The 144,179-nt window shown below is 32.6% G+C and overlaps 1 protein-coding gene, 1 long non-coding RNA gene and 2 other non-coding genes across 5 annotated transcripts; 2 read left to right on the top strand and 2 right to left on the bottom strand.

Annotated features, from left to right (window-relative positions):
• Positions 1–40,262: 40,262 nt before the first annotated feature.
• On the bottom strand, positions 40,263–40,345 carry TRNAV-CAC (transfer RNA valine (anticodon CAC)). The gene is given in 2 exon segments: positions 40,263–40,298; positions 40,309–40,345. It is a non-coding gene; the product is annotated as a tRNA-Val (tRNA).
• A 16,606-nt stretch (positions 40,346–56,951) lies between these two features.
• Positions 56,952–57,024, top strand: TRNAV-CAC (transfer RNA valine (anticodon CAC)). The gene has a single exon. It is a non-coding gene; the product is annotated as a tRNA-Val (tRNA).
• Positions 57,025–73,665: 16,641 nt separating this feature from the next.
• Positions 73,666–77,256, top strand: LOC149483835 (uncharacterized). The gene is made up of 3 exons (XM_089702007.1): positions 73,666–75,597; positions 75,866–75,963; positions 77,060–77,256. Exons 1-3 carry the CDS (start codon positions 73,666–73,668, stop codon positions 77,145–77,147), a joined length of 2,118 nt encoding a protein of 705 aa, XP_089558133.1. The 3' UTR covers positions 77,148–77,256.
• An 11,829-nt stretch (positions 77,257–89,085) lies between these two features.
• On the bottom strand, positions 89,086–140,409 carry LOC149483834 (uncharacterized). 2 transcript variants are annotated; one of them, XR_016316354.1, is made up of 4 exons: positions 138,070–140,409; positions 130,138–130,171; positions 98,674–98,729; positions 89,086–90,310 (listed from the first exon to the last, which is right to left on the bottom strand). It is a non-coding gene; the product is annotated as an uncharacterized LOC149483834 (long non-coding RNA). The 2 variants fall into 2 exon arrangements; XR_016316353.1 differs by lacking the exon at positions 89,086–90,310 and having other exon boundaries at positions 97,095–98,729.
• Positions 140,410–144,179: the final 3,770 nt, after the last annotated feature.

Here is a 144,179-nt window from a genome sequence, read left to right as displayed (position 1 = left end):
ACATCATCAGAATTTTTGAGTAAGTCTTTAAATTAGGTATATCTTTACTGACTGCGTCTAAAACCACCCCGCGTAAAAACTTGCGCAGACCCCGTACACAAATAAAATAAAGCCAATTGTGGGATTGACATGCCCCATGGCTGTAGGGGTAACAAGAAACCGGCCATAGTGTTCGGTTTCACTATCCATTATTACAGAGCAGTGAATTTCGCTTTAAACCCTCGTTTCGACGATGATTCACTCGGAAATCGAAATTTTTTGCTTTTATTTTAACACTGTTTCTGCGTAATCAAACGGTCGAGCTGATTTTTGGATCCATATTATTATAAAATTGGAATTATACGTTAATTTGATTTAAATCATCTTCTATTTGGATAGATACAACTATCATATTAAACAATATATCAATAACATCTATAAAATGATCTAATTGCCCTCTGCTTTCTTTATATTATCTAGCGATACAGAGTAATTAATTGCATTTATTGCTTGAAATACTATTCTTATTTTTAAGTCATTAATAACATGAAAAACGGTCTCAGAATTAGCAATAACTTTTTTAACACATAAAGATAATGTTCCTATAAGAAGGTAAATAATTGTAATCCAACGGGTTACGTTAAAAATACGCAGCTTCCCAGAAGGATATGCTGACATCTCTTCCCAGTAAACAATTATCGAATGGTTGATATCGAAAGTAGGTTTACTATTTATATGACAACTTCATGGAACGGTTCTTGCAGTCGACCTGTTCCCATGGTATTGACATATATCTGTGACATATATACTGATTTCGACTTGATTGTTCACATTTTTTAACGAACGCCTGTCGGAAACTGGTTTTATCTTGTATATTTGCTTGAAGAATTTGTACTGAATACGTGGTTTGATTGGTGATTGTTTTAAGGAGATATAGGTTGGTCGTTATGATTGAGAAAATGTACTATGGTCAATTCTGTTACTGAAGTAGCGTATGCAGTAAAATGTAGATGAAAGTAATGTATTCACAACGTTATAAGCTATTGGTGATTCTAAATATATGTATAATCAATGTATAATTTTTTAATAGATAAATTACCGTCTCAGTCAGTCTCAGGAACCAGAAAACGTCAGTAATATAATTACCGCCTTCTGTCGATGAAGGTTACTATAATATTATATTTTTCAATTGTAACCAACTCTAAATTCACAAATAGTAAGTATTTAAAGCATGAACAGATGATTGATCAAAAAAATATTTGTTAAGAACTCTAATATGTTATATGAACGACAATTTAAATAAAGTACATATATTGATTAAGAAACAATAAAGTCGAGTCAATTGATTATTGAAATAGGTACCAGAATTTATTCATTTTTTCACAAATTACATGGTAACTAATTACATTCACTAGACCTGACCTAATTCGTGTCACGGCTTGAATACCAATAAAAAAATAAAAATAACACAGAAGTAAAGTGCTTTCCAACTATCAAACAATTATTTGGTAAAACTTCACGTTTAATTACTCTAATGAATGTTTCCTTCATTTTGGTAATACATTTTTGATGACTTGTTCAATGTTCAACTCGAGGACTATAATAGTTACTTGCTTCCTAAATTATTATTAACTTGAATAGATTTAGGGAGTATTTTCTAATAGTTCTGAAAAAAAAAGTATTCCAATGAACTTTTATAAATAAACTTTCTTTCTTTCAATATTTATTGCCTTAATAATAATTGCAGGCCCTATTAAGCCAATTGGCTAATTAGAAGCTAATGCCATAACTTTTATAATGAATGCAAGTTCTTATAAAAATCAACGGGAACCATCCGTGGAATTAAAAAACCATACATTAGTTGCTATACTAACTTCTTATCGTTACTTCTTGTGCGGAATTAATAAAATATCGTCTGACAATCATCGAGGAGACATACTGTCAAAGTGTGGGAGAAAAACTTGAATAATTTGGCTGCTCCTACATTTCTCATGAACAACTTAAGAACTGTTCCTTTCTAGGAATCTTTATGCTAACCGCCCGTCAGTAATTTAGCTGTCAGTGTATTGATAGATAGACTTTATGCTGGGTGTACACTGAGTGACCACTCGCTATAGAATTTGTAGTTTATGGTTTTATGAGTTTTTGAAGTGAAACTTCTTTAGGCGCGTTGTGTGTAATGCCGAAGTATCATGGAGTAAGGCGACGATTTTCATGTTATCTTTGAATCTTGCCAAAGAAGTTTCACTTCTGACACGTGTGCTTGGCACACACTCGAGTCTCGACGCACGCTGATTTTTTAATACTTCACACAATATCTTATATTTTCGTGTTGTCCTATTTAGTGAAGGCTAAAAACTTAATATCAACATCATCATCACCATTATCATTTACACGTATTTGTTTCTTCTACAGGGACACGGGCTCCTGCGAGAGTTCAGGCTATTTCTCCACGCTGGATAATGGCTGCTCTTAGTCATGCCGCTATCGGCTAGATGTCTTCTTTCGTTGATTTGGATATGTGGAGGCTGCAGAGCTGATGTGGATAATTCGCAGACAAATTGAAAATTCCAAAGTTCTGACCATTGATCTTAACTACAAGTTTTTTCTCTGGCTCAAGAGAGGTGAGAATCATCAAGTCGTACCTACTTTAAATAATGAATAAATATTAAATACCTTTATATGTACATATTATTATACATTTTAGCTTCATACAAAAGTTCAGTAAATAAAAGCTCTGTAGACCAGTGTGAATGCACCCTTACACCATTGTACTGCTATTCACGAATTATCCAGTTTTTACTATAAATTATTGCTTCAATCTATTGAAAAGATTGATAGGTCTCGTCTATTTATAATTCGAGTTTGATTTAATGGTAGCACCATGTGCCATATTTTAGGTCGAGAAATATCGCAGTGTACAATTATCTTATCACTTTATTGATGAAGGACTTAATCAACGTTATGACATTTTATTTTTTATTTTTTGTTTGGCACGTGGTCGGTTATTTACTAGCAAGCCGCCCTGACTCTCCATGTAAGTATGTCATAAATACTCATATAACAGGATTAAAGAGGTAAGTACCATGTGCTATTTTTCCCATAAAGCGTGTCAATCGATTAATACATATTTCAAAAAGTCGTATATTTTATTAAAAAGCCTTCAAGGATCTATATATATATCAAATATTAATGTTTGTGAAAAGGTCAATACGGTTAATTTAATAAAATAAGACGAAATATAAGTTGTTCACTTTAAAAGGGCCAAATTTTTCGCTGCATCTTTGCAGTCGGTAATTGTTTGAGAAGTCCTTGGTTTGATACTTTATGAAAATTAATAACTCAGGCCCCGGAACCAAAGACACAATAGAAAATCTATTGTGTCGTGGACCGATCGGGCCGTTCGGGGCTCAATGGGTTAAGAAGTAAGCTCAGTTTGACTGGGTAAAGATGACTTGTCCTTAAAGAAAATTGATTGGTAAAACACGTCATGTTAATTGCATCCATCCCATACACCAAAACGATATATAAGTGACTTTTTACGACAATGAAAGACCACGCTCCAAGGTAGTTAAATATCAAGTATATAATATAATAATGAATAAATCTCATGAGCAATAAACTTCAATATGAAAGCGCTTTTTATTGCATTTGCAATCATCTATGATACCATTATGAGTCATTGTTACGGATATTAATGTGTGTTTAAATACAAAAAATCATAACTACCGGTTTCACCATTTTAACTTATTCAATCAAAAAACGACATAGCACATAGCAGATCATAACTCAACTGATAATTGCCTCCGTTATATCTTGATATGATTTATTTAATTGTTCCCTCGATTTTGTTCACACAATAAATTATTGGTAAAAACAACGGAATTCTCTCGTATACTTATATGGTGATATTGGACATAGTTGGGTATGAAGTTGCTATTTATTGCGTTGTAAAGAGACCGACAATTGAAAAAAATATATGAGCGCAAATAAGTTTATATTTTAAGTATGTATTGTTTAATCAGATTCAGCCTCCCATCCATGATGTAGCCAGGCTTTCAGGATTGAGGAATCTGCAAAAATTATAAATAAACGTTAGATACATTTTATACATTAATCATTTTAACAAAAACATGACAATCCGATTTGTTAGTACCACATGGTAATATTAAGCAAATTACAGTATTAAGTCCATAACCGTCTATAAAATGATGATCGCCAACATCACATATGAATACAAAATACAAAATACCTTACTGTCAACTTCTTAAAAAAGCATGTAAATGAAAACTAGTGCCACACAATGTATGAATTGCAAATGTGAACTATAAATTAAAAATTGTACTTAGTCCATGTTAACAGAATTTTTAAATATCATACCTAATGACCGCCCTTTATCAACACCTGTAATTATATATTTCATTTTTAACATTATTCTCTTGAACCTACATTTACAACACGCTGTATATCGTATACGCAATGTGATTACGCCTAGACAGCATATTCATTGCATTTTGTTCTTTAAACTTAAGTGTTAAGGTATATTTCAGTATGCATTTGAGATAGTAAAATAGGAGCATCGTCAACAAAGTTGCAAAGCTAACATTTAACTCATAATTACACGTCAGTATATCGAAATTGTTTTAGCGTTTAATACCACTCTAATTGTGAAGTCACGATTTTTCATGCTTATTGAATTAAATGTCTTATCAAACTTTTACTAAGGGACATTCAGATATTACAGAATTTGAACCAACTTGGTGTACACGCGATTTTGAGCGATTATATCTCAGTAACTTAAACGTTTGTACAGGGTAAGCTTTATTAACATTGTTTCTTATTTAAATCAGAAATTTTGATGTTATTTTGCAGATAGTTTAAGCAGGTGATTAAAAAGCACGATTGGATTGTTTTTACTGTTTGAATGGTTACTAGCCCGTTATCAAAGGTGATCGAGCTTTAAGCTCTGCTGTTGGTCAACACCGGCTTGGAGATATTGTGGATAGCGTTCTTTATTTTTAATGAATGAAACGAGAAAAAAACATTTTGATGAGTAAAGGTTGAAGCTTTTTTATCTTAAAGATTCTAGTGGGTATGCAATATTGATAGAGAATGTTGAAAAAGTGTACCAATGAAGATGATTTGGTAAGTAAGCTTAAAAAAACGTAAGTACATTCTTATGTTAGAAAGAAACAAGTAACAATTAAAATTGAGTAGAAAGGTAAAAATTATTTTTTTTGTATACCTATTGTTTTAATTGTACCTAAACCAAAACCGTACGTACCTACGTATTAATATTATTGAAATAACCATAAACATAAAATAGGACATAATAAGAATGGCATTAAGCTCACATTAAGTAAACAAGTCAAAGGTCGCAAAAGTTATAAAATAATATTATAATGATTGTCACGGATTCAATAATACCTCGTGTTTATGTAAAGAAGGGATATAAAATCATAGTTGTAATCTATTTGCATTTCCTAAACATAAAGATAGAAGGTGAAGTTTTGAATAAAATTTACATACTACTATATTTCTATAACTTCAACTTTGCAGTTAGTTGGCAACTATTTTCTTACAGGGAAATAATTCGAAGTACGGTTAAAAGTTTCACATTGAACATACCGCAGAACTTATTCCGTTACTCTGTTAATAAATAATTACCAATTACGGGCCGTAATACAGGTTGGTTAATTTAAAAATTTCGTTTTGCGACGAAAAAATTCCTGTCACCCTTTAAGCGACGTTTCCTTAGTTGAGGGAAGTTGGAATGATTAAATCTTAATGAGACGCATAATTTTGAACGCATTTTTAGTGAGCAACGAATATGGTAATTATGAGGCAACGTTTTTTGGGAATTGTCGTGAGGTTGCTCATTGGTTTGGATGGGAAATTAACCTCAAAGGCCATGCGCATGACCAAAATTCTAGAGGGACAGTGCGCTGGCTGTGCGATTCGTCCATCCATATCGTGTAAATTCTTTAATATTTTTATGAAACGAATATGTATTTGCATTATTTATCGAGAAATTCCCTTAAGCACATCTTTGAGATGCTTGTTAAATTCAAGGTATCATAAAAAAAACACGAAAAAGCAGACATTTCCACTTTTGTTTGCTGGTTAATTCTCAATGGAAAAACCAACTTAAATTGTACGCCTTTTCATACTATAATACACAAACCGTTAGCTGGCCACAGTTTTAAATTTGAGAAATAAGGGCATAAACACAAATCAAGGCTACAAAGGCAAGGACAATAAATTTAACAATGCTACTCACATTTGCATTCGTTCTTACCCTTGAACGAAAGACTCAGAATAAATGCATAAACAACTATTAGCCCCAACAACCTACAAATTGGTCAGATACGGTCAATTTCCGTGACTACGAGACATTACAGCCATATTTGAGTAAAGAGCGGCTGATCTGCATCTCACTTCCCGATAAGGGAATGTCGATCAGAGAATCGATTCTGAATCGATCTATTATGGAACCGGCTTCCATTTTATGTCTTAGTCGATTCGATATCGACTCGATCTAGCCTCATTTATATCGAATGATTTAAGATATCTGATATTATTTTAATTTTGTTTGCTTATATTTGCATGAAAGTATTGCATGCGGTAACTGGAAACCTTATGTGGACTAATGTCACGGCATGGGGCTTGTTACAAAGAAGTATTCGTATAAATTTAGGTCGTGGTATAGAAAAATATTGACATTAAATAAATGAAATACATTGATGCAGTGTGTACCTAATTTTTCATTACAATTTAACTAGCTTAAGGGTTACCTTTGTAAACGAATATTTTGTACCTACATATGATGTGCCTGGTAATCTTATAATGATCTAAGCTGGTAATGTATGAAACTTAAGTAAAGATTCTTTAGATACGTTCTTCAATGGTCTATTTATTCATGTTTTAAATAAAATTAACACTAAAGGCAGAAGACCTGACAATCTTTAAGTAATTTCTCCAGATTCACTACTATCGTAAGCATCACATAATCATCGAATCAAAATAATTTAAAGACAAAAAACAACGAACGAAAACTTTTAAAGATAAAGAGAATCATTAGATATTAGGCATAACTATTGGTATAATACTTGATGTAACTATATATACAAAATTCAAGGTAGGTACCCTTTGTATCGAGGGCAATTAATCATACCACACCCACACGACGACAGTTTCGTGTTTACCTCCTTATCAATTTACTCCTTTATGCGAGTACACAATGTTGCTATGCATGCAATTTTTCTTTGATTAATTGACGTCTAAATCTGAGGTGGCTATTTTTTGTTGTCTATGCTCTTTGTCTTTATGCCCATGTTTCCGTGTGTGCGTGTGTGTGTATGCATAATTTTTATGTATGTATCTGTAGACATCGAAATTGATATAACTATGTATATCTTCATCAATGGACTTATTTGCGAAATGTGGCAAGGATGTCAATTATTTTAAAAAATGTTATTTTAATACTGTTCTTTATTAGGTTTTCAAAATGTGTAAAGCTATTAAATGAATAAATATTAAATGCTTGTAATAGCTCATACGAATGACGCTGCAATATAGTGTTTGTTTGGTTCTAATTATTCATGTAATGCACGTCATGCTGCTTGACTGTGTGAGATTATGGATATTTGATGTGGTAATGAAGTTCAATTATTTGCCTTTTCTTGACCAGATTGGCAGGATATTAAAGTTCCTTAAAGCTTTTCAATTTAGAAATACAATCAACTATTTATGTGTGAATATTAAAATAAGCACCTAATATTTACCTACCTAACCTAAAATATGTATAACCTAGTATTTTCTTGAAAGACAAGTCAAATTTAATGTAAAAAAGATCTTGTTAAAATTGTGATTATTAAAATATATTTTTCGTAATTAGGGTATTATCTATGTTATTTTTATTATCTATCATTTAACTAAACACAGATTTGCAGATAATATCTATTGAGAAAGGTTACCAAAGTTCAAACTAGAATAATAGTAATTACCCGCCATAATTAAATATGCTAAATAAAAAAAAATATGCAGAATTTACGTAACGTGGGAGTCATGTAAAAGTTCATGCAATAAAATGCAATAACAATTAGTTCCGTGTTGTAAATAAACCGCACGATTTATTTTACCGCCAACAATATTTTATCTGTGACATGTCAACGGCACATGGCGGGAACGAGTTTTTAATTATAACCTCCTTGCTTAGATCATTAAGTAATGGATAACACACGCAGGCGTTTCCCCTTTTGCCGAGGTATAAGATTATTCGAATCGAAAAATCTTATGCTTTCATAAAAACTACTTGCGTAATCGATTACGAACACTCTGCGTATTCGTAAAACATCGAAAGGACGTCTGCGAGTGCTCCGCTAAAAATGCCGTTTTGCACTGTCAAGTCTTGCAGAAGCAATTCAAACATGTCGAATATTAAAAAAGATGGAATAACCTTTCATTTGTGTATATTTTTTTATTTTTTAACGTACATTTCTAATTAAATGCAATTTCTAATAATCGTCGATGTATCGTTTAGCGATATGATCAAGACAAATAATCGAGTCATGTGTGTACTCGATCATTGATGCGGCCTCACGAGACTATCATGGAAAGAAAATATACAAATTTAATCTTTATGAACTAAGCGATAAAGTTGAATTTAGAACGCGATATTGAACCGCACTCCCCACGAGACTATAAAGTGATGTAGCGAGACTATCTTGAAGAGAAAATATACAAATTTAATCTTTATGAACTAAGCGATAAAGTTGAATTTAGAACGCGATATTGAACCGCACTCCCCACGAGACTATAAAGTGATGTAGCGAGACTATCTTGAAGAGAAATTCAAATTTAATCTTTATGAACTTAGAGATAGAGTTGAATTTAAAAACTCGTCGCTTAAAAGGTCGTAAATTTTTACGACTTTCTTAGTGACGGACTGCTTTTAACTTGAACGTCGATAAAAAAATATTTTTCTAAGTATAATTTGAAATGAGATGAGAATTAATCTTTATTATATTAAAATTTTACACAACTGCATAAAAAGGAGTATAATGTTTATTTTGTAAGTCTTGTATATATTTATTAAAATTTACGCTTGGTTACTTTTAACTGGCAGAACATTTTAATGGTACGGAACCCTTCGTGCGCGAGTCCGACTCGCATTTAGCCGTTTTTTTTGTAATGTTAATCTTGTAACCTTTCTATTATGTAATCTATACTAATATTATAAAGCTGAAGAGTTTGTTTATTTGTTTGTTTGTTTGAACGCGCTAGTCTCGGGAACTACTGGTCCGATTTGAAAAATTCTTTCGGTGTTAGATCGAGGAAGGTATATATCATCACGCTACGACCAACAGGAGTGGAGCCACGGGGGTGAAACCGCGCGGAGCAGCTACTTTGTTTATATGTATGTACGAATATTGCGTATATTTCAGATTTACAAAAAATCCTACTTTAAGGCTAAGGTGGATTGAATGCTGTGGGAGAAAATCAGAATGGACACCTCGGTACAGAAATAATAAAAATTTCTGGACCGATATTTATTTTATTGAATATAATATGTGATGTGTAGAATAAATACATATTCAAATACAAATAAAATGGCGTTTTATTGTTTTTTCGTATGCATATAATAATGATGAAAACGTTACAAATGACCTGTGTAGTATTTTTTGAATATAATATTAATGTTATTTCTAATTTCAACAAAATTATTATTTTTGTAATATCGATATGGTTACATCCCTTTAGAGCGATTGTATTATTACGTATATGTATAGAGATTTTTCTGTGTAATCGATGTATGTGTGCAAAAACATGCTAGTCTGTCCATTTTGTAATAGTTTGAGTTTGTAAAGACACAAATTATTTTTGTGAATGTGTGATTGTGTTTCAAAGTGTGAGTTACCCTCCCCGCACCAAAACCGGCAGAAAGTTTAGTTAGAACATTTGCCAGCGTGCTCCATCCATTACTTAATGATCTAAGCCTCCTTGTATTAATAATTATATAAAGGACTTAGTGGTTGTTGCATTAAAATAATCATTCTTGATATATTTTTTTATTTGTATAGATGACGAAAATATTTCTGAAGGTGTCTCCCGAAAGGAGGTCGTGAAAAGACATTTTAACAGAAGTCATTACAGACCCGGTCATAATTAAATTAGATTCAATTTTTGTATTTATGTGACTTTATTAAACTGTTTCCTGAGAGAAAGCGCTTGTGAATGAAAATATTATTTTTATAAATTGTACTACACAGCACGTAGGCTGAATGAATGAATTATTATATGACATCAATAATATAAAAATAACATAAACATAAAATAGGAAATTGTGCAAAATGGATATAGAACAACAAATAACTGTTCAATAAAAAGTATAAAGAATGACCGAATAAAAACATAAAATTCTGACGATTAAGCCGTTACGATTGCGCCTTGAATCTTGGTTTGTACCTAGAATTATTAAAGACTTACTCATATTCCTCCACTACAATCGATAGATCGTAACCTATCCATAAATTGCATATTAATTAAAATATATTAGTCATTTACTTAGATGAATCACTATCCACTTGGCATTTGGATTAAAACATTATCCATAAACTGCATGTAAAGAGCTTAATATTTGCGCTTACAATATAACATTAAACGAAAACACTCGTTCACTAGAAACTAAACAAAATTAATTAGCTTTTAAACACTATGCACTAAACACGTGAATATGAACAATTAGGTAGAACCATTAGAATTTAGCTAGAGCTGGCAAGATACATAACTAGACAGTGATTTAGCTGTGAAAATAGCTATTTGGCTGGGAACATCACTTTTGAACTACTCTTTATTCATTTAGGGCTTATGCTTGAGTAGTTTTATGTAGGGTGTTTAATTTTCCAATAATTTTATTCTTAATAAAATTTTATGATGTTTTGACAAATCTATTTTTTTTGTCTTATTCACGTTTTATTTGCAGTTCTAAATTACGAAATTATCTCTAAGAAATCCATAAATTAAATTCGTATATTAATAATCTCTCTGGTCTTACATTGAATTTTTCTAGATTTGTTCTGATCAAAATACATTTTTATAAATCATTCTTTACAATATAATTGAGCTTTCAAAATCACCACTCAGGAACAGTGTAATCACTAGGCAATTGAATCACAGTGATGTTATGATAATATATAACTGTGACTTTACACCTAATATTTGTCACAGGTGACAAACACGACTACTTTGAATTCATTTCGCATTCAAGTACTATTCGAGACCCGACCGCACGATCTCTCGCATTTCTCTAAACTAATTAATTTGACACACTCTAATGTTTTTTTAATAACCGCGCCATGGGACTAGCCCATTGCAATTATTCTAATGCGTATGAGCCTAGCCTTTTAGCTCTTTGCGTGTAGCTAGGATAAATTAAACTCTAAATGTATGTACATAAGGTTGAAGTGACTTGTATTTGAATATTGGTTTCTCCGTACGTTTCCAGTAAATTTATATCGTTTTCTAATTTGTGGAGTAACTTCGTGTTTTCTGAGTGTTTTTGTTATGCATTCGTTAAGACATGGTTAGTGACATTGTTATTTGATATGATGTATCTTAAAATTCGGTAACGATTTAGCAATTGAGAAGATTGAGATCATGCATGTCATAATAGGACTTATAGGTTTTTCAGTATTAACGAAAAAAGGAGACAATAGGGATAATAGTAGATAGGATCATAGTTTTTAAAAAAAAAAGCTACAACAATTTGTAGTTCGTTCACATCTATATAGATTGCTATGATATAGGTACATAATATTAGGAATAATAAATAATTGCCATAATGTTAAAACATGGAAAGATCCGTTGAACAATGGGCCACTTTGTCACAGTACAAAAAAATAAATTGTCAAAAACAAATTGAATAATTAATGAAAATTTCCTTGTTTATTTCCGTCCATAATATTTTCTCAAATGTCCACGTTTATATAATTCCAATGTGTATAAACCACCTTAATTGAAGTCTGATCATGCCGCTATAAACTCAATCAATGCAAATGAATGCATTGCCTAGATACTAATATCAAGGTGAACTTTCAATGCAATTTATCTCACTGTTTTTATGCACTTAGTGCCTTCGAAAGAAATACGAAATACTATTCATTTAAACGTTATCACGAGTCGTGTCTTCTACTGTAATTAGCGATTTAAGTGCCAACTCTGTTTAAATATTAATTGGGTGTGCAAGGGTTGCCTCTTAAGATAGGGTTGCCAACTTTATCTGAAAGAAGAAAATTTGTTAAACAATTTTTTTGAAGCTGTCTTTGTAGTTATTGGTTTTGAATACTGAATAACAAGAGACAAGAGTGTAGCACTTGAGTATATTTTCATGTAGTAGGGAGATTAGATAATCATAAGGATTTTCAACTTGGATCATAATATCCCTTTATAAACCAATTCTGAGATTCAAAGATACATTAATAAATGTTTATTGCAAAAAATTCAAAAATGACTTTATTGAAAGATAAAAATTATAAAAAAATGTCTTGCTAAAATAATAAATTATTGTCTAATTGTCTCCAGATTCTAGGGCGAGTTGCTCACCAATCACCATGAACCACAGCATTCAAAATAATAAATGTAAATACATTTTTTAAATGTAAAGGTTTAAAGGTTGCCTCTTGTTTTATCATTATCCCCTACCTCACTAAGGGCTGATTTTTCAATCCTTGGTTAAAACTTATTCGTCGAATAATGTATAAAACTACCATTTTAAAAGCGTATTCTAATTGCCCGTATTTGACAGTTTACGTGACATTTTAATTTTATCGTGTAATACTTTATTGGACGGATAAGTTTTAACCAAGCATTGAAAAATCGGCCCTTAGATATTTGTAATTAAAATATTCTATTCTCTTTGCAGTCATGTTTAACAACATATTTGAAATTCAAGGAAATAAACGATACTCTCACATTCCCATATTCAGGTGTAAAATAAAATTTCCCATCAGTAAGAAAACCGCAAACGACTTCGTGGTCGCTCACTTTTGCGCAATTTATATCATAATGACCAACTTAATGTGACCCCTGAATTACAGTGAAACGTTCTTGCAGAGGGGTTTTGCGTAAGTGGTTACTTTGTTTCAGGTATGAGTGACATACGGATGTATTTGTTATAGAATCATTATTTGGGGTATCGTTTCTTGCTACGTAGAACGGTATGGTAGGTAATTTTTCCTCATTGTCTGTTTTTATATCTTATAATATAAAAATGAATCCCGAAATGTGTTGGTAAGCGCATAACTTGAGAACGGCTGAACCGATTTCGTTAATTATTTTTTTATTATATTCCTTGAAATACGAGGATGGTTCTTACGTAGAGAAAACGTAAATATGTACCACGGGCGAAGCCGGGGCGGACTGCTAGTCTCTAATACGAATTTGTTTATGTGATTTATGTTTGAGAAGATATAGGATATTTTATCTTTCTTCTTAACCATGTGAAGTAAGTACTCTATAATCTTTTTGGTCCTTGATTTTCTTATGATGTTTTATTTTGACTTTATCTTGGATCTAATGTGCTAAGTTTTGTTTACCAAACATATTATGTGATAAGGAAGTCCATTTTGCTTATTAACGATGTCTACTTCATTCTCAATGTGACAATTTTAGATAAATCATTTAAGGAGTAAAGACCTTAACATCTATAAGCAGTTAAGAAAGTCATGAAAAATTTTAAAGATTAATTCATTGAACTTAAAATTAATGCAAGTAAAATACCAATAATAAGATTCCTAGATAAACAAATGAGCAAGAACAGGCATATTCTAACAGTAATCGGCTTGTTATTCCTCATTTGGACCTGGATCATTAGATACTAGTTCCATGAACGTCCCAACAGTGTATCTCGAAACTAACATTTACGTAAATGTTGGCAGTAAAATATGCACTAAATAGTTAATAGCTCTGCTCTTCCTAGTCGAGAATGCACTTGCGGTTGAACCCTCTATTGTTGCATAACGCCTTTCTTTCTTAACTGGAAAACGAAGCGGGAAATTATCGAAGTAATAAGTTTCCTTGTAAATGCAATGAAATTATGTGTGCTCAGTGCTATAATAATTTAAAGACAAAACAGATACAACTAATCTTTAATAAAAAAATAAATCTTAATGCAACTTTTAAATGGAACAAAAGTTGCTGTGTTCATATTATATACAAACAGATATTAACATTTTTAGTGTGAATTATGTAACGATTTTAAATTTAGACATTTTATATTCCTAAATGATTACTATGTATAGCGAATCTCCTAAAACGATTACCCTTTTAGAGTGATATCACGAATGATGGATAGACGGACAGTTCCTCAATTGCCATACGGAGGGCTACCATAAAAATTCTGGCTTAGGGTTGATGCAATTTTGTTTTTACCAGATTTTATTTTATTACGATAAATTTAATAAAATATCTAATAATTTTTAACAAGTAGCCCATTTTAAGGCTGGCAAATCTGAATAAAATGTATGCTTCTTTGAAGTCAAAGTATTGCACTAATTTTGATTTTTACTAGCTAGTAGCTCCCATTTCAGCACCTAATTTACGTATAATTGATACCACTTTTCCCCTTTATATCTACATTTTATGCTGGTGTATGCTTTTACAACAATCTTTTAATTACCACGAAGCTTTAAACAAATATTTTATAATTAGAAATTAATAAATTTAAAACAGATTTTAAGTTAGTTTTCACACATTTCTAACTCCATCCAGTCAAATAACACTGGCCGCATCAAAAACTGTAGAGCTCCAAACATTTGGAAAAATAACATAAGCACATTAAAAAGTATTCATGTACTATTTCCCCAAACTATAACACAACCCTAACCATAGAATCGAATGCGTATCACAGATGCATTTGCATACAATGGCAGCGACGCGACGCCTACCGATAGGAACTGTCAATCTTGCTACCACTCTTGAATATAATGTCTTTATTACTTGATCACTTTTAGATGACTCCACGTGTGAGATCCTATCAGTTCTATTTTAATCTGTTAGACACAGACTGCTGTGAGCCAGAAGGCTGAGACAATAATTTTCGGGAAACCAGGAAAGAGGTTGTCTATGTTCACCTGAATCTGGGCATGATTCTTATGGAGTAACTACGAGTAAGTATATTCTGTAAAAGAACAGAGGATTTTTGCAAATCAAACGAACAAAGACGCTGGAAGAAGGAAAAAGAGTTTCCAGAAGACGAAAGAAAAGTTTCAAGTGATCTTAACTTAAAAATTATGATGCATCTACTATTAAAGCAAACACAATATTTCTTACTGGATACTTCTATACCTTCTTAACTCAATGCCCCATATACTTTAGAGAGTAATTAAGAAATACAAGGAAAAGTTGAAACACACGGTAGTCATAATCAGGGCTAATCAACGCATAGAGCTAAGGGCTGTTCAGTGTTCAACCAGTCTAACCGGTAATACTTAAACACACGTCTATTCCGTTGTATTTATTGTAATCGCTTATAAGTGGAATAACTGTTTAGCGGTTATGGAGATCGACTTTGAATTTAAATTAAATGTTATTTTTGTTTTATACTAATCGCTTTTACGGTTAGAATCAATGGCTTGACCCATGCGTGCTTGGATTTTGAACTGAGCTATTTTTACGAGATGTTTCAAATATTGCTAACATGGTGTTGGTATTCAATTTTCTGTCTCAAAAATAATGCTTTTCATCCAGTAAACTTTACCACTTAAGAATTTCTATAAGTGTGTACACATGTGTATACATAGTATCAAATAGTATCCAAGAATCTTTTAACACATATTTAACGCTTCTTCCGTTTCATGACTTTTTTAAAATTCACGTTTCTGCTTTAATTGAAAGCAAAATTAATTAATTTAGGCATTAATTATAATGTTTGACTCGCGTTTAGCCCAAAAGATTTGATTTAAAATACTACTAATACTACCTATCTGAATTAGTATTCTATAAAAAGTTATCCCAGTAGGTTTTGATATGTAATCGAATTTACCTATGAAATCTATGAACATTTCTGTTAGGTATGGTGACAGACTGACAGCATCCTAATTTTAAATGTATTTTATCACCTTAAGGGTGCACTCACACACATCAGTCACCGTCACGGCACGTCACCGGACAGGATTAAAAAAAAATATGTATCAATAGTTCTAGTATGACTCTGTTCCCACACGACAGTCGCCGGCACGAAATCTATCAGTGACGTCACCGGTCAGGCACGTCAAATAATCTTTCCATACATGTATCATACTTTTATCCCCACTCACCCGGTGCCGTCACGTCTCAGTTCAGTCAGCGTCGTGCTACCGTCAATTGCTACATGTTCTCTAGCGTGACACACGTCTAATCACTGACTAACCTGATGTATGTGTTCAATGATTCAGTCAAACCGGCGACGTGACTGACGGACAACATGACGGTGACTGGTGTTTGTGGATACGTACACGAACCGTCACCGATCAGTCATCGGTGACTTGACGGTGACTGATGTGTGTGAGTGCACCCTTAAAGTAGATACAATAATTTATGTAAAGAAATAATTTAAACAAATGCTAGTTTAAAATATGATATTAAAATTAACGAATGGATCAACCCGTGATTCAACCCTAGACACCACAAGTCAACAATATGCAGACGAATTACATTGGATAAACCACAACCTCAGTACAGAGAACAAATGAAGATTAGCTGAACATTATCATAATGTGTCCATCACTATTCTGTGTTTGCAACTAGACACATATTAACATGCTGATTGCAACGCCATCCTATATTAGGAATACTATTCGTTATAAACACACAGACATGTCGTTCCGCTAAAACATTTAACATGTATCTTAATAAATTTGCTCGACTGTCGATTTTAAAACTACGTGTTTTCAATTATTATTCGCTTCTACGTCGACTTAGAATTTTTGAGCAAAACAAAAAAGGTTGTGTCGTGTCCGATATATTTTTTTTTTGTAGATAGAATCATGTATGCACCTACTAGTATGGTAATTTTTAGTATATAATTAGGATGATTGTTTATACCTATGTTATTGGTTTGCCCGTAAATCGAACAATAACCACACCTTTTAAAAATAACCTATAGGTACATATTTTCACATCACACGAGCAAGCAAATCGTAGGTACAAAACGTTTTCTGCCTTGTCGTCATTGGTTTCATAAGTAATATTATAATCAATTTTGTATCATTTCATATTCAGTTAATCTTGGGCAATTAAAACGAATGTTCTAGAATTCTAGATAAAAGTTGTATTGACAAATATTATCCTGTTTCATGTAATTAAGCGTTCCTATGTTATCTATAGTCATTTGTATACGCCATTATATAGCATAATTAATATTCTAATCTAATATCATTTATTTTTATGGGTTGGTCTAATTAAAATCGATTTATATAATCGATTATTTCCAATATTGTAGTTACAAATGTTTAATAGTATAAGATACTGTTAACCATATAAGCTTTCTGATGTTTGCATGTTAGTGAAACTGTATTTTAAAGAACGTCAATTAATTCGGATGTGATTAGAATAATTATCTAGAAGGTTAAATAACATAGATTTACAAAATGTATACCAATTAAAAGATAATTTTGTCGTTTAAATAATTGTTAAAGAATCAATCTTTCTTTCAGTTAATATCGGATGTGTAGTCAAATGTCAATGGGTATAGAAATGCGTGTGGTGTGGGTCATTCTTCTTTTCTCATTAGCTGTTAAAAAATGTATATCAGATTCGATTATTACAAATGACGAATGAATTATCATTACATACCATAAAAAATAAATAAAGTAGGTAACATGAGTAGAAATAACGTCTAAAACTGAAAATTTTCAGCTAACTTTAATAACAGTTTTTCGACATTATTTCAACTAAATTTAAAATTAAATATTGATGAAAAATAACGAATATTAAAATAAGAAATTTGAAATACATTCCATATTCGTTTAAAAACCATTTGGTAACAGCTCGACTTCATACATCTTAAGCCAAGGGCCCTTCAAGTCTTTGAGAATTGAACGTTTGAAATTTTTAACGTAGAAAATGAAATGTTGGGAAATGTTAAGTGTATCAATATTCGTATACTACTTACTCGCCCGGATCTGTCCGTGGTGATTTTTTTTATTTAATCTAACTATAGCTATTTGTAATGAACAAACTGATGGAAAACGATTACAGAAATCGTATTTTATCGAAATACTTTTTTTTATTTTTAAAAACTATAAAAAAGCGTGCGTGTCGAGCATACGTGTCAGAAGTGAAACTTCTTTGGCAAGATTCAAAGAAACCAAAATCGTCGCCTTACTCCATGACGTGACGGAATTGCCATGATGCGAAACCTTGAAATTTTACTCTCAACTCGCCTAAAGAAGTTTCTTTCACAAAAGAAAGTCTTAAGATATTAAAAAAGTAGGCTATATTCAGAACATATTTTCCATTTGGAGTTCCGTTAGATTCATAACCTTCTCATAATTGCTTATACGAAGATAAAAAGAAAACAATAATACTCATCACAAATTACAAAGAAATGACTCAAACAATGGGATATGAAATCGAACCCGAAAATTCCTTTGTACTATTAACCGTTGAAAATCTAATCGAACAAACAGAATCGAAATCGATGTCTCGATGGATTAATTTATCGATTCCTACAATCAGAAATCGATTAATTCTGACTCATTCTTCTCGTTCCGGATGAATGAGGAATCGGTATTATGTTCCACGTGATTAATAAATATTTGATGATTATCGGAAATATTTGGGCAATTATAAAAATCGATGTTAGGGTTCTCTAAGGGTCCGTTTCATGGACAAACTTGATTTCTAAAATTTTTAATATGGTTTCAATTTATAATCGGAATGCTTGAGACACAGTTCCTTCTACTATTTATGCCCGGTATACGAGGCTAGATTTTCAATCTAGGATAGCAAGTTAGTGTCAGTAATTAATATTTGACTTTGAATTAAGTACGAAATTTATTAACGAAAAAGGTGAGAATGGAAAACTACATGGTTTTGTTAGAAATATTTCAGTTGGATTACATTGAATATTGTTGGATTAACTCTTTTTTCATATACCTTTTGATGTGTTAAATCTACGTACCTACATACAGCCTGCTATGTAGTATACTTAACTTCTGCCTTAAAACTTTTAATAAAACTAGTAGGTACTCCTTGCTATATTCACACAAGCCTTCAGAATTTTAATTGAATAAATTAAAAATATACACATAAATCATTAAATTTCGATTGTATTTTAATTTCTGAGTTACACGCGACTACAAGATCAATTTCCATTAATCAATATAGGCACATTAATTAAATTGAGTTGTCATAAAAGAGCATAACATATTTTTACACTTAAATAAATATTACATTCGCATATAATATACACTCCGTTGTGTCATAAACGTGCTTACAGAACATTAATTTTTAATACAGACATAAATTATAAAAGAAATTACATTAATTAAATGTAAACCTACCTCCGTCCATTACTTTAGACCGCGTTTTGACATATTCATGTTGTAAAATATATTAAAATTATAAACTACGGTCGCGCGGTCAGATGTCTTTCTCTTTTACTCGTATGAAAATGGGGATAGTAGACAAAGATGACAGTATAGTAATCTAAGTGGAATTCTGATGATTTGTAGTGGGATACAAAAGTGTATGAATGTGATTTACAAGTTAACTTTGTAATTATCTTTGACGGTAAGAGGTGAATTTATTTATATATTATGGAAATGAAATTTTCCTTTGCTGTTATCATTATTTGAAGTTATTGTTCCTTGCAATCGTTATTTGCAATTACAATAATTATTATAATAAAGGCGTAGGGATGTGACGACCCCATCGCCCCCGGATGGCATATCTACTATAGATATAGGGTTGCCAACACTTTATCATCAAAATATAGTATTTTCCAAAATAAGGTGTAAAAAATATAGTAGTATTTTATGGGAAAAACAAAAAAAATAGACAAATATATATTTATTTTTATAAAAACTATATTTTTTTGCACTTCTTGCACTGTGTAACAGCTTTTTGTTTAAAATAAAAGTGTCAAGCTTTGTCACATTCAATTTTTTAAAATAATATAAATCAAAAGCTCATTTTTTATTAATGATTAGCGACCCGCCCCGGCTTCGCACGGATGCAATGGCGGCCGGCCGGTAACGCCGCAAACGCTACGTCCCGCAATTTTTAAATCTGTAATATCTTCGAAAATATTCACTTAAATCATACGGTGTAAAGGGCCATATAGATCTATATTAAATGAACAATGTATTCAAGGTATTTAATTGGTTAAGGATTAATGCTGTATTGGTTAAAATCGCTTCGAAAATTAGCCATTATTTGTCGAAAAAAGTAAATGTAAAAAAAAGTTACTGTGGGTTATCCATAAGAGATAGACATATACCATCACGGACTTTTCTGTAGACCTTTTCAATGTGTACAATACTTAGTACATTATTTTGATAAAACTCGTAGGGTTCAGCCTGCGTTTGCAATGTTAGCGGAAAAAATGTAATTATTTACGACATCACATTTAGACCGGACTCTCAGTGGAATTTCGTTTGCAAAAATAGCGGACCTAAATCTGACTTCTGATATATATATATATTGTATAGATCCCAGACATCCTATAGACAGATGTTGCCAACCAGTTTTGTGGTCCCCCTCTCCCCACCCCGGTAATTAAATATGGCATACAAAGATAAAAATAAAAATTTCCAAAACATGCCGTGTGGGGTATCAAATGAAAGAACTTATTGAGTAGATCACGAATATATATCATACTATAACATTTCTTAGTCGATCTCTAAGATTTTTTAGAAAATTCACGAAAATGCTCCATTTTTGAGTTAACTTTAAACCACTATAGATTGAAAACTCATGAATATATTTTTTAAATTATTATTTTAAATAATTAACAATAGTCCATTGTTTACGATTCAATAGTTCGTACAGTGAAATAGTTGCATGGGGGAGTGGGGGGAGCATTCAAATATGGCGAGTATATTTTCAAGTTTATGCCAGAAATAAAGGCCTAATACAAACATATCGGTGTCAGGGCTTAGAATAATTATCCCTGCACTGTCGTTGTGTTTGACGGAATGAAAAATATGGCAGAACATTCTTGAATCAGCTTGAACTCAGTGAAAGTTGCGCCTTGCAATTTAAAACATTTTGTGGGGTCATCAAATCCACCACATACATATAGCTCACTTATATTATATTACGAATCGTAAACAATGGACTATTGTTAATTATTTAAAATAATAATTTAAAAAATATATTCATGAGTTTTCAATCTATAGTGGTTTAAAGTTAACTCAAAAATGGAGCATTTTCCTAAATTTTCTAAAAAATCTTAGAGAAAGTGTAAGAAATGTTATAGTATGCTATATATTCGTGATCTACTCAATAAGCTCTTTCATTTGATACCCCACACGGCATGTTTTGGAAATTTTTATTTTTATCTTTGTATGCCATATTTAATAACCGGGGTGGGGAGAGGGGGACCACAAAACTGGTTGGCAACATCTGTCTATAGGATGTCTGGGATCTATACAATATATATCAGAAGTCAGATTTAGGTCCGCTATTTTTGCAAACGAACATCTCCTTGGAGCCTGCTCTAATTAGAAACCTCAAAAATAACAGTACTTCTCCACTATTTAATGGATGTTATTATACATATAAACCTTCCTCTTGAATTACTCTATCTATTAAAAAAAACTGCATTAAATTCCGTTGCGTAGTTTCAAAGATTTAAGCGTACAAAAGGACATAGGGACAGATAAAGCGACTTTGTTTTATACTATGTAGTGATGATACACTATGTACTTCTGTTTCTTTCTTCTCGCCACTGGTATATGCGCAATAGGTTATATGACTTAGCCATCTTAACAATTAAAAGGCGCGTTCTTATTTTTTTTAATGAAGGATTTGTTTGTAACATTGTCGGTGTTGAAAATATAGTATTTTTGCGTACTATATATGTTTTCAACAGTATATAGTACGCAGACCCGAAATATAGTACAATACTATATATTATAGTACGGTTGGCAACCCTATATAGATATCCCAACCGTGCAGTCAGTCACCCCGCAGGGCACCTTGTGGCGAGGTGTCGGGGAGTAGCGACCCCGCGGGAACCGAGCGCTCCCGGGGGAGGTCCCTGTCCTCACCTCCGGACTGTCCCAGTGGCAGTTCGGAGTGAACAATGACGAGGTTCAGGATCCCCCACCTCTGGCTTGCCTTTGTTGGCCGTCCAGAGTGGAGCCGCCAGAGCTCTATATGCTCGGGGGTGGAAGTGTCTAATGGCGTAATAGCGGGGAAACCCGCTCCGGGCCCGCGGGCCCGCGATGGTGAAACCGGTGCCGCACCTCTCTACACCCCTAGCCGTTCAGCTGATGTTGCCCCCTTGTTGCCATTCTCGGTAACCTTTTTGGGAGCCCATCGACCGAACTGGCACCTGGCTGGCTAGTCACCGTCTGCCATTATTTTCAATTTTTAATATTGAAAAGGCAGACGTCCATAGTCCCCATAGAACCAATATACCAGTCCATCTAACACCCCCTTCCATAACCCAGTTTTGTTCATTTCCATTTTTCTGCAATAGTCCTACATTGGCCGCGGACTGCCCAGGGCTGTATCTCTATAGTGCAGTCATGGGCAGGCTGCGGCTGGTGTCCCACAACACATTAAATTCTCTAAAGGGCCTCTGCGTGTTGGACCTGTGTCCCCACGTAAGCCTTTCAAAGGACCGGGTATCTTCCTTCTGGTGGTACCCGTGTATTATGGAGAGAGACATTATAATAATATAACGATAATTAATTGTATAATTACTGTCCCACATACCTGTAGAGCAAAAGCTGTGTGTGAATATTTTACATTTATTTACTTAGATCTTTTTATGTTCAACAAGATAATATAGGTACCTACTTACCTACCTCTATGTTTTATAAAAAGGTAAAACATGGTTTAAATCAGGAGAGATGCCTGCACTAGTGCACATCACAATGCACAGTCAAATGCCTGAATAGATGAATAAAAAAGAAATAGTAATTCATCATAATCAGTCCATTATGTTCCCACTGCTGGGACAAGGGCCTCCCGCAAGGGATTGGGCAATAATGCACCACGCTGGCTAAGTGCGTTTTGGCAAATTGGCAGATGTCACGTCATGTCGTCAAACTTTTGATTCTTCGACATGCAGGTTTCCTCACGGTGTTTCCCTTCACCATTCAAGCAGTATGGTGATATAAACATTAAACTGCTAGGTATCTAATGAAAATAATTTAGTTATTTCACAAAATTATTTAAATCATATTGAAACATCTGTAGACAAAATAATAAAAGTAGAAATGTTAAGAAATATTGTGACACGAGACAAAACGACACATTCAAAAGAACCATTTATATATTTTAAATCGATTTTCCTCGACACCTCTTATCTTGAATTACAAACACTTTAAATGCATCCATATAAATTATATTATTTTATTACCACTTTTTAAATATTTTTGGAGTTTTTAAAGAAACCCCTCGTTTTGTATTTTATTGCATTACGTGACTGACAAATAAAAAGTCGTGAAAGGGCGATAATGTATACTTTGTGCGTATTTATTTGTATTTATATTATACATCCGTATTAAGTTATATTTTCATTTATGTAGAATATGCGTACCTAATTTGAGACTTTTATGATATTTATAACTATGAGTAGATAAATATTCATTTAGCGCTTCATTCATATTATTATACCTATGAAAAATCAATCAATCTTTATACTATATCAAACCGCTTCATAATATAAGAAAAAAATTCTGAATTTACGAAAATTAGGTCTACTAGGTACTTACTTAAGTATTCAGGCATCATATCTATATATATACCAACATGCAAATTAAACAAATCTCAAAAGTTACAAAGCCCGACCAATGTTATTAGCTATTCGATTTATTCCCCATATAGGGACATTAGCTCTTAGTAATTGCTACCTCACCACGGTCACAATAACAATGACGGATTCAACGTAATTACAGCAATTGAAAATCTATGTAAGCTATCAGCATGCAAATGGCCGTTATCAGCATAAATTGTAATATATGCATAAACACTGGCCAATTAAAAACAGTTAAAATGCATAGAATCGTTGGCGTATTGTTAATGGTCGCTTCGTATGTAATTATTTAATGTAGCAATCCATTTTGCGGAGAGGCGTTGGCTACGTCTTGTGTGGTAATCTTACACTGTTTGGATTACATTGCTGGTTATGTAGAGTGTACAGATAAATATAGTGGTTGTGAGGGAGAAATGGATGATAAAGTGGTGATGGACTACGTAATATGAATGATGTGGTAATTGAATAAGAATTAAAAATATATTATAATGTGCAAAATTATTATGAAACAGGATGAACAACGTATGTGCGTAAAGCTTATAATAAATGAAGATAATTTGGAAAATCCAAAAGTGCACGCCTCATAATTTTTTTTTAATAATTATTTATTAATTATTATTTTTGTTTATTTAATAACAATTAAACCACATCGAATCAGACCCTGAAAAATGAAAGGGTTCTATTCCTGAGCATACTCAAGCGTAAGAGAAAAAAAAAGACTCGATTAGTAAAGTATTTCGGTCGCTATCGTGTTAACAAGAAAATCCTCCGCACATACAGACACACGGACGTCCAAGACAGAACTTTTTTAAACTGTTTTTTAACTAGTTTAAATAACAAAAATGACATCAAAAATATCATGAATGTTAAAAATAGTGTTTTTTCTTAATATGTGTGTGTATGTATTATCTTACAAGTGCAATGTATGATACATAAAGACATTTTAAGTTTGAAAAATCAGATGTTTTGCGCGAAGCGACAGTAGTACCCAGCTCAACGCTTCGCTTATGAGGCGTGCAAAACGCTATTTTTTATTATTATTAAGTATAATGGAGAACGTAATTACATTTAAAATTCAAATATAAACTTTTGTTCAGGTATTTAATTGCTATTTAATTGCTAAATAGATTTTATGAAGTTTCTATAGCGTTCATTTCAGTAGCCCAATTTCATTGTACTTACACGTAAAATACTATAAATTAGCCGTAGTCTAATTTCCAGTTCTTATATTATAAGACCTTAATGATACTTTGAACCCTATTTCACTGGGATTAGTCAGTACTCAGTATTATACCTACCATTTATTCGTGTATTAATTATTAGGTATTATACATTTTACGTATTATGAATTATCTCAAATTCTATAGCAACGATTCTATAATTTTCTTGAGTTTTCCAAACGAGATCATATTAATTACATTACTATTAACATATACAGAATTACATTACTTTTTACAATATACGATACTTCATATACAGTTTGGACCACCATCATTGGTAACAGCTAAAGATTTGGAACCAGGGCTAGCCCAAGAAATTAATTTCCAATTCAAACTTTTCTACATATTTCACGTAGAAGAGTCATTAGCAATAAGCAAACATGTATGAAAATGTCGACTTAGTTAATATTTGTTGTGGATATTTGCGAACGGAGCCGGAAGACGGGGCGTCGACCTTGTGAGGCGGGCATCAACGGACGTACGAACATAATATTTGTGTGGTGTATGGGAACGGATGTAGCGGGTATACCTGTATGCATCTAGAAGAATGACATTAGAAAGCTGTAGAAAGTTCTGGAATGAGACGCATCAAACAATTTTCGAAACACGCACATTCTTCTCATCAAACATAGACGAAGCTATCAAACGACAAAATCAATAGATAGTCTGTCTGTGTTGATGTCTTTAGTCTATGTCTATTGTCTTTAGTCTATTATCTATACAAATAGTGTCGTCACTGCCTAATAAATATTTTTAATTAAAAGCTAAAGAAGTTTCTGCTTAAACAATTAGCTTCTTCTAAAACCAGGCACTATGAGTATCAAATATCAATTACGATATGACTGAAGTTAGGGACACTATTTTCATCACTACTATATTTATCCAATCACCCCGATTGCGGACTGTACTATGTTGTACCTATATACTGTAAAGTCTGTGGTATGATGTAGTGTACTGAAGGCAGTAAATAATTATTAATGAAACAGTTGACAATAGACTTGGAGTATGTGTTCCTTGTCCATTACATAGTCGATTGAAGCCATACTTGCTATACCTATAGTCAATACTGTGTAGTCGTCTCGAAACCTAGTTGCAACTATATGGCCGCGTTTCTCTCATAACTTGTATATCGAGAAAGCATTTAGTGGACAGTGCCAACAGGTTGTGTACACGCGGTGTTCTCACGTACCGGTTCCATACCCTACAGATTAACTGAATTTAGGGTTGTCGACTTACCTAACTGACATTTGAAGCTAGAAGTTTGGAGAGAAAGTCTGGACTGTGACATCTTAATGGCGCGCCAGAATTGTGTAAGGGGATTGTGTTATTTTGTTATTTAGATGTTTTGTAACATCAAGATATGATATTTCCCTTAGTAAGTACCTACTCAAGACAGATTTTGAAAAATTTGCAAAAAAATATATATTTTTAAATTAATTTTTATCTTCATACAGAAATTTTGAATTGGCAACCCTTAAAACGATGAAACTATTAGATATCTTGGGATACGGTATGTGCTGTTGTCTTCTCCGTATTTCTAAAAATACATACGAATCTGATTAGGTAATTTCTACATTATCCGCGCAAAAATCTGAAGCGGGACAAAGCTGAACATCATTTAAATATAACGGGTTTTATTTATATACAAAAATGTTTTTTTAGTTAACGTGTAATAAGTGATTTATGATATCTACTAGAATCTATATAAAATCACCAAAATCTTCGACTGATATTATGTAAGTACCTAGTCTAAAGTTACAAAAAAAATATTGTCTATATGTTTTCGTTTATATTATTTCCAAACTTGTCCATAATAGAATCAAAAACTAAATTCATAGAGATAGCTTATGAGTTATGATTATGTAAAAGATTTCACCAATATTGACTGTAATATTAAGCAAATATTTTAAATGTACTTATGTAAAATAAATACACGAAAGCCAGACTCTACTTAAGTAATCATTAATATAATTAAAACTTTTACAAAAAAAATCGCATAGTAACACGCTCAAAATACCTAAAAATATAGTTGATTTTTATATAAAAACAACCAAAAAAGCTCTACGAATTCAGAGTTTCGCTCGAGCGTCCGTTTACGAAAGATTTTTTCTAAGAAAATCGCTTATTACAGTAGGTATTGTATATCCTACAAGTGCATGCCGTGCACCATGTCATATTCTGGTAGGAAAACGACCAAAAGCCGAATATATCATATTTCCAGCGGGTGTTGGGCCAAGATAAAGGCAACAATGTTGCAATATCCCTTACTCCGGTTACCAAAGCGCTCATGCTATTGATATTTTTAATACGTATAGTGTAAACAACCAATAAATCCTTACACATTTTAATCAGGATTAACTGGAAACAGGAAGCTGTGGTAACTGAATATTGTGTGAAGTATTTTGTAAAAATACCTACAGTCATTAACTAATTAGATGTCAGTGAATAGTGCTTACTCGAGAGTTTGTTGAAACTATTTTCCTACCAAGTGGAATTTAATTGTTATACAATATAAAATTAAACAGTTCATTGAATAGCGATTCATGCTGGTATAAGTAGAGTTTAGTTTTACTTGCAGAATTTTTCTGACTTCATTGTATCTGTCTTTATAATTTTACAGCATTGCTTTAAAACAAGACATGATCATTGCTGCATTAAAGTTGCTTCGTGTACAGTTTGTAACCTAATCGCCCAGATGTATAGATAATTAAATGAAGCAATGAAACCACTATACCACTTAAGTACGGCTCAATCAATGCTGGGCCAATTACGCTCACAATAACTCTATAAAACAGCCTCTCACCACTTCTTATCGATCGTCAATGATTGCATTGTGCTTTGATAGCGCTATCATTAATGTCGCCGTTGTCGCTGGACCGCCACTGGTGTTAGGGTGCCTTCAGACAAACAGAAAAACGCAGAAGAAGTTCTACCTTATAATTTTATTGTTACAGATGAGAAAAATGCAGTCAGGGCTACATAACACCTTTGTTTTCAAAACAAGTAATTTTTTCGCTTCCTTTTATTAGAAACTACCTTACTACCCACCTACTTTTGTTAGAACCAGATTTCTTGAATCGTAAATCTCTTATAAACATGTTTTCTTCAAATAACTTGCCATATCCATTCCTTTCAAAATCACTTCATATCACTTCACTTCATAAATAACCAAAAACATGAAAACCACACCGCTCGTAAATCGCAGGCTCGTCTAAACGGGCCAAAACTTGTCAAATTACCTCACGGTCTCGATATCAACTGATAAGGATCTTAAGCGTTAGACAAGAATGTTATCTATCGGTCCAGCGAGACAATACCCACAGGCATTCGAAGGCGTGTCACAGCCCGTCACAAATCTGGCCTATCAAGATTACTGGTTTTGGACATGTCACAATTATTAAAAACGTTTGGCGATGCTGTTGAACGTTTAATTGATTTTCTTGCTTTTGTTATTTCGTGCAGCATTTAAGATATATTATTATGTTTTGCGGCAAGAACATCAATAACCGAAATCACGATTTTAAATCTAAAAATGTTGTATCTAGATTGTTTATTTAACGCTTGCTAGAACTATGCTTAAAGCTTAACATAAGTCAAACTTTAGTCGAATAAAATATAGTGCACAACTCACAAGTATCTACTAAAATGCTTCTCTATTATAATTTATAGTCCCTGGTCAGATAACTGGAGAAAGATTAAGTGAAATTAGGTAAAGGAATACACTATAAACTAGATCACATTCAGTCTTAGCTCATATTGGAAACTAATGACTATAGAACACTGAACAGATTGTTTACAGATTATCTTTGGCATTGAAACTGCTATAGAAAAGATTGTTTGCAAATTATTTTTGGAATTTGGAAAACTAGATCCTGTTCACGAACCCAACATTATATATTATGGCAATGTGTGTAATATTATTGTGTCTTAATTCCGCATATATTCCACCAAGATGTGCTTTTACATAAATTTATTCTGAAAGGTATTTTGCTTTGGAATGTATGAATGAACGTAGTGGTTCAGTCTTCAGATTTAACAATTAATGATCTTCCAACCAAAAAACTGAATATTTCACCATATCACAATAGGATAATTTAAAGTTTAACGTCATTACATAAATATCTGAAGATACGAAGTGTTTATCGTGTAAAAAGCAATAAGCGCCTACGTTAAAATTTTATGAGACTATTGTCGTGTCCAAATAAATCCTATTATCTGTAATCTTGGTTGTGGGAGGCACCAATATGATTCCCATTCATTACAGGCTTGGTTTAGAAAGAAAGAGTTACTTTGGCGTTCCGTTTTAAGAGGTAAAAACGCAGTCATATCAGCACAACAATTTTCAGTTGAACCATATTTTTTGACATAATTTCTTAGTTTAGCTGGTCCGTGATATGCCCAGATGTTGTTAATAATAACGTTTAAGACGATTATTTTAGACGAGCTTATCCACTTTAAAATTATATGACTACAGTCATCATTCCAAAAGCTTACCGACTGAGTAATAACAATGCGATCTTGGCTAGCGTAAAAGATTTTTATAAACCACTAAAGGTCTTTGTATAGGTACTTTTACGTAAATAGCAACAAACATAAGCTTATTGTGATAATGAAAAACGCTACGTTTTTGTCAAAATTGCATAGGATTTTATTACTAAATTCTGACAGGAACCATTCACAGTCTGGCCAACTCGTACTTATCTCTTACATAATATTGTGGTCGTAAAATTTTACGATACCGAATTTCTCGTGATACTCGGGGCGACCTTTAGTTTTTTATGGGATGTATCTATATAAATAAAGTAATGAGGAACAAATTAGGATAGAGAACAATCGGGAACGGGTTTAGGTGTTAAAGATATAAAATTTTATCAAGTTTTATGTTCATGTAGTGTGATTTAGCTTCAGAAGTGGGATAATGGTGTGATTAGAAGATATACGTAAAAGTGTATATGTTTTATTTTTTTAAGTTTTTTATATCTTATTCGTAGCTGAATGTATGTAGATAGAACCAAAATAATGTTAGTATAATTTAAAGTTTATGTTAGAAAGATACACGCACCCAGTTCAATCGTTTTCTTTTTACTTATTAAAAATACTATCACACACTTAAAAAATTTTTAGTTACTCAAAAAAGATTTGTTTTCATTCGATTCATTCAAACAATATTTTCAAAACAATAAGCTTGTAATAACAAGACAATTTGATAAATCAGATTATAGTTTAGTTTACATGAAATTACTTCATACTTCGTAAAATGGAAAAATAACTGATCCATCGACATTTAACTTAAAACATCAAATCTACTATCCAGATTACAATATTTAAGAAGTAAACACAACTAGCTGTCGAAATGCCACGAATGCTTTTAACTTAAACATTATTCTTATCTTAACGGCTGTAACTGAGTAACAGTGACGTTATTGTCATCGTCTAAATCTCAAATGCCACTGCGCAATAAATTGTTCAGTATCTAAATGGTTGCATACGAAGCAAGCTTTCGGGCGTGGTGGTGGACAGGGGAGGAGCGGGTGGATAAGCGATAGTTAATCGTACGAATCTTACAAATTTATAAACAGTTATAAATGATATCGAAGGTTGTGAGGTTGAGTGTTTGTTACTATTTCGTGCAAAACCACAGAAAATATTTTGATGATACTTCACAGGGCTGTAGCTATTATACCAAAATAACGAGATAGTTTGTAAGAATACATATTTTATGGAAATTGGATGGATGTATGTTACTCCTTCATTTTGATGATACTTGGTAGGGCTGTAGCTTATGTACCAAAATAACCCATAATTTCTTGAAGTACCTACTGTATGTATTTGACTTCATTGGTGATTTTAAAACGATTACCTACCAATAAACTTAACAATTTATTATTTATACACCAGAATATCTACAATAATCATAACTGTACAAGTAGTTGTACTAACCCCGAATATTGAAAATTACCCTGTTCTTTTAACTGCTATAGCGAATCCGCTCTAGCTTCCGCTTATCTTCCCGGACAGCCTTATATGAATACCCGCCCACGTGCTTACGAAACACGCAACAACCAAACTTTGGCGTTATTTATTAGTGAAATTTTAGGCTCAAACCTGCTTTCCAATTTTTATAGATCCCACAGAGTTGAGAAATTCTGTGTCGAGCGTGTTTACAAAACGATGCATGTTCTTTTGAATGGGTCATGATTGAGATATGTGAGAATTTTGGACGTGAAATAAAAATTTTATGAGTAGTATAAGTATTTTGTTTCTTTTTGTTGATTTAACTTGGCCATGTTTATTCTGTGCTAAATTTTTTTGGAAGGATACTTCTTATTGATGATGTTTTTTAAGCAATTCATTATACTAGAGTAACTTACTACTTTATTTAGTTTTCAAAATCAATAAAATTCATTAATTCAAAGGAGAATAAGGAAATATTGACCGTAATAACTTAATTTATAGTCTGACTCTGAATTATCACAGGAGTATCACACAACTTAAAGCGCGGGTTGAAAATTTTATAACATAGAACTTTATTATTGCTAACAAACTTAGGACTTAAATTTAACAATAATTACATTCATAAAACCCAACGTAAAATTGTAGGGTTATTAACACAGTAATTCTATTCAATGTTTTATTATCTTGCGATAGGCACATACAATTCTTCATTAGATGTTAACAATCGTTTAACATATTTATAAGCCTATTATTAATCTTTTGGATTTGATTAATTTTCTTGATAATTTGACCTTTGATCAATTGTAAATGATAGGTGTAGTTTTATAGGTGAAAGGTAACGGACATATGTAATTATTATTGATGTGTCAGTGTACTTAAGAATTTTAATGGTTTTCGAAAGTCGCCTCGAAGCTTCTAGAAATATTTTCTAGGAAATGCGTGTTTGAGTCTGTTAGACCGGGAGATACTGACACAAAATTTCGAGTCATTTGTAACAAGGATGGCGGTTCTACAGGGGTCTTAGTACGCAATGACAAAAAGAAAAATGATGGTGTGAACGCTGGTACCGGTGGCTTAGTCGCGTGGGCGTTTGTCGAACTCGTCGGAAAAATAGCGAAAGTCAAACGATTTGTAACACAAAAATTTTAGAATTTACCGATAGCCCATAAAAAAGTAGTAGGCGGTAGTGTCATGCCATACTTTTCCGGTGTGACTTACAGCCCGCCATACCGATGCGAATGTGTTGATTTAAATAAAACAATCATTCAACCATTTGTACCAGGCTAACTTTTGCACAGGTAACTATCGTCGTGCAGCCATTTACGAAAATCGCCATGCCATACTTTTCGGACGATTCCAAATGGTCGCCATACCGCCGAAAATCTGCAAAAAATTTTTATTTCGCCAAACTTTTTGTACCAGTATTGCATTTGGATTTTTGGAGAGTATTTGATAAAATGTGACCATTATTATATTTGCCATACTTCTAGTAGGGGGAAAAAGTGCTGTCATACTTGAAAACTTAATTTATTATTAATTTATATAAGTGAAGATTTCCAACACATAGATCTTTGAAATTTTGTATTTATATTTGTTGATCCTCAAACTTACAGGAAAAATAAGTGCCATACTGTTACAAATCGTTTGACTTTCGCTATTTTCCGACGAGTTCGACTAACGCCCACGCGACTAAGCCGCCGGTACCAGCGTTCACGCCATCGTTTTTCTTTTTGTCATTGCGTACTAAGACCCCTGTAGAACCGCCATCCTGTTACAAATGACTCGAAATTTTGTGTCAGTATCTCCCGGTCTATGTATGATTTATAGTGATCATAAAAGAAGATTTAAAAGCTGTATTATTTAATATAGATAATAAAGGCTTAATTTAAGCAGTTAATTCTCTGTTCAACTATCGCAATTTTGGGCTTAACTATGTACTTAATTTTTAAAGATTTTTTTCGTTCTATATGAAAACTTGGTTCGCAGTGTCTTTCCGATAGATCCCTTTTTTGTTTATATATTTCACTGAACAATTATTGTTAAATATACCTAAGTACGTACCTATAATATCAACATTCAACGTGGGCTGATAATAATTAATATCATAGATTAATTAAATTTTAAGGTTAGAAGCGATGACTATATTACATTCTGAAATAAATCTACACAACCCTTCTCTTTAACAAGGCTAACATGGTAATTAACTTAATGTACTTAATACTTAGGTACTATCTGGAATATTTATTGATGCTTTAATACTTAAGTAATAATCTAATCTTAGGAAGTTATTATTAAGTAAATAATCGGTCACACCTAGGTCATAGATACAACCACTCCCTAATAAAGCTCCAATTGAAAATTAACATACACTACAATTTGTAAGCTTTCGCAAGCATTACAGCTTTTGTAGTGAAAAAAAAAGATAATATAAAACAATATTGGCCTTGAGAAGCTATGACAGAAGGTTTATGCTTGATGCAGCATTCGCGCCATTAACGTATCTTTGTCGCAAAAAAACATTCTTCTTTTATAGAAATTCAAGAACTCCTCCATCTTTTTGTTACTTATTTGGCAAAAAAGTGACAAAAAATACATAACACATTAGAGGAAACTTATACACTAGACCGTTCATCGCCATTCAATGAATTTCGTCCGCAATGTTCGACTAAAAAGTGGCCATTTCATATAAGGATAAGGCACCCGCTGTATACCATAAACACGTGGCAAAAAACATTCGCGACAAACATTGGGTCGCGGTAAAAACATGGTAAGGCACAAGAGCCATCCGATTTCTCGGTAACGTCTTTTTACAATTTAATTACATACTCGTTTTGCTTCGCGATTTGATCTTCATAGACGCGCTTAAATGGGCATTACATTGTGGAGTGCTAAAACGTAACTGTGCTCTTTGTCGGCTTTGTAAGTGCATTTCGTTCTACAAACGACAAAGAGACACCGATTATACTTGTTTATGATAGTCTGTTTAGTAGAAAGAACTTACGTATAATTTTGTTCGGAACAAAGTGATGACAAGATTAAATTGTGATTGAAAAAATCTATGTAAAAAGAATCATATCAGCGAGTATTTCGTCATTGTTGTCCTTACAAAATACTTTTCGCTAGAGCAGCTTTTATGTATTTTTTTAAATAATAGCTGTAAAAAACGCCTGCACATTTGAGTTAACTTATTTTTATCAAAGATGGAAGTGGACAAATCCACCTGAAGAACATTAATTGAATAGCACCCATAGCCCAAAGCGGCTTATAATTTAAACATTATTACACGCAGCATCTAACTGAAAATTACTCATACTGACCACGACTCTGACTTTACTGCGGAGTGCAAGAGGTCCTCGTATTTACGATTACACTATTTATGCGTATTATATATGGCCCTAGTGTATAAGGGACGACTGAACAGTAATTATGTATCGGACCGTTAAATTTATTGAGCTTTCCCTTCCGTGTGCGACTCTTAGTTTCTCTTTGAAACAATTTGACCGCGCTCGCCACATTGTAGTTGAACATTATTGAGGATGCCTTGTTGATTTTGTATTTAGGAGCTTCAGTATACATCGGTGGGTTAGTAGGTTCTAGTTTGGTGTCGATTGAGAGATATTATTGTGAGAAAAAAAGACATAACATATTATGCTCCTTGAAAACAAGGAACTGATACTTTATAGAGCAGAGCAAACAGCAAAGTCAATGCTCTTTTGATTTTCCGTTCATTGTAAGATTTAAAATTTATCGTTCATCATGTCACAATATAGAAGTTTACATATTAGTTTTATGAAAATAAAAACAACAAATCTAAATGAATTATACCTACGCTAGATATAGTTAGTAATTGCTAAGCTTTTCGAAAAATGTTGGCGTCTAACCATCTGAGTCATCGTTTTGCACAAGTTTTGCACTATTAAGGATAATTACAGGCGCAGCACAACCTCATAAAATAAAACCGCACTCATCTAGAGGAAATAGATAAGATCGTCACTGATGTATCGCTTATATTTAAATATATAAATTCTTGAATAAATCACGACTTGTTTACCGGAGAACGTTTTCGTGCGTATCATATAACTTGGAAGATAAATCTTGTTGCGAATTAATGGTGTGATATGACAAGAAGTTTGTCTAATGTGCACCGGCTGGTTTGATTTTGTAGGTATGAAAAAGTAATGGTGACAGCCAGTTTAGTAAGGACTGTGTTTCTTTGTTAAGGGGAAGTAAGGAAGGATCAGTGCTGGTTGGTTCTTAACACGTTATGTTTAATGGGAAGCAGTGATCATTTGCCATGATTAGGTGTGATTAGTTATGTCTTTTTATTTAAATATTAACAGAAAAATACAATATTATTTTAAAATACAATACTTATACATTGTTTTTAGAAATAAATGAAAAACATTTAGATATCCCTTTCGAAAAAATGGGTAGAGACTAGAGCTTAAAGCTAATCGACGTTAATATTTATACATATTTATTCCGTATATTCCATCAAGTTGATAAGCCAGGACCTTCCTAGTTTTTGATCTACTCTCTGACTAGGTTTGAGTGCAGTCAACCGTTTTTTTTATTCATTTAACATAACTTTTCGTCTATCCTAGACTTCCGCCCGCGGCTTCGCCCGCTTTGTCTAAAACATAATAAATTATATACTAAAACCTTCCTCTTGAATCACTCTATCTATTAAAAAAACCGCATCAAAATCCGTTGCGTTGTTTTAAAAATTTAAGCATACACAGGGACATAGTTACAGACTTAGGTTACAGAGAAAGCGACTTTGTTTTATACTATATGTAGTGATTATAACTTTTAGTTGATACTAAACAATCACAGATCCAACAGTCAATAAATTTCATTATCGTACATTTGATACATCAAATGCAATAGAGAATTACATCCCAACGCATTGAATATTCGATTTTACACATAACAAATCATTTAGTCTGTTCGCAGGTTGTCCCATCTGTATTTATGGTGCCCAGGGTTAGAGGTGAGAGATTACACATGCCAGAAGGCTTTATGTTCGAAGCCTGATGCGATACTTGATTTCTAAACATTTCCTTACATGTTTATGCTTAAGTTACTGTAATTTACATATCCTCCATATGACAGTAAGCCTGGTAGACATATTATATTCAGAAGTTGAATAGGGATGAATTGGTAGATACTATAAAAATATGATATAAGTCATTAGGTGCTGAATTGTTCATAATTTTATAACAATGTTTGTCAGATCATCAGTCAGTTCAGAAATTAAACATTTGATGATGTGATGATCGTCAGCAGTGATGCGCACGAGCCCACGAAGGTTTCTTCAATCTTCGACAGTCGAGGGGAGAACCCGGAGTGCATAGCTAGTCAATCAAAATAACATACATTTTTCTATTTCCAACATACAAAATAATGTACATACATAAAAGTATACATAAATAAATATGTAGTTTCACATCTGAGTCAAATCGAATATCCGATAAAAATAGGCATCTTAATTAAGAAGAAAAATAAAATGGATGAGAATATTATACAAACATGGTAGAAAATAATGTTAATCATTAAAAGGCGTTAAAAATTAATTATGCAAGCGAAAGTTATTAATATTTTGACAAGTCTTGTGTTTTTTATTTATTTACTAGATTTCCGCCCGCGGTTTCGCCCGCGTTTTCAAAGAAAAACTCGCATAGTTCCCGTTCCCGTGGGATTTCCGGGATAAAACCTATCCTATGTGTTATTCCAAGTTACCCTCTATATGTGTGCTAAATTTCATTGTAATCGGTTTAGTAGTTTTTACGTGAAAGAGTAACAAACATCCATACATCCATACAAACTTTCGCATTATAATATTACATAGTAGGATTTCTCGTATGGTCAAGTTGAAAGCTATGTTCTTACTTTTTAAATGACCTTACTTCTGTTTAGTGGACAAATACCTATAGTACAAAAATAAAGCAACTTGTTACAATTATTAATAATCGATTTTTTTTTCATTAATCGATCTTTGTTTTTTAATCAATAATCATTGTGAAAATACCTGAAACAAGAAAGAAACTCGTGTAAGCACTACAAAACAATAGGTAATTTTCTAGCAACTATTATTTGCATCATTAAGAAAATATATCCCTTTTCTTGTGGTTGTATTAATTAAAAGTTGTCATTGGAATTACCAATCTTTATTAGTCAACAACTTGTCATCAAATACAAAAAACATTACTATTTGTTCTATTTTCAAATAATTTTTTTTTTTTTTATAATTAAACAAGAACATGACTTTTAAAGATCAAATTTTTGTCCTAAATTCAAATTAAATTTATTTGCAAGAATGTAGTTACAAATTATAGACGTTTTAATCTATATTGTTAATGTTCTATTTATTTTTATCGTTATTATTGTAATAAATACTAAACTAACATTGAGTGGTGCCACAGAATACCTAATAACTAGTAGCTAGCTATTATTAATTTTTGAAAGAAAAAAGATTGATAGCATTGATTTTATATGTACGCTAATGAAAGTCAGGCTTAATATAGCGTCTTAGCCTATATGCAGTTGTAAACAATACTAAACAGTTACCTTCAAATAAATTGATACCACTTGCACTTCAGCACTCATTAAATCCATCCACTGCTCACAAAAAGCGCCCAGTTACGGCCTTTTCCAATTCATTCATTCAAAAATAAAATATCATTGACTTACATTACGTATTGTTACTTTTAGATGTACACCTGTTTCAATAAATTTGTAAACGACCGTACAATAGAATAAAAAACGCAGGTGTAGACCCACCTTGTATTTTTTTAATGAATAAAAGTCCGTTAAAATGCCATTTCTCGGTCCCAAATTGAAGCGTGACTATGTTTGATGATGTATCGATTAATTCGAGTAGACAACTCGGATGTTCGATTTTTTTATCGATTTTGTGGGTAACAATTTGTTATCTGTGGTGGCTTTTGTTTTGTTTTTGATTAAGTGCGAGCATACATTTTGTAATTAATTATTTATAATGTAGTGAATTAATTTTGTGAACGTGTTGTGTAAAATGTAGGTATTCGAAATTTTATTTATTGTGTATTTGTAAGTTCAGAGTTTTCTAAATATTCAAAAGACTGGAACGAATGTAAGTACGTATGTACCTATTTTTTTCATAGTATTCAAAAGTACATTAAACGATTATGAATATAACTGTTATCTATAATACAAATATGAGAATGTATATAATGTCAACTTTGGTCTAAACCAAGAAGGTCTAAACACATACGCCAGTAGGTATACAAAATAACGTTCAACCTTTTTAGTTCCCATGTTTTAGCCTTGTAAACCCTACTAGTAGTACTGGAGTCAAAGAACAACTACTACTAGAACATTACTTCACAGCAATAAAATGTTCCAAAGCAATCATGGACCAGAAACACTATTTAACTTGCGCCCACGCCTCATTATTTCCACCGTAGGAGTGTTAAATTTGAGACCAACATGTTAACAGCGTTCCGAATGAACCTGACAAATATCACGCTATATTTTCTTTTCCAATTTGAATAGTGGACATGAATAGAATTTTTATGATCGCCATTATGTGCGCTATTTTGCAGTGACACAATCGTTGTGTGGAATTAGTAGGCTGTACCGCTTTTGTATACCTACTATGGCTTTTTGTAGGTTTACGAGCCAATTTATGTAGATTTGTGATTTTGTTTCCAATTTGAATGATATCTTTATCGTCACATTTTATTATAAATGGCGGTATATTTGCGTCAATTTAAAAAGAGAAAATTCTACAGATAAATTAGTAATATTCGTAAGACAAGACAGAAGTTTCTTCAAAACTATTTAATGTTTATAATATTATAAAAAAAAAAAATTATTATTTATTATGTAACTTTAAAAGCTATAACTTTAAAAATAACTATCATCTATAATTTAATAGCAACATTCTAGCGAATAACTTCCAAAAGCGAAAACATTTGTATGGAACATCCACGAAATATGACTTGCCCATTAAACTCTAAAAGATTGTATAGAATTGTCTGTATAAAGGTCGAGAGTATTCAATAAGACTAGGCAAATAGAGGAAAGCCTATAAACGGTAGTAACGACCATTTTATGCTACTAAGATTTGCTGTGGAATTGCTTGACAAATTGAATTTTCTCTGTTATTATTTTGAATCGGGAAAATATATGAGATCTATTATTTCACTTATAAGGGATAGTGAATAAAACATAGAAGCTTAGTTTATTAAGTTCTGTCTTCTATGTTTCTTTTACACGTACAGTAAGTGTACTTTATTTATCTATGTATTTGTATGAAAAATATGAAATCGGTAACGATTTTGAAAAAATGGCTAGTCGCTATCAGTATTTAAGTAAAGACATTTTAGTATAATCTTTATTATACAATCTGTAATTATACTAGCTTTTTTCCAAGCAGAAAAAAAAACACGTTCCATTTTCAAATTTGAATCGATCTCCGCCTCAGAACTGGCTGATTGTCAAAAAAAAAGAATGAAAAAAAAAGTTGCAATTTTGGCGCTATTTAACAAAATCTTTTGTGTAGTGTTCCTTTGTTAAAGCAAAAAGCTCCTTTTCCATGGTGTGTATGCCCTTGATACCTGTGGGCTATGCAACATTGTTGCTGATTGACTCATCAATGTAATTCAAAAGCTATTTAATACTTATTACGTGTGATTGAAGCGTTTAAAGGGGTAATGAGGCTAGACCCATTTTAATTGTTATAAAAAACAACATCAACTCGTGGAAATCTATTGAAATAATAGTATTTTGTACATATTTTGTTTATTGTGTAGATTTTATGCCGTCACGTCATAACAGTGCAACTGGTAAGACCTCTATTATTTTTATTTTATTTTTATTTCCATTTCAATTTTAAATTAGGTACCTATCATCTCAGATTACAAAACTTACTATGAAAATATACCATTATGTGTTAAATTCAGTCTATTTTACTTTTTATGGTCAGTCAAATTAAATTGCATGCTCTAGTTTTAAAGCAAACTATGGATATTTAGTAGGTAGACATCATTTATAATTATCTTATTATTTTAATTCGTTTATTAATTGAAATAATCTGCAGTTAAAACATGGTTATAAAAACTTTATTTAATGCAAAAAATTGTTAAATCTGTTTCCGCCCGGGATCGAACCGGGGACCTTGTGCGTGTGAAATGGTGTGAAGCACACGTGATAACCGCTACACTACGGAAACTTGTTATTACAGTTTGAATTTAGATCTTACACTTAAAATTTCATAAAGTTCCTGAAAAAATACTGTAATAAAAATAAAAAAAAACAACCGTACATCATCATGCAAAAAGATCATTCGTAATAGAGCAGGCTCCAAGGAGATGTTCGTTTGCATAAATAGCGGACCTAAATCTGACTTCTGATATATATTGTATAGATCCCAGACATCCTATAGACAGATGTTGCCAACCAGTTTTGTGGTCCCCTTCCCCGCACCCCGGTAATTAAATATGGCATACAAAGAAAAAAATAAACATTTCCAAAACATGCCGCGTGGGGTATCAAATAAAAGAGCTTATTGAGTAGATCACGAATATATAGCATACTATAACATTTCTTACACTTTCTCTAAGATTTTTTAGAAAATTTACGAAAATGGTCCATTTTTGAGTTAACTTTAAACCACTATAGATTGAAAACTCATGAATATATTTTTTAAATTATTATTTTAAATAATTAACAATAGTCCATTGTTTACGATTCAATAGTTCGTACAGTAAAATAGTTGCATGGGGGAGTGGGGGGAGCATCCAAAGATGGCGAGTATATTTTCAAGTTTATGCCAAATCTAATCACACAGAGGCTAATTCAAGAATTTTCTGCCATATTTTTCATTCTGTCAAACACAAAGACAGTGCAGAGATAATTATTCTAAGCCCTGACACCGATATTTTTGTATTAGGCCTTTATTTCTGGCATAAACTTGAAAATATACTCGCCATCTTTGAATGCTCCCCCCACTCCCCCATGCAACTATTTCACTGTACGAACTATTGAATCGTAAACAATGGACTATTGTTAATTATTTAAAATAATAATTTAAAAAATATATTCATGAGTTTTCAATCTATAGTGGTTTAAAGTTAACTCAAAAATGGAGCATTTTCGTAAATTTTCTAAAAAATCTTAGAGAAAGTGTAAGAAATGTTATAGTATGCTATATATTCGTGATCTACTCAATAAGCTCTTTCATTTGATACCCCACGCGGCATGTTTTGGAAATGTTTATTTTTTTCTTTGTATGCCATATTTAATTACCGGGGTGCGGGGAGGGGGACCACAAAACTGGTTGGCAACATCTGTCTATAGGATGTCTGGGATCTATACAATATATATCAGAAGTCAGATTTAGGTCCGCTATTTATGCAAACGAACATCTCCTTGGAGCCCGCTCTATAATGTACCTAACAGCTTAAAACATTCTTAATCGAGTACCTACCTGGGTCATGCACGTCGTATCGAATTGACTCTTCGACAGATTTGACGAATATTTTTCATCGCGATAGGTATAATGTAACGCAGATTACTTGAAAAAAAAACGCGTGTTTATTTTTATTCTTACGTTTTTTCCTGATTTTGGACGAGTGTCGAGACATTAAAATGTTGTCACTTCTTTTGAATAAGAATGAGACAGTTTATATTTGTTTAAAGTTGGACAAAATCGTAATGCTAAATATTTCTATCGTAAATATTTCTGAGGCTATAGATTTAATAGATCAGAAATAGAATAACCGTAATTGCTATTTATCGCTAAATATAGCAAATCCATCCAATGAACCCACATACAATCTCAGTCCATCCTTCAAATATTACCATATCTTGAAGTTTACAATTTCCATACATTACAGTCCAAGTGAAGTATCACAAGATTGACTATGCGCTATAAGAATGCATCGCGTCAAATACATTACCATAAAGCATAGGACAGCTTCCTCCAGCGTCCTAACAAGGAAACTACGCGTGCGTGTAGAGACGCCATCTTTTTTCGAAGGTGAGGACTTTTTGAAGATATTGTGTTACTTTCAAGTAAAATATGCTGTTAGGAATATACCTAATCTTCATTTATGCAATGGTTTTTAACCGACTTCAAAAAAGGGGCTTCTTAACTTTAAGTAAGGTTACCATGCAAACTTGCTGTTTATTTGATGATATGAAAGCTTAAATACACTTTAATAGCTGCTTCATATTCTTAATTAATATTTCTGTTTAATCGTTCAAATCTTTTGAAAGAATTCTTGTTCAAAAATTTATTTAATGTATTCCAAATTTCAATTGACCGACTACGATTCCGAGTTACGAGATTCATTACAATATCAAATTCATATTGATAGTTCATATCTTTCATAACTTCTTATCAATAGAAAAGGTACCTACCTATACCCGAAAATTCGATATCAATATTCCTGTAAAAATTATTGTACTACATGAAACTGTGCATAAAACATCATACCTTTCCTTCTCCCAGTTGAACTGCAATACATTTCGACTATTATCTTCAGGATATTTGACGGATAATATATATTTGACGGATATATCTTTACGAATATTATCCGTCAAATTATATATATTATATAATATATAGTATTCGTAAAGAATATTATCCGTCAAATATCCTGAAACCCATATCTAATGGTATCCCTACTCGATAAATACTTGTTGCGCGTCACTTGGCAACAAATTGCGCGCAAATGCCCGATCGAGCTGACGTGAGCGATTGCGCCGGCATCGCAACCGGTGATGGGCTTGAGACGTTTTTATCTAAAAGCTCAGCGTTTTACTGGATTGGAATAAATATAAGTATAGACAATTGGTCTGGATTCGAGAATCATATCTGGGGTAAGAATCCTATCCTACAACTCCTGGTATAATATGTATCTATCCTAATGATAAATGCGAAAGTGTGTTTGGATGTATGTTCACGAGAATCGCGGAAAAAATTTTGAAGATGCTTGGCAGTACACATAATTATACGTACCAATATATATAAGCAGTGCTCTGCTCCTGTTGGTCTTAACGTGATGATATAGCCTAGCCCAGCCTTCCTCAATAAATGGTCTATCTAACACCGAAAGAATTTTTCAAATCGGACCAGTAGTTGCTGTGATTAGCGCGTTCAAACAAACAAACAATTAGTAAAGCTATAGAGAAACATCAACTTGTAGGTTTGTCTGCGGGCAAAACCGCCTAGCACAGCTGGTTATATGGCTATGGCTTCAAAAGCGCCCAGAGTTTAGTATAACTTTTAGTTCATTGTAAAGTTCACAAACATTAGTGAACATAGTTTATATTATTGAGGATCAAATCCACAACTGTCACATTGAATATCAAATAAATTAGATTAGGGTAAAGGTTTATTTTATCCAAAAATTGGTCGGTCAAAAAAGTCATTGGACTTTTCTGTATTGGCGATGAACAACAACATCTGAAATTTGATAGCCCAATGATCTTCGACAAAGGGCTTTATTTATTTATTTATTTATTTATTTATGATGCACCAACAGTATCTCAATTTGTAACATTATATAAATAATCGTACATAAAGTCTTAATCTAAATTGGCTACTAATTATAGGTACATACAGCATTACTTCAGAATTGGATTGAATTTAATATTTAATCTAAATAATTATACACAGAAAAAAAATGTTAGATGCAGTGCAATGTGAAAACAATATTGTCAAAAATAATTGTCGGAATTCAATAACATTTTTACAGTCATTCAATAACAGATTTTGAGGATTAACGATTTAAATTTCGTTAATGATTGACCGAAGATGTCTATGTCTCCCGAGATACTCGTGAGCTTATTATACTCGTGGGAGAGTCTCACTATGGGTGAATTTTTGCCAAGATTTGTCCTATATGAGGGCGCACTCAGGAGGGAACGGGGTTGACGGGGGAGTCTAGACGGTACATTGATACAGAGCCTACTAAGTAATGCTGGACAGTCGAGACCGTTATTCAACAATTTGTATAAGAACGAAAGATCAGCTATAGTGCGACGCGATTCGAGAGATGTCATGCTAAAGTGTTTAAGCCTGCCTTCATAAGAGCTTATGGATCTTGCGATACCAGCTCGGTAAGCAAGATGGCGTACAAGTCTCCTCTGAATATTTTCAATTCTATTTTTGTGAATCTGATAACAGGGGTTCCAAACTATACTGCAATACTCCAAACGAGTGCGCACGAAGCTATTATAAAGAAGTAGAGCAGTAGAGGTGTTTTTAAATTCCTTTGAACAACGCAGAATAAATCCAAGAGAACGGTACGCCGCTGCGATGACAACATCATAATGTTCTATAAAACGTAGCTTACCATCCAAGTGCACTCCCAGATCGCGAATCGTAGACACTTCCATTAGCATGTTACCCTTAATGTGATATTTGGAGAGTATTCTATTTTGGGAACGAGTAAAAGATATCTGGTAACACTTGCCACAATTCAGATACATTGCGTTTCTTTCGCACCAATTAGTCAGTCTATCCAGGTCAGATTGTATTAAATCGGAATCAGCACGAGAATTTATTTGACGAATTAATTTCAAATCGTCAGCAAATAAAAATGGTGTACTGTGCTGGAAAATATCAGGCAAATCGTTAATAAATATGTTAAAAAATAATGGGCCCAGGGTTGACCCTTGAGGCACTCCTGATGTCGCTAAGAAATACTCGGACTGAACTCCATCCAGAACTACCGACGACCTTCTTCCACCAAAATAAGACTTGCACCAATTCAAAATATTTCCTGTAATTCCGGCGTGTTTCAACTTGTCAACCAATATGCGGTGGCTGACTTTATCAAAAGCCTTAGAAAAGTCGGTGTAGATAGCGTCAACTTGGAAACCTCGGTCTACGGCATCTGACACATCGCTTATGAAGGCAACTAGGTTGGTGTTCGTAGATCTCTTGTTGACAAAACCATGTTGATTGATGGATAAAGCGCTCTGGACAGTGGAATATAAATGGCTATATACAAGGGACTCGAAAACTTTTGCCATTGTGGAGAGAATAGAAATTGGACGGTAATTAGAAACCAATTCACGTTTGCCATTTTTGTATATGGGTACAATTCGAGCCAGTTTCCATTTTGACGGAAATATTCCCTTCTCAAGTGAGGCGTTGTATATATACGAAAGTGGCAAGGACAAAGCTCGAGCGCAAGACGTCAAGAAAAAAGGCGGTATATTATCAGGTCCCGCGCCCTTGGACTTATCTAATTTTAAGAGTGCTCCGTAGACAGCATGTTGAGATATGTTAAAAGAATTTGTGATTTTAATAAGGGAAACATCATTGGATGAAGAATAATCGGGTGAAGTATGTGTTGGATCAAATACAGAAGAAAATTGCTTTGCAAATAAATTAGCGATATCAGTAGGATTGTTGGCGACTTCTGAATTCAAAACCATCTGCGAGGGATAAGTGGATCCGCCTTTCCGCAAGTTCTTAATATGAGTCCAAAAAATTTTAGGCTGAGTTTTAACCGCCTTTTCAATCTTGTCTAAGTAGTTTTTGTAGCAAACTTTAATTAAGGCGGCACCTTCCTTACGCAGATAACTAAATTCAAGAACGTCTAGCGGATTACCATATTTTTTTACCTTCTTACGTAGTTTTAATTTCTTTTTAAGCACTTTTATAAGATGATTTGAGTACCAAGGAGGATAACCACCTTGGTATCGAAAAGTCATCGGTATATGTTGTTTAATAACATTACTGATAACAGCATAAAAATTATCAACAATAACATCTATTCCCTCTGTTAAATTCAGTTCATGTTTCCAGTTAATGCAGTCGAGAGTGTTAATTATTGTATTGTAATCTGCTTTAAAAAAGTTGTAACGATATGAGGGCTTCGGTTTACATTTTCTGGTAATTTTAGTATTAGGTGTGATAACTAAAGGGGGATGGTACCTGTCAACTTCTCTTATAGGACTAGGGCATACTGTTATATCAATGCAATCAATGTCTGAGAGTACTAAATCAAGGACTTTACTTTGAGAATTTTTAAATCCATTGCGCTGAGTGAAATCATGCAAAGTGAGGAAATCCACCAGACGATCTCTTAAACGAGAACCACAGCAAGAAGGAAATAAGAAGAAGTTTGTATTGTCGTATACCCAATCAATGCAGGGAAGATTAAAATCACCAAGAAGAATCGTAGAACCAGACGAATATCCATCAATGACAGAACTACAGTTGCTAAGAAAATTATCTAGTATATTATAGGTGACAGGGGGCGGCAAATAGACAGCACATATCTTCATAGAATCATGAAAATCGCCACCGGAACCAATAGCAATCCATACATCCTCATAATTACTCTCCCAATCTGACATACGTCTTGACAAAATTTTATTAGAAACTGCTATGAGGACTCCGCCCCCCAATTTCTTATGATTACTGATATTGGAGGATTCACGATCGCGACGATATACAGTGAATGTGTTATCGAAAATTTCACTGTCAAAAATCCCACCGTGCGCGTGCAGCCACGTCTCAGTTAAGACATAGACATCATAGTCTGAGTTTTGTATATGCTGACGTACATTAACTAAATTACTACGTAAACCTCTTGTATTCTGGTAATAGATTTTGATAGAATCGAAAATAAAAAGTATAACAATAAATCTTGTCAATAAACATAATATTAATAACCGATTAGGATACCGACTTCAATTTTTCCAGGCTTCCTATGACAATAGTCTCAGACACCTCGTCCTTTTTCATAAATATTCGACCACCACGCACCCATACAAATTTGTAGTTAATTTCCTTTGCTCTCAATCTAGTGGCAGCATGAATTATTTTGTTAGTCGGTGATAAATGTTCGATTATGTAGATAGGTGAGGGTGTATCTGATGCAATACCAAGGTCAGCAGAGTTCAATTTGTTCTTTTTGTTGTTCTTATTATACTGCTGGCTAGCTGCAAGAAAGGTGTCACGAATGCGAGGGCTGCCAAATTTGACGAGTACAGATCGTGGCCTGTTACTTTTTGGGTTCATTTTAGCGATTCTGGAGCAATACATTATGTCGGTATCTTTTATGTCGCACTTAATGACCTTGCTGAGTTGGAGAACTGTATTAATCAAATTTTCTGAGCGATGTTCTGGCACACAATGCAATTCAACATTATTAGACCGTGCATGTTGGCTTAAGAAAATAATGTTATGAATGTCAAAGTTAACCCTTTAAAATTGTGAGCAGATAGTTTATTTGCGATTTCAGACTGTATTTTCTTCATCTTTTTCTTAAGGTAAGTCCATGCCAAAAAGAAACGGCCTTAATATTCCAGCACCTTACTTCTTAGGTTAAAATAATTGTAATACAGTCTGTGTTTATTTTGAATGGTAGAGTCACTCAATAATTCAGTAGAAAATTCTTCCACGAAGTTCTTCGATTAGTTTTCTATCTTTCGAATAATTATGACACAGTATTCAATTCTTTATTTCTCAACGTGTTTATTTATCAATATAATAGTCAATGACCACCATTCCCACAGTTTCACAACCTCAATCCCGCTGAGAACGGTTCAGCAATATGACAGTATCACTGTCACTTACGGTATACAGTATCCCGCTGAGAAAACATCAATGAAGTAAGCGCATTGAGCGGTGCACAAAAACACTACAGCCTGGTGAATTAATTATTGGACAATTTATACCCAGTACTGGAAATTTTTACTGCCTTTAACTGTCTTATTTCTGGATTTAGATTCTTTTAGACAGAAGTAGTTTCAAATTATATCAGCATTAATCGTTGTGTACACGGGTTTATAACTGCGTAAGATATTCAAATTTCGGAACATCAAAAATAACCAAACCAAAATGACACTGACTATACGGAAATCTTTGATTTACAAAGCAATTTGGACCCGCATAAAATTTTACATAAAATATGACTTTATTCCAAAAGTGAGACATCGATTGACAATATGCCATATAGTTGAATATCAAATCAAAATCAGGAATGGCATCGTATTTTCACCCATACGTCCAACAGTATAAGGAATATATTTAATTTTAATTAAGATCGTGTAGAGGTCAAAGAACCGAAATGAAATTCTTGTCGCGTGGGCAGATCCGAAATAATAGGTCGTCCCTTCTGCTGAGTACAATAGTCTATAAATATTGAAAAAAAAAGATTATCTATATGTGGCTTGATATTCTAGCACTTACTTTGTATGCTCACAGTATCTGCAGTTAATAGTCCAATGACGCAAAGTCTTGTAACAGAAATGCGTAATGTTAACATAATGATTTCTTATTATGTAGTTGCTAACAGCTTATTCTATATACGTTTTACGACCGCATTCAATACTTTAAATTAATTCTTCATTGTCTCTTTGTATTGGATCTTGTTAAATAATTCGAGAGACTTTGTGTGCTGTCAAAATTAACAAAATTTATTCTGATTGTGTGATTGACCAGTTTAAATTTAGAATTTGAAATATGAATGTCATAAATAAATATAGATTTAAAAGATGTGTGCTCAAATGATTTGCAAAGTTTGCATTTGAATGAATTTAAGTCTGAATTTGTTTTTTTTTTAAATTGTCCAGTTGCGGACTGCATAAATTATTTTTTTTTTTGGCTAAACTCAATTTCTATTCTATATCAATAATTTCTTGACGATTAAAAATGTGTTGACTGAGAGACTGAATGTTCGGTAGAACCTAGCACCCAAGTATCTCTGTGCCTTTGGTGTCTTTTATCGTTTTTATCGTTGTCGGTTATCGTAGCTGTCTATTCTATGCTCTTTTTTCTATCAATGATATCTTGATTGAGAATTTTCTTCTCTAGGAAAAATAAAAAATTAAAATTAAAATTAAAAGCGATATTTCTCCATTTATTCGTTCCCTAAGTAGCCTAGCCTGCAGTAGATTTCTAGTGGAATTTACTTTGAGTCGTCATTTTACGAACTACTATTCCTTACTACAACAAGTAGTAAATGTATTCACACAAAAGACTAAACATTTCAAAGTGATTTAGCTACTCTCAAACACTTATTCTATCTACATACTCGATTAGTTTGATAAAAAATGAACCTTAACCCTTTTAAAATAAGTTGCATAATATATTAAACAGAATGAAAATGTTAAATTGTGCGTGTAAATTCAATAGATTTCCAATTTTAGTTGTGTCACAGGTCAGATGTCGTAAACATTGTGACTGTGTATCGTGTTTAGAGTTGTTTTAGCATCGTAAGATTTTATCTTTGTTTTCGGAACCAAAGGTTGTTGGCGTCTGCTAAAATGGTTATCTTCATTTTGTATACAATCAAGCTAAGGACTTTATAATTTGTTGTGAATGATTTCGAAATTTTAATGTTTCGAAACATTTAGTTATAATAATATGAAAAATGAATTTATCTATCTATTATTATTAAATGGCGCTAATACTGGCTTTGTCCTATGCAACTATAAACTGTTTTATATTTTTGTACATTACGTATTTAATATCTATGTATACTTCTATTGGTAAAACAATTTCGAAAACCAGTCGTATAGTTTTGGAGGTAAATCGTAACAAACATACAAAAAAGTATTTCCGCTTTATAATATTAGTTTAGAAGAGTGGGTATGTAGTGTTAATAAAACGTTAATTGGTAATAATGGAGACCTCTCCGGATGTGACAGGCTTGTCAATATTTGGGACCTACGTCATGCGACGTCGACACTAGGACCACCGGTATTGAGGGTGGCAATAATTCAATAATTTTGGTGGATTATTAATTAAGTTTTTTTGAAGTAAAACTTCTTTAGGCGCGACTAGGGAGTAACTCAGATTTATTTTCTGACGGAAGTAACGCTGTGTAGTTTCCGCCATTTAAAAATAATAATTCTGATTGGTTGTAAGTATATGTCATATACTACACGCTTCTTGACTTATACGCCAGCTAGTGGCAAATATCATAATCAATTAGGATTATTTATTTTCAAATTTTCAAACGGATCAATTGTGAATAGCAAAGTGAATGAAAAATTCAACAGTTTTAAAAACATTATTTTAAATTGCAAAATTTTTTGAAAATCTCTAAATATACTTGTTTATTTATTACTTTTAAAATAAGTAAATTAAAAATAAAAATAAACATGTTGCGGATTATAATCAATCTATTTTAAATATTGCTGAAGACAAAGTAGTATCCATAGCAACAGATATGTATATAGGTTGTCATTCAGTTGAACAAGAAGCATATGTACGCCAACAATTTCATAAAATGTCAGTTATTGATACAGGAGGATCGCCTTATGAAATCATATTAGTTCTTAACAAATTTTACATTATTACAACCAATATTGATGTATCTGATGGCTTAGCCAACGGTTGTGTTGGAAAGTTAGTGTATATTGAACGTGATGACAGTGATAACATCATACGCTTATGGCTTGAGTTTCCTGGTAAGATAGGAGAGAAAATTAGGAAAAAAGCTGCCCATCATATTCAAACTCTAAACATTAGTAGAACAGCAGTCCCAATTTTACGAAGATCGTCATCTGTACCAATGAATAGAAATAAGACAATATTTGCAAAGAGAAATCACTTTCCATTAGTATCTGCTTGTGCGCTTACAATACATAAGTCTCAAGGTGGTACTTTTGATCAAATCGTTTATGAATACAATAAAAGTCACAGTCAGCAGCTGTTATATGTAGCATTATCACGAGTAACTGATATAAATGGATTGTTCATTGTCTCAAACACCGATGACAACAAATTTTATCATGGAAGAAAGCGTCCAGGGGGAATAGTTGATTTACAGTGTGAATTTGAAAGACTTTCAAATTCTCGCCTAATAACACAACAGGAAGAATTATATAACCTTGTAAATGAGAGTAACATTACACTATTTTCCTTCAACTGCCAAAGTTTACGTGCTCATGTTTCTGATCTGAATGATAAAGTATTAAAAAGGTCCACATTGCTGTTATTTTCCGAAACTTGGATGAAAAATGACGAACAAATTCTTATTGAAAATTTTTATTGCGTTACCCAATACAAACGACCCAACTCAACTGCTGGTGGAGTAGCTGTATATCATTCATCTACAGATACACTGAACAATGTAACACCAATTCAAAATATTTCACCAACTATATTATCACAAATTTCCGATGAGGTTTCACAAATTGGTGACATCGCCTTGGTTCGATGTGTTAATACGAACGACCAACCTGTGATTATCGTTGTTATTTATATTTCTACAAATACTAGCCTGACAAATATCATAAAATTTATTCATCAGCAATTACTTCACTTCACAATTGAAGGTTCTCGACTTTTAAATAGTAATTATCATGAATTACCGATGATTCTAACTGGAGATTTTAATGTTAATTTTCGCTCTCAGGAATCTCAGCCGTTAATTGATTTTTTAGAAGAAAAATTTGATTTATCTATGAATACTTCTCGACTTCATTCAACAACGCGTTTCGGTACAACGATAGATGCTGTATTTTCAAGAAAAGTAGCAAATTTAGAGAGTAAAATTTATGTTTCACATTATAGTTACCACAAACCTATAATTTCGTACGTAAGAAATTATGATGACATTCAATTACCTGTTTCGAATGAATAATATTAATATAACATTTAAATAATCTTTGTAAAGCACATGAATAATAAATATAATTAAATTATAATATAATATTTATTTATTTAAGTTAATATTTAATCATTTCAGTGATATATGTCGTCAACGCCAAAGAAGTTTTACTTCAATCGCGCGTAAAGGTTACACGCACACACTTTTTTTTATTATTTTGGAATGGAGATTAAGGTTTTTATGAATATTTTTAACGAGTCTAGATTTTATATGAAGACATTTTGTGTAACCGTTTGAGTAGAAAAAGGAAAAGGGTATACATATAAAAACAAATCGGTCTTATAAGAAAAATAAATCACATATAAAGCACATTACAGGATATAGTAGTAAGTAAGTATTTATGTACTATATTTTAGAATACTCTCGCACGCACGCACACACCAGAGAGAATAACAATTATTTCGCATTTCGCAATAAACGAATAAAGCGAAGCGAATGTATATCATTATTCACATCAAACTATTTCGTTATAAATACTACGAAATAATTAAAAAACAAGCAGAACAATGCACAGGAAATGAAGTACTATTGCAGTAATCAACGGTTTTATTTCAATATAGTCATTAAGTGGTTTAGAAATTAGACAATGAGCCTTTACCTCACGCGTTTGAATGTCTATAGAAATAGCTTTTCATACAGCTAACAGCTTTCTTAATAAGTAATTCCACATTATGAAGAAGATGAACACATGAAATGCTAATAGAGAAGTGATTAAATATTTTTGAAAATATTAATTACGTTTTATTTTTAAAATTTACTGGTGTTAATTAACCGCCAAAATGTATATAAATAATATTGTTTTAATCATACTACATATGGAGCTTATTACAAACCAAAAAGCTAATTAAAAAATATCACAACATAATTAAACTTATTTATACCACGTCCACATTAACATAACAATATATCAGCAAAAAGAGCGCGAACCATTAAAAATACGCTTAATTAATTTTAATGTTATCCCTTCAATAATTAGTTCGGGTTCGAGTCCCGGGTCGAAACAGGACGGACAAAATGCCGGATGTAGTGTGGGCGGTGCAGGCATTGTCATTCAAAAGCTTATGCGGGTAGGGTGACCATACATTGCAAAAACTAGGGATATTTTTAAAACCTACTTTTAGAATGCGCGTGCTTGCTACAATCATCTGAGCTGCAATAGTAAACGGATGAGCCCATGTTTCTTGGGTTTGTTACCTAACAGAAAAATGTCTCTTTATGGCAAGCTCAGAAACGCTGATCGTCTATAATTGATCTTAAATATAAATTGATCAGAAAGACAGTGACACGGGATATCGCTTTTTGTAAAATTGATAAGAAATTTTCTAATTATTCTGATAGATATAATTACAAATGTGTATGATAATATTCAAACTACATGTACCTACAGTGTACACACAAGTATTAATATTTACTGATATTTCTATATTTTGGAATTTAAACCTATAAGGCTATATAATGTAGCAATATCTTTCTACTATTTTGGTGAGAAAGAAAGGGTTCATAAATCATAATACCTACACTGTCATCTACCAAATTGTTCCCATTATTTCATAAAACATACTGACCCTACAAGTCAAACAAAACCTATTGTCTTTTGATTATTACCAGAATTATTATTTGCCTACAGCTCCCGACACGGCTATTATACATCATCCGTTACTATTTATGTGCCATTTTATATTAATACCTTTATTAAGTCCTTTGATTCGATAATTTTTGTTCTTTTGTGGTTTTTGTCCTAGAACTATTTTGGATTTCTGTTGGTTATTTAATAAAAGCTTATTATGAGCTTATTAGGTATGAATTCCAATTGGAACAACAATTTTGTCAATAAGGTCGAATACCTAGTTATACAATGTTAATAAGATAAAATTGTAATTCTAATAATTCGATCTCGTTTACAAGGACTGGAGTGGTACCACCATCTCCTCGATTTGGATTGTTCATACCATTTACCATTTGGGACCTACGTCGATACTAGCGGACCACCGCCCTCCTGTATTGAGGGTGACAATATATCCATATTTTGGAACAAAAATTATGTCAATAAGGTCGAATTAAATGCATTCTAATCCTAAAACGATTGATCCTGAAACTGTAATATCACAATATTATCAATACCTTTACGTTTTAATAAGGATTGTGATACACGACCAAGTTCCAATTAGAATGCCATATATTTTAATCGCATATAATTTCACCAAAAAAGTAACACTTGACCATTAGAGTTACACCGTCAGTCATTTCATTAGCCACATTACAAATGAAATAAGGCCATTTACTATCTAATATCTATTACGCATGAGAACTTCAGCCTTCTTTTGTGTGAGCCCTTCGCAACCATAAAATTGCCCAACATCCCTAACAAGGCATTGTTTAAATGGTCTATAAAATCACACGCTCCCCGATTTCATGTAGAACTGACTTGATTTTTATAATTCAATCTATTAACAATAGACCATAGATAGTATCAGTCGAATTACGCTGTTACCAAATTTATGTAATAGTTGAAATGTACGGGTCATGAATCCGGTACAATGATACTCGGCTCGTTTAAGTTTCGGATTGTGTGTTATGGGAATTTGATAATGGTTTTTTGTTGCTTTTAAAATTGTTTGAATTTGACTATTGTAAGGGAAACGATGTATTTTGATGGTAGATGCAATTGCGTCCAATTGTCTAATTTTAAAAAACAAAAATTGTTCCACAAATTGTGTTCTCTGTACTATAAAACAATTATGTGGTTTATTATAATCAGTATTATTAATAGAGAATTGTCTCAAATAATTACCTTTGAATTCAAAATTCGTTAAATTAACAAGAGATGAAAAGCTTTCAATTTAAAATAATACTTTGAATACATTCCATTCAACAATATAATTTCAAAAGTCTAATTCGAACTACTAATGCGGTTACCAGCACATCAATCAAGCTCATATTATTATGATACAAAATATCAGGTATCTCTGTAATCTGTATCAGTTTATTTTACTAAGAGTATACTCTGTTCAATTTGTTTGCCCACTGCAGTGTGTCGGATGAAATTAGCTGAAATTAGGCAGATCGTCGCGCGGCCTCGCGCGTTGTTGCTGCGTAGTATGGGATGAATTTGCAGATGAAACTCGTCCCCCTGAGAAATTTGAAAAAAAAAAGAAACATGTTCAGTGAAATATAATCTAAATGTAGTTAATAAATTACATGGTGAAATACTAACTTTTGGATATAACTTAATGGTGTTTGGTGATATAGATAAAAAAATATTTTCAAGTCTAATATGTATTATAAGTGGTTTTTATTTGTTTACCTCAATAAATTGTCATAACATAAAGTTGATTACGTCCAGTGTATAGGTACTGAATATTTTTATTTTTATATGTAGGTATGTGTTTAGATACACATACAATTTTGTAAATGAGACATATATCAATTCTTACGAATCAAAGTACACTAATTAGTAATTACTTAAGTATTATCTTATAAAATATCATGTACTGGATATTAACCGTATTGCGACATCAAAATCAGGAAATGACTCTATCGCGGGTCGCTGCCTCTACCCTATTTGCACTGATCTATTTATCTAGAATAGGCATCTAGAATAAAAACGTACTACCTATCTTTATATTAAAAAAAATTGGTTGTCTGTAAAGTCGGTTTACTGACGATAGTTGAACGTGACAACGTCCGATTGTGCGTCTTTGTCGCTCGTTCCGCGCTCTCGCTCGCACTTCAAGCCACATGGAACGCTTCAGAGCGAGGTAACGCCGCATGAGTCATGTTTTTTCGTGCGTGCAGGCGGCTCTATCGAATTATAAGACGTTGTCACGTCAAAAACATAATTCTGTAAACTAAAACTAATTATCTAACAGTTTTCTTTTTTGATATCGCGCGAAAAGCTGATCGGGTATAAAAATTTCCTGTAATATAAAATTTTCGTAGGTATAAAAAATATAAACTTACTATTAGAATCTTTTTAGTAGTTATTATCAAACAGGTGTCTTATTTGATTTATTGGAAATAGATTATGTATCATATTAGATAATATGATTGTCTATTCGGAAAGTGATTTTGAAATTCACACAGAAATAAAAGAATGTCCTTTTTTTAAAACACGAGATTAAAAAGGGTTAATATGAAGCTGTATTGTATTAATTAGCTAACAAAAATGTATATGGTCATTACCTACCCTTTTCTTTTAGGAAAAAAATATCAATTGAAAAAATTACTTAAGTAACTATTTCGAAGTCACATCCAGTACTCTATATCCTAGTAAACATTGAAAAGCAGGCGTATGTACACGCAATGATATATGGGATTGAAATTTTAACAAATTAACATATCCTATAGTGCTACTGAAATAGTGAAATAAACACAAAAGAGACTTGTCATTGAAATATATTTGGTAAATGAATTTGAACTTTGTTACTTAGGATATAGAGATGCAAATCTATTAATGGTTATGAATATGAGAATCAAAGAAATATGAATAGAAAAATTGTTTTAATTTTTGAAAAAAGTGTTTACAAAACAGGAATGTAGGTATTTACATACACATATTTTATAAGCAATATTGTAATAGCAATTAAATCGTACATTCGTAGAAATACCATAACTTAGTATAGGTATATCTGCTACAGAACCCTGAACCAGTCAATATCAGCGGCCGGCGAGTGCCAGAACCGACTCGCTATTGTTTTACTTGCCCATTACAGAAAGATTTAAGTGTTAAAATCTATTCAAACCTATATTGACTGAATGTCTGCTCTTTAAATCAGTTAATAAGGTTATTGACTAAGGGTGCCGGTCAATATCCTTATTAACTGATTTTATCATTTAAAAATTCAAATTAAAAATGAGCTTTATTGTTTCGATCATAATGATGACATATTAAATCCCGTATTAAAAATATTTTAGTGAAAAAACAAAAATATTATTTAAAAAGTATTAAATTGCAAATTCAGATGTTCTATTTGTTAGTGGTAGACCGTAACTACATCAAACATATAATTTGTCACTGTTTTCCATAATAAGTTTGCAATTTAAAATAATAAATTTTACACTATTAATATTATATTCCATTGCATTATCTTGGAAGGTTAGAAAAATTGAAATAAAGATAAAAATACGATCAAATACATATCTATCCTGTTTTAGAAACTGTACTATAATTTCACTTATTATTCTCAAGTTTCCGTAGTGTAGCGGTTATCACGTGTGCTTCACACGCACAAGGTCCCCGGTTCGATCCCGGGCGGAAACAGTTCTGCTTTTTAATTTTCTTTTGTTTCGATAAATTTCTTTTCTCATTTAATAATATATACCAATTTGTTCATTGATCTATCGGTTCATATTATTACATAAGTATGAAGGTAGTTTAATTTCTTTCTTTACTGTATTAAATTAATCTTATTAATTACAATTCTGATTTTAATAAATAATTTATAGTTACTAAAATGATGAAATTAAATTAAAAATAGGTACTATAAACGCAAGGACCTAATCGTTATAAGTACGATTCTGTTCTAACAAACTTGAGAGTTCAGAATTGTGACGTCACAAAACCTTAGTCAGGGTTTCATACAATTTATAATAATTACCGATAAACGTATTCTCTCTTTAACGAATAATCAGTAACATTTAGTACCGCCTGGGGGCATTAAGTCGTCGTGCGATACATACGGTCGAACGTATCATTCGCTCATGCGTCCATTTAACAGCTCACGAAATGATGTTATAGATCTGGATGTGTACATATTTTGATCTGAACCTTTTAAATGTTTATATTGTATACTGTATATAAAATAAACAAAAAATATACAAGTTTCTTCCTTTGATGGCTTTCGCTGAAAAGCACAATACCACAATACATAAACCTCAACCGCTTGTGAAAACATTTTGTACACACAAAGCTATAATAGAAAAGAAAACTTGTGTTTGTTTTTTTATGTTATCAACATGCGTCGAAATAAATAACAATTTTCTTCCCGTTATTATGCTTGGATAGAATTCATATAATTTTTGACAAGTATTAAAAAGGGGAAAGAAACATCCAGGAATATATGTTTGTGTGTAAACTTGTACCTCTAAAACGGTCACTCACGAAATAATGACACGGACTCGTCACGATCGTAATTGAATGCAATACAGAAAAAGGCCATAAATACCCCAAATTTATAAACAGCAATATGCCAATATAAAAACGATTCTACACGCGTGGAAATGGTTTTATGGAGTAGCATTTTAATATTAATAATCATCAGAAACATAGTAGTTTCTCTTCTAGTATATACGTTAATTAATTTCTTATTTTACTAATGGCTATGAATTTAAGGCTTCCATTTAACGTTAAAACTTTAACGGTTCAAAAGTATTTTATTTTCTAATTTTTAGAACTTTTAATTTAATTTAAAAAAAATCGTAATTTTTAGAACGGACGGACTCGATCAATTAGCTTTCCCAAATTATTATACACAAAATTTAGTTTATCAAAATATCTTTCCCGTTAAATAAACATACGTAACCACAAAATAAGACATGCAACTAATTTCTACGGACAGCTGTCGAACGGCTCGACCTCAAGTGATCAGACAAACCTCAAGAGTGGCGGTACAATTTAGCAAGTATTTTATGGTCTCCGGGACTAAAATATCGAATTTGTAGCCATTCCTACTAATACAACATTATATTTTTAATGTGATATGTATAAAAATATAAGATTTAGCTTTAGATTTTTTTGCCGGCTCTACTCCATAGAAACTGCTTGAATCCGAACCGGTAGTAAATGGTTCTATGACGTTATGACGATTCAAAAATGCTTATAAAAGAAGTTTCAATGAAAAAATCCCTACTAATATTATAAATGCTCTGTAACTCTGTCCGTCTGTCTGTCTGTTACGCTTTCCCGCCGATTTTGATGAAATTTGGCACAGACAATCTTTAGACCCTGAGAAAGAACATAGGCTACCTTTTATCAAAACACCACGCGGGCGAAGGCGCGAGCGGAAGCTAGTAAAATAATAATTCAGTTTTGATGCTAAGACTCAATGAATTTTTTTGCTTTTGGATTACTGTTTGTGAGTGCATTTCTAAAGATACTTACAATAATACAAATTCCTAACTACCTTAGTCAAAAAACTTAGTAAAACTCTAAAAAAGGCTTTCGCCACACAAGTATGTAAGTCTATTTTAAAAATCAAACTCGTCTCTATTTTTACACATAGATTTAGAGTTAACTGTCTGACACTAACGGTTTCGAATAACACGTGATGTCCTGAATTCTAATGCATTGATTATGGTAAGATTGTAGGCTGAGAATTGAGATTCAATGCTATAATACCACCTACTGCTGTTTACTTGTGTATTTGTATAATGTTTTGTTTACATTTATACAAGGACCAGTCTCAATTAACGATTCATAAAACGCTTCTATGTCCAATTGCGGTATTGGTAGAAGTAAGATTCATATTTTTAGAATCTGTATGCAATCAGACTTCAGTCTTATCAGACAATACTTTTTCTACGACAAACTATTTGTATTATGCACAATTTTATATTTATTATGCAAAATTCTTGATGTGAATTACATACCTATATTAAAATTAAATCTAGTTGTGCTACCAATTTACTAATAGATTTATAGAGTAGAGATGAATTAATTGTGTGCTCTTATTTTCTGCAAACAGTGAACGTTTATTATCCTATACCTATTGTACGAATTAATATGTAATAACGTACCTACCTATTTTGATAATAATTCAAATCAATTCTTTGAGATACATTTTCCTTTATTTTAAATTATACAATTATATTCCACGTTATTCTTATTCAATAAAACCTCATGACAATTTATTATGTCCACAAAAGAAAAACAACTTCATCAACTGTTAAAATTATTTGCATTCGGCGAACGTTTTGTATGTTACTGATGTTAATCGTATATTCTTTAATAAATAAGTACCATAAGGGTAAATAATGCCGGAGGTAAGTTCAGTGTCATCGCTTCTTAGTGGCCAGTTAAATAAATTGGAACCATTTACGATGCCTGATAATGTGGACACATGTTTTGAGTTTAAACTCTTTGTTAAATCGGTTTTTAATATTGTAAACAGCGATGTATCTTTTGGGGATCAGGTTATAGTGATTTATGGGCACGATCCCAGGTTTCGTGATTTAGATGGTGTTTCTTAATAGGTTTGTTTGAATTATTTTTATGCTCTTTTTATTGAAACTCTTGCTGAGGACAATTACAAAGAGGAAGATCTAATTTTAAGTTCAAATATCAAAACAAATAAATAGATAAGTGTAAATATTATCAAACCTTTTTTTGTAAGGATACCTATACGAGTGATGACTGATGATAGGCGTTCTAGACAACTTCTGGTGCCTAATCGGAATAGTTATATACCCACCTACATATGAACTCATCGATGTTATATAAATTTCGAATTTGAAGAAATACTAACAAGATAGACATTGTATATTCCAACAAGAGAATAAAGGTAGGTACCTACCTAATTAAGTTTAAGTACATGCATTTGTTTAGCTTGCTTTTACGTATGTTTATGAAAAGTTCATAAAAAGCCCTCTCTATAGCGTTGAAATCACGCAGAACAAGTTAAATATAAAATTATGGTATTTGTACATATTCGATCGTTAAAAATTTCTAAATACGCTACTTCAGTAACACCGATCTTTTAATAATCAACATAAAAATAATTCCGATTACTAATTACGAATATTATGAATCGATTATCGATTGTGAGTACTAAAAATTCTCGCTATTTCCATAAACAAACGAGTTGCGGGTAGATCAATTAATTATAGATGCATACAAAAACATTCACTATTTTAAATAAAATCCCAATAAAAATACCTTCGTCTCGACTTGTTTTACCGTTATTTATGTACTAACTTCAAAATTAAGTGTCACCTTAAGGGACATGTATCTTCATTAAGGTAACTATCGGCCAGTATATCTTGAGCTCTCCTGGAAGATATATGGAAATTAGCGTTTTATGTATGGTGAGGTAATAAAGTTTTGTAAGGGTTGTTGCTAGAAGTACGAAGGTTAAATAGTTATAATAAATACTGTCAATGTATTGGACTGTTTGAGGGGAGAATGTGCTAATAGGTGATCCCATGGATATCGGTTGTATGGACATAGTTCTAGGGCTCTAGGCGTTATTTATTGTTCTAAATTATGATAACCACGGAAGACGGAGTGGTATTACTACCACTTACGTGGTATAGTAAATTAGAGTATCATGTATAGGTACCGAAACATATTTAAATCCTTTTTAGTATAGTATAATTAGAATTAATTACATAAATAGAAAAGTTACTTTTACATAATTAGAAAAGTTTACTTTTTGTTCCGAAAATACACAAGGCGATGAAATACGAGATCAACTTCTGTAAAACGGCTATATTGAACTATTAAAAATATGAATTAATAATATTTTTTTTTTATTAAGGGCCGATTTTTCAATGCTTGGATAAAACTTATTCGTCGAATAATGTATAAAATTACCATTTTAAAAACGTATTCTCATTGTCCGTATTTGACAGTTTACGTGACATTCTAATATATTCGTGTAATACTTTATTGGACGGATAAGTTTTAACCGAGCATTGAAAAATCGGCCCTAAAAGTACCTACTATTAAAATTTAACAACTGGAAAGGTCAAATTAATCTGGTTGCACTACAAATTTTGTGACGATAGTCATGTAAACGTGCTCGTAAAACTTTTATAATGTAAACCAAAATAGAAATTTACTTTTATTACTGCTACGAAGTTTTATTGCTTCTTAAATAATGTTAGAACTTAAAAACGATGAGATGTTATAAGAGGTGACGCTTGAATTTTATTTCTCTAATGGATGACAGATGTTATATTCCTTTCTACGTAATAAACGGATTATTGGCTAGTTGAGAAAACAGATTGTAAAAATGTTTATCTAGCGTGATTTTTAATCTGTAGTGGGAGGAAGGAATGGTGAAAATTAATGAAATTGTCTCTGTAAAAAAAGAAGATGATTTATGAATATGTATTATGATCAAATTAAACTTCAAATTAAATTTATTCATCTTAATATAGTTGTTTGTGTAAAGTTGTAAAGTGGTTTAAAATTTATATTCAAGGAAATGTTAAATAATTAGGTATTAAATACGTTTGAGTGCACTAGTCAAATTAAATTTTTAGTGATGAGAAGCACAAATTAGAACCGTATAAATTCATCAACAATCATGAAATTACTTAATTAAAACATTAAAGTAAAATAATTGGCACAGTTATTTGCGACTGCGCTGCAGCTTTGCGCAAACAATTTCGTTGAAAAATTAAGAGCCAGCATTGTCTCACTGTCTACTATTGTGTGAATGCATAATGAATTTTAAACTTATTAACCATCCAATCAAAGCTGCTAAAATGTCGGTCAAAAACAACGAAATCACACACGTGCACGTCGCCCGCATATATTGAATAGTAAAATTCGTAAAATAATTAACATAAAAGAATGGCTATAGTTCGCGGGGCGCCGATAACAAATAGCGCTTTGTTCTTACTCTTTTAAAATATAAAACAAAGGCGCTAAATCATGCGGGCATTGAGTATGTGTGGTTCACAAAATTAATTCTTTAAAGTGCAGGCCTTGGTGGAATAATTTGTCGCGTAATGAGTGCCGTGCATTCACAGATCTCGGAAAGTCGCCTGTGAATGCTCCGGCCCTCCTACGGTGTTTAGTGCAGTTTTTGACACTCAGTTGCTATGGAGAGACCTAGAGGCAATTTTTAGTGCAGAAAACCTATAGAAATACCATGTTTACTCTTGATATGAATAAAAGAATGGAGAACAGATATTTATATTAAAATTTATCATCTATAATAGAACGGAAGTATGAACTGTACGTGACTTTATCTATGGCAATATTATTTCGCAATAATTTCAAATAAGAACTTGGTGTACAAGTTAATCACGTATATTTCATCACACTACATCAAATAGACTGACTATTAGAATATGAAATTTTGATGAAATACAGTATTTAAAACACTTTCAACGTTAAAACAATTATTGTTGAAGATGTACAAAATAATGCAACACACTCGTATCTACGCATATTAACAAAAAGTGGAATAATCTGTAATTACGAGAATTCTTATAAGAAAATCATGACAATTGGAGCGTTTCATGGTCCGACTAGCGTAGGAATCCATGAGTCAGTTACCGTGTTTTTCCTTATAATTCAAGTAATTACGCATTACTTTGAAATTTCCGTAATCGGGGATTTGTTATTTGTACGCTTTCGTGTATTGTGGCTATTAGACATATGATTATCTTCTTGATTGGCTTTACAATGTCAATCAAAACGCAATCAATTAATTAAATTTTAAATAGATTTATTTTTTACTAGGTTTCCGTCCGCGGCTTCGCCCGCGCAGTCAAAGAAAAACCCACATAGTTCCCGTTCCCGTGGGATTTCCGGGATGGCGTCATTTTCCCAGGATAAAAAGTAGCCTATGTCCTTTCTCGGGTATCAAAATATCTTCATACCAAATTTCATGAAAATTGGTTTAGTAGTTTAGGCGTGATTGAGTAACAGACAGACAGAGTTACTTTCGCATTTATAATATTAGTTGTATACGTAGTATATTATTATTAGTCTGTGATATTAGTATGGATTAAATTTTAACTAGTAGAGTTGTATACAAGTAAGTGTGACCCAAAATTTATAGAATTTGTTGAATTTAATTTAATAAAATGGTGAAAACATGGCAACAGACAAAATATGATAAAAAGTGTGTATACCTAATGGATGATTCCGTCTACTACTATAACAGGAATTTTGTCCTATAAATAAGGTAAATATATATAGAAATATATATAGATGTACTTTTACACAAAAAAATGTTTTTTGATTGACGAGAATACAAATTGAGTTAATAATCACCCAGTATTTTAGTAGGCCAAATAGGCAATCATTCTACGTTAATAGTTTTATAATAATCAAAATTAATGTGAGCTTTAAAACGATTTTATCGGAACGAATGCAACCCGTTTCTTTCATACATTTTAAACGTACGTTACCGACAAAAAACACCCCCTGTATAGTTTTAATACAATATTTCGTGCCCGGGTTCACTCATTTGCATATTTGATTTTTTCTCTAGGTTTCTAGGCTACTAAGAAAAAACAACGAGAGTATTTTTATTTTTATATTTTAATTGTCATTATAGTTCACAAAAAAATGTACCGTTAAAATTTTTAACATCTGCCTGTTTTTTGCCATTTTTTGCAATGTTTTTTTGGTAATTTGCATATCGTAAAGTATTATATTGAATAATTAGAAAGAAACGCATCTGCTTATGTTTGAATAAGTGCTACTTAATTGAATATGCATGTAAAAATAAATTAATTAAATCATTGAGAGAATTTTGCAGGAAATGAAAAAAACGTGCTAAGCAGTTGGTACTCTACAAACTTTTTATTATTATTTTTTTTTCACTAAATCACTAGGTATTTTCGTTTGATTTCATCGTTACTTTTTAGCTCTTTATTTTGGTAGTCCTGTTTAAACTTTGAAACAACTGAACCAATTTTAATGCGATATTTTATATCTGATTCGTTACCATTAAATATTTATAATATTATAGGTTTTTTTTATAAAAGAATAAGAGCCAGAAACGTCTTATTTTACGCCGAGGAAATCTTGTCGTGATGAGGAATGATTTTAGTTTAGAATTTAGATTATTATTTATTAGCTATAAACTAGAGCCTATCCGCCCGCGGCTTCGCCCGCGTCAAAGTGAAAAACCCGCATAGTTACCGTTCCCGTGGGATTTCCGGGATAAAACTATCTTCTGTCCTTTATCCTTTCTCAGGTCAACTTACATATCTCTGTACCAAATTTTATTCTTATCGGTTCCGAGGTTGAGGCGTGAAGAATAGACAGACAGACAGAGTTACTTTCACATTTATGATAAAAGTTAGGTTCAGACGATTTATATGAACCTAAAAGGGTTACTTATATACGTGGTGAAGATGAATGTAATTAATTCATTCCAAAATTACATAATAATCATGTAATAATCCGTGTAAAGTGATCATGATATAGAAAGCCCTTTGGATGTCCGTTAAAACTGTCTAAATTGGCTACGCAAAGATTTGATAAACGATACAAAAAAATTACATTAAAATTTAACGACCAAATTTATTTAACTTCCACATCAAAATTCAAAGTCAAAAACTCTATAAAAATACGGTTATAAAACATAAGTACAAAACCACATCGCAGCAACACGACGGGGGGTAATTAATTATTAATAAAATTAAAATTTACTGGTGCGATAATTAAACATCTACATATACATGAAAATATAAATTAACGTTCATATATTATTCCCAATTTCTATTCTTAATTCCCGTGACCTCTGAAGATCTATAAATTTTACAATACGATAATCGTAAGCCGTCATAAATATCAAAAAGTCGCTTCGTATAAAACCCGAATACGTGGGCATAACTTTTTATTCCTATAAAGATTTATAGTTGTGTTAGAATAATTAAATTATTGCTTAAACAGATAAAAGAGGTTTTATGTGACGTCTAGATATTATCTGTGGACTTAATACCGCTTAATTACGGGTATTATGGTTGCTTTAATGTTTTTTTTCTTACACTAATTTCAATGCGTTACTGTAAAAGTATTTTTTATTTCGCTGTAAAACTCCGGCTTATGTCAGGCATGTAAGGTTTTTATAGTTTAAAAACATTTGCGATCTTTTAATTACACAAATAACCTTACCGTGTATTGAATATAGATTACACCACGTTGTTCTAATTTGTACTTGTAACTCGTATCCTTTAAGCCCCATGTGTGTATAACAATAATGATCTCCTTTTAAGTTTAATCGGTTAGCTATCTCGTGAGAACGATCAAAACAAAACGCAATAAATTATATTTACAATTTGACATTTAGCGCCCAAGAACTACTGGTACTGGCTGGATTGAGAATTAAAAAAAAATTGGAACACAATAGCTCGAACACAATGTTCCAAATTTGAATATCTTAGCTTCCGAGTTCACATTGAGATTCCCAACGAGATGCGTATTTGCATACACTGTTTGAAACGTGGGAAAAGTTTCGCATTTCGTTGCCTCAGTGTGGACGCGGCTTTACACAATTGATTACTCCCAAACCTGATTCGAAATTCAAATTTATTCAACGATAATGTGTACTACGCTTATTCTATATTCGATCACTGATCTCAAGGAGTTTTGTGTGCGTAGATTGAGTGTATGTAAATGTGTGAATAAATTTAACGATTAGGCACCGGTAGGGACCATATTGTCACATCGATACCGATAATCCGTTTACTATTAAATTACCATACATTTATCATCGAACTTCATATATTGTATCGGTTATCTATTGACGGGTCCCACCCACAATCTAAAAAAATTCGCCCCCGTAGAAAGGAGCATTGCCAAATCGCCCTTTGCGAATCAATCGCGACATTGGCTCATGATTGGTTGCCCCACACGTCCTATATCCCACCGACCAATATAACAAGACCTACGCGTGTACTACGCATTGCTTATAAAGCTGCGTAGTTGAATGAAACGCGCGGCAAACGGTAGCTCAATATTCAATGGGCACGGATTACGAAGCAAACATCGTCCAGTTTATATAGACCCCTAAGGCTTCTACCAGTTACCGCGTTTTTGCTAGTTAGTTGTAAGAGGCGTGCGGGCGGTGGTAGCTCTATATAAATTGGTCGTGGAACACGTGTGATGCAATAAAAGTTTTATTTTCCCCGATTTTCGTTTTCGTCACATCCCCGGGGAGCTCGTCCAATCAAATTAAATCAAATTGACGTTCCGACGTTTGAATTTGGAATTGGTTTTTTATTTATGCTATTGTAATTACAATGGCGGTTTAAAATATTAAACATCGTGAAGGGAAAAGCTATTGGTTTTATTGGGAAATTTGTAACGCGGCTTGTTGTGCTATTATAAAAGTTTAAAATATCATTAAAATTGTTTTTAGCGACTAGGTAGATAATTAGATAGAGATTATAAAATACATGATGAATTTGTATTTAAGTAGGCATCTTTACAATTAGGAAAAAAGCTTATTTCTTTATCCGTTATACTTTTGTTGTTATATTCGAGCATGTGATATTCACTAGTTGGTTTAAATTTTGAATTTAGCAAAGGATACATTGCTAAGCCTATCTACTATTACTTGACCTATTCTCCTTGCGGCTACCATACAATAGAGAGCTCTATCTTGACTGGTTGGACACGAAGCCAACCGAAATTTTAACAAAATTAATTTCAATCTATTATTTTAACGACATCTAAATCGGCAGGTGACAAATTATAATATTACAAGACTACGACAATTTTGTCCTTGATATCACACCTGGCTAGAACACCTTTCTGTCTGTTTGTCACTCTTATTCGATAGTAGCTTTGTCACCTGTATTCACTCGTAAAATCGTTCAGAGTTTTTTAAAATAATTTTATTAGTTCTATTTTTATATACCTAATATCTTATAAAAACAATATCTATTTTATTTTTAAATAATTATGATTATTTTTCCGACCCAAATATCGACCAATAGAATTGCACCATTCGACGTCACGTGGTACAACTAGGGAATGCAAACCGGTTTCACCGAAATTCGAAAACCCGGGTTTTTGTGATATTTTAAACGATAAAAAAACTCGGTTATTTTTAACAAGTTTCCGGTTTTTCGGTATTTTCGGTTTTTTTGTAAGGGCAACACTATAGCACTGTCAAAGTGACATTTGTGAAGCAAAACCGCCAACCGTTTCAACTGTCATCATAATTTTCTTATAAGAGATGTTTGTTTCTAAGATTTAATAAGTTTTGACTATTTTAAAAGTATAAATTATAGAAACAATAGTGAATTAATCGTAAAATTCAAGTGTTCATCGTACAGTACTGCTGGCTTACTCTCGAGTTTAATTCCAATGTCGATACATTGGAATTTTAACATTTCGTACTCTTGAGATCGACGCTAGCGCCACATTGGTTTCAAATTGCGTATTTCTTATGAGAACTAAGTGGGATTGGGATCGGGCTATTCCGTGCGCTAAATGCTACTCTTGAGTTTATTTGACAGCGGTCTATTGAGTTGATATTGCGTTCGGATTGCTTGTCAATTGTGATTTTTCCAATAACAAAAGTGTAACTTTTTAGGAATTGTTTTACTTTTTTAATTGATTTTAATAAGTTATTGGTGTATAATATGGCACGGTTAGCAGTTATTTATAGTATTTTGAGTAATTCCCATAAAAAACAATTAAAACAACGACGAGATGAGCGTCGTATGATGCGATATACGGATAAAGCGTTTACCATGAATGATGAAGAATTTAGAGCGAATTATAAAATACTTTAAAAAACCTTTTTAAAAGCAATGTTTATTAAGTTAAGAATTACATTTTTATAAGTTAATTTGTTAATTTCAATATTTTAGTTTAGCGAATTACTTTGTCTAAAGTTGATTATTGTAAAACTGATTCCTATTTCCTACTTCGTAATAAATAAACTAAACATTTTATATTTGTTTCCATGTAATTTATTTAAAAAAGTACTTACAAAAAAAAACTCATTTTAAACTCGATTTCACCGAAAACCGGGTTTTTTGAAATAGAACTCGAAAAAAAACCCGGGTTTTAATTTTGGCGGGTTTTGCATTCCCTAGGTACAACCTACATGGTATTATACTGATAATTTTTTGAAAATTTTCTCTGGTCGTTGACGCCAAACTGACAGGTTCAATTCAATTGTGAAATTATTGGCCGACATTTGGGACGGAAAAATAATCTCCCGAATACCACACGAGCTTCAAAATTATCTGGCATTTCCCTCAAGGTTCCCTGCAAACAAATAAAGTCGTCAAGTTTTTCAGGAAAAATCACTCGCGCTTCGCGCTCATGATTTTTTTACCTTGACCACACCCCGGACACTCCAAACAAAATTATCGTTTTGACAGTCACACTGTAGAGACTGCAAATGTAAACGCTTTATGGATGGCACAATTGTGACTAGCGTAAAAAAAAATTCGCGTTTTTCTGATGAAATACATCCGTAAACAGCACAATATCTAACCATTTTCTACGAAAAACGATAATCACAAATCCAAAATAATAAAATTACTTTAAGTCAATTTGATTAATGTTGTCAATCTTCGTTGCGTATCGTCCCTGTAGAAAAATATGGACCATTTTTAGACTGATCGTGCGGGGGAGGTAAGTGTTTAATTTTGGCGGGAGGCGGAGAGTGTCCGTTCTGTAGCGTTTAGCTACTATTATGTATTCTGTGCCTTGACTAAAAACTTGACTCCTTCATTTGTTTGCAACGAACCTATCGGAAAATACCCGATAATTTTGAAGCTCTTGTGGTATTATAAGTGAAAATTATGTGAATCATCTTCACAACAGAATCACAGCATTTCTATGCATATAATTTTCTTTATTGATATATTAATAGATAAATTAATTTTATACCTAATTTAGTTGTATAAACCATCTCATCATCATTATTTTATTATATAGAACCAATTTAACTTCATACGAATAAATTAATGTTAAGAAATAACAAAACAAGTTTATTTTTATTGATTCTTCCATATATTGAAATTTCTGTTTTCGTGGCTACTAATTAGTAAGTTTTGTATTAGATTATAATATTTATATTATTATCTTCTTATATATAAAAATGAATCGCAAAATGTGTTGGTAAGCGCATAACTCGAGAACGGGTGGACCGATTTCGATAATTCTTTTTTTATTATATTCCTTGAAGTACGAGGACGGTTCTTATGTAGAGAAAACGTAAACATGTACCACGGGCGAAGCCGGGGCGGACCGCTAGTGAATGAATAAAAACGAAGTGGTTTTGAATTTTTGATTGTTGTGTAAACAAGTTATAGTTGAATAATATGCTTTTTAATAAACATTTTAATTTATGTTATTCACTCGACTAAATATCAATAAAGGAGTTATGATTTTGCTATTTTCGAATAAGTAGCTAATTTTGTTCTGTATAATTCGACTTGGTATATAAATATTAATTTAAGCAGTATTCTCAGATTTGTCTTAATAGTAAGAATGACAAAAAATAAAGCACGTCAAAGGAGAACAAGAAGGAACAGATTATAAAATGTTCTGTAAAAAAATACACGTTAAAGTACAATAAACAACATTTATTTATTCAATTATACTTCGAAAAGCGAAAATACGTTAATAATAATAATATATAGCACTAAAACGTTCCTGGGAAATCACTATTTGTTTGAAAAAACAATTTGCGTAAATGAAGTTGCGTAGTTTTATGTATACCCTTATGTAGTAAGCTAAGTAAGGTTAAGGTAAGGTTTAACCTTCTTACATTTCCTTTCCTACCAGGTTGCCTGGTAGAGATTGTTGTTCAGCAATAAGGCCGCCTTTTGTACAAATGATGCCTTTGTAATTTTGTTCTTTTTTTTCTGCTTTGTCCATTCATGTTTGTACAATGATGTATTATAAATAAATAAATAAATAAGTGTAGAGACAGCGAAAGCGATTTTGTTTTATAGGTACTAAGTATGTAGTGATACAATATGCATAAACATATATTATAATATAGGCTTAGAATACAGATAAACATATATGTATTCCAAGAATATAGGTACATTGAGCATCGCTTGTAATAGCAAATCAATCAAGTATGAACTCATGTATAAGATATGTTGCATAGAATGTGCATCAGTGACCTTGTGTTGATGATCAAGCTCGTCATTCGTGAATGTTCAATTACGTAATGCTTTATAAAGCACTAGTGGTCCGCCCCGGCTTCGCCCGTGGTACAAATTTCGCAATAAAAGGTAGCCTATGTCCTTTCTCGGGTATCAAAATATCTCCATACCAAATTTCACGCAAATTGGTTCAGTAGTTTAGGCGTGATTGAGTAACAGACAGACAGACAGAGTTACTTTCGCATTTATAATACATATTAGTATGGACTAGTTCTATTTAATATTATATTTTGTACTAAAGTGGTAGTTTTATTTTAATTAAGCTATAATTATATTATTTCACGTCCAGCTTACGTAGAGTTAGCGAAAATAACATTGGAAAAATAAATTTTCATGACATTTCTTGAAACTAGCTTCCCGCGCGCGCGCGGCTTCTTCGCCAGCAATTTTTCTTACAAAATTTTATCCAAATCTGTTTATTAGTGTAGGCGTGAAGAAGAGACATACAAATAGACAGAGCTACTTTGGTAAAATTGATTAAAATTTGACAGGTCAAGGTTTTGATTATTTATAAATCAATAAATCTGCTCTATCTATTCATGAAAATAAAGTCTATATAATTATACTCTATACCTACGATAGCAGGTATTTTTTTTAAATACAAATATATTATAAACATATATAATAATTAATAATAATCCATTCATCAGGTTAAAATACGTCAAAGGAATTGATATTTATTACATGTCATTAAATACAATTAATAATATGTATGTAAATTTTATAAGGAAAACATCACATTTTTTGATGGACCATCGTATACGGTATAGGTAATCATATATCTAATAATCTAGGTTATAAATTTATAATTAACTGTTATACATATTAAATATTATTATGTATATTAGTAATAAATACATAATTTATATCTTAGTATGACGTATGAAGTATATGAACCTGAAGATGTAGGTAGGGGCAGATATTTTGCAGTATCAGCTTCCATATCAATAATACTTACCAGATATACAAAATATGAGAAAAACCAAGCATTTTTCTAAACTCCAATTTCCACAGGGATGAACTCTAGAATCTATTGGTTAAAAAGCTCATAGGTACATACGCTGTGTTTAGGTATATGGGTTACGTATAAACATAATCTGTGATATGGCACCATTTTATAGCAGATGAAATATAAAAATTTAACTTAGGTACATAAACTACCTATTTGATAATCCAAAAAATGGACCTACTTCATAATATGTTTTACTTATTGACATTCTTTCGCACGAGCAATCATTCATCAGCCCTATTCCATATATCTACTAATAATATGACCAACTTTCCAAATAGGTACTCAATAGCCAAGAATATCTTTGTATCCTACCAATCTCTTCACACGATGCTTTCCCTGTCAATACTTAAACCTTGGCTAACCAGTCCAAATTCAAGACACAAAGTTTTACTCAATTCACACCGTTCTAACCTTGAGAATGAAACCAAGGTCCGTATGCCATATGTGACTGCCACATGTTCAAAAACATCCAGATTTTATACAATTGGTATAGACTGTACAGGAATAATCGTGGATCGAACGTTGGGAAAATAAACCGATTATAAAACCGGTTAAAATGTGGTTCTGTTTAGATGTTTTATGTTGAATAGTAAGTAAGAGTATTCTGTTACCTACTTAAATATTTAAGAATCACCTAAAACTACGATGTATGAAAACGTAAAAGAAATTAATATGTTTAGGAGTAATCGATAATGAAATACGATTCAGCAGTAACATTATTAAATTATAAAAATCTACGTAAATATAGATCAAATTATTCCCAAAAGTCCAATAGTTCCTTTCCAACGAAATTTCTCCTCACAATTTAAACATTAGCTGACCGAAACTTAATAGCTATTCCACGTTTAATTTAAAGAAAAAAAGAATCACCTATGATTAGGGTGGTTACCCCATTAAATGAACCCTTTTGGCTTAGAGCGTGCTCTGGTATTCACCTTGCCATGCTTTTTTATTCTTTTCCTATTATTTTATAGTGTGACGCGCTGTTTGTGCTGTGTAGCTGGATTGGAAGTTCTTGGTCGTTGAAATCGGTTATGTGATATCTTACGGTAAATCTATGAAAACAAAAACTATGAAAGCTACACTACATTACTACACTACACTACACTACTACTACACTACTAACAATATACGAATTCCAAACTCAAGGAATTTTATAAACAACAACTACATAAAATGTTAACACAATTTTTACCATCTATTTTTTTTATTTTTTCGTGTTTCGTTTTTGCATTATAATAATAAGGCTTCTTACATTGTGTTCTTGGCAATTTCCAATACCATAAAATATAAATAAACAAACAATTATTCGTCTCTTATAATCCTAGACAAATTATCATAATATGTATTATATCATACCAAGAAAAAAATAACCATTTTTATTTTTTACTGAAAGTACAAACAACATTCGCTCCAGCTACACACCCCTTCCCGTCGCTTCCAGCATGACGTATCACCTCTGCATATTAATTCAACGTTTAATTTCTATAATAATAATGCCGGGCCCTGTTCATTGTTTTACGTCCCTACAACGATATCCGTTGAGTCGTCTATTTAAATGTTACTCTCAAACATTTTAAGGGACCGCTTCAAAAAACCGTGGACTTTTTTCGAACGTTTTCAGCCATAATAGTTCCGGGAATTGTCTGTGTTGGGAAAAATTTGAATTGATTTTGTAAAATAATTGAAAAGGTACTAGAAAAAATCGATTAGTTTCAATTGAATATTGATATACCTATAGCGTTAAATTCCGATGAAAACTATGTAACATTTCGTCACGATCCCTTTTTTGTGTAAATGTACGTGCAACTACTGTACATTAAAATATAATAAGAAACTAATTTCATTAGGGCTATTAAAACCTTTTATAAATTCAATCATACTCTTTCTTTTTTCACTTATCTTCTTTTAAAATGATAGACTGACAGAGAATAATGTCAAAATGACAAAAATTGCAAATAAATTCAACATTGTAAAAATGTAACAAAAAATTATAAAAAAAAATATGCAATATCGACACACCTATTCTCGAAACGTAAACATTAAGGCACAAAGATGTATAGAAACTATGTAGACAATTTTCTCAAGAAAACAAGCGCAAGCTATGTTGAAAGGTACTCTGATAGTTCAGATTTTGAATATCCAGTTAATATACCACCAGTATCTGCTAAACGGGGAAATCACGGACTTTTTAACAATAATGCATGCAATACTGATCAGAGGGAGAAGTACTCAATGATTGGCAATAATTCGCAAGGTCATAACTGTCAAGTCGATACAGGAAATATCACAAAAAGATTTCAAAAGATGATAGCCTACAAACAATCGAAACATGCTATGTTGGCTGATAAAAATTGCAAACGAAACCACCAAATGACTAGTCAAGAAAATAATTATTATAAGAGCAGAGGGGATCAGAGCAGCCGACACAACATTGCCAAAATGAGTTCGAAATCACTATTGCTAGATAAAGTTTTGCCGCGCTTTTCAACCATTTTCCGGCGATCAAATTATCCCAAAGAAATAGAAGAAGAAGAAGAAAGAGAACCAATGCTGACCGCTAAATGTGCGAATTGTGAACGGAGACGAATCAAGAAATTAAATAAAACACGTCAATGTTATGCTATTCAACCAAATTTTGCTTTTGTGGGAAATATACATGACGCACCTATTCGCTACCATCAAACTAGTAAACAAAACTCGCCATTGTCACATAATTCCATGAACAGAAACCCATCAATCAATCGATGTTGCCTTACGTCATCATCTGGATCTGAAAGTATCATCCCAGAAAGAGTTCAGAACGATGTACTTTATAATAATAAGGAGACGAAAAATAAGAAAATACAATACGAATCAGTTAATTGTCAAGTCTTCCCAAAAGTGAAGCAGAACAAACATTTGCAATATCCTTCAAAACACATGAAACCATATCAGATTTATGCAAATTCTTCTTGCCAAGCAAAAAATCTATCGGGACATTCTGTAGAACAAGCGAAAATTCCGTCGTCATCGTCAAGTTTTTGGGATTATGTAGCGGATAGAATTAAATCTAAATCCAAAAAGCCATGTAGTTGTGAACCGCCTTCTCCACCCCATTGTACACTTGATAGTTGTGAGATTTTAAATCCAAAAGGAAGTAATGAAAAACCGATGTCCCCAAAACTTCGTAGTACTGGCGAAATGGCAAGCTCACCGCCGAAACTGAAAGCTCAATTAGAATGTAAATGTACCAATACAAAATCCCAAGATAAGAACGAAGCGCTCACGTCTTGTCAAGAGCCACATGATGTTATAACAAAAAATTTAATCGATAAATATAAAGGCCAAATTCTTTGTATTCACAATCCCCCATGTATTTTAATCAACGGCTGTCTTAACTTACCTCCTCCAAAACCTACCGGAATGTCGAATGTGTGGCGCCTCAGCTCAAGCAAAAGATCTAGCTTCCGAGAAGAAAACAAAAGCCAAAAATACATTGAAAATGGGTGTCAATATCAGCCACCGGACGCCGTGCAAGAGTGTCTCCCAGAATTTCAAACGGAAAAAATCGTGCAAAGCATTTGTAACCACGATCCACCTTGCGAAGTAGTGCGCAGATGTTATAAGCCTAAACATGAGGCTAAGTATAGAGATTCCTGTGTCCATGTGCCGATGTGTAAAAAGTTGCCAGAATGCTTGATTACTGATGGGCAAACAGATGAGCAAGTGGTGGAGTGTTCGCATAATCCCAAGTGTGCAGAAGTGCATACGTGTTCGAAGAAATTCATGACGCTCACAGCCAAAGAAGACACGAGTACCCAAGTGAAGGCTAAAATGAGAATGGTGTGTCGACATGAGCCGCCTTGCTTGATGATACCGAAGTGTATAGGTCGCGTCATTTGCACGGAGTCTGTGCCCTGTGACGCTATACCAGATTGTGTGCACCATCCCTGCTGCGAATACATACCGGCGTGTTGTAGAAGGGCTGCTAAAGAAATGGTTTCTGTTTCTTCTCAATATCCATACGCTCCCTGTCGTATAGTGTAGCCCGAGAACATTTGAAAGGTTCTTTGTTTCATAGAATTATTTGTATTTCCACAAATTCCCGTATACACGTTTCGATTTTTAAATATGTAAAAGATAAACCATAATATTTATAGATTTTAAGACAGGCGATGAACCAAAAGAAAGAATAAAATGATTGAGCACATTTCGACTTTTCTTTATAACATAATATTAAATTGTAAAGTCATAAATAATCTTTATTTTTCAGCCGTCGCTCACTTCAAACGAAGAAGGGATCTCATTGAAAGTGCCTCGCATCCCTTTGCAGCAAAAGAACCGATTGTTGAGGTTGATTCAAGCGAAACGGCAATTCTGAGCAGTTTTGTGTATGGTATGTTTATTTGTTTATAAGACGAGAATATAAATAAGTTTAACCAATGAGTCTTTTATAAGGTATGAGTTTACACGTGATAGGTTACACGTGATTCCTTAAAGAAGAAGTAACACTTGGTGTTCGATAATTATAATATATCTACCTAATTAGCAAATGTTATATTAGCGAGCATTTAGCGTATTTAAATCAATGTTCTTTACTTTTCTGTAAGTATAGTATTGTTTTAGTATGGTAACGAACATGGGATCGTATTAAGTCGAATTTTTAACTAATGTATGAATAATGGCTCTTTCTTATTATAAATGCGAAAGTTTGTGAGGATGTGTGTGTGTTTGTTACTCTTTCACGCAAATACTACTGAACCGATTACAATGAAATTTAGCACACATTTAGAGGGTAATTTGGATTAACACATAGGATAGGTTTTATCCCGGAAATCCCACGGGAACGGGAACTAAGCGGGTTTTTCTTTGAAAATTCGGGCGAAGCCGCAGGCTGTAAGCTAGTAATTGCTCATCCAGTAAAAGCACAATATGTTAATATATTGTTATATTGTGGACGATTTCTAAGAGTACCCGCGGCCCCGGCTAACTGCGCGGCTCGACGGAACACAGTGGGGTTTTAGTCGGTAAGAATCCGACATAACCCTTGGCTCCATCCCCGGGGGCCATGGGTATCTTTGGAAGATTTCCCCACTATAAAAAAAAAAAAAAAAGGGCTATGAAATCTTTTAATTTTTAGAGTTGAATAGAAATAGATAAACTATAATAATATAGAAGAATTTCAACCTTAACTAATACTCTGTTTGTATCATTATGTTCAATAATGAGGTTATAATGAGTCAAGGTAACATTGGAAATATTTACTCTGCTTATTAGCAGGAAATTAAGCATTATAATAATCTATCTTACAATGGAAATTGCATTGTATTCGTTTGATGATAATGACTTGCTAATTCAAAAAATTATTTGTTTGATGTTTAATAAATAGGTTTGTGATATTGTGAGATATTTTTTTATTGTATTTTACTAATGTATGTATCTTTTTATCTATAACATAACATTAAAGTAAAATGTCTGTTGCAGATCCCGATGTCAAGACTCCAACGGCCATGAACTGTAATTTTGTATGTGTTAATTTGTGCAGTAGCCGCTAATGGCGCAGACAATAAAGTTATACACTATCAATTAGGTGCTTTTATTTTGCGTTTAGCGCTTTTCTGGGGCTCGCAAAATGTAGTAGTGTTGGTACAATTTGGTACATAAGTAATTGATAATAATTTGAGAGAACAGAATGATAGATACATAAATAGAATTTAAATTATAAACATCATAAATTATATGTAATAACACAAACATGTTATTACTTATTACATATAATTTTGATGTTATTACGAACATTTAAATAATGAGGTGGCATCATTAAAGAAAAATTCAGTCATTGGTTGCCTACCAGTATAAATGAAGACATTCATTGAAGAGCGATGGACACGAGTTCGAATCCTGCCATTTCTATTTCTAAAGAGTAAGCAAATACGCTTGGCAATTATAGTTTTGTATAAGATTTGTTGTGGTTTTATTTATGGTTATATAAAGGTTTGTTTCATATCTTAATTGATCTCATATTGTCACGGATAATCAAGAAGAAAACATGTTATAAATTTTGTATCCCTTTGTTGAATTTTACAACATCATAACTTTTATCAGTTTCACAGCTCCTACCATAAACGAATAAACCGATTTGAGGTCAATTTTTTTTACCAAAATTTTTTTTACCACAAAAATTTATTTACTTTATCTATACCTACTTGAAAAATTATTGTTTTTTATGTTGACCACGTTTGGCCGAAAAGTAAGGTAAGTCAAATAAAATTATTAATTACCTTAAAACTGCATTAAAAACCTCATTCATAACACACGAGTTCTTCAAAAATTCAACAAAATAGTTGAATTATTACTCATCGATTACACGAAATTATAGCTCAAATTGTTTTTCGTTTGAGGAATTATTTATATTGATGTCTATTGAATGCAAATGTGGATTTTATTTGGCATTCTCTCACGGCCTGAAGTTTGACGCCATACATACAAATGTGGTATACTGTGTTATGTAATTTTTAAATGACTAACTACATAGTAATTGATAAGTGTTATGTAGCAACTAGAAGAATGTTTTGCTTTGCTAATGTTATTTTTGTTTCTTTATTTTAGAAATTTGAGTGTTATCGTAAAACTATGTTTCCTGGGTAAGATAGTTATTCTGGTATAGTTAATTAGTAAAAACATTAAAAAAAACCCTGTTGTTAAGTTCTAATTATCAAAATATTAGAAGTACAATATAATCGATAGAATTTTTTTCATTTTTATGATGTAGGTAGTTCAGTATTACTGAATCGACTTGTAGAATAAAGAGATAACAGAATTAAATTTAACCTAAAATTTTATAAAATTTAATTTAGAAAAATGCTGTCTATAATATTTCCATGGTATAATCTGTATCTAGGCGGAAATCAAGTGTAAAGCCATTCCAATGAGGGTTGATTCTTAGGCTATGGATAAGGAGGCTCTATTTTCATAGACTCACATTCGTAGTACAAAGCTATTCTTTAGTACCTAACTATAATAGCTGTGCAAAATTCTATGTTGTCCATGAAATTTTGGAAATTGCTGACATTTTGAAGGTACGTATTTGTTTTTTTTTAAATATCTACTCTGGTTGAGTATTAAAATGAATGTTAATCTCTGAAAGTTTTATTGGATTCAAGAAAGTTGACCAGTTTTGGTGTTAGTATATTACCCATTTAAATAAAGAATTTAGATAAAGTTTGAAAGGTCCAAATATAGAAAAGTATATTCCAATACCGCTATTCGATCGTCTATTTTATTGCATCCAAAACACACATAGATAATCTATATTGTGCATATAAAAAACAGCAGTTTTATTGGCAGGCCTACGAAATATCTGACTGAGAAACCGAAACTGGTTGAGTTCAACGTTCTTTACTCATTAGTTTTTGATCATCATCTCTTCAGGGTACAAGGTAACAACCACCGCGTGTAACACGAAGAAAACACCACTTTAAACCACTGTGATAGAGTCGAAATTGCATCACACGGAGTGAGATAACATTTTTTTCGGGCCAACTGGTTTTAAAAGACGTTTGAAATGATAAAATTCCTCCGCTGGGCACCCATAGATTAGGAAATTCTAAGCTATAAGTTTGAAATGTTTATAGGAACCGCTCCGGGCAGCTTTTTATGGCTGTTAAGTGGCGATAATTTTAGTTTGAATGTTAAATAGGAATGTGGGATGTAGCGTGGATGAGTCTCTCTAATGATTAGAGGTGTTTAGCCCAGGGATTACTGCGTGTTACATCTATTATTGGAGATTGAAGCCTGCCATGTACAATGTAGATACATGTCGTATGAAAAAACGAAAATGCTAGGATACTTTTGAACTTTCAGACCTTAATAATATTTTCGCTCGACCGAGATGATATAGACCGTACGATAGGATATTTTAAAAGACCACTGCAAATAGTATAATTTTAGGATTTTTTCTATTATAGTTTCACAGGTAACATAGTTTTTACTCATTTATTACAGTTGCAATCGTCGTAAACTTGTTTTTTGATTTTGAGGATAACACCACAGATTGTGAAAAAGGCCCCGAAAGTTTCTATCGAAGTTTCGTGTGCTTTAAAGTCAACAGACCAGATACCTACTGAACTCGTTGGTTGGTGTTTCTATAAACTGGTGCAAACTTCGTGTGATATTTAAACAATTTTTTCTGTCTCATTTTTTTTCACATCATTATCAATGATGCGTAAGTGTCCTGTTAAACCGATATATTTTATGAGACCACCGTGAATCGAGTTTAGAGGTACAACCAAGGACTATCTAACTGTCTACTGAATCAAAGATAAAATCGATATATCTATGAATCTAGATTATTATAATTGGGTTTTTCTATGTACTGTTATTTGTGTGTCTCCATATATATATATATATATATATATATATATATATATCTACTAATATTATAAAGTTGAAGAGTTTGTTTATTTGTTTGTACGCGCTTATCTCAGGAACTACTGGTCTGATTTGAAAAATTATTTCGGTGTTAGATAGCCCATTGATTGAGGAAGGCTATAGGCTATATTATATCATCACGCTAAGACCAATAGGAGCGGAGCAATGCGGGTAACACCGCAGAGCACAGCTATTAATCGAATACTTGAAATTTTATTTTATCAAGTAGGTATCAAAGTAAACAGGCGTATCGACGATTAAGTAGATATAAGTAATTATTATAATTAAGACCATCAGCAGCTATGACAAAAATGTCATTAAATACACAGTAATTTATACCAGATTAAGGTCTTCCAATTAAGTTAAATGATACTTTAATGAATCATTAGTTTAAACTTTAAACTTTAAATGTATGATAATATGATGACCGTAAAATTCTACTGCGCATATTTGACTAATTTCTAGAAATAATCCGTTAATCTTATAGTTATTATTTTTAAATGATCACTAAAATTCCACTTAAAAACAATCATAAGATATTTAATCAATTTATGACTCGTTTCTTTCAGCAAGATCACAACAGTTAAAACGCCACCTAGGGGGTCATCATCATCATCAGCCCATATATGTTCCCACTGCAGGGACACGGGCCTCCTATGAGGGTACAGGCCATAATCCACCACGCTGGCCAAGTGCGGGTTGGCGGATGACACATATCGTCGAACTTTTGATTCTTCGACATGTCGGTTTCCTCACGATGTTTTCCTTCACCGTTCCAGCAGTGGTGATGCTACAACATGCGCAGATAAATTGAAAAATCAATTTATTTCCTGCGCGCTCGCCCGGTCTCGAACCCCGGACTTATCGATTCGAAGTCCGAGGTCTCACCACTGAGCCACCACTGCTGCACCTAGGGGGTATTATTCATAAATATAATATTACCATTAATGCCATATACATAAGAATTGTAAACTTGTCCCATTAAAATAAATCATAAGTGTCATAAATACAACTTTCTAAACAGAGCGTTGAACCTTGTAACCATCTCTATGTTAATGGCGCCTACACAAACCGCTACGAATAAATGCTAACGATTGTATATATGTCGCCGTCATCTGGTTGAATCTGCTATTTGACTGAATGACTAGCACGAATCTATGAACTGCTATTTTACTGAATAACTAGGCCGAACGTTGATTTAACAAGCGTCACTACGTAGCGGATTGTATCATAGCCTTTTGAACACAGCGGATTTAACGCCCGGCATATTGTTGAATGACTAGCGCGTTCATTGAATAACAGAATTTACCTTTTCTAAATGTCCACATGAAGACTATTTGTGTATTGTTAAAAAAAGAACACGAACTTAACCCATCCCCTTATCCAAACCAATGGAATAGGTATGCTAAATGACGTTCAGTCAAGACGTTGAACGTTACATTCAACAACTTGACGATTTGCCCTTTAGTCATTCAATTAAATGTCGTCATTCAATGAAAGCGCTAGTCATTCAATCAAATAGCAAATTCAACCAGATGACTGCGACATATCCAAATAACTCTATCAAAGTGAGACGTCAAATTCTGTTTATGAATTAAAGATGGCGGCTATAAGAATGTATAAGACTGTGACTGAAATTATTTAAGGTGTTCGTCCGATGGTTAGCATATAAATTAGGTGTCCTAGCCGTGGCAGAAGGCTTTATGGTGTTAGATGATGCTGAATTATGTATGAATATTTTCTACTATTTATTAGCGTTCCTATGCGTACTTGTTAGAATAAGGAACATTCACAAAGGGGCAAATAGGCATGACGACAGTATCCATAAATGTTCGAATTAGTGTTTTTAAGGGAAAATGTATAATATATAAATTAAAAATAGTGACTTAGAAATATTAAAAACATTAAGATTAATGAGATTATCAATAAAATAAAACATTGAAATTCTGCAGTCGGCCATTTTGACTGAAACACGCGTGACGTCACGTCTACGTAAACAACTCACAACAACTTCGCGGCAGGTGTATTTTGTTGTTATGAATATGCTGAGAATACGCATTTTATTTATTTTCTATTTTTTCACGTATGCTTTATCGACTCAGAACAGAAATATAATTGCGAATTCACGAATATGTGGTTCGGGTTTCTCTGCGTCAAATTTATACAATCATTTCATATTATTTTCTCACTTTAAACAATTACTAAAACTTTTTTTTTATGTAGATTCACATTGCAATACTGCACACCACTTATAAACTTTAAAATTAGATTCTATAACACTTTATAATTAAATATTTGTTTAATTTTACTTCGCTATGCATACAGATAATTACGTATTTAGGTAAGAGTGACGTCACGCCTACGCCATGACACCTGTGAGCTGTTTTAGCACAGTTAATAAATATTTTTTGAAAAATGGCTTTTATCTTCGTTAAATTTAAGTATATTAGCGAAATATAGGGTTTTTCTTGTTTAATAATCGTATACACACATTATGGAAGAGGTTTTGAAAATCTTTCGTCATGCCTATTGTATTAATAGATACGTGATACGTCTGATTTTACATTCATTGGATCATCGAACATTAACTACAATTTGACTTATGTATCGAACTTTTTTGGTTGTTATACTTTCTCATTACCATACCATTGATTTACATATATAACCAGAAATTTCTTATCTTTTAGACATTTCACATAATACCTAGATATATCTACGTCCTTAATTTTTACTAACCGTTCTGTCATTTTATCAATTCCTCTTCTTTTCCCTTTCCAGGAATAAAGCTTTTCTATTCTCTTTTTTAACACGCTTTTATTAGCTTCACCTGTAGATATGTAACCGACTCCGATTTTTTTAAAGATGGATCTGTCTTCATCAAATAATTTGGGGTATTTGCGAGAGTGTGATATTTGTATACGATAGATGATGAATATTTATATTTTTAAGTGGTTTACTAGATAAACATAATTCCTAACAGGAAAAATGGTAAAAATTATAATAAACCAATGTAATTGGGATACTTCATCTCTAAAATATATATCAAGTATTCACATTTTATTTTCAAATATTAAAACAAAGGAATATTATTATATTTTTTGTTATACTATTCTCATAGCAATATTTAAATTAATATGCAGTATTATTACAAAATAAAGAATAGTAAAAAACCGAATCAAAAAAGATAATGTACCCACATCCTTTATTAACTTGTTTAAGTCGATTTATACCGAATTTCGATTCTGTTTCTAAGAATTGAGTCAACCACTGTTTTTTATTAAATTATATGTTATTTTGTATCAATATTATCAGAAGGTAATTCAAAGGATATTGTGGTTAGGATATGACGTGTGATATATCCTTTTTGATTCAAGTATAGGTACTATGATCTATACTTACATATATTATAAAGCTGAAGAGTTTGTTTGTTTGAACGCGCTAATCTCGGAAACTACTGGTCTAGCCCTAGAAGAAGGCTATAGAAGCTATGCAATAGCTTAAAAAAATATTAAATCTCATATACGAAGGTTTAAGAGTAATTTAGGATTTCGTTATACCTAGTGTATCACTTGACATACCTACAAGTCTAGTACAAGTAGTACATATTATAATTATTAATTAAATACGCAAACGATTAATACTAACATAACTGATCCGATTTTAGTGCGATTTTTATAATGAAACCAGCCCGAAGCTTCGCCTCACGCCATCCTCGAGAACGACGCTATCCATCTGATACATCATACAAACAGAATCAAAATCTGTCCAATCGTTTTTGATTTTATCAAAAATCGCAAAAATCGCGAACAAACAGACAGACGGAAAGAGGAAAATTCTGCTAATAGATAAGTTTAATTTCAGTAGTAGGTACCTATCTGTACACTCTCTTGTTTTTTTATTTTTAATTTACTATAATAAGTACTTAAATCCATACTAATATTATAAATGCGAAAGTAACTCTGTCTGTCTGTCTGTTACTCAATCACGCCTAAACTACTGAACCAATTTGCATGAAATTTGATATGGAGATATTTTGATACCCGAGAAAGGACATACGCTACCTTTTATTGCGAAATATGTACCACGGGCGAAGCCGGGGCGGACCTCTAGTATTACATATTTATACAAAGAAACTAGGTACTTACGTATAAACTAAACCTTGATTGGCTGTGCTGAACATTGTCCCCTTGTACAAAATATGACACGCATAAAACGTCACTATCAATTTTAATATCTACAGGCTTTATTCGGACGAAAAATGAATCCCTATAAAGTTACAAGTCATGCTCACATGTGGAAATGAGATAAATAATAAGCATATCAGTGTACATTTCATCATTTATTTTAATTGTATGAATAATTATTTTATTGACTAGAATCTAGATAGTTATTTATATAGTTGAAAATATTTATAAACTAAAAAATTTGTTTCTCTAGTAACTAGTTGAATATTCTAAAATCTCAGGATTTACTGATTCGTATTGAAAAATTATTTTAAGTTGGACAGGCCGAGTCTATATTACAATGCTATAACAATGCTAATGCTATTATTATAATTTATAACATTAGGAGCGGAGAAGCTATGAAAAATGTTGCAGAAGCAGCAAACAATATTCCTTTTGAGTAGACGAAGTCGAGAGGGACCACCTAGTTCTAAGTTTGCTACACAGAACACGTCAAGGTACAACAGGTCAGGAACATAATTCTTAAGAATTAGGTATCAATTTTTCGTGAATAAGTACATATTTACACACACACATATTTCCTGTTCACCAAGCCTCATGGATAAATTAATATATTACAACTAGCTGCGCCCCGCGGTTTCACCCGCCAGGCTCAGCTCCTGTTGGTCTTAGCGTGATGTTAAATAGCCTATAGCCTTCCTCGATAAATGGGCTATCTAGCACCGAAAGAATTTTTGAAATCGGACTAGTAGTTCCTGAGATTAGCTCGTTCAAACAAACAAACTCTTCAGCTTTATAATATTATTATAGATGATACACACCATTACAGATCAGTTATAAACTTTGGCACATAAACAGAATGGAAAATTACCTTACCCTCGAACATTATCAAGAATCAAACGTAAAAAATAAGTTACGATATTAGGTAGGTGGACAACAAAGGAAAATCCGTTTAATTGGCCACATCCCAAAGTAAAAACAAGCTACATTTGATACAGCTACGTGACAGCATTCAGGTAACAAACAACCATTATGTCTTATAGCAGTATTGTTTCCGGTGTGGGAAAGAGATGGCACTAGATTATAGCGCTGTCCCAATCTGGAAATAATACTGCTTTAAGATTTGGTACAGGGGTCCACAACACGTGGAGTTGAAAGTTATATGATGTTTTGTGGACATTCTATGCGAAATGATCTCGAATTCTCAAGCGAACATTTTATGATGTTGTGTTCATGTTTTGGTAGGCCAGAAATAAGTTGACTTTAGTTTATGGTGTAAATGTGAACTGGATTTCATTAAATGGTTTCAATATTGATATTTGTTTTATTTCGGACCTCTCTTAATTACAGAATAGCACAGTAATAAAGTTAGGTTTATCATTAGCATAGGTACAACGTGCTTAATAAAACAAACTAAGGTATAGCTACATTTTAATCTAGGTACTTTGTTTTATACATTTTTTGACTCTGACATCAATTAACTTCACCCAAACCAGTATCTTAACACCTTGGCCACGGACACCGGCGGCGCGACCGACGGCGCGACGGGCGGCGCGGCAATTCGCGCGGCGCGGTAAGCATGCCACGGGCAGTTGCGTTCGCCGCCGCGACCAGTGTAGACGAGGAGACGAGATGGCTTTATCAAAGTTAGCTCGACGTTGTTTGGAGTAGCAGCTTTTTTGCTCAAGATTTAATGTTTGGAAGATATAGTGGAGTACACGAATTAAATAGAAATGGAATTCTCCGTCTGTTGTTACAGACGGAGAATTCCACCAAAAATATGAAAAATATAGGCATGATGAAAAATTATGTTGCGGGTGGCTAGACTTCCAAATAGCTGGTCTAGCTAGAATTTCTGCAATAAAAGCTTCCGTCTCCATTTTCGCGAAAAAAAAACAAATTATTTTAAATTAAGTTCGCTCCGGGAGTAGTCGCCGCGTCTGCCGCTCGACTCCGTGGCCTGCGCCGTAATAACTCATACATTTGTTTCGATCGCTAGTCGTGCCGCGCGATTCGCTCGGGGAAATTCGCCGGTCGTCTCGCTGGTCGCCGCTGCGCGTGGCATGCCCAGTACATTTCCATACATTTGATTCATTCGCAAGACGCGCCGCCAGTCGCGCCGCGCGAATTTTCGCTATAGCGAATTGTCCGTGGCCAGCACGTAACGCATCCAATGACGCGAAATTTTGTGGGTCATTTGTAACAGGATGGCGGTTCTACAGGAGTCTTAGTACGCAATGACAAAAAGAAAAATGATGGTCCGAACGCTGATACCGGATGCGTTAAGATACTGTGATATAAAATATAACAGTATCTTAAGATAAAATATTATAGTATCTTCATCGTGTGTGACGCGCTTAACACAGACAGACATATTTTCGCAACCAACATATTGATTTGGAAAATTCCTTTAATACATGACATTTTCTATTCATTTTAATTCCTCTCAAACATAACCAAAAAGCATAGCAAACAATAACTCATCGAAGGCATCAAAGTTCGTATATAATTAAGGCATATAATGTTAAAATTAAGTTTTACCAGCTTATCTTGTAACTTTAAAGAAGGAAAATATAAGCAAAGCCATAAGCACACCCCGGACACTCCATACAAAATGATCGTTTTGACAGTCACACTGTAGAGACTGCAAATGTGTGTGTTAACGCTTTATGGTTGGCACATTTGTGACTAGCGTAAAAAAAAATTCGCGTTTTTCTGATGAAATACATCCGTAAACAGCACAATATCTAACCACCATTCTACGAAAAACGATAATCACAAATCCAAAATAATAAAATTACTTCAAGTCAATTTGATTAATGTTGTCAATCTTCGTTGCGTATCGTCCTTGCAGAAAAATATGGCCTGTGAATATGGCCCATTTTATGTCTGATCGCGCGGGGGTGAGGTAAGTTTAATTTTGGCGGGAGGCGGAGAGTGTCCGTTCTGTAGCGTTTAGTATTATGTATACTACTATTATGTATTCTGTGCCATAAGTATAATTCCTAGTTCCTACTAATATTATAAATGCGAAAGTTTGTGAGGATGTGTGTGTGTGTTTGTTACTCTTTCACGAAAATACCACTGAACCGATTACAATGAAATTTAGCACACATATAGTGTAACTTGGTTTTACACATAGGATAGGTTTTATCCCGGAAATCCCACGGGAACGGGAACTATGCGGGTTATAATTGTTAAATTTAATTTAATTTCAAATTGTAATTATTGATCTGGAATAAAATAAAACTTCATGAATATATTTTATTAAAATTTTATTATGTAATTGTACACAACAATCATATACACCAGCGCCATCTAGTTTTAATTAGGTACACATTAGGTTTACATTTTTGAACGTATCATCACTACATAGTATAAAACAAAGTCGCTTTCCCTGTCCCTATGTCCCTATGTCCCTTTGTACGCTTAAATCTTTGAAACTACGCAACGGATTTTGATGCGGTTTTTTTAATAGATAGAGTGACTCAAGAGGAAGGTTTATATGTATAATAATATCTATTAAATAGTGGAGAAGTACTGTTATTTTTGAGGTTTCTAATGTGATGTCGTAAAAAATTACATTTTTTCCGCTTACATTGCAAACGCAAGCTGAACCCTACGAGTTTTATCAAAATAATGTACTAAGTGTTATACACATTGAAAAGGTCTACAGAAAAGTCCGCGATGGTATATGTCTATCTCTTATGGATAACCCACAATAACTTTTTTTTGTCATTTACTTTTTACGACAAATAATGGCTAATTTTCGATGCGATTTTAACCAATACAGCATTAATCCTTAACCAATTAAATACCTTGAATACATTGTTCATTTAATATAGATCTATATGGCCTTTTACACCGTATGATTTAAGTGAATATTTTCGAAGATATTACAGATTTAAAAATTGCGGGACGTAGCGTTTGCGGCGGTACCGGCCGGCCGCCGGAGCGGGCTGCTATGTTTTTATATTATACAACGTTCACAGTTTTTCTGTAGTGTATTTAGTATCAGCATTGCACCCGTGCGAAGCCGGGGCGGGTCGCTAGTACAAAATAAAGCCAATGTGCCAATTCCATATATTTTCTACAATATCTTATATCTACACAATTTCACTTATTATCTATTTTAACTTGAAAATAACAAATATATAAACTCTCACAGTTATAACATTAGCAAGATTTGTCAATTAATATCAATAGGTATCTAATAACTCTACTAATAAAATTTACATTTTCCATATCAATATCTAATAACTACAATAAAATTTACATTTTCCTTTATAGTTATTTTTATTCACACGTGTAACAAAGACATCGTAAATACTAAAGTCTAAAGACCATCTCAGTATATTATACAGAAGCAAAATACTTTGTGCAAAACTGCATATTATTCTTTATCGCCTTAGCATAATTAAATTTAAAATAACTACCTACGTCAGCATACTTATTTCTTCAATGCTATTTTCTTATAACAAATAAAACTCCAGTTCGATATTACAATGCTTTATTAATTAATATTAAATAATTTTGCTACTTATTATGAAACAGTTTATGTAAAAAAAAAACCGGCCGAATTGATAAACTCCTTTTTTTTAAGTCGGTTAAAAAACGATTGTTTTTGCCACATTCTTGTTAAATGAAATATCTAAATAAATATTCTTACAACAATACGATTATTACAATGCTATAGATATTATTTTCCTAAGGTTATCAATTTTTGTCCTGGTTAGCTGGACTGGCTGAACCGTTTTTGAAGTTTTTTTTTTATTTGAAAGCTAATTTTGAAATTGGCAAAATATAATTTTGCCAATATAATTTTGCCAATTTATGAGAATATATTTTTAAATATAATTTTAAATATAATTTTGCCAATTTATGAGAATTTAAATGTGACTTATTTTTTGTTAAAAAATAACTGTCGTACTAACCTTTTTAAAATTGTGTCCACTTCTTCATAAATCGTTAATCGAAACATCGGCTAGCATATTTAATCTGTTTAATTCTTTTTATATAGGATTGCAGAAGAACAAGGCTCTTCTTTTTTAAAATTGTTTCTATTCTATTCTTTTTTCAAATTTCAAAAAACCCATGATAATTTGGTAAAAATGAATGCAAGCAATGCCTTATCTCTAATTCAAATTTTTCGCATCATATTAAAAATACTTTCAATTCAAATTACCTACTTACATCTATACATACTAATATTATAAAGCTGAAAAGTTTGTTTGTTTGTTTGTTTGAACGCGCTAATCTCGGGAACTACCTACTGGTCCGATTTGAAAAATTCTTTCGGTGTTAGATAGCTCATTTATCGATTAAGGCTTATAGGCTATATATCATCACGCTACGACCAACAGGAGTGGAGCCACGGCGGTGAAACCGCGCGGAGCAGCTAGTTATACATATAATGAAAATGATAAGCAGGTAAATTAAAATTTAAAATGTCCTTATTTTAGGTCTAAGAACAATGTATATTACATATACCTACTTAGATTACTTTTAGATAAAACACAATAATATTTGAAATAATTTTTTTCATTCATTAATCAACCCAAGAATATAATTTAAAAATTACAATTTAGAAAATAATGAAAATCTTACATACACATTTTGAAAAAAATACCATTTCTTATATAACATATGTTACATAATCAATTTGAATTTGAATATTTAAATACTTCGGAATTATAATCATATCTTAGGCACTATCCACATTGACATACGAAAGAAAATATTTGATTCACAAATACACTTTGCCATACAAATAAAAACATCATCCGACTTAGAAATGACTTATACAAACAAATCTATTTACGTATCAATCATTTGAACATATTTTCTAATTCAAATAATTCTTCTTTTCGAATATGTTTTTCCTAATTCTTCTTTAAACTGATGAAGATTGGCAAACCCAAGAGCACGGTATGAAGTTCCTACAATTCGATCACACGTAGGAACTCTATACCTCGCTAGTGGTTATCACCAGGTTTTTCACTCTTCTGCAAATCTTCTTTCTTCTGTTCTTCTGCTCCCTGGATACATACTTGAATATTCTTCTTGGCTTTCAAGTTTTGAAAAATTAACTTTATATTTAATACCTGTAAAGCATACACAGACCTAGATGTATAAAAATATTACACACAATGAAATTTCAATACATATTGGAATGTGATTCGGTAACTCTTTAAAGTGAAATAACATTACAATCGGTGCGCACAGCTGGCTACAAAAATTCCCCCAGATTCGTCTACACAATCACAAGTCACAGTCACAAGAAACATCAAACATAAAATTATCATTTGAATAAAGCGCGGGCACCCCTTTTAATTAATTTTCATGCGTCCAATTAGCATAACCCTTAAAAGTATGCAAATTTTTCTAAACGGCCCGTGAGAAGCTACCGGATATATTAGCATAAGAAATTCGTATATCTAAGAAACTTTTGTTGCCATAACCGAAATGCTACCCGGACTTGACAGATTATGTTAATTTCATTTTATTTATAGCCATGGAAATGTTCGCCGATTCCCGGTTCCCATCGCGTAGATAATTTAAAACGCACCCGAGAAAAGTATTATTATAAAACCATAAAATGTAATTAAAACTATAGCTACATATTTCTTTCGCTTATAGGGAGTTAGCAGCAATAAAAATTACACCTGCTTAAAAATTCAACGTAAAAACACGCGTGTGGTTGTTAAAAAAATGATCCTTCCGTGTATTTAGCGGGCAAGCAGCGGTTCGCGCCATTAATTTACAACAGATAAAAAATATGCAGACACCACACGATGCGAGGTGCAATAACAGTATTGCCAGTGTTAAAAGCTTGACCCTTTTAGGCCTAAGGCACACACATGTTCTTTAAAGTTCAATTTTAATGAGCCATAACATGACAACTGACATGTCTGCACCCCGCTTATAATTAGTAGAACGACGGGCGACCAGCTTATCTTGATCTATGATATTTCATTACAATTTCTTCGGGAAAATTAACTTTTGTACGATCGAGAAGGGGAGTTACGTGGATCATGTTTTACTGGTGACAGTATTATTATAAGATTGTATCTATTGATACGTTAGTGCTTTTAATAATTGGCTCGTTTTTAAACACATGTCAAATGGACAACTTTTATGATGTAATTTAAGAATATAATAACGTGTTTTTTATGAATGATATAACATTTGATGGGCCTATTTAAATTTGAAATACATTTTATCGCCCACGATATATTTATTTTTATGCGAGTCGTATTATATAATAATATAAGTCAGCTTAAAAGGTCAAGAGATTACAATTTATTTTAAATTTTATTTTTTGTTTGAAATGTAAAAAATATTTTGTCTATATAGTTATTCCTGCGTCGCAATAGAACATTAGCAAATACAATATATCATAATATTGAATTAAAGAACTATTCAAACACCTCGACAAAACAACACGTTTGCATAACATTTTATAGGTAAAACCAATTGTTAGAACCGCCTTACCATTTTCATATAAAAAGGAATTATTTCACATACACTGCACTAAAATTACATAAGACATTATATAAAAACTTCACTGACATTACCAAAAGGCACGGAACACAAAAATCACTGCGTTATTGATATTTATAAGTCATATCTTATATTTTGTAACATGATAATTTCTTATCTGATAACATGTAGAAAGAAGTAAATTTTATTGCCATGTTTGCTAGTATTGAGAGGTTATTTTTGTAATAGAGGTCATTTAACGGAGAAATTAATTGTTTTTTAGTTTGTATTTGGCAACTTCAAAAACTGTTACATTAATTTCGATTTGACACTTTTGTAACTCAAAAATACGTCACTTTGCAATTTTAAAGTGTATGCCACTTAAAATTGCGGAGAACCTAGTATAATTTTTAGAATACTATTTGTATTATTGTCACTACAATGCCATGTACACACAATACGAGCTTGCTAACACGCGTAAAGACAGCACACCCCTACACATTATCATATCTCGAAAATCTGATTTATCTCGCAAGAACCCTTGCTAACACTTCTAGGACTCATCATAAAGGTGTGTACAGACAGCCGTTTTATAAATCCGCCTCATTTTAGGGATTTACAGTTGAAATTAGTTCGCAAATCTCCGGCTTACGCGCCCTCGGTGTAGATGCAGATGAAGGGATGTAGATAAATAACCTTAAGGTCTGGCTACATTGTTTTTTACGCTGATTTGCTTTGTTCCAACGCGTTTGGGAAATTATGAAAATTGTTTGGTTTTTTGGGGAAATTTGTTACTATAATTTTGGCACGGTGATTCTGGACTTCATATTCTGTATCATGTGGCCATTCTATGAATTGCCATATTATACAAAGGCTGATTTAGAACTTATTGAGGTAAAGTAATCTGATTTATAAGTAGCTAATAAAACTCTTTATTATGACAGTTAAATAAAATTAGTAGGTATCAATAATCATCAAGACAACAACTACTGTCACACACACAAACAATTTCGTTAATTAATATTATTCCAGTCGGTGTTAGAAATTAGAGAATGCATAAAGAATCGTGAAAGTAGCTAAAGCACAAATCTAATTTTGTAAACCTAATCGGCTAAATGTGTATGAGGTACCACGCAACGAGCGGCAGGCGAGTGTGACTGTGCGAAACTTGCTTTATGCAAACACGAAAAACTATTTTTAATTAAATGTCATATAGATATAGGAATTAAGTAGGGTAGGTACCAACAATAGCGTAATTTTACAAAATATTTGAATTAAAGCAAGATTTTTAAGTTATTATAAACCATGTTTACAGGCGTTTGAAGTAAACGGCGTATAAATAAATTACATTCCAAATTAGATAGTACATACATTTATTTTTTTTCTGTTATTTTTTACGAGATCAAAAAATTATATTAAGAATCCGAAATAAAACACTACCAGCTTATTTATATTTAGCACAACCCTATCATTCGTAGATATAATCAAAGCTACGGACAAACCCTAGTGGTCGCGTGTGTTTTAGCAATTTCGCTTTATAAATACGACTGACATAACGCCTAATAAATACTCATTCTTTGCCCGATTGTTCGCCATTTCATACCTAACATAAATAGAACTTCACCAACAAAATAAATCATCTATAAAAAACTATGTATATTTAAATAATTCAATAAGAAAACCGAGTCAAAAGAAGCGAAAAATGAAAACTACAATTTATGAGTCAGAGCTCAACTTAAATTGGTCGTAAGTGCTTCGTGCAGAGTAGCTGGTAATAGAGACGTGAGCTAATAAAAACTTAAAATATATTGTCTTTCGTTACGAACCATTGCATTAACGCCAAAGCACAGATAATAATATGATACTATGCCAAAGCAAACGTGCGACTGACATTTATTGAAGCGGCATTTCCCGCCATATTCAAATTTTTATGGGCACAATTAAAGATATCAAAATGAATACGGGCATGAGGGCTTTTATGTGCTGGCTTTATTTTATCGCCTGTTAACATTTGACAGATGCACTAGGCGGGAAAATAGACGAATAAAATTGTTGCGAAATTATACCTAGAATAGTAAATGCTAAGTAATAAAAACAATTTTTTTTTTTTTATTAGCATGGCGGTGTGATGGTTACAACTTACAAGCAATTGGAACTTCCCTGTTAAGTTATATAAAACTGTAGCAGGGAAGTTCCCTCTTCCTCAGTTATACAGGGTGTCCCGCTATTGGTATACTAAGCGCGAAGTAACTTGTAGTTTTGCATACACTGATCACGTAAAAAATACATAAACAACAAAATTACGTTAAAAATTTTTTGATAATTTTTTCCTGAAAATCCATGTTTTCTTCTCTAGCTTCGCGCAGCCGTCATATACCGCTTCTCTAATGTGAGCATTTTGTCTATGAAAACATAATCTTAACCGAAAGCTCACGTGCTAGTGGCAAAAATGGGCGGGTTGCTTGTTATGGGTGTACACATAGAGTTTTAAGAATTCATCTATTTGAAAAAAAAATGCGTCTGGATTTTTTTTTGTATTTTTTACGTACTCAGCGTATGCAAAACTATAACCTCCTTTGAGCTTAGTATACCAACAGTGGGACACCCTGTATATGTAGGTATAGCAACATGCTAACAATACAAAATTTACTTAATTTAATACATAAATATATGATGCACCGCATTTTTCAAATAAAAAAAAACACATATCATTGTCTATAGTTATAAGCCAAGCTAAAGCATATTATTACCTACTTGTAAAGTTGCAACATGCTCAGGTCTCATCCTTTGAATTATGATTTCTGAAATGCATCCGTAAACATTTTGTGTACAGGGTTACTAATATCTTAAATGACCGTTTTGTAAGCCGTATGTTATTTTTATGACCGCTAATAAAACCGTCAAAACGCCTCCACTGTTTAGTTACGAACCGTGAAGTGGTTTTTTAACTTTGAAAACACTGTTTAAGCTTTAAACGCTTCCTGTTATGAATTTTAGTATTTTTTGTTCAGTAGGAAGCTTTTATTTATCCTATTACGTTTTAATATCTTCATATAATATTCTGAAGGCGTTATTTTATTGATTTAGTTTATTATCTGGAATAGAACATAAACTGCAAACACTTTAAAAATATATCGACTAAAGCAATCGCATAAGAATAAAAAACATATATCTAGTTTAGTTTAAATTATCATATATGTACTTTATATTATGCCCTTAAGCATTTCAATAGAAAACTTCTAGAACAATCTCCATCAATACCATTCCTTCTTAACACATGCAGTTTTATCCAAACTATATCATACAAGCATATATGAGAGATTAACTAACGCAATTGCAAACGTAATAAAATCAATACAAATTCGAAGAGGCCATTCCAGTGTCCTCTAACGAGGGACATACCACTCGAAACACATTAAGCCATTCTGACCCTTATTATCATGTATTAAAGCCGATATTCACACGCACGCCCACACATGAGGGTGGAACCCCACACATTACCCCCGGGGGTAATTTTTACCCCATCAGGTACACCCATACTCATCATTGGATATTTAAATTACTTATAAGCAATTTTGTAATTCGAATTTGCGGTCAAAAATTATATTGTTGCGGAAAATTCGAAATAGTTATCGCCGTATGAAATACTGTTTTATTTCAATTGTATGGGAAATAATGAGTGCATGTGTACTGCAAATTTTTATTTCAATTAATTTTTGAAGGTTTAATAGTGTAGCCGTATTTTACGTTTAATATTTAAGTAAGTACCTGTACCTATACTTACAGCATATGAAAAAGTAAGTTAATTGTGTCATTGTAAAATTGTTTAGTACATTAATATTATCTACAACATATTTTTTATGAATTTAACTGATATCTATCTGCACGATTAATTCTAATTCGTTCAGATATAGAGACACAAATAATCAATCAAACAGTAGGTCATAACTATGGTAAAAACAAACGAACAACACACAAGAAACTATGTATGAAACCCATTCTATAGATACAATTTTATATACATGGATGTATGTACACACATAAATGCTACGATTTTATATGTATGTATGTGTACACAACAAATGCGTAACCCAAAATGATATTGGTACGTTGAAAGAAACCCCTCGGGACTAGTCAGACTAAATTATCGGCCACATTTATTTCCCAAAAGAACATTTTTATAAATTGCTTATAATCCTTCACAACCGCAGACACGAAAACACCCTTGTAAAGAAACCACATTAGTTAGATATTAAAATGGCGTAACATTTCGTTGTTTTAAATTGTATCGATTAATTGGAATATTTTTGAACATTTTGTAAATACAGGGTGTCTCAAAAGAAAGTTTATATTTTGTGGATGAATAAAAAAAAAAGTAAGCGGTGTATTGAAAAAATGTTTATTAATTATTAAAGTGCATAATATGGGAATTTATTTCTTAAAAATAATATTGTCCAAATGCAGTCCATTGCGTTCACGGCACTCATTTAATCGAACAGTAAAATTATTTATGACAGCTCGGCAGGTAGACACAGTGATGGCTGCCATTTCGTGCCGGATATTTTCTTTTAAATGCATTAGAGAAGTTGGTATGTTGGCATACACTTTAGATTTAAGATACCCCCACAAGAAAAAGTCCATGGGAGTTAAATCAGGGCTGCGTGGAGGCCAATTTATATCACCTCTCCTAGAGATCAATTTTCCCGGAAAATTTTCATGAATTCGAGGTAAAGACATATTGGATGTGTGTGATGTAGCTCCGTCTTGCTGCAACCAAGTTCTCTGGTTATAGCCAGGAAAGTTTTGCAGTGCAGGCACTAAAAACTCGTCTATCATCTTTACATAGCGCTCTGAATTTACTGTAACTGCACCTTTCGTCTTCAAAAAAGTAAGGGCCAATAACTCCTCGCTAATTTCTATCCTCAATAATTTCTTGTGGGGTATATTAAATCTAAAGTGTATGCCAACAAACCAACTTCTCTAAAGCATTTAAAAGAAAATATCCGGCACGAAATGGCAGCCATCACTGTGTCTACCTGCCGAGATGTCATAAATACTGTAATTTTACTGTTCGATTAAATGAGTGCCGTGGACGCAATGGACTGAATTTGGACGATATAATTTTTAAGAAATAATTTCCCATATTATCCACTTTAATAATTAATAAACATTTTTAAATGTTTTTTTCAATACACCGCTTACTTTTTTTTTCTCATCCACAAAATATAAACTTTCTTTTGAGACACCCTGTATTAAAATTAACATAAATGGTCACACAATTTTATATTATGTAGGTAGTTGTTTTTTTTATTAACGATACCTATATGTATAGCTACTTAAAACTACTTTTTTTTATAATTCAATAAACTTTTAGGTAATCCAATAATCTAATCTATGTAGTCTGTATATAAGAAAGTAAAATATAATACACAGTGAAATATCCAATAATTGCCGATATTCTAAAACTCCAGAACATTCTAAAAGTTCAGATGAAAAGTAAATACATCGTCAAATCAAGCACAAAGTTCCAAATTGAAATTAATTAAACTTGCCTGATACATAAACTATATTCTTTACAATCAGATAACACGAATTGAATTTCATGTAACAACTTTTCGCGTAATTCTCAGAATTGCCATTTAAGTTCAGATCAGAGATTTATTGAATGTTTTGTTGTGTGTCCTTATAAGGCTGCAAGAGAACGTAAAAAGCTAATAGGTAACCAACGTTAGCTTATAATGAGAATAACATTACTTCGAATCGAGTACACAATAATATTTATAGTCTATTCGATTCGTTTCATTGTATTTCATATAATATGTATAAGTGGAGTTATAATAAAACAATCGTAATCGCTATAACGATCGCAAATCCAAACATACGCCATTGGCAGTTCCAAAAAGTTCCTACTGAATTCCTAATTTGTTTTGACGTTTCTAAACGTACGACCACTCTTCCCGCCTACTAGTTGTGAGTTCGAAATTCGAAGGGTGCGCAAAATTCGGGCTATATGGCACAGATAAAAAATAATTTAAGCCGTGTTCACACAGGGGTTATATTCGATTGACCGATTAAGCGATGGTACACACTACCCACTGGTTGTGTACGCAATCGAATTTTCGCATAACTTTTGTTGGGATGGACCCCTCAATTTTTTGCCCTTCGCAACCCGTCCGTAATGTTTGAGGGTTTGCCCTTATAAACGCGTGCCACACAATATTCCACAAAAACTCATACGTGACATATCAATAACTTGAATGTGAAAAAATATTACTTCTTTATTACCTATCTTTACAACTTTGTTTAGAGTAATAATGTGTTATTGCGAGTTAAAACCTTTTTTTTAATTACTCACAAATTATTTTATACATAATTGTTACGATAATATACCTACTGTATACATCTTGTATTGTATTTTGTCAAACGACAATTTTCCTTAAAACTAACATTAACAAAACACCCATTCAATTACCCATACCATCGAACCAGCCAATCGAATAGAAAAATCCACACTAGAAAGTGAGTTGTCAATCCACAATAATTATCTATTAGAAAATACATAACAATGCACAAAGCCCATTGTGTTATATACAATAGAGTGAGTCAGTACCGAAAAGACAATGCGACAGGCATCAGTCTACTATGGACGTGATGGAAAACATAATTCTCGTAATCTTAGCGCTGTTATAGATTTTGTTGAGCACGTCGCATTTGATTCTAGGCGAGTAATGTAGTTCGGGAATTAATAAATGCAGTGTCAATTTCCGGAAACTTACAGGGAATTAAAAATGTAAAAACAAAAATGTCTAAAGTATCATCGCGTATCTTCGACAAAACGGAGATTATTTTAAAGGTTTTTATAATAACATACTTAATGTTGTTTACTCTGTGCGTGATATAATTTAAAAATGGACGCAATTGTTTATGGTAGGTAGATAGCTGTGGCACCGATACAGATAAAAAAATACAGAAAAACAATACTCACAGTTTAAAACACACCAATACATCGGCTATTCACTTTCGATCCGCAAGTTGAAAGTCCTGAAACAAAAGAATCAAACATAAACAACAGATCATAAAAACGCTATGAATGGGCACAGATAACAAAAACCAAATCGCCGAGCCATCAATCAACCGTGTGTTTTTTGTACTGCGTTCAAAAACGTATGACCTTGGTCAATAAAGATCAGTGTGTCCTAGGTTGAAGACATTTATTTATAATCTGCGATGTTATTGTGAAGTTACCCTTGCTTTTTGCCACCGTTCATTCATCATTCATTTCTTTCATTATCATCTTTCTTCATCATCTTCATAACATTTACGACGTATTTGTTCACAAAGAACTGATGAACCATTGCATTGATGTAGCATTGCAATGTAAAATCTTTTGAATTAACATAAAAATTTACAATCGCATTCGGGTGAACGCCCTCGACATTCGTACATCTACAGGAAAACTGCGAAAAACATTTCACGAACACGCTTATAATTGCACTGTAATAAAACGCAAATAAAGCCTGTTTACAAAACATCTCGTCTCAAAATTACATATTTGCTAATCGATCCAATGTCGTCGGTGACAATACAGGCCGCAACAAATTATGTACCTACTGCAAAGTGCAAATTACTCTTATTATGTTTTTGTCGGTTCAATGACCTCAGTGTCACATTCAACACGTGACGAATCCGTATTTCAACTGAGAGCAAAACACATTTATGTATTATGTACATTAATATATTAATGAAGCTATATAATAACAATATCGTGATTCCGATTGCAATTTTGAAACGAGCAACTATACAATCAAATAATATATTTCCCTTGGATTGTACATGTTTATAAAAACGTTTTATGAAAAAATAAACCAAAACTCTAGTTTTAATCTAAAACGAGATTTGTAAAATTACCAAGATACCTTTCACCTTTCCTCCAATTTAAATTCTCTCCGTACGTCCGGTTGTCTGGAAGAAATCGCTGCATAGCGATAAGACTTCCAATTGTTGTAATTTATCCTTAGATTAAGTATTATTGTAATGATTCTAAGAGCAATAAAGTATTAATAAATAAAATAAATAAATAAATAAGATATTTTTTTCTTAATAATTTCCTTATCTTAGATTAAAATTCATTGCCCAAACCGAATTGCTTTACTATAAGTGTATAAGCATTCGGCGATGACTCACACAACACTATTTTTGCACCGATGATATTGCGTTTTTATCCGTGCAACGCCCGACGTGACCTAACTGACCTAACTCATTGTTAGGCCCGTCCTTTTTTGCATATCAAATCATAAACTATATTACTCACATTTCCAACAACATAAAACCTCAATGATGACACGAGCAAAACAAAAACTAATGCAACTTCGAATTAAAATAAACTGTAATCTTGAAGCGCGTCCGCCATTAATGAAATCGCTTTTAAAATGGCCCAATAGTTATAAACTGGATAGTATTTTTAAACGTCTATACATCAAGTTTATCGTTGATTAAATCGAAATAAAGGACGTTACCAGTTTAGAAATTTTCCAAATAGCTGTTTTATCGTAAATATGCAGTTAATAGCGCGGAATGGCGTCCGAGAGATAAACTAATAGGGGAGGCAATTTTGTCATAATTAAAACCATAATTATAGACCAATTCGAAATGCCGAGACGTCGTATCCGAGAATTATAGCCGTTTCCTAAATTGTTTAAGAAATTAAACTCTATTTTTTAATTACTCGGACATAAATTGTTGAGAAATATAATATGGCGAGATAAATCTATAAGGACTTGAGATATAATAATGGACATCGGCTTGTCTTGATTGACGCAATCCTGCATATGGACACAAAATGGGTTAATTACATATAACACATGTTATTCGAGTTAACCGCCGTTTAAATCTTCTGGAACGTTCGATCGTGGTGAGATATTGAAACCTAAATGTCAATTCTAATTGCCTATAAATATATTATATATAATAAATATAATGTGTTTTGTATTGCGCTGAATGAGGATAATATTTAAATGTTTATTAAAAATTGGTGACTAACACTGGTGAGCATGTGACCTTAACTTATACACTTTTCTATACTTTATTAAAAACATAATTATAATTCAAAATTTAATTAAAAATATTATATACCTATATTAAATCTTGTAAAAAGTAATGATTTAATTATAAAAACATCCATTCTGTTGGTTATATTGTATTCAGTTAAAACCCACACATATCATAATGCGTGGAAATAAAAAATGTAATCACATTCCCTGCATAAAATATGACGATTTACGAATAAAACATCCAAGCGTTGATAGATATATAGATGTATGTAAAAGGAAACTATCTATATATCATTCTAGAACTTAATTACTATTAAAACTAAGACAGATTTGGGATAAATACTTGAAATATACAAGAAAAACTATAGCTCGAGCGTTTCGCAAAAATGTTATAAAAACTCGTTCCTAATTACTGCCATAATGGAAAATGTAGGGAAAATGCAACTGGCAATGTATTTGAAAAAGTTGCTATTGGTTTCTCGAGAAGTGATTGAATAATATGTACCTATTAGCTTTTCTTTGGAAATGTAAATAAATGATTGCCATGTCGATTGGCATGGCTCGGATTTCATTTTTCAATGTCCTTTACTGTGGACAATTATTATTATTCGCATGTTCGCTATTCTTGGCAATAAACGGAATTAGTATGTAGCATATTTTTTGTGTTATTATTAATACTATCTATAGGTTTGCTTTGTCTTGATAAAATTTGAAAGGCATCCATGACTCAACAGGATACCTTTTTGGCCAATTTTCAAATAACGAATTCTACACATGACCGATTTCAAAAAACGAAATATCGATTTTAGTGGTTTCTTTTTTTATATTCTTAATCTTGGTAACAAAAATTTATATACTTACATCGTAATTTTGTTTGTTCCAAAAATGTTTTCATTGTTTTATTAAAAGTTAGAAATGTCATATTTAATTGTATAACAACTGAGATGAAAACAAATGACGAGCGCACATGTTTCTGATAAATTCCCCATGTTATGAACATACATACGTTTATTTATTTTTCTCCGTCAACAACGCATAGCTTTCGTAAACAAATATTCACTCTCACGGTATATAAAAAATTAACTCTCAAGCAGAAAACAGGTGTTTTGGACGTTGTTATGTAACATGTCAAAAAGAGTTATTATTTTTTTCTATCTGTATATACTATATATTATGTAGTTCATAAAATAAAGACATTAGTGAAATGGCATGCTGTTGTTTGTTATAAGAGCGGTATTAATAATTTTTATTAAAATGTCATATAAAATTAAAGACTGTTTAAAATCCAACACATAGAAAAACACAAATGAATACCTGTTTTTTTATGTTTTGAGTAACATATTATAGCAATTGCCATAGTATATAGGTATTAGGTATCTTTACATGAATACAAAAAATATAAGTGATATCTAGGTAAGTTTAATTATATATAAGTAAGCTAGTTGTTTTTGTTTGTTAGTACAAATTATAGCAAGAAATCAACACAAGAATTTATCGTAATTCTAAACCAAGTCTATCTCGCTTATCTATATGAGTATTTATCTAAAACATTGCCTTTATAAATTGTCAACCTTCCACATAAACACAACCAACCTCAGGTAGAAAATGTACAAATTAATACACAGCAAAACTATCGTTCAGACCTAGTACATAAGAATCAATTTACTATAAATCGGAGCTAAGTTATAATTTAAAATTTTTATCAGCGTACGATTGGTCTGGGAAGCCTGTGACAAAAACTAATTAAATTAACCGGCTAAAGTGGATGAATAAAGATAAACCTTATCTTTAATTAATGTAAAAGATTCGCTCACTTGAGATCGCCGGCAATAATTATTGTAGAACTAGACGACTAGATTCTATAATCAGATACGGCTTAAGAAAAAATATACCTAATTATACTATCAATATTTATATCAATATGAATTTTTCTATAAAATTAAATACGTTAACAGAGACATCTGTATTTTCGAAACTCGTTCTAGTAACATTGTGACGTCTTACTTTTATAAATGCGAAAATTATGCGTGTTGTATCTTTTTGACAAATTATAATAAATTGACGTTAATTTCAAGTTTCACTATACTAGGTGAGAAACAAAGGAACACTGATAAAGCTGATTAATTGTTTTCTTTAATTTTGTAAAAGATTTTATAAGTTTTAATTAGTTCGTATCTTATAATTGATTGCTCACAAAACCGACATTTCGAACGTTACGAGCGTGACCACAAGCTGAAATGTTATATGCTCCGAATAGTGACTTTAAAGCTCATATTTTAATTTGTAACACGACACCCAAACACAAAACCATTTGTCCAACCGCCTAGCTTACACCACATAACTAATAAATAAAAAAAAACTTCGCTTATCACATTCGAAGTTTAAAATTTCACTTTTCCAAAAAGTAACCCGATAATGCCCATAACGTGGAAACAGTATGGCGCATTCACTCGGTTGCCTAATTCTATTCAAATATCGAATTTCGAATAACGTTCTTAAAAAACTTGCCCCTAATAACCCTTCTGCTATCGAATTATCTTCGAAATTCAAAATAAATATAACCTATTTTTGAGCGGCGATACCTGCACTCAAGTTGATTTGGAGCGGGTCGAGATGCGTTTGGGTTGAGGGCACACTGGGTGGCCAATATTCCTTTTATACAATCTATGAATGTATTTTTATTCATATTTTATAAATTTGTATGTTACGATGCCGTTACGATGGCGCTATACGTAATCCATTTAAAAATTTGAGACATAATTAAAATAGGTTTATAGAATACTAGATTTCTGCCCGCGTCTTCGCTTATAGTAGATTTGTTAATAGTCATCAGGAAGTATTTTTAATAACTCAGGCCCCGGAATCACAGACACAATAGAAAATCTATTGTGTCGTGGAACGATCGGGCCGTTCGGGGCTCATTGGGTTAATAGCTGTTAATTTATTCACAAATCAACAAAACAACATGTATAATTAAATCATATAGGTATGCCGTCATTCAGTATCAATAATTAGTAACAAACATTTTTAACAAATACGCAGCAATATTTAAAATAACACACCCATTGTGCACCAAGCCTATATCCACTCGTATCTCAACATTTCAAGGGATCGTATTATTTACATTTTTTGCCTCAAATGTGGAACAAAAAAGGATAAAGAATATATTTGAACGCTCACCAAATGTCCCTACGACAGGTTGGATCCCGATTTATTTAATTTTATGTTATGAATGTAAGACCAAGATTAAGTAAATTCTTTTAGATTAGAACGAACCTTTTTCTACGTGTGAGTGTGACCTTTTTATGAATTATAATGGATAGGGAAGTTTTTATTGCGGGTAATGTTTTTGTAGTTTGATCTTGATATATTATGTTATACATATTATATTCAATTGATATTATCCAGATTGAGAGAAAAGCGTACATTTATACCATTTGCCGATATTACTTAGGGATATGTAGAAATATATTAGTAAAAAATAGTTTTAAATACAATAAATAGGTACTTAATTGAATATATCTCCGGTATTGTTTTCGTTGTACAATTATTAATAAGTAGGTGGCATCGACCTTCATTGTGTTTCATTTAACAATATAGGAGGTACATACATATCTACACAACATGACAGTAAACAACCTACTTTTAAATTCCGCAGACGTTTATCACCTCACGTACAAACAGCAATTTGTATCGACAATAAAATATCACATACTAAATTACACAAAATTAAACGTGAATACATTTTAAATTATAAAATAAACCGATACACGCGATCTTCCAAACAAGGCAACTTAATTAGCCCGTTGCGTTTGCGCTCGAAAAAAGTGAATTTTAAAATGGAAAATCAAGATGGCGTCTATGGCGGGTTGCGGAGTCGTCATTTGGACCTATGTGAAGTTAGCAACTAACTGAATAAAAATGAGTGTTTCTCAATTCTATTCGATTGTACTAGGTTTGTACCGGATTGTACCGCTATTTATTTCGTTTGTACCCCAAAGGGGTGGGGAGAAACATAGGGTCGTAGTTATATGGCAACTAAGTGAATAAAAATGAGTGTTTCTCAATTCTATTCGATTGTACTAGGTTTGTACCGGATTGTACCGCTTTTTATTTCGTTTGTACCTCAAAGAGGTGGGGAGAAACATAGGGTCGTAGTTATATAGTTCGCTGCTAACTGAATTAAAATGAGTGTTTCTCAATTCTATTCGATTGTACTAGGTTTGTACCGGATTGTACCGCTATTTATTTCGTTTGTACCCCAAAGGGGTGGGGAGAAACATAGGGTCGTAGTTATATGGCAACTAACTGAATAAAAATGAGTGTTTCTCAATTCTATTCGATTGTACTAGGTTTGTACCGGATTGTACCGCTATTTATTTCGTTTGTACCCCAAAGGGGTGGGGAGAAACATAGGGTCGTAGTTATAAGGCAACTAAGTGAATAAAAATGAGTGTTTCTCAATTCTATTCGATTGTACTAGGTTTGTACCGGATTGTACCGCTTTTTATTTCGTTTGTACCTCAAAGAGGTGGGGAGAAACATAGGGTCGTAGTTATATAGTTCGCTGCTAACTGAATTAAAATGAGTGTTTCTCAATTCTATTCGATTGTACTAGGTTTGTACCGGATTGTACCGCTATTTATTTCGTTTGTACCCCAAAGGGGTGGGGAGAAACAAAGGGTCGTAGTTATATGGCAACTAACTGAATAAAAATGAGTGTTTCTCAATTCTATTCGATTGTACTAGGTTTGTACCGGATTGTACCGCTTTTTATTTCGTTTGTACCTCAAAGAGGTGGGGAGAAACATAGGGTCGTAGTTATATAGTTCGCTGCTAACTGAATAAAAATGAGTGTTTCTCAATTCTATTCGATTGTACTAGGTTTGTACCGGATTGTACCGCTATTTATTTCGTTTGTACCCCAAAGGGGTGGGGAGAAACATAGGGTCGTAGTTAAACTGAATAAAAATGAATATTTCTCAATTCTATTCGATTGTACTAGGTTTGTACCGGATTGTACCGCTTTTTATTTCGTTTGTACCTCAAAGAGGTGGGGAGAAACATAGGGTCGTAGTTATATAGTTCGCTGCTAACTGAATAAAAATGAGTGTTTCTCAATTCTATTCGATTGTACTAGGTTTGTACCGGATTGTACCGCTATTTATTTCGTTTGTACCCCAAAGGGGTGGGGAGAAACATAGGGTCGTAGTTAAACTGAATAAAAATGAATGTTTCTCAATTCTATTCGATTGTACTAGGTTTGTACCGGATTGTACCGCTATTTATTTCGTTTGTACCCCAAAGGGGTGGGGAGAAACATAGGGTCGTAGTTAAACTGAATAAAAATGTATGTTTCTCAATTCTATTCGATTGTACTAGAGGTGGGGAGAAACATAGGGTCTTAGTTATATAGTTCGCTGCTAACTGAATAAAAATGAGTGTTTCTCAATTCTATTCGATTGTACTAGGTTTGTACCGGATTGTACCGCTTTTTATTTCGTTTGTACCCCAAAGAGGTGGGGAGAAACATAGGGTGGTAGTTATATGGCAACTAACTGAATAAAAATGAGTGTTTCTCAATTCTATTCGATTGTACTAGGTTTGTACCGGATTGTACCGCTTTTTATTTCGTTTGTACCTCAAAGAGGTGGGGAGAAACATAGGGTCGTAGTTATATAGTTCGCTGCTAACTGAATAAAAATGAGTGTTTCTCAATTCTATTCGATTGTACTAGGTTTGTACCGGATTGTACCGCTATTTATTTCGTTTGTACCCCAAAGGGGTGGGGAGAAACATAGGGTCGTAGTTAAACTGAATAAAAATGAATGTTTCTCAATTCTATTCGATTGTACTAGGTTTGTACCGGATTGTACCGCTTTTTATTTCGTTTGTACCTCAAAGAGGTGGGGAGAAACATAGGGTCGTAGTTATATAGTTCGCTGCTAACTGAATAAAAATGAGTGTTTCTCAATTCTATTCGATTGTACTAGGTTTGTACCAGAACGTACCGCTTTTTATTTCGTTTGTACCCCAAAGAGGTGGGGAGAAACATAGGATCGTAGTTATATGTATAATTCGCTGCTAACTGAATAAAAATGAGTGTTTCTCAATTCTATTCGATTGTACTAGGTTTGTACCGGATTGTACCGCTTTTTATTTCGTTTGTACCCCAAAGAGGTGGGGAGAAACATAGGGTCGTAGTTATATAGTTCGCTGCTAACTGAATAAAAATGAGTGTTTCTCAATTCTATTCGATTGTAATAGGTTTGTACCGGATTGTACCGCTATTTATTTCGTTTGTACCCCAAAGGGGTGGGGAGAAACATAGGGTCGTAGTTATATGGCAACTAACTGAATAAAAATGAGTGTTTCTCAATTCTATTCGATTGTAATAGGTTTGTACCGGATTGTACCGCTATTTATTTCGTTTGTACCCCAAAGGGGTGGGGAGAAACATAGGGTCGTAGTTATATGGCAACTAACTGAATAAAAATGAGTGTTTCTCAATTCTATTCGATTGTACTAGGTTTGTACCGGAATGTATCGCTTTTTATTTCGTTTGTACCCCAAAGAGGTGGGGGGAAACATAGGGTCGTAGTTATATAGTTCGCTGCTAACTAAGTAAGTTTAACTAAGTAATGCATTCGCATTGGGATGTACAATCTGATTAGAAAATAATGAGGACAACATATATATAGCTTTGATTTTAATTCAACAGATACAATTAATACAATCTTTTTGAAATATTGTTTCCTTCTGGGATTTTAATGTAGATTAATCCGTAAACGGAACAGTTTGTGCGCGCCATAATAGAATATGTAAGTACCTATCTATACTAATATTATAAAGAGGAAAAGTTTGTAATTATGTAAGTATGTATGTATGTATGTATGTATGGTTTTCACGCATAAACTACTGGACCGATTTCAAAAATTCTTTCACCATTAGAAAGCTGCATCTTCACTGAGCAACATAGGCTTTATTGCATTTTCAAAAAAAAAAATAGAGATCCTTACCAAAAATGCAATAATGTAACCCAAGGTGTAAAAAATTCCTTAATAAAAATGCTGTCATCGCGTGCGCTGCGGCATCTATTGAAGATAGAACAAAAAAATGTTCTACGGTATTATAAAATGGATCAATATCTACAAGAAAGTCCGCGATACCATATGTCCATCTTCAGTAGTTATGTTACTACAACAACTTTTTTACGTTTTCAAAGTAAATAGAAGTGCCGTCAGTAATCAAACCATGTTATCCATACACATATATTAATCCTTATCCCATTAAATGATGTTATATTATAGACTGTTTCAATACCAGCAAAATACTTTTTAAATTTAAAAAATTGGATATTCCATTCAAAAGGTATAACGAATTTTTAAAAGTGTCAATCTACAGAAAATAGTAGGTATACTGTTTAATACAATGAGCAGGCGTAGTGCGGGACGGGGTGAAGGTGATTTTCATGTGATTAAAAATTAAACCTATAGTCCGACCTATAGTAGACTTTTCACTGTCACGATATCGCTATCTATGCGGGTGAAACCGCAGGGCATTGCTAGTGTATAATAAAATTATTACACAAAAAATACGACTGCGTCGTCCTTTCGCGGTAATGCAAACTAAGCGTGTTTGCCTTACGTGGCCCGCGTCGCCCGACCCCCTGCCAGTTCCCCTCTGCACAAGTACATTCGTTTCCGTACTGTATAGGTATTTCATATTCTAATACTGTGGTAATAGCGAGGACCCGTCATTTTAAGCTCCCAAAACCTCTATTAGCGAGAAACAGAAACCTCTGTAAGAGAGTCGTTTTTCCCTCATGGACCTCCGTAAGTGAGACTGCTACTTATCTATACCTCTATAAGCGACAGTCGAGCTTTAATTATTTATATTATTTAGGAGGAACTAATAACTATAGCTACAATAAAAATCTAATACCACCTATTATAAAATCAAAAGAATCTATAAAGTATGAGTGCTCTGATGGACATGGAAATATTAAGAGTCCTCTGAAAAATTTCTTCTAAATAAAATAAAATTACATAGTGCATGAATTTTTGACTTGTTATTGCTGCGTACCTCTATAAGAGAGAAACGCTACCCATGTACCTGCATAAGCGAGAAATTCGGGTTAGTGAGAAACCTCTATAAGCGAGAATGAGATTGTGCTCCCTTGGACTCTCGCTTATCCAGGTTTGACTGTATATGATTTACCTTTTCAAGCTTTGTACGTAAATGGTAACTGCTATAAAAATTCAGGCGTTTTCATTATTCCTCTCAATATAATTGTCCATATAAATATATCGAATTATACATTTATTATGTTTTAAAGTAATATGCGGGTATACAATATGTAAATAATATCTCTTCTTATTGCATATTTTAATAGAGCTCTCACCTTTAAAATTTCACTTTTCTTTTTTTTTTAAAGTTAGTTTCTCGTAAATTGAAAACGATCGCTATTGAATTATCCTGTTAATATTTATTTTTGATTTCAACTCACACGTTAATACAATTTGACCGGAATGTATATATAAAAAAGCAAAATTTTGAATACAGGTCATTGGTCAACGTGGGCATTCCCGCAGTGTACGTATTATTGAAACAACTCAATTTGTTGACGCTACGTCAATATTTATCATACGTATTTGATACGTATAATTATTATACCTACTGTATGTTTTGTTACAAATAGGTTAACTTTTACTGTTCGGTTTAAAGAACTTTATTTATCTCATAAACAAGAACAAACAATAATATGATCTTTTAAAAATATGAGAAATAACAATTTTGCAGTTAATATATAACACAATCAGCTATCGAAATTAGTTAAGTATGTCTTTAATTTATTTTTAAAAATAGTAATTGATGAGGATTCTTTAATTGCTTTAGGCAAGCTATTGTACAATTGTGCTCCCTCAAATCTTAGGTTTCTCTTACCGTATAGAGTTCTTATAAATGGTAATTCAAGGTTATCACTCTTTCGTGTGTGAATTTTTGTTTAGTGTTATTTGTGTTTTTATATTATAAGATCAGTATGCATGTGTGATATTTATATAATTTATTTAAATCAAACTATTTGGTACGGAAGTATAGATCCTTAAACTGTTAACTTTGGATAAACAACTACATAAATATCTTTAATGACCTGGATTAGTGTCTGATTTAATTCATGTTTTCTAGTTGGTATAAATTTTACAGAAACTTATGGAACAGTCCTAAGTATTTGAACTATCAATTGTAAAAATCACTTCCATACACGAATTAAAAGTAATTTTAACCAAATAAAACAATTTTATAGAATATTCATTCATTAACTAAACTACTTTCCTGTTGTTTATCTGTACGTATCAAGTAATTCTTTAATTGTAAGGTATTCGTAAAATTTTAATTTAAGATTTAGAGTAAATAATATTTTCAGTACTCGCTTAGAATTGAATTTATCTTCATAAAGTCCGTCTTTCTCTGTGCATTTTAAAATATAGCTAGTTCGCGACTATTAAAAATTTGAGAGGTTACTTATTTTGTATATTCGAGCAGTTCTGAGGAATTGCTAGTATTTATCAGATTTTATGTTTTTGGTTTAACTGAACTTTATTGGTGTTAATAAGTAATTTTTAAATTTAAACATTTATTAATTCACTTTGACTTCTTTTACGCTTCTTTTGATATAATCATCCAAATTTATATAATTTTTACACGAATTAAAAGTAATTTTAACCAAATAAAACAATTTTATAGAATATTCATTCATTAACTAAACTACTTTCCTGTTGTTTATCTGTACGTATCAAGTAATTCTTTAATTGTAAGGTATTCGTAAAATTTTAATTTAAGATTTAGAGTAAATAATATTTTCAGTACTCGCTTAGAATTGAATTTATCTTCATTAAGTCCGTCTTTCTCTGTGCATTTTAAAATATAGCTAGTTCGCGACTATTAAAAATTTGAGAGGTTACTTATTTTGTATATTCGAGCAGTTCTGAGGAATTGCTAGTAAGTATTTATCAGATTTTATGTTTTTGGTTTAACTGAACTTTATTGGTGTTAATAAGTAATTTTTAAATTTAAACATTTATTAATTCACTTTGACTTCTTTTACGCTTCTTTTGATATAATCATCCAAATTTATATAATTTTTTACACGAATTAAAAGTAATTCTAACCAAATAAAACAATTTTATAGAATATTCATTCATTAACTAAACTACTTTCCTGTTGTTTATCTGTACGTATCAAGTAATTCTTTAATTGTAAGGTATTCGTAAAATTTTAATTTAAGATTTAGAGTAAATAATATTTTCAGTACTCGCTTAGAATTGAATTTATCTTCATAAAGTCCGTCTTTCTCTGTGCATTTTAAAATATAGCTAGTTCGCGACTATTAAAAATTTGAGAGGTTACTTATTTTGTATATTCGAGCAGTTCTGAGGAATTGCTAGTATTTATCAGATTTTATGTTTTTGGTTTAACTGAACTTTATTGGTGTTAATAAGTAATTTTTAAATTTAAACATTTATTAATTCACTTTGACTTCTTTTACGCTTCTTTTGATATAATCATCCAAATTTATATAATTTTTACACGAATTAAAAGTAATTTTAACCAAATAAAACAATTTTATAGAATATTCATTCATTAACTAAACTACTTTCCTGTTGTTTATCTGTACGTATCAAGTAATTCTTTAATTGTAAGGTATTCGTAAAATTTTAATTTAAGATTTAGAGTAAATAATATTTTCAGTACTCGCTTAGAATTGAATTTATCTTCATTAAGTCCGTCTTTCTCTGTGCATTTTAAAATATAGCTAGTTCGCGACTATTAAAAATTTGAGAGGTTACTTATTTTGTATATTCGAGCAGTTCTGAGGAATTGCTAGTAAGTATTTATCAGATTTTATGTTTTTGGTTTAACTGAACTTTATTGGTTTAAACATTTATTAATTCACTTTGACTTCTTTTACGCTTCTTTTGATATAATCATCCAAATTTATATAATTTTTACACGAATTAAAAGTAATTTTAACCAAATAAAACAATTTTATAGAATATTCATTCATTAACTAAACTACTTTCCTGTTGTTTATCTGTACGTATCAAGTAATTCTTTAATTGTAAGGTATTCGTAAAATTTTAATTTAAGATTTAGAGTAAATAATATTTTCAGTACTCGCTTAGAATTGAATTTATCTTCATTAAGTCCGTCTTTCTCTGTGCATTTTAAAATATAGCTAGTTCGCGACTATTAAAAATTTGAGAGGTTACTTATTTTGTATATTCGAGCAGTTCTGAGGAATTGCTAGTATTTATCAGATTTTATGTTTTTGGTTTAACTGAACTTTATTGGTGTTAATAAGTAATTTTTAAATTTAAACATTTATTAATTCACTTTGACTTCTTTTACGCTTCTTTTGATATAATCATCCAAATTTATATAATTTTTACACGAATTAAAAGTAATTTTAACCAAATAAAACAATTTTATAGAATATTCATTCATTAACTAAACTACTTTCCTGTTGTTTATCTGTACGTATCAAGTAATTCTTTAATTGTAAGGTATTCGTAAAATTTTAATTTAAGATTTAGAGTAAATAATATTTTCAGTACTCGCTTAGAATTGAATTTATCTTCATTAAGTCCGTCTTTCTCTGTGCATTTTAAAATATAGCTAGTTCGCGACTATTAAAAATTTGAGAGGTTACTTATTTTGTATATTCGAGCAGTTCTGAGGAATTGCTAGTATTTATCAGATTTTATGTTTTTGGTTTAACTGAACTTTATTGGTGTTAATAAGTAATTTTTAAATTTAAACATTTATTAATTCACTTTGACTTCTTTTACGCTTCTTTTGATATAATCATCCAAATTTATATAATTTTTACACGAATTAAAAGTAATTTTAACCAAATAAAACAATTTTATAGAATATTCATTCATTAACTAAACTACTTTCCTGTTGTTTATCTGTACGTATCAAGTAATTCTTTAATTGTAAGGTATTCGTAAAATTTTAATTTAAGATTTAGAGTAAATAATATTTTCAGTACTCGCTTAGAATTGAATTTATCTTCATTAAGTCCGTCTTTCTCTGTGCATTTTAAAATATAGCTAGTTCGCGACTATTAAAAATTTGAGAGGTTACTTATTTTGTATATTCGAGCAGTTCTGAGGAATTGCTAGTAAGTATTTATCAGATTTTATGTTTTTGGTTTAACTGAACTTTATTGGTTTAAACATTTATTAATTCACTTTGACTTCTTTTACGCTTCTTTTGATATAATCATCCAAATTTATATAATTTTTACACGAATTAAAAGTAATTTTAACCAAATAAAACAATTTTATAGAATATTCATTCATTAACTAAACTACTTTCCTGTTGTTTATCTGTACGTATCAAGTAATTCTTTAATTGTAAGGTATTCGTAAAATTTTAATTTAAGATTTAGAGTAAATAATATTTTCAGTACTCGCTTAGAATTGAATTTATCTTCATTAAGTCCGTCTTTCTCTGTGCATTTTAAAATATAGCTAGTTCGCGACTATTAAAAATTTGAGAGGTTACTTATTTTGTATATTCGAGCAGTTCTGAGGAATTGCTAGTAAGTATTTATCAGATTTTATGTTTTTGGTTTAACTGAACTTTATTGGTTTAAACATTTATTAATTCACTTTGACTTCTTTTACGCTTCTTTTGATATAATCATCCAAATTTATAATTTGATAATTCAAAATGCCTGCAAAGCCGGCTTATACGGTCGACGAAATTTTTCAGGCGATAAAAGATTTGCCTTTACATTACCTGGATGAGAATAATAAATGCAAGTTATTTTCTTTATCCGATCCAGTATGGGCACAGGCACAAGAAAAGTTGCCAAAAATTAGCAAAAAATACGTGTACCTGTACATTTCTACCAGGCGAAACGGAATTTATGAAAGGATTTTGGAACACCGAAATCTCCCGAACCCTGTGGACACTTCAAAAGTAGACATGGACATGGACGACAGTCGTGCCTCCAACTGGTCGATGGAGGAGGCTAAACAAAATCTGCCTGCGTTCCCTCCTCTCCGAAAAACAATATACGTGTCAAAAGAAAATCACTTGAGAATAAAATCGTGCCTCTTTTCGTGCGATGAAAATGAAAAGATAACTTTAAAGCCTGGTTGGACGAATACGCTATATTCGCTGCTGTGGGAGAACATGAAGCTTCCATGCCCGTTTGGTTTTGGATTTGCGCAAATCAACGAAAATCCCGGAGAATCTTTATTAACAGTACGCGGTCAATGTCGAGAATGTTCTAACGTCGTGCATATTAATCTGCCAACGATCAAGTTATCGGATAATGGGATGGCAATGCACGTATCGACAATTGATACGACTGGTATAGTGCATAAAAAGAAACGATTTTTATCTGGCACGGAACGATCAGCTGTTGTCAAAGAACTACATGCAGACGGTGTATATGTCTGGCGAAGGGAAAATGCCAATCAAAAGATGGAGTTCTGCGACCCTGAGCCTGCACATTTGTATACGGAAGATGTTTTGCGAAAAGCCAAGCAATTGGACAATGATAAGCAGTTAGGCCTTATCAACGTAACTAATCCGATTCGATCCGTAGAACAACTTCAATATGAAGCTGAATTTGCGGGTTATCTGAAAGAAGTCTGTTCGAATAAATTTTACACATTCTATTGGAGTCAAGAACAAACTTACTTGTACAAAGAAACCTTCAAATGTAAAGATTGTGATGCTGGTTCTTTGTCGATCGATGCTACGGGATCTTTGATCGGCCGAATTAAAAGGCCTGACGGTACCAGTCGGAGTATATTTTTGTATCAAGCGGTAGTACCATTCCACGGGAAAATTTTACCAGTCTTTCAAGCAGTTTCAGAAAAGCATGATGCTAATTTCCTTTCGTACTGGATGAAAGAGTGGCGGCGTTCAGGTGTGCCGACCCCCAGAAAAGTGGTAACGGATTGCTCTTTGGCTTTGCTAAATGCAGTTTGTATGGCCTTTTGCGAATGCACTTTGAGTGTGTACGTTCAAATCTGCATACAAAAGCTCCGGTCACCCGACAAAAATCCACTACCACCGTGCATAGTGCGCATTGACATTGCCCATCAGATCAAATTTGTCTGCCGATGGAAATGCTTCGAAGGGAAACATTTCAGTGTGAAAGATTTTTTCGTGCGATGTGTCGGGCTCCTCACAAAATGTGAAGAAATAAGCAGTTTTCAGACTGTTTTTTGCGATGTTTTGCTTGTCGCAATGTCCGCGACAGAGGACATAAACAGCGACGAAAGTCGTAGCTGTTTCGCCGCCCAGTCGCGTCTCATGGAAGCGATTAAGAACGATGCCCTCTGTTACGACTCTGAAAAAAATTGTGATGACCCTGACAATGGCGATATGAATGAAGATAGTCTCGACAACTGCATCTCTGGATCGGAATTCATCAATAACCTCGTTGCTGGATGTAAATCGCTCTTAGTCGATGGTCAACGACCGAATCCTTATCACTGTCCCGATTTTGCTACAAATATTGTCAGGTTGGCGAAACTTTTCCCTCTGTGGACTGCAGTTATGGCAAGGGATAAGTCGTCCATCGCCACATCATCCTATAGCGAGGAGTACTTTCGAGAGGTGAAGCAACTAGTTCTAAAGAGAAAATCAGCGGTACGAGTCGACAAATTTTTAGTCATACACATGCGATCACTTGCAGGAACCACGAAAATCCTTCACGCATTGCATCAAGGAAAAGACGACGCATTGCAACCCCGTCGGAAGAAACGAAAGCCGAATGAAGAAGCATTCTCAGAAGACGATACCAGACTCACGAAACACGAGGAGGTCCTCTCAAATAGTGGCGATGAGTTTGTTGACCATGCCGAGCTTACACTGAGCGAGAACGGTGTCACGTGGAGTGAAATCAGGCTGTCTGAAGGAGAAATAGTGCCAAATAAAATTATGAAGGGCGAGGACAAAGTTACGGAGGACAACTTCACAACAAACAAGGACAAAATTATGAAGAGCGGTGTCTTAAATAGGACGGAAAATGTTGTAGGTGTCAAAGAAATTGGTCCACCATCGATAATGGGCCAGTCAATAGAATCGTTAGATACCCCTGGATCCAAGGGAACCGATGATGATCATCTGAAAAATGGCGAGAGTTTGAATGCGCATCTCAATGAAAAGGAAATTTGGAAAGGCAAAAGTCGAGACAAAAAAAAGCGTGGTAAGTTTCTCCGCCCATGCCCTGACATTCAACACCGCCATGGACGACCGAAATCCATAACTTCTGTTGTACCATTATTAAAAAATGGACTGCTCCTCGGGCCAGTTAGGATGACAAATAAAAATGTTATCGTCCGAAACACATGCCCTTTTGATTCAATATCACAATCAATGGTAGTTGCTTATCGAGACTGGGCCTGTTACCAAATTTATATTTCGTCCACGAGGAATCGTTTTTTTGCTTTTGTAGAACTATTTGACAAGTCAGGCTGTACCTTGAAAGTTTATAAAGAAAGAGCTGAGATAATGAATGAGATGACGAAAATTGTTGGTGGAGTGTTGGATTGCATGATGAATGTGAGCAACTTAGTAAAACATCTTTTTAAAGACGAACCATCATACACCATCGACTATCATTGTAAGTCCTGCAAGAAAGACGATCAAGTCCAAGCCATTGTAGTTGAAGTTGATGTAAAACCATTTTACATTGATGGTGTAAGATGCTTGCAAAAAGTTTTACTAGATCAAGTGCAGCAAAACAAAAATTGTGCTGTTTGTCGATCGGGAGATGTGACTTCGACACTTAGAATGGGTAATCACATCATTATCGACGTTGAGTGCTTGCAATGGACTCAGCTTGCCAGAAATCTTGGGCATCCGGATTGGCCAGGGACTCTCACGATAGGCCAAATGCCAGAAAAAATTGAAATCGCTAATTCGACTTACACCCTACAATCGGTAGTTGAATATGTCGGAGAGTTGCAATCAGCTGAGCCCTGTGAAAAACGACCAACACCATTGATGGGTCATTACGTCGCTCATGTACGTCGAATCACAGGTAGGTGGGAAGTCCACAATGACATTATCATCGGCGGCAAATCAGTAATCGCGACGGCACGAATGCTGTTTGAAAAGAAGAAACTGTCCCTTTTAATTTATATCAAAACGGGTTAAATAGTAAGCGAGCGCCGTAGAAGTCGGGCTTTATTTTAATTTAAGCGGACCGCCCCGAAACTCAGACGATCACGCAAGATTTTTCTGTTTTTTATGTTTTGTTTTAGTAATTCTACAAATATTAGTGAGATTTTTTGTTTATTCACACTGAAGTGATATTTCATTTAATGTTCAAGTATTGCATTTCCCGTTTCAGTTCTATATATTTTATGATGCTTATTACAGATGCGCCATAAGGCATTAAGGCATCGGACCGATGCAAGTCGTTTGTGTCGTTATAAAAAAAAAGGATAAAGATTGATTTTATTTCATTTTTATAAACACCTGGTGATAAAAATAAATTTTCGCTCCAAGGAAAATTGTAAAAAATTAAAAAAAAAATGTTAAAATGATAAAATACAAAAAAAAATTAAATGGTAAAAACGTAAAAAAAAAATTTAAAAAAATACAAAAAAATAAAAAAAAATACAAAAATACAAAAAATAAACAAAACCCCTACGGTTACTGCAACCTTGACGAATGGTGTAGGGGCTTAAGCTTCAGTATTTTAAGCGAACTAATGCAGTAAATCAACTGGATGTTGATAATTTCAAATTGATGTTAAGTTACTTTAGCAGATTTGAGCTAAAGAAACCAGTTAATTTTACTGACATGTGGTAGTAAACCTCCCAGAATTCCATGTTCTTCTAGAATGGAGAACGGAAAACGCACCATAGAAAAGGAAGTTGTTTGCGGTTATTCAGGGAAAAGCACCTTCAATCTCATGGAGTAAAAACCAGATCAAAAAAATCCGGTTCAAACCTAGTACAATCTAATAGAATTGAGAAACACTCATTTTTATTCAGTTAGTTGCCATATAACTACGACCCTATGTTTCTCCCCACCCCTTTGGGGTACAAACGAAATAAATAGCGGTACAATCCGGTACAAACCTAGTACAATCGAATAGAATTGAGAAACACTCATTTTAATTCAGTTAGCAGCGAACTATATAACTACGACCCTATGTTTCTCCCCACCTCTTTGAGGTACAAACGAAATAAAAAGCGGTACAATCCGGTACAAACCTAGTACAATCGAATAGAATTGAGAAACACTCATTTTTATTCAGTTAGTTGCCATATAACTACGACCCTATGTTTCTCCCCACCCCTTTGGGGTACAAACGAAATAAATAGCGGTACAATCCGGTACAAACCTAGTACAATCGAATAGAATTGAGAAACACTCATTTTTATTCAGTTAGCAGCGAACTATATAACTACGACCCTATGTTTCTCCCCACCTCTTTGAGGTACAAACGAAATAAAAAGCGGTACAATCCGGTACAAACCTAGTACAATCAAATAGAATTGAGAAACACTCATTTTTATTCAGTTAGTTGCCATATAACTACGACCCTATGTTTCTCACCACCTCTTTGGGGTACAAACGAAATAAAAAGCGGTACGTTCTGGTACAAACCTAGTACAATCGAATAGAATTGAGAAACACTCATTTTTATTCAGTTAGCAGCGAACTATATAACTAAGACCCTATGTTTCTCCCCACCTCTTTGGGGTACAAACGAAATAAAAAGCGGTACAATCCGGTACAAACCTAGTACAATCGAATAGAATTGAGAAACATTCATTTTATTCAGTTTAACTACGACCCTATGTTTCTCCCCACCCCTTTGGGGTACAAACGAAATAAATAGCGGTACAATCCGGTACAAACCTAGTACAATCGAATAGAATTGAGAAACACTCATTTTTATTCAGTTAGCAGCGAACTATATAACTACGACCCTAAGTTTCTCCCCACCTCTTTGAGGTACAAACGAAATAAAAAGCGGTACAATCCGGTACAAACCTAGTACAATCGAATAGAATTGAGAAACACTCATTTTTATTCAGTTAGTTGCCATATAACTACGACCCTTTGTTTCTCCCCACCCCTTTGGGGTACAAACGAAATAAATAGCGGTACAATCCGGTACAAACCTAGTACAATCGAATAGAATTGAGAAACACTCATTTTAATTCAGTTAGCAGCGAACTATATAACTAAGACCCTATGTTTCTCCCCACCTCTTTGGGGTACAAACGAAATAAAAAGCGGTACAATCCGGTACAAACCTAGTACAATCGAATAGAATTGAGAAACATTCATTTTTATTCAGTTTAACTACGACCCTATGTTTCTCCCCACCCCTTTGGGGTACAAACGAAATAAATAGCGGTACAATCCGGTACAAACCTAGTACAATCGAATAGAATTGAGAAACACTCATTTTTATTCAGTTAGCAGCGTTCTATATAACTACGACCCTATGTTTCTCCCCACCTCTTTGGGGTACAAACGAAATAAAAAGCGGTACAATCCGGTACAAACCTAGTACAATCGAATAGAATTGAGAAACATTCATTTTTATTCAGTTTAACTACGACCCTATGTTTCTCCCCACCCCTTTGGGGTACAAACGAAATAAATAGCGGTACAATCCGGTACAAACCTAGTACAATCGAATAGAATTGAGAAACACTCATTTTTATTCAGTTAGTTGCCATATAACTACGACCCTTTGTTTCTCCCCACCCCTTTGGGGTACAAACGAAATAAATAGCGGTACAATCCGGTACCAACCTAGTACAATCGAATAGAATTGAGAAACACTCATTTTAATTCAGTTAGCAGCGAACTATATAACTAAGACCCTATGTTTCTCCCCACCTCTTTGGGGTACAAACGAAATAAAAAGCGGTACAATCCGGTACAAACCTAGTACAATCGAATAGAATTGAGAAACATTCATTTTTATTCAGTTTAACTACGACCCTATGTTTCTCCCCACCCCTTTGGGGTACAAACGAAATAAATAGCGGTACAATCCGGTACAAACCTAGTACAATCGAATAGAATTGAGAAACACTCATTTTTATTCAGTTAGCAGCGTTCTATATAACTACGACCCTATGTTTCTCCCCACCTCTTTGAGGTACAAACGAAATAAAAAGCGGTACAATCCGGTACAAACCTAGTACAATCGAATAGAATTGAGAAACACTCATTTTTATTCAGTTAGTTGCCATATAACTACGACCCTATGTTTCTCACCACCTCTTTGGGGTACAAACGAAATAAAAAGCGGTACGTTCTGGTACAAACCTAGTACAATCGAATAGAATTGAGAAACACTCATTTTTATTCAGTTAGCAGCGAACTATATAACTAAGACCCTATGTTTCTCCCCACCTCTTTGGGGTACAAACGAAATAAAAAGCGGTACAATCCGGTACAAACCTAGTACAATCGAATAGAATTGAGAAATATTCATTTTTATTCAGTTTAACTACGACCCTATGTTTCTCCCCACCCCTTTGGGGTACAAACGAAATAAATAGCGGTACAATCCGGTACAAACCTAGTACAATCGAATAGAATTGAGAAACACTCATTTTTATTCAGTTAGCAGCGAACTATATAACTACGACCCTAAGTTTCTCCCCACCTCTTTGAGGTACAAACGAAATAAAAAGCGGTACAATCCGGTACAAACCTAGTACAATCGAATAGAATTGAGAAACACTCATTTTTATTCAGTTAGTTGCCATATAACTACGACCCTTTGTTTCTCCCCACCCCTTTGGGGTACAAACGAAATAAATAGCGGTACAATCCGGTACAAACCTAGTACAATCGAATAGAATTGAGAAACACTCATTTTAATTCAGTTAGCAGCGAACTATATAACTAAGACCCTATGTTTCTCCCCACCTCTTTGGGGTACAAACGAAATAAAAAGCGGTACAATCCGGTACAAACCTAGTACAATCGAATAGAATTGAGAAACATTCATTTTTATTCAGTTTAACTACGACCCTATGTTTCTCCCCACCCCTTTGGGGTACAAACGAAATAAATAGCGGTACAATCCGGTACAAACCTAGTACAATCGAATAGAATTGAGAAACACTCATTTTTATTCAGTTAGCAGCGAACTATATAACTACGACCCTATGTTTCTCCCCACCTCTTTGAGGTACAAACGAAATAAAAAGCGGTACAATCCGGTACAAACCTAGTACAATCGAATAGAATTGAGAAACATTCATTTTTATTCAGTTTAACTACGACCCTATGTTTCTCCCCACCCCTTTGGGGTACAAACGAAATAAATAGCGGTACAATCCGGTACAAACCTAGTACAATCGAATAGAATTGAGAAACACTCATTTTTATTCAGTTAGCAGCGAACTATATAACTACGACCCTATGTTTCTCCCCACCTCTTTGAGGTACAAACGAAATAAAAAGCGGTACAATCCGGTACAAACCTAGTACAATCGAATAGAATTGAGAAACACTCATTTTTATTCAGTTAGTTGCCATATAACTACGACCCTATGTTTCTCCCCACCCCTTTGGGGTACAAACGAAATAAATAGCGGTACAATCCGGTACAAACCTAGTACAATCGAATAGAATTGAGAAACACTCATTTTAATTCAGTTAGCAGCGAACTATATAACTACGACCCTATGTTTCTCCCCACCTCTTTGAGGTACAAACGAAATAAAAAGCGGTACAATCCGGTACAAACCTAGTACAATCGAATAGAATTGAGAAACACTCATTTTTATTCACTTAGTTGCCATATAACTACGACCCTATGTTTCTCCCCACCCCTTTGGGGTACAAACGAAATAAATAGCGGTACAATCCGGTACAAACCTAGTACAATCGAATAGAATTGAGAAACACTCATTTTTATTTAGTTAGTTGCCAACTTCACATAGGTGTCATTTGGCGTGTCCACACAGAGCGAGCAGCCTCGCGAAGCAATTGCTGCGCGAAGCAGCTTGGGCAGTGTTGAAGTGGCTTGACTGTGGAAAATGACGTCACACGCGCTTTCCTCAGTCAACCACAGTCACCACGTTCAATCGCGTTCACACTGAGCGAGCTGCTTCGCGAGGCTGCTCGCTCTGTGTGCACCCCGCCTATTGCCAATGCGTTGTGATGGATCACAGAGGGCCGTGGCGTGACTGCTTTTGCCTTTTATTTTATTAGTAGGTACTTGCCTACGCTCGGGATTAAGCGCTTGGTTGTGTATTGATGACAACCGATAGCGTGCTTGATGGAAACCACCAGTGTTCCTTTGATTCGCCGATAAATGGTGATTAATTATGGCGGGAAATAGCTGGTTTGTTTGACGGAGGTGTTGCGAGATTGTCGCTGATTACAAAAATGTTTTCGAGAGTATGAAAACGAGAATTTGAAACTCACAATACATTAATTGAGTATTTGAATTAAAAATTTTTTTGTGATAAATGGAAAGATTATATATTAGTTTTATAACAAAACTGTTTTTATTTTTATTTTTTTTGCAATAATTCAAAAGTTATTTCAAAATAAAAATTAGTCTTTGAATCCAGTACCGAAGACACGCCGACAACTCCCGAAGCGTCACCCGAGCGCGTGTGACGTCATAATGTTAGTTTTCACTCATTACAGTTGATAGAAAAATAAATATAGTTTGAAAAACTAAGGGCTGATTTTTCAATCCTTGGATAAAACTTATTCGTCGAATAATGTATAAAACTACCATTTTAAAAACGTATTCTAATTGCCCGTATTTGACAGTTTACGTGACATTTTAATATTATCGTCTAATACTTTATTGGACGGATAAGTTTTATCCAAGCATTGAAAAATCGGCCCTAAACAGGATAATAAGATAAATTCATGAAATTATTGTATTGTTACCGGGTTTTTATAAGTATACAAAATTTTAACTAAATCCGTCGTTTTATAGTGGGTCTAAATAGAATCGAAAGGAGAATTGGTTACATACAAACATATGTTTTAAGCTGATCCTGGCGATCCTTATCAGGATAAATTTATGATATTATTGTATTGTCATCGGACCTTGATAAGTGTTCAAAATTTGAACAAAATCCGTCGGTTTTAAGTGGGTCAAAATCGAGTCGAAACTTCGAAAGGAGTCGGTTGCATACAAACATACAGGTGAAGCTAATAAAAGCGTGTGAATAATAAATACAGTGTTTTGATCTATTTAATTTTGTTGTCATTATTAAATTACATATTAATTATATTAATTGTTAATTATATTACTTAAATTTATATTAAAAATGGCGAACCTCAAAAGTTATCGTTTTGTACCATTATGTACGAATACTACAAAGGCAACTCCTGACAAAAATCGGTGATCATAAATATATCAACATCAAGAATATTATTTTCGTAACTAACTAACTAATTCGGAACCAACTAACAAATCGTATTTTAATTTTTAGCAATAAACTTTCAATATTATTGTCTAGTCACGTGTAATAGCCGTAAACCCTATGTACTGCAGTTAATAGCTATAACAATATGACGTCACAACTGTGGTGACCAGTCATGGCGCGTTTGTAGTCACGTGATTCTAATTTAAATTTCATCAATTTTTAATTGCTTATAATTAACGGAAAAAAAATTTTTTTGAAGTTATTTGTATTAAATATGAATATTATTAATAATAAAGTTTCAGAATACATAAAAAAAATCAATAATTTTTTTTTATTCAAATACTCAATTAACTAAAATACATATATATTTTTTACTTCTTTCGATCTACTTTACGATACGTTAAAACACGAAGTTAAAACATGAATCAATTAATTATCATTATCTCTTGCTCGATCTAAATCAAAAATTTCTCTTTATGTCGGCGTCTTGATTAATTCGGAACATAAAAATTTTAACATATCAATTGAAACACGCCCCGAGATCGTTTTGGATTCGATGTTACATACATTGCGTCGTAACGAGTATCGAGTGAAAATTAATAAATCGACTCGATTAATATCTCGTTTTAATTAAGATCATCGATTTTATATTTTATGGTCACGAAATCAATGAAAACTTGTAACGCCCAACGATAAAGTTGGTTAAATCATTTTTAATTGATGCTGTCATATGTGTTATTAATTACGAATAAAATTTAATCTAAGATCTATGAGCCAAGAAGTACATAGGTAAAATTTGAATTGATATAACACTCTAAAGAAAATCTAATCCTATCCTACTAATATTATAAATGCGAAAGTTTGTGAGGATGGATGTAGATATGTATGTTTGTTACTCTTTCACGCAAATACTACTGAACCGATTACAATGAAATTGAAACTTAGATTAATACATCTTGAAAACAAAGCTACAAAATCTATTCAACTTTTACTTAACTTCAAATTTAGAGGATGAAATATAACTGCCGTTTTCGATAACAGTGTTCTAAGAAGAGGTAATAAGTGCACAAGTGTTGTTAATTAGTAACTAATTGGTATCAAGCTATACACATGTAGTAATGGTCCTTCGAGGCTTCCTCAATAAAATATTATATAGGTGACAATTAAGCCAGAGCAGACCACCCACGCTGATTCGCCCTTTATATTTAAAATGTTTATTTAATATAGGTGATATAGGGTATATATTTGTGTAATAGAGTTGGTAAAACCCTTGTATTATTTGCAAGTTAGATGCTTAATTGTTTACCTCAAATATGTAAAATATTAGCAGGAATATATATCTACTTGACCGAAATTTATATTATGCATAATACCTAGGTACCTATACGCAAATTATTTATTAAATAATGAAAATTTTAATGAATTAGAGCTATAACTTTTAATACAAAAATAGATTTATAAGGTTACTCACAGCACTCATTACTTGAAACAATTAAAAAATTCTTACTACACAATTCCCACAGACAATTCCTTATATACATTTCATCTTAAAAAGACCTACAATAGGTCCTTTATCAAACCCAGTTCAATCCAGGTTTGTGCTTATAGATCTCATATTTTTTTGAAAAAAAAAAAAAAACTCCAATCCCCTTTGCAAATTTGTTCAAGTATCATTTAGACGGCATGGCAACAAAACCACACGCACAACGTATGGTAAAATTGCCACCAGAAAATTTACGACAGCCATAAAAGTTTCTTCAGTCTTAATGTTTACAACTTGGCAGCATGTGATCACTTCATTTGGAACAAACCGCTAATTAATTTTTACGATAATTTCACAATATTACAACCCTTTATGGTGTACTCATACATTGTAGTTGAGCATATTTATTCTAAGTATTTTTTTACGTTTCTATATTTATTTCTCGATTAAAATTTGCAAAAAGCTTTTTTATTAATTTGCGTAGTAAAATTATTTTTATGAACATTGATGATTCTTGGATTAAAATATCAATAAAGGATATTCATTTTGGCAAAATATGGTTGGATAGATTCAATTTTTTGCTCAATTTAACCGCAATCGTTTATTTTGCAATTTTAGAAAATTAACGCCATTGAGTTAATTTTTATATTCAAAATATTTAGATAGGGACTGTGTTTTAAGTAATTTTCGAAATATCCAATTAAACATTTTTTATCAAAATCACTCCCACACTACACGGACAAAAACATCAAATTATTCAAATGAAATAAAGCAAACGACCTTTAATAACCTCTAAGATTTAAACCGAAACAGATTATTTCATAAAATTCGAGTCTTTTTTTCATACGAAACTGCAAAATTATTAACGTTGGCAATTACAGTGATAAATTGCATATTTTTTTCCAAAAATCATTGTATTTTATACAGAAACATTCTAATGATAATAATTATAAAACGCCTTAGCTTTTTGGATTTTAAATAATATTTATTATTTAAATAATTATTATATATATGTATACACATGCATATATCAGAAAAAAAGAAAATTTTGAATTAATAGTACTGTTTAAAATAATCTAGTCAGATATTAAGTGTCAACTGTCAACTCTTAAAAGTTGTCACCAAAAGCGTGGGAATGCTGACGAATAAAACAAAATGGCGCCAAACTAGAAACACAGCTTATAAAATACCGATAATAATAATTTTAATGAACCCGTTCGTTAACTAACAATAGTGTTTAGCATAAGAATACAACAGCTGTGGCACACCGTCGATACGATAGTTTGCTACGTATTTATAATATTATAAATTATAATCTTTTTAATAAGAATATTTATGAACTAATGAACCTCTCTATATATTTCAGTTTAATTGTCTGCTCTATGTAAAATATCTATACAAATTTATATAACGGGAATATATTGGAAACTAGCGGTCCGCCCCGGCTTCGCCCGTGGTACATATTTACGTTTTCTCAACATAAAAACCATCCTCGTACTTCAAGGAATATAATAATAAAAGAATTATCGAAATCGGTTCAGCCGTTCTCGAGTTATGCGCTTACCAACACATTTTGCGATTCATTTTTATATACATACTAGCGGTCCGCCCCGGCTTCGCCCGTGGTACATATTTACGTTTTCTCTACATAAAAACCATCCTCGTACTTCAAGGAATATAATAAAAAAAGAATTATCGAAATCGGTTCAGCCGTTCTCGAGTTATGCGCTTACCAACACATTTTGCGATTCATTTTTATATATAAGATAAGATTGTAGAGAAATCATTTAAAAAAATTGAGAAAAACTGTCCTGCCTTATTTTAGTTATATTTTTACAGGTATAGTTAGGTAATGTGGAATTTATCAAAAAGCCCAGTATTTTATTGGGTGATGAAAGAGACTAATATTTTCCTTAGTAAGGAAAAATTGGATTATACTTTACTTGCTTACCGCCCGCGGCTTCGCCCGCTTTGTTTAAAACCTAATAAATTACCTTCCTCTTTAATCACTCTATCTATTAAAAAAACCGCATCAAAATCCGTTGCGTATAGTTTTAAAGATTTAAGCATACAAAGGGACATAGGGAGTAGGGACAGAGAAAGCGACTTTGTTTTATACTATGTAGTGATTATAAGAAAAATCGGTACAATATACAGTAAGTAGGTAGGTAGGTACCTAATACGTTTTCTATATAGAGCTTTGAACTGTACTATTGCATTAATGTTCTATTATTTTATATTTATAGTCGTCTTTTCTTTCATAACACTAAGAATAAAAAGCTTACTCTTTTGATATGTAAATCAAATCATAAAGAAGGATCTGAATAAAGATTTTTTTTTAATTTGTACAACGTATGATGTGGCACGAAGGTATGTTTTTTTCTGTATTCAAGATTAAATCACCTTTGTTTCTGTCCCTATACAATTTAATATCCGTCGTGTAAATCTCATCGAAATGTGTTCAGTAGTTTAAACACTGGGTATAAAAAACATACAATTTCTAAATCTTTACATTGAAGAAATAGGAATATTAATTCAGAAACAAATTTATTTTTCAACAGTAATCTTATGGAGTACCTACTTACAAGATAAGATAGATAACTAATCCTTGTAATTTCTTTTGCTTATATATTTTTTGAAAATTTTGCATTTTATTTAAATAAAGATAACGAAAACATTATCAAGACATTCTTATGTAGGTAAGTACAAAATAAGTTTTTCATAAACGTGTAGGTACACGTACGTGTACTATAGGTATAGCACAGATTAGAATTTAGATACTAGCCAATAGATTACTAGATATGCCTCCTGGTTTTACCCATTTACAATTTAAATTACTTTTTACACACACCAAATGAAAATAACATAAAATAATGTACAAACAAATTGCACAATATGTGAGTATAATTAAAAAAATGCTAATTATTAAAATTGTATCTTACCTACATTCTTATAACAAGAATCTCGTTACAACAAAGATTTCTCAGCGAATTCGCATTTCTAATCGAATGCATTACATCAATGCAACCTTGTACCTTAACATTTAAAAAAATATATCACTAACATTGTTCTCACATAAATTACAAGCGAAGCATGCACATCTATGGGAATGAGGAACTAAACAATACACCAAATCTTAATAAATGATCACATTCAAATAGGGTGCAAGACATTTGCCTAACCCTTTTCACGCGACACCTGGCCGCTTAGGCCCAGAGTCAAAAATCTCCTTTATCGCATTAGCATAATATTTATAATATTGACAATGGGATGCTTTATTCAAAGTAGCTCTGATTCCTCTCGTATTTGACATACGGCAGCTCGTTATTGTGTTCCGAGATAAGGGACACGGTAACAATAGATCACTTTTGTGATCGCGGTTTGTAAGATTCTTTGAAAGGTAACGTGGCTTAACTAACAACCCGACTTGAGCAATACAACATACATTCCATTTAAATTTTCGAATCACCTCCGCCGGTTTGGAATCGAGTTTCAATTAACGTCTACTAGATTCAATTTAATACCCTCTAAGTTATTAAAATGTTCGCTTTATAATCAATCTGATATAAAATATCACCTTAATCACGGTAGTTACAGAACTGGATTCGAATTAACGATGTAAAATAAACGCGGAGTGAATACAAAATGGAAAGTAACGAAACGTATCGCTAGGTCCAAGGTATCGATTGCATCCTTCGACCCAATTCCGACAAAAAATCCTTTCAAGCCGACAATAGATACCGACCTATTGTCTAAAAACCGTCAAATGATACGCATTAGTTTTTTGCCGCGTTATGAATAGTTTTAAAACAGGAAGGATGTGAAAGTCGGGGTTATTGAAGACACCGTATGGCGGTGAAGGGTTAGGGGTGTGTTGGACCGGCTGTTTTATTCAAAGAAACGCGTATAATGGATAAAACATTGCATTAAGGAAAGAAATATTGCGACCATTAATTTTGATCAACTGTCATAACTATTTCTTGGGCAAGTGAATTGTATTTTTTATTTTTAAATTATATTGGTGTAGCTATCGATGGAGTTTATCAAAATACAGATAACCATAATCTTGAAGGAGGAAATGTCATCAGAGGTTACAGATAAAAAACGATAAAATAAAGAAAGTTATGACATAAGTACCTATAAGAGGAATTATATCTTATCGAATTCAGGTGGCTTTTACTTAATATTATCTGTCATCAATCAACTTTTTATCAACTTTCTCCTTGAAGTTTTCACAATGATTAAATATTTGTCACGGGTTATTTGAGCGAATAATTGGGGCCCAAGAGACATAACTTGTAAAAATCCATCAACATCGAGTTTTTACTGATAAATTGACTCTTCTTAGAACATATTTAAATATATCATAGCAATAGGTATAATTATGTAAGTTACCTACTTCATTTTTATTGATAAGTACGTACTTATTATTTGCTTCTTTCAAAATAAATGTGTAGATATTGATTTAAAATGATGAACTTTTATATGTATAGACATAGTAATGTATTTTGAGTAGGTATAATAAATATGTACCATCTCTCAGATAGGTTAGTACTGAGATGAAAAAAAAAAAGATTTAATTTTAAATATGTATACCTAATAGATAAAGTGAAATAAGCTAACATCGTTTCTCCATATAAATGATGAACGTTAAAATAATCTTATTTTGATGAGAGCAATACGCTATAGTAGGAAAACAATGTTATTTACAATAATGACGATACATAAATTATTAATAGCTTTCCGACAAGATAGCGCTGTATACTATTTTGGTGTAAACAAAGACGTTAGTTTTGACCTTTTAATTGCACAATATATCTATATAAATGTAGTTAATGTTTTTATTTACAACCTAACATTATAAACAAAACAATTTTATTTTATTTAAATTTTATATGTATACTTACAATACCGAAAAAATAAATATCGTTTAAAAATAATATTTTTCAAACGAAGCTATTGCTGTTTTTTTTGCCTTGATTATAATTATAGAATAATAAATAAAACTTAATAAAAAATTTCAATGTTTTGTTTGCTATAACTGACCTAATTTAATAAAGAAAAAATGAAATTAAAATGTAAGTCCCCTTGGTAATACGAGGAAGACATATTCGCCTACGCCGTGACCGTGGAGATTGTTTCTATAGGCCCTAGGTTTGACAGACTCATACATTGAGTATAAGCAGCTTCGATACCGGGCCCGCGGTGATTTGAACGCGATCCCTGCGAGTTGTAAGTCCAGTGTGTAGACCACAACGCCAACGCAATATTCGAGTGAATGACGAAATATTGGTATGGTTTAAACGTATTTTGAGTTACTGTACGAAGTTTATGTATTATGTTAGTTTTCCTTATTTAACTCAAATGCCATCATTTATTTATTCATCTATTTATTTTTTGTAGAAGCGCTATTGAGTCGTTATACATAGGAATAAGGAAATATTAAACATTTAAATAGTTACATACCTATTATAAAAGTTTTTAACCTTATAATTCCTCGTTATTTGCGTTTATTTCCACCTGCAACAAGAAAAAAAAAATAATTATAAATAATCAATATAATTCTATAGTATAAGTATTATTCTAATATATTCTATTGCCGTTTAAATATGTATAAAGTAAACGTGTATTAATAGTTGACTTGCAATTCCTGATTGAAACAGATTACAAGTTTATGGTTGCAATAAAAAGTTTATTTCTGCTTGTATTTTATACAAATATTGCTAACATTATATCATATTTCAATCCTACACAACTATATTATTCTATTAAAACTGTGGTAGGTACAAAATAAATTACCATTTTAAATAAAACAGTCTGAGTAGTTGACATTTGACATTACTATTGAATTTATTTTTATATGCTCACTCACATTTATAATAATAGAGAAAAAAATATATTCAAGAAAACAAAAAACACCTCTTTGAAGATTTGCCTGTTTTCATATAAAATATTCAAAACATGTTTCAGTTCAGGAAAACAGCCAGAAATAACGTGTAACTTTAAATTATTATCATTTAAAACTGGCAACCAATCTCATACGCCATCCATCTTTGTCTAACTTCGCTTATCGGTTACAGATATCTCAGTGTTGACGAGCCATTTTATTTATTCATACTAGAAATATTTGCATGAAACTTTTCTAGGGTTAAAACTGTTCGCGCCATAATCGGGTTGCACCCGCAAACAACCGATTATTCATCTTGCATAATTTTTACATTTTTTAAAACGGCAACACTGCCGTAGCATAGATTTTCTGACGTTTGTTGTTTATGGGCGCTTTTAAAATTTAAATATCGAACGATCCGCGAACTGAGGTTGAAATGTGTTCGATTTAACGAATGGAAGTAATCATGGTTAAAACTATGTACGCAAAATAATTGACCAACGACATTTTTAGTTTATAAAAACGTAATTAATATGAAAAATTAATTAAGTACACGTAATTATGAAGTTCATAGACATTTCCAAAATAGTAATAAATTAAGAATACTTATATAACAATTTGATATTGTTTCAAGCGTAAAATGTGAAATATAAGGTGAAAATTAATATCGATAATACAGCGATCTAATCACGCAACGGTGTATCGAAAAAATTGTTTGCAATCTTTAAGTATAGTTTATGAGCCGTGTAAAAATTGCATTTAGGACAAAAAGTTGTTTATTAAACGCGGAAGTTTCAATGTTACATTGTTAGTGCTGTCTCGTATAGATAATGGTGACTTGACATTTGAGTCGATTTGTTCCATCAAGCGTTCAAAGTTAATTATGGCTTATCATTTTGTACTGTTATTCAAATATGAAAAAGTTATTATAGGTACTTAAGTAGGTACTCATGCTATTAATATTGATAGTGTTATTAAATGATTATTCATTTGAAAAAAAAAAAAAACAGTATTATAGTCATGATAATGAATTATAATTTATACCAATGACATTTTAAATGTCTATTGCTATAACATACGTAATAATAACTTGAACTGTTAGTTAACTGTTAGTTTCGTTCCTACTTATGAGTTTAAACCTAAGTCCTATTAAGTACATAAAATATTAAACATTTTCCCAAACCAAGATATCACTCCCATACCTCAAAACCAGAATAAAACCTACTTTTTTGAATGTTATAAACCAGTAGCCATTACAATCTGACTCAGCTATTAACGAAACGCGTCATTGTCATTGATGCATAATAATTATTATGTAAATCGTTTGTATCATAAGCGGATTGCCTTGAACTTAGCATTTTACTTCGAGATAGCAAAAAACCTGTACATAGATGGATTGTTCATTTAATATTCTAATCAATATTACCTGATATATCTATCCGGTGTCCGGACTCGTGAAATCAGTCACTATAAAATGTACTGTATATCTTAATTAAGTACTATATATTTGCTAATCAAAGAATAATCAATAATTCTCATCAAAAGTATCTTAATCAGAAAACAATTCCAGATTACCTAATTAAAAACAATTGTGTTACAAAATAACAATATTCTAATTTCTAGGACATTTGTTGATTCCATAATATTTTGTGTCTACAAAAAATTGAGACAAACTTAAAGTAGATAGATATTTACCACAATAGGTACTTCTAGTTTTTTCTTCAGAATTGTCCCAAATCATAACACATCTTCAAAGACAATTTGACAAATGACAAAAAACATTCATTTTTATAAAAATGAAATATAACCCCGTTTCTAACGTATTTAAACACCTTGATTAATTACTAAACTGGAGAGCCCTTAAGATCAATTAAACGGATACAGTGCCCGCAATTGTACAATAGTTTACAAGTATTTAATGTTCCAAGTGTTCCCATTGTATTTTTTGTGGGATACTTATGGTTCTACTGACGTTTATGAATTGCCCGCTACTTTACGATCGTATGTTTTGACAGTTTCAATGAATTGTTCGTAACCGTTATTGTGCTTCAATTTGTGTTTTTTTGTAGCGTCTTAGGTTTTTTTTTCGCCAAATTTTTGGGGTGGTTTTGGGTTACTTTATAGTGTATGATTATATCGTGTGTAAGTCAATAATCTTGATAATTTAATAGACTTATATTAGGTACACAGAAAATTACATATTTCTTTAGATAATGAAAAGATTAAACACGTACCAAGTTTGATAATTTGTGCATTAGCAATTATACAAGTCATATTATTCAATTAAATACAAGTGAAAATTAAGTAACGAATAACATGTTAATATTTTCAGAATAGGTACTAACTATTGGATTGTCCAACAATTGCAGCGTCGACACATTATCAAACGGAAAACGTCAATGCAAATACCTACAGCACATTTATCATGACACACAATGCCCTTGTTACGAGATGAATCAAAAAACAACATTCAAATCAATTATTTTAGTTATTGGCAACCCAACAATAAATTACCAACTTATGTGCCTAGCTTTAATTAAAAAAAAAAAAGTTTATGACATGTCAAACGTCACAGTGACAGATTTCTTATTGGCCTAATTCGGCTTATAGTTGTTCGATCTTTCGAAAAAAGAATACTAAACAAAACTATGAAGAAACAGTCAAAGATTATACAACAAAGTCATAGACTAAAAACGTGACTAAGTGTCAAATTGTAAGTAGGTACTTACTACTTACGTTAATAATATTTATCCGTATGTATTTACATTATATTAAAACGGTCGCTCGTGTCTATTCCCGTCCATGAGTCACTACTAACGAACTATCCGACAAATGTTCACCATTTTGTTGTTAACAGACTATAAATTAAGGCTATCATAATTTTAAATTAAATGAAAAATACGTTGTAATATATTTGATACTAGAACTATAATATATTTCCTACCAACTAGCAAAGTGTAGGTATTATTTCATGTTGTATTTAATCCTCTTATTTAATAGATAACTGTGACGGGTATTAAATTCTCATTACAAAAGAGTTATTATCCGTTTAACCCAAATCATTTACAAGTATCAAGAATTAGTGTCACTGTAGATAGATATTGAAAATGAAATTGCTTGAAACGTTAAAGTATTATGATCGCGCTATAAAGTGGATTTGGGATAATAAACATTTTCAATATACATAACAGTACCGTTAGTCGTAACTAGACGAATTGCAATTTGAATTCTTACATAGAATTTTAGAATGACAATATAATTGACATTTGATAGTTTGAATAGTTACCTAGGTCTCTTGGTAATGGACCATATTTTTAGGCACGTACTGTACATGTAAATATCGTAACATTACTGAAGAACTTGTTAATCTAATAATCATATATACATTCATACGATACAGTTTACGGCACCCGCATTCTCTTATACCTACACCTTAAATTTATACATATATTTTTTTATCTTACTTTCTATTGTAACCAATTTTAAATTATAATTAAGTACTTGCTAAGAGGCTTTTTGTGAATTTATTTTAGAGGCAAGCTGTTTCTCCTAAACACAGGTTGCCCAGTAACCTAGCTAGGGAAACATTGGCTTGTAAGTATAAATTGTTTTAGTAGCCTTTTTATATTTATATACTTTTACATGAATATTAATATTTAATTGTATATTGTAATAAATTGTAATCGTAATTGTATGTATGTATGTTTAATAAATAAATTTGAATTTGAACTTGTTAATCTCAGTTAGCTCTTTACAGATTAATCATTAAACAGAACTTTTCCAAACAGTCAGATGTTATTATAATCCATTAAAAAAGTACCTAAATAAAAACGAAATTATATCAATCATGTGAAACCAAACATAAAATACGGCGTTCAAATAATGACCAACATAAATTGGATCGTTGTTTATATAAATTTGAAAACACCTCTTACGCACGTAGAAAGAGACGTTAATAAGCTCCAAGTAAATATATCTCAGTAGAACTAATATTCACGAACTTGGTTATGCAACGCAAAATAATTGGCTCATTTCCACTTGTCAATGCCGTGAAATTAAACGTTGGATTGTCAGAACATAGAACGTTACACACCTTATTAGGAATATAACCAGCATTACCCAGTGATTCGAGCATATTTCAAATATGTGAATGGCGTGCTCCAGCGGCAGTTAAACTCAAAAATTACAAGGAAATTGATGCAATTTATTTTTATAACGCATGTGGATGAGGTTTTAAAATAACGATGTGGAAAGTCGATAAGTATAACAGTTATGAATTGCGGAAGTCTACTGCAGAGAAATCAGAACTGAAATTATAGGAAATGATGATGCGGGAACGGCCTGATATTACTTGATTTACTTCAATAATGCGAATTCTCGTGGTGATGAAATATTTAGTTTCGACGCAATCATTGATGACTGTTGGAGTTTGATTTAACCAGGAGTGTTTCAGGTGAATCACTACGCAATCATTGATAAAATTACCCTAGTTTTTAAAAGAGATAGGTATCCGTTTCTCTTCTTAAGGTCAAATTGCCTTTTCAATACGTAACAATAAATTCAGTAATGAGGGACTGGAGCAGCACTTAATATAAACAGTTTGAGAAGAATGCGATTCTTAATTAAACGCGAACTGTTAAGTAAACATTTCCATTTATCTATAAAGGCTCCCATAAAATAACTTGCCAATCTTGTTAGACATTTTAATATAGCAATCTAAACTGATGATTAAGACTGGATAGGGTTAAGAAATCCTATTTTTGGTGCAATAGTGGTCAATAAAACTCCGATTACAACTGATATTGAGATTAATGCACAATGCACATATTATAATCACTTTTAAGCGCAGTTAGTTCTAGGTAGTTTGCCAACAAACTCGAGCGTTAAAACAAAAAGTTTTCTAACAATGTTGTGTTGGATTATGCATTCTACAATGCTACTAGATATTTCTAGCTGCAACTAAAATAAATTCAAGGTCGGCAATCAAACTGCCACGCGCTGTTAATAGTTATCAGAGCAAACTAGAATCTAGATAATCAATTTATACATTTCTGGAAATATTTATCACGGTTTTTGTACTTTAAAAACGCTATTTTCAAAGGGAACTCGTCAACACAAAAATAATTATGTGCAAATGACATTACTTAAGCATTCAGTTAAGAACCTTTGGGGCAACAGTTGAAATTCATCATTAATTCAAGAATTAATAAAATACCTGCAACATGTCAGCCGAGAAAAACAAGGTAAACTGTTGGTTGTTTAGTCACTATTCAAGTATTTAATGACGATATAAAGGTCGGACGAAGGTGTATAACATGATCTGTACATTGACATCATCACGATATTAATTTATTACGAAGCGAATGCAATTAACGGCTCAGAGGTACTAAACGTCGAACGATGTTGAAAAATTTTCGTAATACTTCCTCATGTGCCTCGGGCTGACGATAAGAGGTACCCACAAATAATAATTAAGAGTTCGGAATCGAAGGGGCCAAGAGTAACGATTCCGTCTTGTCGCCTCGGGCGTTCTGTATTATTAATAACAAAATGACCACCTGATTTATATCTTACTTTCTTACCTATGCAATCTCCCACAGAGATTAGTTACGTTTCATTAATCTCAATGACTCTTTCTTTAGCGTAATAGCGTGGTACGCAACAGAATTGAAGTAACTTCTTTGTGAAGCAACCAACAAAGTGACAAAGTGCCACTATGGCCCGTGTTAGGTGAAGTGTACAAAAGTGTAGACACTTACCTCGGGGCAAGAGATAAGACCAAAACATCAAAGTCACGATAAAACTTGAGGCAAAATAAACATAAAAAACTCGCCCGCGGGTAAACTAAATTAATAATTCTGTTTAGTTATAGAGTTTTTGTTTCGCGCAACACCCAAATTGGTCACAGATAAAAACATCTACGTGGGCGTTTAAATGCAGTAATCTTTAGTACTGTTTAATGTAAAATGCCTAATTCTATACGATAAAATGAAAATTAATTTATCCACATTCGTTTCAAAAATTTACTAAAACAAAATTGATTAACACTGCTATTTCATGCCTATTTGGGTCGGTCTTTCCTACCTGACTCAAAACAAAAATCACATAGCAATTTCCTACAAAATTATACGTGTGCATTTACAGTACGTCGACTCTAATAAATTAATAATCGTTGAATATGGTGAACCAATTCGTGTGATTATACTAGCTCTCGTTTGGGATTTAACTTATAAATACCACTTATCTGTCAAGGCGTAAGCTATATTGTTGATGACCACTAATCACGGGTTAGGAATAAATGACCACTACGGTTAGACGTCGAGCGTGTTTTCTTTTCAGAGAAGTTTGTTCTAAATACCTATGGTGATTCAATTCGAATTCGAATCTCAAAATACCTGTATTTGTTGTTGTTTTTTTTTTTGGAGTTAGGCAGTATCAATTTTATTTGCGTGTAAAATACTCACAGTCACATCCATTATAAATTTTATAAAGATAAAACTTTTTTTAATGTTCGTATTAGTAAAATGGGTATAGGTATTTTGAGAATAAAAATATTTTTAACAGATAAACCTATTAAATGTCTATTTTATGTTCTGACTAACAATTTTTTCAACGATATTTAATCTGTCCCGGCATATTATCAAATCGTGTTTAAAAAAAATTAAAAATAATAAAATAGGTAGGTACATATTTTATTTTCAACAACTCTACCGCACATAGCAACTGATAAGTGGAAATAAGCGAGAAAATGTATAAAATTATTTTGACGATAATAATTCGTTTATATTTCGTTTATATATAATAGATAAAAAACATTAGATAAGTTTGAAGGTGAGCGAATATTAATACAATCAGAGAATAAGTTTACACAATTTCTGAGATGATTTGGTTGTTTTCTATTTTTGAAAACGTGTCGAATATTGAAAAAGTTTAATTTTAATTATAAATCATACGTAGGTACTTCTATAGTAGGTATTTACGAATGTTGTGGACATGTATTCCTCCAAGTGGTAATTAAAATATTATTTAGGTAGTTAGGTAGGTACCTAATCAAATTATAACTAGCCATACACTTCCTACTAAATTAAACTTGTTATTAAAACTAAATATCTAAAAATAATAGGTATAATAGGTATGTAATTAGTATGGCATGTGTTAGCACTGTTAACTCACGACTAAAGAAAAAATTAAATCCGCTTCGAAAATAATAGCAGCACAAGAAAAATATACTTATTCCTATGAAAAATAGTTACATAACATAGGTATTATTTATTTTTTAAAGTACAGGTAGGTATTCGCTGGTAACAGATAAGGGTCCTAACTTTATGTCGTGGCAACAAGATTAAAATATGCCGCGAGTGTTTTTATCAACAAAATTACTGTTACTAAGTGGTGTTAGGTTATTGAGCCATGTTTACGAAAAAATACATTTATTTTATTTGTATATTTCCTATTTGCCATCCATATCTACTGAAAACATTTTTTTTTACTAAAATGAGAAAAATCAATCAGTAAAATCTTAAAAACTCACCGTATGTATCGATGAATTTTCCTCGATTTTCTAAATTATCATTCTTTCAGATAAATCAGATTTCGCCGAAAACATTTTCTTGTTCCCCAAAACTCCGCACTAGTTCACTGGCCGTCACTAAGTCGCGACTTCACAGGTTCTCAAAATTTGTAATTTCGATTTGTAAAAATATTTTTATTTGAAAATTTTTATCACGTTACTGATATTAAAATCCATCGTTAAAAATCTTCTCGCACTGCGGTCAAATGAAAACCTCGTTGACTTCTCATAGATAGTTCTTATTAGCGTAGGGCCTTAGCATATGTTTAGAAAAAAAACAAATGATGATACGTGTTCGCGCGTCGATTGTCGCCACGAGAAGGCTACGCCGCGCGCGGTGCGAGCGTCGCCCGCGCCATACCAACGAATTGTGTAAACGCTCAGTTGGCGTCGGCGTCAAGCGGGGGCACCGCGGGGGAGGGTCGCCTCTCCGCACGCACACATACACCCCCCTGCACGGCTCCCATCACTAACGTTCCTATTTTGAATACGAGACGCGCGAAACTAGCTCCTATGCATTAGATATACGAAAGCTAGGGACGTGACGAGCGGACCGCGACCGACGACACTGGAATGTAGGTATAGAGTGAGAGCGCGAGTTTTCCCGTACGAGAGCAAAGGATGCACGATCATTAGTAGTTGAAGCGCGTAACGCATGTGTGTCGTGAGCGCTGCGATAGAGCTCTAGTCGCTAGTTTCGTAGTTAGTAGTGCGCGTAGACGTTTCGTGTCTTGAAATTTTATGAGACTCGTTATCTATATTTTTAATCCGATTCTTTGTCATACATCAATTTAAGTCGAAGCAATCGCTAATTGATTATTTCGAAGAGGTTCCACGTGACGCTCTGTTTACGAATGAGTTACGGGCTACGGAGCCGAAGGATGACCGATCGAACGGGCAACTTAGAGCAAATATTACAAAATCGATAAAAATAAAACTCGTAGGTAACGGCTCTAAATTTATCTCGGGACATAAAGTGGTTGAACTGGGCAATAAATTTGTCAAAACTACTTTTGGTACCTATCTCGTAGAAAAACCATCATATTATTCAGGCATAAATTAACATTAATGTGTTGAGCTGCGTAGAGTGTTCGGTGTTCCTAGCTGCGAGCGGTTTGGGATGTTCGACTGGTGGTAGACCTCTGCCCCTCCCACACGAACCGATTAAAATTTTAGATACATGACTATAGTAACATTAGCCATTATTCGAACAGATTTATTGTGACCAGATTTGGCCTACACTTAATTATGTATTGAATTACAAACGATATTAATTTTGTATCGTGTATTCGATACAGGTGCGGTTTTTTCTCATGATTTATTTTGGGTTCGTGAACAATTTTCAATTTAAATTTATAATGTGATCTAGCTAGAAGTGATTCTTATAGGTAGGTAGGTATTAAATGCAAATGAAACTAGGATTATGAAAATTTGTTTTATTTTTCATCATTCGAGAAATAACCTTAAAAGATCGCATAGTGATATATTTATGTACTCATGTGTTAAGGAAGAGAACCACAAGGCTTGTAAAAATATATTATCAATTAGGTAATAGGTAATAAAATTAAGAGAAATATAGTCCATTGTAAATTCATAAATGGACTCTACACTCTTGGCTCTATCAATGCATTAATTTCTTTATTATACTTACTTTCTTCTATTTTTCAGTTAAAGTATATTTTGTTGAATTTGCCAACATTTCGAATTACGTCATGTATAATTATTATTTATCTATAACGAAAATAATTTAGATGATACATTATAATTTGCTCTCTCAAAAATGGTTTTCAAAAACAACCATTTTGAATGTTAACGTTTCTAAAAATAGTTAATACACATTTTTAAATTTCCTTAAAGTTGAATTTATTGCCATACGCAAATCAAACTTGACTTTACACTTATTTTTTTTAGATAATTAATAGGTAATACATTTAACATTTACGTAATTAATAGAATAGGTATGCTATCGTTATTTTAGAGTAAGGTGTAAAATAATTATACTATTATAAATCTCATCTATTAATTCATTTTTTGTTATCTCATAAGACTAATTGTCTTGCCTAGATAACAAAGTAATAAAGCTGTTTTTTTTTCCTCTATTTTCAATAGGTATATTTTTGTCAGTTATAGGTAATAGCAATTAATATTTTATGACATTAGCAGCTTCTAAATTGTTTTAAGAGCTATGAGATGTTTTATATTTCGGATATTAGATACCTATGTATATATAGTTTGATATAGAGACTGTTTATGTAGGTAAACAAACATTATTTTAGATTTAAAATTTTCGGATGCAACTCCCACTTAAGCAAGTATTTACCTATATCAACTAGTTTATTTATTTGCACGAAATATTATTTTAGATAGAAAGATACGAAATTTAGAAAAAGTCGAGGTACCGTGTTGTGTGGAAAATAAACATGTCGCATGTCGTATAGATTGCATGAAATTTTCTTATTTACTTAATATGGAACCAGCATGGTTGCCTCACGTGGTAAAATAGGTAATATATCTTTATGGCGGGAAATGTCATGAACAGCCGAATCGTTGGTTTGATCGTAGATTTAACACACGCATGGCTACGAATTTATTATTCGTACACCAACCGAATATTTACCTCTAACAACCCGAAATATCTTCACACGATCATTTATATGAAACACCACACATTGTATTCGAAGGACTTTGTATCATCGCTCATCACTACAAAGTTACGCGCACACAAATAAAACGCATTAGTCGGAATAATTAGCGGTTTTTGTTTTTGTTGGTTTGCGTCAGCGATCGCTCGCGACATGCCGGTGCACTGCAACTCGTCACATAATGCCCAGCGTCCCTTTCCCCCCTTGCTTCCGCACTCGCACAAACAAGGGCGCAGGCGCCCCCAGCATTTTTTAAACCGCGCCCATGTTTCTGTAATTTCTATCGCACCGCACACCTTCAGTGAAAATCGCTTTTTTCGAACATTTTTTCGCGACATCTCTTTCTAACGTCTACGTTCGCTGATTCACCGTCCCCTTTCTTATAACGGTCGGCCGTAGGCTCTCTTCTAGCGCTATGTTAGATGCGTAATACTTTCTCTCTCTAGACACGCCGCGACGCCGGTGACGCCAATTATTTTGCCGTACTCAGTACCAAAACATTAGTTACACTATGAAGGAATTTAATTTCGACCTTGAACCCAACCAATAAAGTTCAGATCTAAATGTTTAAAATGTACTTGCGACTTTATGATCCCAAGCTACATGTGCAAAGTTCCGGCCATTTTTGCGATAAAAAAAATCGTTTGCATGGCATGTAACCACGCCTTTGTATAACCATATTGCTGTCTATTTTACTCCTTTTTTATTTTTCATTTGCGATCTCTTTCTGTCACGCACACATGCAAACTGCACGAAGTCGAAAGCGCCACCTGGCAGCGAGTAGCGGAACTTTTACAACACGCGAAAAAAGGGTTCGTTCCCAAGTTTAAACTTTCTAACTTTCTCCCTCAGGATGGCAGCACTGGGATGAAATTTGTGAAATTTAGTTCCTACTTTCTCCACTGAAGATAGGTGGCGTTAAGAAAAGTGCTGTAAAAATCATTGTGTTTGTACGTTTGTGTGAAACCTATATTTTTTTTAATATTCCTTGTAATGACCAATGTAAACACCAACAAAAGATTGGTATTTATTTATATTTAAGATTTTCCAACAAAGGATACAGTCTATATTATTTTACATAGTTTACAATTGAATACAATATGGTCTACTGCACCTTCAATAACAGGAAAATACAACATTACATTAAGTTAAATTCAATATGTCAATTTGCTGAAAAATAATATATAATTTTAAACTAATTTTTTATATAATAATAATAATTTTAAATTTTAATATAATAATATTTTGAATGTCAAAGTGCTTAGGTAATATTTAAGTCCAATTAAATTCATTACAATTCATTCAAATTTTATACATAAAATACATTTAATAAGAAGATAATAAGAACATATTTTTATCACTCATTACATATAAATGTAAAACACAATTTGTATTTAATGAAATGAGATTTAGTATGTGAATTAGCATTTTATTTGCGAGTTGAGCTGGCGGCGCCGGTAGGGGGCGCCATAAGCCGGTTCAAGGTATCAGGCGGATTACTGGAACCAAAAATTACCCTCAATATAAATCTATGAGCTGTCTTATATTAATTGTTACTTTTTATTTATTTTTATATAATGTGATATTGCTGTTTCACACTCACGTTTAATAATTTTTATCTTATTGTTTTAAATAAAACATTTTACAATATTAAAAAATATGCAATTTTTGTTAACATGATTCAATACTTATACAGTCGCAAGACTTGAAAAGAAAGACGGGTGTTTAAATTAGTACATAGGAGCTGCATGCCAGTCCTACTTAAGAAAATCTCGGAACTTAGCCGTATGTAAGAATGTGTTATAAAAACCACTTGAGCTGTGATCCGCATTTCTTACTGGTATAAAATGTAAACTATTGCTTCCTGACTTGGAAGGATTCACCACTTTTAGAGTTCCTCTTTCAGTCTATAGAGATTCATGAACTTTTTTGAGTCCAAGAAAACTTTATTTACAAGATTTGATATAGAAATGCGTCGTCGCCCTATGTTTATGCAGACTATTATTGAGGTCTCCTATCCTCCCTATCATAATATCATTTACTTCTGAGATTTTTAATGTCATGCATTTTAATAAAAAAGTAAACGCAAACATTATTAAGATTTCACACACCAAAATTCCCGTGTAAAGTTTTGAAACCCAATGCGGGAAAAAATAAAATCGGTACGGAATTTTATACGGAACCCACAATCTTTAAACGAGTCAATCTTACCCAGTAACAAAAAGCGAATCAGCAATAGAAGTGTGCCATCCAAATTTGGTAAAACATCTTTTTGACCGGATACCTTGGAATCTATTCTTTATGACCTGTTGGAACACCGCTACTCAACGCATTACCTTGCTAATTAATATTTATTACTGACGTTGAAAATGTAAAGATAAATAATTATCTTTTTGTTTAAATCTAGTTTTTCATTGAAATACCTATAATATAGTAACCTGGCGTATATTTTTAAATATACAATGTACTAGTAAGTTATCCGACGTTGTCTTTTTTATTTCTTTTTTCAGTTAGGTATCTATACTTATTTTATAATATTATTAGGTATAAAGCTGAAGAGATTGTTTGTTTGCTTGTTTGAACGCGCTAATCTCAGGAACTACTGGTCCGATTTGATAAATTCTTTCGGTGTTTGATAAAGATAGCCCATTAATCGTGGATGGCTATATATCATCACGCTTCGAGTAATAGGAGCGGAGCAATGCGGGTGAAACCGCGGGGCACAGCTACTAAAAAAATATTTCTCAAATGTATACAAAGTAAATAATTACCATAAACCATAGTAATTTAAAAGCTATAGTATTTAATTATTATGTCCACAACAATACGATTTGCAGTGTAATGAAAATAATAGATTCGAAACAATAATTTTGTAATTCGGCCATAACATATTCAACTCTATATCTATACATTTAAGGTCGTATATTTAAATACAGCCTTTAATATGGAAGTTATTTGTAATGGTATAGAATTAATGGAATTCCGCTGTGTGTACTTATTATATTGACGAGATTACTACGTTTTCAAGGTTATAAGCGTGTATAGTTTAAAGATTATATTTAGGGTAGAAGCCAATTTACCTAATTAATGTTTTTTTTTTATTTATTAGTTACACATAAATACAAATGCAGATGTATCTCAATGGTTCAGACTTCTATCAAAAGTCGTGGGTTGTTGTGAATGTTGTGAATGTTGCCCGCTCGTCAAAACTAGACGAGCGGGCAACATTCTAATTGATTTTTCAATTTATTTGCACATTGTAAACATAATCACTGCTCCATATACTGAAGGAAAAATCGTGAAAAAACAACATGTCCTACAATAAAAAGTTCGACGACAAGTGCCATCTGCCAATACTTACTTGGCCATCGTGGTGCATTATGGTCCAAACTTTTATAGAAGCTTGTACTTGCAAACTTGCTAAAATAC

The sequence above is a fragment of the Colias philodice genome, chromosome 12 (genome assembly GCF_061535455.1).
Source record: "Colias philodice isolate Cphi_HAF_F1 chromosome 12, ilColPhil1 Martin Lab GWU primary, whole genome shotgun sequence".
Lineage (NCBI taxonomy): Eukaryota > Metazoa > Arthropoda > Insecta > Lepidoptera > Pieridae > Colias > Colias philodice.
This window is presented reverse-complemented; position numbering and strand designations above follow the sequence as displayed.

Excerpts from the sequence above, each read along its gene's own strand:
- LOC149483835 (XM_089702007.1), top strand. The coding sequence starts at position 73,666 with ATGTATAGAAACTATGTAGACAATTTTCTCAAGAAAACAAGCGCAAGC. Across the intron at positions 75,598-75,865 it reads CTGCTAAAGAAATGGTTTCT|CCGTCGCTCACTTCAAACGA; the intron begins GTTTCTTCTCAA and ends TTTATTTTTCAG. Across the intron at positions 75,964-77,059 it reads AGGTTGATTCAAGCGAAACG|TAAAATGTCTGTTGCAGATC; the intron begins GCAATTCTGAGC and ends ATAACATTAAAG.